We start from the raw sequence: 141,380 nt of genomic DNA, 5'->3' as shown, positions 1-141,380 counted from the left end.
GTGGGCTTCCTTTCTAACTGGCATCTGGTGGGTACTTTTTCTTATTTCAACAGGTTTTTGATTTGTCTTGTTGAAGGCTGGTTTTACTGAATACGGTTTAATCTGCCATGTCTGTCTCTGCTGCTTTTATCGTTGCTGTATTTTACTGTTGTGATTTTAATTTCTGTAGGTCACCTTGAGCAATGCATGTACTTTGGAAAAGGAGGGTCTAAATCCTTAAAGTAAAGCTTGTGCTAAAAGCGCACTTGTTTTTGGTAAACAGAGCCTTGCTTTTGTCGCAAGTTTGCAGCCAGGTTCAGAGGGAGACTCAGGGGCTGCCTTTGCCTTTGCTTGCCTGGGCAGTGATGTCCCCTTTTGGCTCCACCTTCAGCGTCTCCAAGATCCAGGACAATCCTTGTTCAACCTGGAAACCAAATTCTGCAATCCTGTGTCACATATCTCACCACCACCACCTGGCTCGCTTTGCTCAGACCATGTATTGATGACATTTTCCATGTTCCTGGAAGCAGCCTTCAATTACAGAGGCAATCTGTAGCAGGAAAATGTGCCCCAGTGATGCTCCTGTCCTCAGCTTTTGCTTTGCATCAGAACCAAAGATGCTTGCTCAATGCTCATTGAGGCAACAGTTGCAAGGCCATGTAGCCAGAGGGTTGGTTGAGAAGGGGGAATTCTCTTGGTTACTACTCTGCTTTTGAATAAAGAGTAAACCTGTAGGCTGACCACTCCTCCTTCACACCCTCACCTGGCAGTATCCTTGAGCAGAGTGGGCCTTTCCACCAAGCAGCCATGCCTAGCCTGCCACGATTAATAAAGACTCCAGCTATGCTTTTTATTAGTATCTTGGACTTCCCTCCTCCCTGCTCTAGCCACAATGCAAAGGTCAAGGAGATTAAATGGCCTGTTTCAAAATGGTAATGGAACATTTCATGCAAATGTTGCAGCTAATTCAGATATTTAGCAATTTGAAAATTTCAGCTAATATGGGAAAGCGGAGCAGAGTCTGTGTTGGAAGATTAAGGTCTTTGACCCTGTTTTGGATTCACTGATCAGCTGAAGTGAGATGATAATTTTGAAATGGTTTGGGACTCTGCTCCTTTATTTTTCCAACAAATTCTATTTATAATTAAAGAATGCCGGTTTTAAGTGAACTGCTGCACTTTGCTCTTAGTGTGTGTGTTGGGGGGGGGGAGGTTCCCAGGAAAGAAAGGTCTAGATTTTTATACATTTTCATGCATCTACATGAATGACTAAATATACCCTGGAAACTTTCAGAGAGCGTCACAATGCAACCCCCACCCAAGGAATGTATGGGGCTTCTTCATAGAAAAATGCTTGCCGCTACATATGCTAAATTCAGAAAAGAAACATGGTTAATGCTGCAGGGCACATGTGTCCTCACAAGACAGTAAGTCAGCCTAAATGTTTCATACCTATATGTGAGCCTACATGTGTTGTGCCTGTCCATGAACAAGGCCGGATGTTGGAGGCTCTCCTTTCCACAGGGAAAGCAGCCAGTGCTGCTCATGTTGTTACTCTTGGAGTCTCCAGCATATCCCATCCCATGCAGGGAGGGGTGGGGAGAGACTGCAACCACGTTCCCCTCTTTTTTGTACATAAGTCATTCCTTTCTGAAAAGGCCCTTTCTGTCTTCACCATAGGAAGATCGCAATCAAATTCCCATCTTCTGTCCTTGCTCATGGATCTTTCCGGGGGACAGTCATACTTTTTTCATTTTCAGTCCCAAACTCTCCATGTATTCTCTTCCACGAGTATCATTGGGGTGGGGAGGGACACCCCCAATTCAGAGAAGCCCGTTGTGTCACAAGAGGCTCCAGTCGCATGCGACATTGAATGGGTTCTATCTGGTTCATATTCAGGACCCTGGTCAGAGCACAGCTCTCACCTACCCCCCCCACCTGCCACACACACACACACACACACACACCTCTGCCACAGTTACTCTGCACTGCCTTTCTTCATTTCCATATTAAGCAGACAGACAGACAGACATGTAAAACATAAACCAGATGCAACTACTTGATCCTGGGAAAGCATATCTGGGTATACGTTGGGATTTGAGATACACAAACCACTCCAATAATGTTGAGCAGAGTCAGTATAGTTGAAATCCTGCAAGCATAAATGGGGACCTGGGAGATTTATCCCACTTGCAAGCTGGCATCATTGGCAAGCATTTTTAAAACCGTAATATATTCAGGGTGGCAGCAGCGCTATTTTAAATCCCATCCACCAAATCCCAAGGAACTCATTTTTGGAGGGAAATCCCCCCCCCAAATTTATTCTGGTCGTCTTTGTACTTCCCTCCAGTCTTCTGTTCAATAACTCACATGTTTGGTCCATTCTCAGTGTCTTAATCTGTTGGCACAGATGACGCTTTTACTTCCAGGCTCTTGTGGGCATCAAACACGAGAAAGACCAAGAGCCAACCATTGGAGGGTGGGAAGCTTCAAGGTCTCCAACGCCGTTCTCTGCCCCAGCCTATATTTTGAGTCCCATTGATGATCTAGACATAAGAACCTCTCCCCCAGGGGCTCATCTAACTGAGCAGCCTGTTGTGGAAGGTGTTTGTTAAGACTCAGATTTTGCTCTAGGAGGGTGTGGTGAGAAACAGGAGGAAGCAAGGTGGAAGTTTGTGGAGCAGAAGAAGAAATGTCCTGCCTGGCACAAGAGCAGCTCAGAACTAAGTCAGGGGGCTCTTGGCAGCTTCCTGGACCTGTTGCAGCTAGCATGAGCCCAGTGTATCAGGGAAAGGATTAACTGTCTCCAAATGAGCAACTATCTGCAGAGGGGAAACCTGCCATCAATGGCAAGGAACAGCCCAGCAGGCAGCTCCATGGGAGGCCAGGTCTTTTTGGCAAGCGCTCCTTTTCTTGGCCTCTTGGCAGAACTGCGAGCAACAGATGACAATTCTAGACTGGGAAGCTTCGGATTTGAATTTCAGTTTGGAAATGCAAAGAACTACTGCCTGTGCATTAACTATGGAAATGGGGAGACCAACATCAGCATCCCTTTCCAAAACAGCCTCTGATTGCAGCTGCATCTCTCTGGCAAGTGCCACACAGCTCCCAAGGCAGGGAGGCCAAAGAGCCAAGCAGCCGCCCTGCGAATACGCATCAGGGCAGGTTGTGTGGGGTGTGCACAGTTCACATCCACCTCTTGACACTTGCCAGGAGCCTGACCTTCTCCTGGCTGTGGACAGAGCCAGCGCAGATAGAAGCAGCCTGCCCCATTCGTGGGCTCTGCGAGGCTTCCCCTTCCAATCCTCTTGCTGTTCTTGCAGGGGCAGAAAGGCACATTCAGCTCCGCGGAACCTATAAAAACCTGTCACTTTGAATTGCCAGGATAAAGCCTAACGTGGCGAGATCTGTTCGGCTTTCTAATGCCTTAAGAATATTGTGTTCAGTGTATGGTTATCACACACTCATTTCTGCGAGGCACGCTGCCTCTTGTACATGTCAGCCAAGCCGACAGGAGCTCCACTCAAAGACAGCTGATGCGGTTCCTGCTGTGTGAGCAAACAGACACTCAACAAGACTTGACTTTCCCTGCTAACAGGAACAGACATGGGATCCTGTGTCTGTAGGAGGGGAGGGAGGGAGGGAGGGAGAGAGAGAGGGGTGGCCTCAGACTGAAAGGCCCCTCAGACTTCAAACTGCCAGGGAGGATGGCTTCTGCTAGCCACTGACTTTCCAGACATTCATAAAAAAAGAGAAATGGAGGGGCAACTTTTGGGAACACCATCAAAAAGGCTCCTCCTTCCAGAGAGGGATTCCAAAGCCAGATGTTCTTCCTTTCTGTTTGCGGGGGGTGGGTGAGATGGATTTGCTGCCCAAGAGACAGCCAAATTTAATCCAGGTGGGGAGAGCTGGGGAGAAGGGGGAATGGTGGCAAGGGGCATTGAAATCAGCAGAATGAGGGAGGGGGCAGAGACGGATCTAGGGGTATGTGATGGGTTCGTCGCACTGGGCACTGAGCCTCGGGAACACCACAAGTACGATTTAGAAAGGAATGAGAGAGGCAGGGGCACTGAATTTGGGCATTGCACAGGGTGCCTCTGGGCAAGGATAAAGCAGGCGAGTGGAAGAGGAGAGGACCACCAGTGCTGGCACGTGGGCCCCAATGGACTACTTCCCAAAGGAATGGCTCTTCCAACAGAAAAAGGTCCTCTTCTTTTCTGCCCTTTCCCTCTTGATGAGGCTACAAGGGTATTTTATGCTGCAAGGAGAGCCAGGCTTGGCTACCTCTGGAATTTGGCACTGCCCCTTCTGCCACATCAGATTCCTTCGTGGGACCTGGAAAGCCTCAGGGCCTGTATAACATCTCCTCAATGGTGACTAATGGCAGTAAATAACCCTCAGCCCCATAAATCTTTTTACTTTGCAGGTTGTATCTACAGATGAACCTTTTTCAGTGAGGACTTTCATAAGAACACTGACCTGCTATCAGATTTTAGAGTTATTTAAGGCCCTGCCAAGAGAGAAAGGGAAACCTGGTAATTTTATAAACCACTGCAGATCTTTGGCTGTGGTCAGTGATATCCATATCTCCAAAGCTTTCTTAAAATGTGTACATGCATCTAGCTTGTTCAAAACAGTAAATATCTCATTCACTCTTTGAATATTTTCAAGCATGGGTTTTCTAGCTAATTTTAAACATTACCAAATCACACACCCCAAGCCTTTACCCTATATTGCAGAAGTAGTTTAGACAACTTCCATGCATGTTCAACATTTGGTGCCCACCATCACCCACAGAGGCCCAGTAGGGCTTTGCCTGCAGCCCAGTGCAAGGCGGAAGAGGAGGGCAGACTTTTCACAAATATTCTTTCCCTTCTTCACCTGGATCCTTGTAGCACCCAGATTCCAATCTTAAATCTATTCTGTAATTATTTCAGTATTTAAAGAACCAGTCTTTTCAAGAATTTAAGTTACCAATTCAATGAAATCTTGAAGTATACATTGTACTTTCCTCTCAAGTAGTCAGAAAGGACGATAAAAGTTTCAATGCCATCTGAAAATCTGCACTTGAATTTAATGTAATTAAAATACAGTTTTTTTACAAAAAAAAAACCAGCAACTGAAAAGAAATCAGGAACGAGATAAGCGATATTATCTGTGACAGGAAGAATCTACGCAGTTCTGTACAAGAAAGTCCTGCGTATTTTTAAAGCATTCAGACACTGATGGGTTTTATTTTCATTTTTTATTTCTCTGCAGATTGACTGCCCGGCTTTCCTCTGGAATGACATTGGGGAAGGTAACGTATTTACATATCCTGGAGGAGCTTGTGCAGCCGATGCAAGGAAATCGCTCAGCAAGCTTCTCTCCCTTTCCTTCTTGCCTCCTTGTCACCATTGGAAGGCCGAGCAGCTCCAAGCAATCTCAGAAACAGGACCTGCTGCGAAGGTGTGGGGAAACCCTGGCCCCTCAGCCTTGCATCTGCCACAGTCGGTTCCAGTTTGGGAACCTACAACCTTCCCCAAAGCCCAGAATTCTTCATTGACCCACTATGCTCATCTGTAGTATTGGCACAATTTGGTTAATGTGACGCAGCATTAAAGCATACCCTCCAACATTTTCCCAATGAAAATAGGGACATCCTATTCAATAATAATAATAACAATAACCAGGCAGAGGGCCTTCTTGGTAGCGGCCTTGTGGAAGGCCCTCCCACCAGATGTCAAGTCAATAAGCAACTATCTTACTTTTAAAAGACATCTGACCCAGCCTGGACCCCTTAATGATAGGAGGGACCAAAGCTGCAAGGACAGCTCAGTTTGGCCCTTATCTCAGGGATCCATTTGCATTTGAAGAAACTGGAGGGAAATACAGGAAAGCCTGGCTTAGAGAATTTGGGGCAGGGTAGGCGGGAGACCAAGGCTCTTCTTCACACACACCAACCCTCACTGAGAATCCATTTGGGACCAAAAACCATTCAGGGCTTAAAACACCAAAGTGAGCACCTTGAACTGGGTCAGGCTGTGCAGCTATTCCAAAACACACCGAGTGCTTTATTTTTTGCTTTTTAAAAATAGTCACTATATAGAAAGAATACAAAAACAAAACAGAATAGCGTTTCATCTTGCAATTGACTAACAAACAGGGATGTGTTTAAGATCGCTTTCCTCTCCTTGGGTCAGTCCATGGACTTCTTCTGGCTGCAGTGCTGCATCTTTCCTTACAGAAAACTGTGCGGATGATGCTATGCGTCAGCAACGGAGGCAAAGCTCCTCAGCCAGTGCTTAAGCCAGAGTGTGTGGCTGGCCAGGCTCAGTTGCACAAGTGGAAGGAGATGCTCTCCAACTTTCTCCTTCAGCCTCTGCTCGGGAGGCTGCTCTGTGAGTGCGTGTCGTGCCAAGGGACTCGATCCGTAGGGTGCCCTTCAGGATGGCAGTTCACAGGGCCAGTTGCGTTGGGTTCTCCCCCTCCTGAGAGAAGGACTAATTAGCCCAGTCCAGGTGGGCTGACATCTTCTGCCCTGTCTGTGGCCAGAAAGTGGCGAGGCAGCCACCCCGTTAGGATATGAATGTGCCTAATTTAGCATGCGAAAAAGCCTGCAGTTAAAATACAGGCTACCCAGTAATATATTTAAACCCATTCCTGACATGATAAATGAAATGGAATAAATGTATACAGCCAGCCAGATTTCCATGAAACACCCGGAGACTTCAGTGCTTTTCCTGACAGTGAATGCGCTGTCAGCGGCCCGTCTCTCTCCGAGGCAGCTGTCAATCATGGGCCATCTTCCTCTCCCACAGGATTTCATTGTGCCCACAGACAGTCGTGGGAGAAATGCTTCCAGGCATCAGAGCAGCAGATGGAGTGTATCTGTCAATCATTGTCACTAATTATTAACTTCTGTCACTCAGAGCAAGGCAACATCTTTCTGCCTGATCCTCTGTGATTTGATCTGCTCCACCGCCTTTCAGGGAGGCAGCGCAACCTTTCATTCCATGTCACACGCTCAGCGCTTGGCAGGGTCAGCCCCTGCAACTCCATGCGCGGCAGACTGAAGTTTGCCTTCGCCACAGGATGTTGCGGGGAGGAGGCCGGCTTGAGAGGCGATGGAGGAGTAGGAGGCTCTGTCCTCTCCGGTGATCAAAAGCGGCAGTGGTCAGTCACTGCTGTGTTCCAGAAGCATTTGGCAAAAGAGAGGCATGGTGGGGGGCGGGGGGTCTGCCTGTTGGCAAAAGCGAGCAGAGATGCACTGACACACAGCCCCTCGATCATCCTGAGGAAGAAGTCCTGAGGTGAAATACAGATATCGATCAATAAAAGGACTAGGCACTCTCTAGTCAAAAAGCAACATCAGTCCATGGTCTGTAGCGGCTCCTGCCCATCTTATGTGGCCCAAGGAAACAGACATGACGGCCACTCAGAGAGAAGAGCAAGGAAGTCGCTCGCAGGGCTGTTTCCGGGCAGCGACAGCATTTCTCACCCCTGTCACTGAGGTGCTGGGGGCAGCATCCATGGTCATCTCCACCTCCTCCTTCCATATCTGCCCAGTTCCTGTTTCCAAAACAGTTATGGTTTCTCCTCCTTCATCCAATTCAGGTCCATCCAAGCACAAGCCAAAAAGAAACAGCATTTCCCTTGAAAGAGGGAGGTCCCCTGGCCCCAGAGAGGAGCTCCAGTGGCAGAGGCCAGCTGGGAGGCACCAAGACCAAACATGGCACTTAAAGATTTCCCCATCCCAGAATCCTTTGGGTGCACCAGAGCCCACACATTGGATGCTGCTTCTGAGGTCTTCACCAAACCAGCTTTACCTTTTTCCACTCAGCCAGATTTTCCATTGCCAGATTTGCAACATTAATGGTCACAAGTTGCTCAGCTGAGCATTCATTTTCTCAGTTGAAGTATATTTTAAAAATCACAACAGAACAACTGCTCAAGAAGGCAGGCAGGGATAACCTTTATGTCTACTAAGCGTAGAAGCAGATGCATTATGTAAGATTAGTTTTGAGGATCTGATCAAAGAGTTTGCAGTTAGAAAAAGTAGGAGAATTTTTCCCCCAAATATAAATAAAGTATACAGAAATAAACATGATTGTCCATCTTACTGTAGGCTTTGTTTCATTTTGAAAACTAAAATTTTATTTTATGGTTTATTATTGTTTATATTTTGAATTAGATATATATGGGGGCACCAAAATCTTTTAAGTGCTTAGAGCCCCTAAGGGTGTTAATCCAGCCCTGGCCTGACCTCCAGTTCTGCTCCCACAGCTATGGTGGGGGAAAGGATAATGATTGGTTCTGGAACCTATTCTAACATGTGGCCACTCTATAACCCCATCACAACCACCACAGCACCCATGTCAGAGAGCAGCAATGCTGGGGTGGGGGAAACGATGCAAGTAAATATGCCCTGCAGAAAGGAGCTGTTTTGCAACCCCAACAGAGAAGTATTTCTGGGTATATTACATAACCCAGTGGTTGACTCTCCAAATGCGGGTACCGGGCAGCAGGTATCCCTAGTGTAGGAGAGGGGCTCAGCCCAGGGTCCTGGAAGAAGGAGAGTTCTAGCTCCATGGGGAGCTGGTGTTTTGTATGGGGAAATGTGTTTTCATGGAAAAGACACTGGGATACTGGAGAACCACTGCCAGCCTGTGTAGACAATGTTGAGCTAGATGAAGCAATGGTCTGACTCAATGCAGCTTCCAAGGTTCCCAAGAGCACAGAGGTGGTGGCAAATTCTCATCCCCCTCTCCTGGTGAACACTTAAGATGGCTGTTGGCAAGCACACAGGCTTGGGTTCTCTGGGTTCTCCGTGCATACCTGGGCAGCTCCCCAAAAGGTGCAGAGGAAAGAAGGTTCTCTTGTGCAATGCCCTGCAGACTGGAGCTGAGGAGGCTGTCAGCAAGGCCAGGACTGACCAGGATGGATTCAACAGGTCCTGCCCTCTGCTTGGCTCCTGTTTCTGTGAAAGCGGCTTGATGGACGAGGATGTGGCAGAACCTGGCAGAAGGATGCAGGAAGTAGGAGGCCCCTGCCAATCACTCCTCTGCCTTATAGCTTGCGTAGATCAAGAAATCTGGCATGCGCCAAGTCCCTGGATTGCTTTCAAGCTCAAGGCCAAATTGGAAGTGGTTGTGGGGCTGCTCTCCCTACTACTTGGTCATTTGCCATTTGTCAATTTTTTATACGACAGTGCCTCAAAGTGACTTGCAATAGAAAAAGAGAAAGAACAAACAGCTGCTTCTGAGGTACCATTCTCATCTGGAAAAGGTGGAGGGGGGCAGCTAAAGTTGTAGAGCTTCTTTTGGGAAATCATGGGTAAAAACACCCTGTGAATGGGACATTGCTAGGAGGGCAAAATCTCATATAATTGAGTACTTTCAATACTTTTCAATAATATTTGTAGATCTAGGGGGGCTGGCAACTGTCCACACTGCAGGGTCCATGGGCAGAGCTGCCAGGAGCTTACAGAGATTGTTGTTGTTGTTTAGTCATTTAGTCGTGTCCGACTGTTCGTGACCCAATGGACAAGAGCTAGGCACTCCTGTCTTCCACTGCCTCCTGCAGTTTGTCAAACTCATGTTAGTAGTTTGAGAACACTGTCCAACCATCTCATTAAGAAGTGGCTTTGCAGAGAGAGAGAGAGAGAGAGAGAGAGAGAGAGAGAGAGAGAGAGAGAGAGAGAGAGAGAGAGGTTCTGCCTACCTGATATCATCAATGTTGTTGCTGGCCAGAGAGCCCAAAGGAACATTTTGCCTTCTCCTAGAAGCCTGCTCAATGCACCACGGTGCAGTATGTAGGTTTGGGTGTGCAGGAAAGGCGATTTCATGATTGATGGTGGCCATGATCAGTGCAGGAGGCTGCATTAACGCTTGTTGAAAGGGGCATTGCTTTCTTGTATAACCTTTGCTCCTTGAAGAATGTATAGCTGTGGTAACATTACCCCCAATGGTACAGCAATCCATGGCAACCGTCACCCATAGCAGACTTGCCTGGCCTTTAGTGAAAGAGAGAGGGGATGAACAGATGAAGAAAAGGCAGCTGCCAACTTACAATGTCCTCCACACCTCATACCTTCAGCTTTCACACTTAAGCTGAAGAAGGAGTTGAAACTGCAAGGGAGATTTCTATGAGGGAGGAAAACCTGGGCAGTGCATGAGCAAGAAGAAGACAGCCTCTCTCCAGTGCTGCCTCTATTCAGCGCTTGACATCCTGCGTCATTCCAGCAAGATCCAGGCTGTTGTGTTTTTAATAGCCTTTGGCAAATAGAATCCCTAGCCGTATATTTTTGCTGGAGAAACTTTTATAAAATATTGCAATCAATTCAATTGCATTAAGACACTTGAACCTCTGGGTTCAACACAGTGGAAAACGCAATACTTCTTCATTACATCAGCTGCCCGGACACATCAATGTCATCGGTGATGACTCCCAAAAAGACTGTGCGCATGCCGTACCCCCAGAACTCAGAGCGAAAGGGATTATCTGGCAGCGTGAAATGAAGCGTGATGGCTCACTGAAAAGTTTGAGCAGCGAGATTAAGGAAACTTGGCCAACGTGAAGGAATGGATTTCACCTTGCCAGATGTATCTCTCTGGGATTTCTTCATCAACTATACAAGGACCAATTTGGCGTTTTAGAATGCAGAGGAATTCTACAGCTCAGCCGTCTTCACATACGCAAAAAGAAAATTGAAGCTTAGGTTTCTAAGCATTTCTCTACTGCACTTGAGCACAGGTGCCTCCCACAATAAACAGAGGATGGAACCAGTCTATTTAGAGAATCTGAAGGGACAACCAGGGTTTTTTTTTCAGCCAGAGCCCACACAGGAGCTCAGCTCTGGCACCACTCAGGTGGGCACCATTGCCATTCTAAGAGAACAAGGGAGAAGTTCATGGTGAGCTTTGGCACCTCTTTTTCTAGAAAAATAGCACTGTTGTGTGAAGTGGTAAATTAGTCTACTAAACTAAACTTTGGCATCTACTGTTTCTGCCTGCAAATGAAAACACTTCTGTTTGCAAACGCTTGTGCCTCTCCCTCTCTTCATTTGCCAACAGGGCTGAAATGTGCCTTACAGCTGTTTATTTTGTTGTTATATGATCCTCACTTTAGATTCTCCTGAGTGCCTGGGGCCTCCAAAGGTACTTTCAAAATTCCATAAATAAGCTCCGCATGGAACAAGGTGGCCAAATCTGAAAAGGCAACAATTCCTCACAGAGTCACTTTTGGCCACAGAGGGACCACCAGAAGAAGCCATTCCCACTTGCTGTTTGCGACTCCCACTTCAACGCACCAGATAGGGGGTCATAGGCGCCGACTCCATGGGGCTTGAGGGGGCCCGAGCCCCCTCAAAAATTCGTTTGGGGGGGCTCCGCCCAATAATCTCCGGCGCCCCTCCAGCAGAGCACCATCGCCGCCCCTCCCCCAGCCCAAAATGCACAGGGAGGGGCGGGCTGCATGCCTCCTGCCCTCCCTCCCGAGCAAAAGCTCCACCCAATTTCCTTTGGAGCTGATTAATAGGCGCAGCACGCTCTCCCCTATTCGCTCACGAGGAGGCGGCGCCACTTTATTTGCATATTCATGAGCTTATTTATTATTCATGAGCTTTCCTGGGCCCCCCCAATATTTTTTATAAGTCCGCGTCCCTGTAGGGGGTCCCAGCTGCAAAGGAGGAGCTTCTGTCTCAGTGGATGGGAGCTAGGCATGCCCTCAATCCCACCCTTGGAAGAGGGAAATGTCACTCAGAGAAATGAACCTTGGATGTGGTACAGCCAGCCCCAAAGGCCTGATCCTCAACATTGTTCCATCATCCTGCCTGGGAGGAAATGAAGGCCTGCTTCAGTTGCTCCAGCCGTGTCTGGCCAATTAGCCACCTAGTCACTCCAGTGAGGTCTCAGCCTGCACCAGAGGTCCCAGTGCTATGCCCCTCCTGCCTTTTAATGCAAAGGGTGTTCCTCGTGAGTCACACAGCACTGCAATGGCAGAGGAAGAGGTCGTCCTAGGAGCTGCTCACAGAGAGAGATGGCAGCCTCCCATGTGACCATTGGCTTTTCTGGAACACCATCCTCCCTCAGAGCATCTGAAGTAGGGTATTTAGTCAAGCCACCAGGGCAGGTGCCCCACTACATCATCACCACCACCGTGGTTGCTCCCTCCATTGAGGCCCCATGGTGAAAAAAGAAAAGAATCCAGCCTTTAGCCTCCAGGCAAAAGGAAGGCATGGTGACACACAGATGTTCAAGGATTACAGGCTGCGCTGAAAGGCAAGGATGTGCCAGGCATTTCTTCATGGCGCCTTTGGCGGATCAGCACAAGCCAGGCTACACTTTGCAAGCACTCCCTGGGGACAAGTCCCTAGTCCTCATGGGGAAACAGTTCCATTTCCAAATGCCAGCCTGCTATATTTTTATGCCACACTTCCTCTTGTGGCTGAGAACCAGCCTAGTACAGTGGGGGCTTGAGGGCTGTTTCTTTCAGCTGCTGTCTGTCTTAAGGTTCCCAGTGATTAGCACTTCATATCCCAGGGGCTTCTGACTACTGTACTGATTTAATGTGATGTGGTTTGGTTGTTCTTGGGTGCATTTCTTGCAAGTCCAAGAGCAAAAGAGCAGGTGAGGGTGGTTATTATTACAGTTTGGTCCTCAGTTCCAAAAGGGTTTTTTTGGAAGGGGAAAATGGGGGCAGATGGAGAAGATGCTGAGGGACATGCAGAGAGAGAAAACGAGGGAGAGAGAAGCTTGAGAGAGACAAAGATTAAGAAGGAAGCCTTCTGACTCAGGTGCTTCTCCCATTACCTGGTCTTCTTGGCTTGATAAAATGAGGACATGGTGCTCTGGGGTTTTGAGTGATGCTCTCTGGTACACGGAGGATACTGACCCCTAGAGGGCCACCTGCACAAAACAAGCAGCTGACACCCCCCCCCCCCAATCAAATAAAACAATAGAAATACTTAACTAACTGACCAATCATGTTGGTCCTGCCCCCCACCCCACCCCCGCTAACAAAAATCCTGACTACACCCATGTTGGCAGTCATGGGAAAAGAGGATTTTATGGATCAGTTACTGATTAAGAAACAGGAAACAAAAATTGACAGTCCTCCAAGGATTGGTATTGGGACTCATGCTTTTTAAGTTGTTTGTCAATGATCTAGAGCAGGGGGTGAGCAGTGAGGTGGTCAAGATTGCTGATGATACTGAATTGTTCAGGGTTGTTAAAATAAAACAATAATAATAATAGTGAGGAGCTCCAGAAGGACCTCTCCAAACTGAATTAACGGATGGTGAAATGGCAAATGCAATTCACTAAAGTGATTCTGCTCACCCAAGAGGGGGAAATGGCTGGTCTGTATTACTAATTATTTACCTGAAGGAACACCAACCAATCTGCCTGTACAGTGAGGTGATCTCCAGAGGACCTCCCTCCAAGTGCTCCAGCCATCAGAGATCAGGAAGGCAGGCAGTGTTGGCCAGAGACTTCCCATTTGTGAAATTCCCTTCCTAAGGAGGCCCGTCTGGCACCAACACTGTATTTTCAGCATCAGGCAAAAGTGTTTGTCTCAGGCTTTTTAATGCAGCATAATATAGCTTTTTTAAAAAAAAGAAAAATCAAAGCAAAATGTTATCAAGGTTCTTGGAAACTGTCCCAGAAGCATTGTTGAAGGGTGTTGTATTTATTATAACACTCAAATTCCATGTATTTATTATAAATGTGTGTGTGTTTTTATGGAACTTGACTGTTACACACTGCTGCATACTGCAGTGATGTTTCGATAAGTTCTTTTTCCTGGCAAATAACCGACGAGTCCCTATCCTTGTCTATGCATTTCTAGGAATGCAGTAGTTGCCTTATACTGAATGAGACTAATTGGTACTGTCTGCATTGACTGGTGGCGGCTGCAGCGGCAGCTCCCCAAGGTTTCAGCCCTACCTAGAGGCACCTGAGCCCTTTTGCATGCAAAGCAGGTGCTCTGCCACTGAGCTGCAATGGTCCTTCCCGGAGCCAAGAAAATGCCAAGAGTTTTTGCCCTGCTGTCATTCTGCTACCATTTCACCTACTCTGGAGCTCCTTGAGGAGCTCGGGTTTCGCCTCTACTGAGGCCTGCTCACCCCCAACCCCAGATCACTTATGAGCAAATTAAGTCCTAAAACAAACTGCTGGGCTCTCTCGTGAGTCATGCCCATTTGCTCCGAGCTGCTGCTGCTTCCTAAGGACTGAGCCATGAGGTCAAGTGGCTGCTACACCATATCTTCTCTGTACACAGGAGGCCTCAAGGCTGCATCTGACTCCCCCCTTGGGTTAAAGAGGCAGCTCTTGCTTGGGGCTTTCTCTGTGGTGGCAGCCGCTGCCAGTAAGGAACAAGGGAATCTCCCAGGATGTTAATGCGGCTGCGACTGGGCAGTGGCCCCTGCTGATCTATAAACAAAAGAGAGGAGACAAGGGTCCATGCTCTTTCTAACTTAGGGGCTCATTTACTTTTAAAATGCCCTGTCACTCAAGGCAAAGTCCATCATATTCTCTCTCTCTCTCTCTCTCTCTCTCTCTCTCTCTCTCTCTGTGTGTGTGTGTGTGTGTGTGTGTGTGTGTGTGTGTTTCTGTAGCTTCCCTCATCAGCCCTGCCAGGTCAGTCCTGGTTGTCTGAGGGTGGGACAGAGAATCATGCATGAAGAGCCTGAAGGAAGGCACAGCCCATTCTCTGTGATCCAAGATGGTGGGAGGCAGGGGGACACAGGGGGTGAGGAACAGGGAGATGCAAAGGTGATCCTGAAAGGAGTGCTAGAGGGAACAAATCATTCCTTTTTTTCACACCTCACCAGGAACATAAATTAAGGAGAGTCTTGTGAGTGGGGGTACCATTTTAACCACAAAAAGCAACCCAAAGGGAAAGCATTCAACCACCCCTCTCCCACTGCTGGAATCACCTTCACAGTCTCCCCCACCCCTCACCCCCTATGTGTAAGTTTAACCTCAGGAGTGTTAAGTGGTGTAGAGAGCCAGTGTGGTGTAGTGGTTAAGAACGGTAGTCTCGTAATCTGGGGAACTGGGTTCGCGTCTCTGCTCCTCCACATGCAGCTGCTGGGTGACCTTGGGCTAGTCACACTTCTCTGAAGTCTCTCAGCCCCACTCACCTCACAGAGTGTTTGTTGTGGGGGAGGAAGGGAAAGGAGATTGTTAGCCGCTTTGAGACTCCTTCGGGTAGTGATAAAACAGGATATCAAATCCAAACTCTTCTTCTTCTTCTTAAGCAATGCTTTAAAAGAAGAAAGCCATTTCCCCCTGCTTTCTGTCCATGGCTAGTTTGGATTTCCAGCCCAAGACACAGAACACCCCTCAGGATCACAGCAAACATCAGTCTTCTTCCCAGGCCCCCCAGCTGCATTAAAAAGAGGCACCTGCTCCATGGTCCTGCAGGCAGGCAAAGTGCAGTATTGACTGTTTACAAACTCAAAAAGCACACACAGTCTTAAGTAATATTTGCAAAACGGCAAACAATTTAAAGTGTACACAAATCAGGCTGCCCAGATTCGGAGAACAGATGAAAAACCTATCAACGAGAAGGGCAAGTCCATGGTTCTTTGGCATTCTCCTTAGGCAAGTGGATCCACACACACACACACTCCTTGTCCTCATTTGCTGTTCAGTGGCGCCATCATTTGGGTCCTCTGGACCATTTGCATGGGGTGGAGGCAGGGGTGTCAAGGGAAGCGAAGCAGCAGCAGCACAAGTGAGCAGAGACATGCAGCGAGCAAGAGGGATGAAGCTCCAGCATGCAGGTTAATGGAAATCTGACAGTCACCACACATTTCATTTAATTGGTTTTGCTGTTGAGGCAGTCCTCAGTTTCGCCGTCCTAAGGTAGAACCATGTAAAATCTCTATGGCGCAAGCAGGATCAGGTCCCTCCTAGCCTGATGCCCTACCTGAATCCCAGAACTGAGTGCAGGAAGCAGAGGGTGAGGCAGAAATCCAGTTTGCTCTTGCTTGGATTTATCTCTTAGCACACTTAAAATAACTTGGGAGTTAAAGCAGCAGCAGCAGTCAGCTTCAGATGGTGCCCGGCCACTGATGGCATGTGCTCTACAGAGATGGTCCACCATAACTGTAATAAACCCTAAGGAAGCCCCTTCCAGCAGTCTGCATTTCTAAACATATTTAGCAATAATTCATTTGTTTGGCTTTTTAATGGAACCAATATTTCCTCTCCAAGATCAATACTGTCATAACTATATTGGAAAATTAAATTATAGCAACTTCATTTACATTTTTTAAAGCACCATGAAAATTATTCCGAGGCAGGACCTAATCAATGTTATGGACTTGAAATGTGCCACTCTGCATGAAGCTATAAAAAAAGATTAATGTACATTTTTACAAGAAATTAGTAGCTTAATGAAGTGGATAAAAACTCTGTCACAATTTTTATTGGATCTAAATTGCATTGTAGTGGAGGTACAGTAAGTGCCTAACACGTAATGACAGGATGACTCATGGCGAGAAATGGAAGGGTAATTTGCCCTCAACTGACACAAAACCAGGGCATTAACATCACAGCCGTTTTGAGCCAAGGGAAGTTGCCTGCTTTCATTGCACAGCAGGGGCAGAGCTTTAAACAAGAACTGTTAACTTGAGAATTATCGATCGCTCCTTCTGTGAAATGATGAAATTGGGGTGTTTAAAAAAAGTACATCTCAACTAACTGTTGGCACCACGACAGAAGCCAATGGGCAGAGCCGACTCAGCATGCAGAGACATCCCAGAAAGCTACCATCCGGCTGGGCTTGGATTTGCAGCCAACCTGCAAGGCGACAGAGAAGGACTGAAGCAGACAGTCACACAATCCCACCTAAGTTTGGAAGAGCGGCACCCTAAGCAAGAGAAACCCTCAGCAGGAGGCAATCAAAGCAGGAGGTGTTTAAAAATAAACACACTCCCAAAAGCAATTGTGATCTGGGAAGACCCACACATTTCAAACATGGCAATGAATCTTGCTGCTCAAATGCCTTCCAAGTAGAAGAGGCAAGCCAAGCACCTCTCCTGCAAAACAAGAGCCAAGGTCAAGGATGCTCAGAGGGAGAGTTCTAGCACTGAGCCATGAGCCCCGGCCAGAGCACCCACAGTCTGCCTCAATGATTAAGGGAGATCAAGAAGCCCAAAGGGCTCCTGCGGTAGATTCTATTATGGGGGGACCCCGAGAGCTCCCAACACTTCAGTAGAGAGCAGAACACTGGAGAATTCAGGCCAAGTGCCAAACTGGTCCTGCGGCCTTGGCAGCCTTGGGCTTTGCTACCTAAATAATCTCCCATCAATGAAGGGACCACGTAGCTTTGCAAAGCTGCCCTTTGCCTCAGCCACCAGCATTTATCTTACTAAGCTGATGCCAACAATGTACGTAAAATGTGAAGCATTTGCCTGGGCCAAAGTGACCCTAGAAGATTTCTGCCGAGTGCAGCTAAAAGAAAGCCTTGTTGACATGTGGGCAACCCCTTGGGCAATTTCCGGGATGGTGGGAGGGTGAAAGCTCTGGACTCTCTCTGCCTGAGCACTTTTGTTCTGAAGGAAAACCCCACCTCTGTTTGTGCTTCCAGAAAGGTTGAAACCTAACACTTCACACCAACAAGACAAAAGAGCCACTCACATCTGTCACTTGGCTTTGTTACCCATTCCTGGCCTGTCGTGGAACCCTTTCCAGCTATCCCTCGGCCTTTTTATGCCACTGGAGCGAGTCAGGTCTCACGCAAATGGGAACCCGCCCCATGTGGGATGTTGCCAGGCCCACAGGAGTTCCAGGCACAAGACGGAAGGGGTCCCCCGAGCAGGTGCCAAAAGTGAAGGGGCAGGCAAGCAGCCTCTGGTGTAACCCTCCAATCAAGGCTTTGATCATCAGCAGTTGAGCAAAGGACGATCAGGGTATCAGCCAGGAAAAGCTCCTTTCTGCCTTGGAATGAGCCTGTCGGCTCAAGACACATACACGGAGCAGCATTGCCACCTTGTGGGTGAATGGCAGAAACAAGATTTAGGTGGTTCCCAAAATATACCGAACTAAGCTGGTCACATTTATTTACTGCATACAGAAGAATCATAGAATTGTAGAGTTGGAAGGGACAACAAGGGTCATCTAGCCCAACCCCCTGCAATGCAGGAATCTTCTGCCCAATGTGGGGCTTGAACCCACAACCTTGAGAATTAAGAGTCTCATGCTCTGCTCACTGAGCTATAGCCAGAGCCAACCCATAGAAGATTTCTCAGAGATGCTTACAAAAAAACAAAAACAAAAAATGATATAAAATAAAACCACCAATTAACACACAAAACAGTGTTTGAAAGGCCCAGGCAGAAGTTGAAAAAGAAGTTGTTTAAAAAGGTCGCACTGGAAGTGTGGGGTCCAAGTGCTAGATCTAACCAACTGCCTGCAAAAGTTATTGGGAAAGGAGTTGATTATTGGGGCGAGCCCCAGAGCAACCTCTGGTTCGGAAACTTTGCCTTGTGCCAACCTCGCCAGACCACTCTGCAGCCCAGAGACCCAAGGGCGCTCTATCAAGATCAGTCCCAGCTGCTGCTGCAAAGGCACCACTCTTGTCCAACTCTTTGCTGAAGTCCTGGAGTCCAGGCCATTGATTGATTGAGACTTGAGTGATTGAGAGTGGCATGTTTGTATGGGTGGTTTGTGTGAGACACACACAGAGAGATCTGTCTCTGCATCTAAGAGAAATGTAGATGTATACGAAGGTGGGGGAGAAGAGATGCACTTGGGCAGAGACCCACACATCTGTGCTGTGTGTAAAAGAAAGAAAGAAAGAAAGAGAAAATGTGGTGTGAGAGAAGGCGAGATGTATGTGTGTAGTTGTGTATATGTGAAGGATATGGGGAGGGGGGAGATATGCATGAGTTTCTATAGAGTGTCTGCATATGGTGAGTGCATTTATCTATTTATTAAAATATTTGAATACCGCTATTATCATAAAAATATATCAAAATGGTTTACAGCAATAAAAACTCATATAAACCATACCATAAGCTGAATGTAGGACAGCATTCTTACTATTTTTCTGTAGTATGTATTTTATCTTATGGAACACTAAACTTTTATAGTGGTACCTCAGGTTAAGTACTTAATTTGTTCTGGAAGTCTGTTCTTAACCTGAAACTGTTCTTAACTGAAGCACCACTTTAGCTAATGGGGCCTCCTGCTGCCGTTGCACCACCAGAGCACGATTTCTGTTCTCATCCTGAAGCAAAGTTCTTAACCTGAGGTACTATTTCTGGGTTAGCGGAGTCTGTAACCTGAAGCGTCTGTAACCCCAGGTACCACTGTGTGCTTCTTTTTGAGCCCTGTGGCATTTCGTGGGAGCATTAAGGTAAAATCCTCAATTATTGAGTTTACAAACATAAAAATACAGTGGTTAAGAACTTTGCTTCAGGGTGAGAACAGAAATCGTGCAGCAGCAGCAGGAGGAGGCCCCATTAGCTAAAGTGGTGCTTCAGGTTAAGAACAGTTTCAGGTTAAGAACAGACCTCCAGAGCGAATTAAGTTCTTAACCCGAGGTACCACTGTATTTAGGAGGGCAGCCAATCTTACAAGTGCCAAGTCAGGGGGAGAGAGTACGTGCTTGCTGGGCTATGCCAGCTTCCCACTAAGTTCTTCCTAATCTTGGGATGCCACAAACATGCCTCTTCCCACAACGACCTTTCAGCAAACCCTACACCCAGTTTCCTTGAATGGGGAAATCCATTTCCCAACACCCTTACCTTCCAGCCTTATATCACCCGAGTCTCTGGGACCCAAACGCACCCTGCACACACCTGTCCGACAGGTGGCCAAGTCTCTTTTTGCTAAGCTGCCTAAGTTCGCCCAAAGGTCAGCCTCTAAGGCCTGCAATAATGCAATAACCTCCCTCAGAGAGGTTGCAGACTTTTGGCAGAATGCTTCCCATCCACCATTCCTGTCCCCAGAGAAAGGTGGTGGGGTATCCAATAACAAGGTTGTGCTCTTCCACAGGAAGTGGATTCTTCTGCTTGCCTAAATGATGCCCTTCCCTTACACTGTGTAGTGCAAGGAAGGTGTCAGGTGCTTGCAGGAGAGACAGGTGCTCTTCCCCTCCTGCAAGCATGGAAGCGGTAGGGACCGCTTGAGTTGGAGGCCCACCTGCAGAACAGATGTGAGCCATCAAGGTCCCTGTTTGGGGTAACTGGAAAGCCCACAAGCCGGGATGGATAACCATTTCCTGTTTAACCCAAGCACCTGGGACTTGAGGGCATATGCCCATCATAGAACTGTAGAGTTGGAAGAGATCCCAAGGGTCATCTAGTCCAATCCCCTGCAATGCAGGAATCCCTGCTCAATAATCCCTGACGGATGGCCATCCAACCTCTGCTTAAAGCCCTCCAAGGAAGGAGAATCCACCACCTTCCAAGGGAGTCAGTTCCACTGTCAAACAGCTCTTCACAATATATCTATACTGCTCTTCATCCGAGGGCTATCACTACAGTATATGGCAGTTCCAGCAACATACCATGGCTATTAGCTATTTCAGTACAATGAATTCATCTAATTCCACTTAGGTCAGTCCTCAAAGATCTAGTTTTTACTTTTTGTGTACCACAAGCTGCTTTGAGCACATTTTATTTTGTGGAAAGGTGCATACAAATTAGAGGCTAATCTAAAGTGATGTGATCCAGAGAATCTTTAGGAAAACAGAGCTTGCAGAAATACTTAAGTGTTTTCTATTCATTTTAAAAAATATATACTTGCTTGGCTTTAAACACATCTGTATAAAGTAGTGTGCTATGGAGATAAACCTATCATGTGAACCACACAATCAGCCATCTGTGCGGCAGGCTCAGGACAGAGCAGAGTCCTTTCTTCCTTGCCACCTAATTCACTTGTTGCCAGCTTACTGGGGTTTTTCTCAGGAAGGATCATGAAGGAGAGTGCTATTAATCCTACTGGCCAAAAGAGAAGTTTCATGCTTGCAAGTACCAAGCACAATGGAGGCAAAGCTCGGGGGACAGCTTACACTGCAGTAGTAAAGCAGATGGACCTGGGTCTGACCAAGCAAAGACCATTATGCAGTTGCTCAAGGCCTCTAAATTCACTTTCTCCTGATCAGCACCACACCTCCTGCCTTTCCACTGAGTTCTTTGAGGAAAGACTTCCAAGCTCTGAAAGCGCCAAAAACTGTTCAGAAACTCTCTATAGAGTTCAAATTTCAAAACATCCAGAGTGTGGTTGAAGTGACACAGTATTAATGGGGGAACAAGCAATTGCCACCATTTTGGGCCATGGAGCACACTTGCAAGTGTTGCAAAGCAGAAGGCATAGCTTCTGCAGGGCATCCGTCGGCAGCTACAACTACCCAATTAATTCATCAGGAATAGCGTACTGACCTGAAATGCCCTGTCCATGCATGGGTACAAAAACCAACAATTCACACATGCACTTAACTGAGAAAAGAGCTGTCAAGATAAAATGCATTTTATTAATGCGGACTACTGAGAAGTGAATCCCACAAGAGCCACCCGCCTCCTGAACAGTGCAAGGACACAGTCGGCTGCTGGCAACACCAGCCACCCTGTTAAAACTTTGGTGCGTCCACATTAACATCTGAGGAGAGAAAAGGTTCCATGGCTTGGGAATATACAAGCGTTGTCTGATGTGCACGAGGCCACAAGGGAAAGTCCACACACGAGTTGGAAGGGAGCTTCCATCCAATGGAATATGTGCAGAATATGGAGTTCAGGGAGGCCTTTGTATCTTCCTGACCTTGAGGTAAAGGCACTTCCTTGCCTGGTGAGCAGCTACAGAGAATTCTAGCAACCAGAGTTCAGTTGCACACCATATTTCACAAAAACTAACCTGTTATGCAATTGAAGCATAGCTTCAAAAAATGGAAAACGCACTTAAATCCAAACACATTAGCCACAACTGGGCAGAATTTGAATCATTTACTACAAAAAGCATCTTCAAGGACAAGTACAGGAACTGCTGCAGCAAATTGTTAAGTGGCCTGCCAACAAGCTTGAGAATGCAAGACGAGCATATTCTAAACCAGTTTCGAGCGACGAAGTTAAGGTTGCCAATTCTTGTCTTTTATCCTGTTCTCCAATAAAAAGAGAGCTTTGCGCTCAGCGGGTCTGCAGAGGGAAATGGCACCACTTGGCATCACATTCATTTCACAGAAGATGGAATTTTTTAAAGGGGTTAACCGCAATATGATATGATAAAACTCAGAGGATGGAATGTTTGAAATTGCGCTAAACTAAACTACAAGCTGTCGTGTTTGAGTTTACGAACGCCAATTTCTTTGAAACGCAAATGCACTAACACTACGCATGTTTAAAAAAACACAAGGAATGCCGAGTGTCAAAACAGCTCAGTTCCGGAATCATCCACGCCCTGTTTTGTATCAAGGGAAATGTGGAAGCGGGGGAGGAAGCAGCCCCACTTCCAGGCCATTTCAGTTGTGCCACGCCTGCCACGATTGCAGCTCCACAAGGCAAAGTCCCGTCTCTTCCAGAATGCGCACACAGGAATGTATGGAGCCAGTTCTCTGTGCTGTCCATCTCCAACACACGGACACGGAGCAGGGAACACTTGGCCACCCGCCTTGGGTCCCCTCCGCTAGACGACATTTCTAGGAGTGCCGTTATGAGTCACTGCTTTTAGACCAGGGATGCTTGCTTGATGGTTGCAGGATCGGTGGGAGGAGATGCCCACTTCAAAGACCTCGTGGATGGCCTTGCGGAAGCAGTGGAAATTGTAGTCTATTAAACCTGGGAGAGCAAGAGAAACAAACCACAGGTGACAATCAAGAGAAAGCAAAGCACAACCTCATCTGGGAGCCTGACTTACCAGAAGACCCTCAGTACCCTCTGCCATTCATTCTGGGTGTAAACCCCTTGACCCAGCTGTTCTGCGCAGCAGCAGACAGAAGCACTACAGCTGCATCACAGTTTCTGCCAAATGCATTCCAAAACACAGTTGACTAAACATGCCTATTCTTGTTTTAACATGCCTGACAGTATACAGGCATGTTAGAAAGGGGCCCTGCTCTTCCAACATCTCAGACTGCCTATCTGGTTGAGACACAAATAGCTACAACACAAAAGACAACTCAACAACCCAAGAGGATGAGCAACTTTACATGCTCAGGCAGACACTCGTGCTGCTTCAGGGTTTGGATCCAAGCAGCAAAGACTGCATGGCAAATAAAGATTAAGTTGGAAGGAAGCCCAAACCTGAGCTTCTTTAGTAAGAATAACTGGGACAGGATAAATGTAGAAACGGGCCCTTGATCTGCAACATGGTTTTTGAAGTGGGGAAGTGATCCAAAATGGATTTTAGAGTCAGCCAGCCTGGAAAAATGAATATAGGTTGAGTCTATGGCAGAGTATGTGACTCCAGAGGCCCTGGAGTGCCAGGCAGAGATGAGGAGGACAGCACTAAGGAGGGCATCAAATAGCACAAGCTATTTGATGCAAGGGACACACAAAAAACAACAGCCTCCAATCAAGTTTTACATTGCACTGAAAACACATCATGCAGAAGGAACTTTTCTCTCAGCACCCTCCTAGGCTTGCTGCCCTTTGCTTGAATCTTTGCAGCCCTTTTCCCCTTCTTCCAGGCTGGCACCACAAGCCCAGGCATACACTGCTCAGCTCCCACTTGAGGACTGACACCATAAAACTTTTCCCTGTGTACCTTATGATAGATTGTGTAGTTGTTTATTGATTCTGCTTATATAATTTTGTATATTGTTTCTCTTTTTTTTATTTCCTTGTACCCCACTCTGAGGGATGCGGGTGGCACAGTGGTCTAAACCACTGAGCCTTTTGGGCTTGCCGATCGGAAGGTTGGCGGTTTGAATCCCCGCGATGGGGTGAGCTCCTGTTGCTCGGTCCCAGCTCCTGCCAACCTGGCAGTTCGAAAGCACATCAAAGTGCAAGTAGATAAATAGGTACCGCTCCAGCGGGAAGGTAAATGGCGTTTCCGTGTGCTGCTCTGGTTCACCAAAAGCGGCTTAGTCATGCTGGCCACATGACCTGGAAGCTGTACGCCGGCTCCCTCGGCCAGTAAAGCGAGATGAGCGCTGCAACCCCAGAGTCGTCCGCGACTGGACCTAACAGTCAGGGGTCCCTTTACCTTTTTTACCCCACTCTAGGCTATAAATACTGTAAATAAACAAGGTTGCAGAAGACTAATGAGAAGATTTGAAAACTTGCCCCAAGGGGATTTTGGTGAGTGCAGCTCACAGAGGACCAACTCTTCACAAATTGCAATTACCAGATTTGTGTGACCCCATAGAAGCTGGAGCCCAGGCACTCAATCGAGGGACACACCAATCTTCTTCCTCACCTTTGCGTTCAAAGCTTTCTTCTCTAAGGATGCACACCAAGGCCAGAAACTTGGTCACTTCTTTTAAATACAGCACAGTTGTGTTGTTGAGCTTGATGATGGCCATGGACTCCTTGTCGTAGGCACTGCCACTCCCATCCTCCTTGAGCCTAGGGTTGTTTGAGACAGAAGGGACTGTTCAGGGCACACAATTAGCTAAGGACTTTGAGGCAGCATTTTAACAGTAATTGAATACTGGACTGAGGCATTAAGCAGCAATGAGGATTGTGAGAATCTTGTGGACACCGTTTATCTTGAGTTCAGCAAAGCATTTAACAATGTACCATGATATTCTGATGAAGAAGCTAGCTAAATGCAGGACTGAAGGTTCACAGCTGGTTGTAAAACTAGCCAAAAAGAAAATGCTCACCAACAGCTCCTCATCAAACTGGAGAGAAGTTTTGGAATGGGGTAGTGCAGGCCCCTACCTTGGTCTGGTCCTCTCCACTGAATTAGATGGAGGGTGAAAGGAATTCTGATCAGATTTGCAAAGACTAACACCTCCAAAGGCCAGAAGAAAATTCAAAGCAACCTTGATAAAAGGGCCAAAACAAAGTTCAACGGGGGGGGGGGGGGGGAGTTCTATATTTAGGCAAATAAGATGCATAGGTATGGGACTGGGGTGTGGGTGGGTGTGGGTGTGGAATAGTAGGTTTAGCAATAGTACAGAAAACAGTCGGAGCTGATTGTAAGATGCATAATGTGAATGGGCAGCATACAAAAGGTTTTCCTCATTATTCAGTACAAATGAATATATTAAAATGTCTCAGGATCATAAATACAGAAAAATATTTACACATGAATCCATCCACACACCTTCCTACTTTACATCACTCACTCAAAACAGACACTGCAATTTCTAGTACCCCTCCTTAATAGCAACAAAACCATACAGAAAATGTGTTTGAGTTTCACACCCAATATTCCAAAAGCCAGAGCTTTCTCAATGCTAGGTTTTCATTTTCTCATGACATTTGACAACGGATTTCCCTCTAAGCTACTTTAAGATTATCTGAAATGCCACAGAAGCACCACATGGTACTTACCCATATATACAAGAAACATCAATGACTACATCTATCATGTCGCAACAAAGCTCGTATGACTGCATATCAACAGGCGAACTATCCGTTGCAATATAGATCTTGCTGACGACATCGAAGAGAAAAGCTTTTTCAATACCAGAATTCTACAAGAAGAAAAAACAAGTTAAAATGGTTGTCTCACATACTGAACTATTTCTCAGCTTACTGGCAACTCTTGTTTTACTTTTTTACTGAAGGCAGATGGTCAGACAGGAAGGGGCCTTTCATCCCCACTCTAAGAACGCAAGGAAGAAGAGCTCAGCTGCTGGATCAGGCCAAAATCTGGCCCAGCATCCTGTTCTCTCCACAGTGGTTAACTAGATACCCCAATGGGAAGCTGAAAGGTAGGACCCAAGTGCAAGAGCAGCAATACTCTTCCCACTTGAGATTCTCAGCAACTGGCTTCCAGAGGCAAACTACCTCCAATGGCGGAGGCAGAGCACAGACATCCAGAAATTTGTCTGATCTCCTTTCAAAGACACCCAAGCAGCCACCACTATCTCTTGCAGGAAATGAAGATGGTGGCCTCACATTAGCCAAACCTACCTCAAAGACACCACCACCAGTGTTTCAAATAGCACACTGTGCCAGTTGCAAAACTGACAGCCATACCACCAGTTTGATTTTCAAACTGGTGGTAATGATGGGGCATCTGTTGTCCATTTTGCAGTCTGAAATGAAGGAACCCGAAACAACTAAACATGCTCAGAAGGTAATAAATAACTGGCTATCTTTTTATAAAGCAACAAGCAAGGCTTTCTAGTAGTGGATTCTGCTTTGAGGAATGTCTTGTCCACATTTGCTGCCATCTCCGAAGATATCAGTTGACTATTTAGGAAAATATTGGCTGTGCCTTTTAGGCGGCCTGCCAAATCCCCCCAAGTCTATTATGCTGCACAAGCGCTTGCTTTATTTCACTGGTGTTTTATTATACACATTGCGGGGGGGGGGGTGTAAATAGGTTGCATAAAAACTTACCCTTTTACACAGCCCTCCAGATGTTTTGAGGCTACAATTCCCATCATCCCTGACCACTGGTCCTGCTAGGTAGGGATCATGGGAGTTGTAGGCCAAAAACATCTGGAGGGCCGAGTCTGAGGAAGCCTGTACTAGACTCTTGTTTTAAAAAATATAAAGTGCAAAGGTGGAAGCTTAAATCTTAAGGGGACGTAAATCTTTTTCTTGCTGATTAAAATGTCTTATTATGAATAAATGCAATTATTCTGTCTACGGAGGATATAAGCCTATAGAACCTCCAACCCACCTTCAAAATCTTCCCTTTGCAGAGAGCATCTCATCCTCTAAGATGCCATTGGACATCTGGCCACTGGCTAGAGCTGAAGAAAAAGGCTATTTGCTCACAAGAGCCCTGACTGAGCACAAGCTGCTATTGCAGGTGCTGTAATGAAGAAGTCTAGCATAGATCATGGTTTGAGAGCTCCCCAACTGCTGGAGCCCACAGAGAACTACACATGTTTTTGAAGCAAAAGCCTGTAGTTCCAAGTTCTAACCAAGTATGCCAGTTACTCATTATTTCTTAACAATATGTCTTCCAAATGAGAGCTTCTAAGCAAGTTCATACACTTACCGACCCAACAAAGCATTACTGCAACATTTAAAAACAAGTCATTGCATTCATTGCCTAATCTTCACTAAACGTTCCCAGGGCAGGGTACAAAAACATGACAATTAAAGTGCATGTACAACACCTACTTACTGATATAAAGATATTTAGCAGGTTTTCCAAAGTTGGCAACTGTGGAATGAGCTTCTGTACCACCTTGCTGAAGGCTTCAAATATAGAATGATCATAGATGCTGGTCAAATAAAAACTACAAAGCAGAACACTGTTATTAGCTATCAGAACAGTTCCAGGTTTAATTTGCTGCTTTGGCATACTGAAAGCAAAACTGAAGCATCAAGGAGGCCAACACTGAACAGCTTCAAATACATTTAACATACTCTGGAAATTCTTGTTTTTCTCTTTGTTCCCCTCAGTGATGAGATCATTGCTTCCAAAGATACCTTTCAAGGTAAAGACTAATTTGCATCTCAAAGAAACCATGAGGGGGGAGAGAACAAAGAGCAAAAGCAGTTTAAATATTTTTGCAGTCTCTCCTTATTGCACACAATAAGGAGCAACCCTTTCTCTAAACATTTCCACTACTGGAAAGAGCCTTCCCCCTAAACATTTCCACTACTGGAAAGAGCCTTCCCCCATAGGGACCAGTAGGAAGGCCTCATCTGCAGATCTCATGGCATGGATAGGTCTACACATGAGAGTGGGTGTTCTCGTGGATATTTGGGGCCCAAGCCATCAAGGGCTTTAAACCTAAGTGTGAGTGCCATATTTAGGCCCATAACATCTGCAGACAATGTTAACTGTTGTAAAATGGGAATTAGATGTGCTTGACCCACTACCCTATCAGCACCCTAGCTAATACGTTTTGCACAAATTGTAATTTCCATAATGTCTGGTTAAATTGAATGTACACTTTTTAAGAAGACGTCAACAATAATCAACAGAGACTAATGATTTTTTAACACAACTATTCACAAAACCTGCAAATGATTAGTACCATCCTGAACTACATATTCCTCCTTTTTGTATGGAAGAGAAAATACCTCTTCTAACATTATGCAAATGCCCCCCTTCAGAACTACCTCTTTATTCATGTGTAGATTAAGACTCATATTATTAGTCAAGTAACAGCTGACTCCTTCTTGACCAATAGACTCACTATTGGTCTTAGCCACTCAGACCCAGTATTTGCATGCAGGGGAAATCCCTAATTCACTGAGGATTTGAGACCCATAGGCTACCCTCACTTGGTTTAGCCAACCAGTTAAAAGTTGTTCCTGGGATGTGGCTGCTGTTGCATGCTGACAGCTTCTAGGGGCCACAGGTGAGAGCTGAGTGCAGGGTGAGGACCAAAGGTGGACAAACTACCCCAGAAGGAGCATGACATGCACCGCACCAGAGGTACTACCCCTCCCCTAACACCACATACACCCTGCATGTGCTGTAGAGGGAAGTGAGGGGCAGATGGGGCTCATCAACCTGGGAAGGTAGCCCATCTAGGAGAAGGAAAATTCTGATCTTAAACCTCCACTGCCTTGAGGGAGAAGAAAAGTCTAAGGAATAAACCCTACATAAATCCAAAGTGGATGGGACGCGGGTGGCGCTGTGGGTTAAAGCCTCAGCGCCTAGGACTTGCCAATCGAAAGGTCGGCGGTTCGAATCCCCGTGGCGGGGTGCGCTCCCGTCGCTCGGTCCCAGCGCCTGCCAACCTAGCAGTTCGAAAGCACCCTCGGGTGCAAGTAGATAAATAGGGACCGCTTACTAGCGGGAAGGTAAACAGCGTTCCGTGTGCTGCGCTGGCTCGCCAGATGCAGCTTGTCATGCTGGCCACGTGACCCGGAAGTGTCTCCGGACAGCGCTGGCCCCCGGCCTCTTGAGTGAGATGGGCGCACAACCCTAGAGTCTGGCAAGACTGGCCCGTACGGGCAGGGGTACCTTTACCTTTTAAATCCAAAGTGGAGCTAGATGACACCTTGCAACTCTTGCACCCAAGCTGGTGCCAAACATCCTGTTCTGCTTTTCTTTGGACAACATCAGCAAGGTTTGGGGGGGGGGTCGGGGTCCTGTCGTCTATGCAGCCCACCACCTCCATACACACTGCCCAAGCTTGCACAGTGATTTGACTTCATCCCCGTAGGCACACTTCATTGTCTCTCGAGACAAGCGAACGCCAACAACAACAACTGATTATTCAGGTGATGGTCCCAGCATTAAACAAGCCCTCAAAAATGCAGCTTCTCCAGATTTGGTCTCAAATGGGAAAAAATTGTGTCCAAATGAAGTCCACTTACCTAAGGTGAAGTTTTTCTAGCCCAGCATCACCAAGATCATCATTGGCTCTCTGATGAATATCTCTTTGAGTTTCTATTTTATGATCATCTGACAAACCATCAACTTTATGAATAAAAACCTCAAAGTTCATTTCTGGATTAATTTTGTAAGCTTTTGAGACTGTAATGTGCAACCTGGTTAATGCTTCCATGTAGTCATCCTGTAAGCAAAATATAATATGCATTCTTCAGTCAGAATTAAATGTACAGGCCATACATTACTAAGAAACGTAGTGATGTCTGCTTGTTGATATTTACAATTTACAATTACTATAACAGAAACAGACCTTGTGAGAATCCCAAGTATAATTCAGAATCAAAATAGTTCTATTCTTGACCAAATCTCATCCCAAAGCCTAAAAATACTGTTACAGAAACTGTACCACAAACTGGTCTCTAAATGCTGGATTGTTTGCTGGAGCTGTGTTCTACCTTACTTAACACTGCCCAAATTACTCAGTAGTATTGCTATCTAATATGGTAATGCCCCTGCACAATGTCATTCCTGCCGTTACCAGTATTTTAAAGGTTGTAATCTACTCTGAGCTGTGACCTGTTTAAAAGATAACAACAGACAGACTACAGCTACTTCAACACTTGACATTTATGTTCAGGATCATTGTTTGCAACATCCCCAGTACATCCTCCCCACCACTCACAGAGCAACATACTCTGTTCCCCAAAGTGAAGCTTCATAATGACCTGTGCATCAATAACATAGATGAGGGCTCCAGTTCCCCTGAAGATCATCTCATAATCGAACGTTGGATCAAAAAAATCCATTTGTCCAGGAAAATCCCATATTTGGAAGTTCACAAAGGAGCTATTTGAAATATCATCTTTATAGATTTTGTTGGTACTCTCCAAGAATAAGGTTTCATTAGGAGACATTTTGTGGAACACCACCTGTTTGCAATAGAGAGCATACAACCATTATTTACTGTTTTGCTGTTTTACATTTCTATCCGTCCTTCCACTAAGGAACTCAAGAATCCTTGTTCTCTCCTCCACCCATCCATTTTATCTCCAAAATAACAAGAGGCACAACTCCCCCCTTCTCAGTGAGGATCAGGTCTGAGAACCTGAAACTGCATCTTTCTCCCAAGACTCTTGCCTGAACCGCCAACTATGATGCTCCCTTGAGGAGCCAGTAAAGAAATGTCAGGCCTGTAGACATCTTGATGTGGAATGACAGGTTGAACGGTGGAGTATTAGGGTAAGAACTTACCTTGTTCCACTTGGGCATGAAGAAAAGAGAGATCTTGCTTATACCCCTGCAGGCTCCCTCCACCAGATTAGTCCCCCTGCCCTCCCCAATCATGAGTGACTATTATTGTTAATAACAATACACCCAATTATATCCCACCGTTCTTCTAAAGATTTCAAGTGGCGCATATGATCCCCCCTCCCCATTTTATCCCCACAACAACCCTGTGAAGTAGGTTGCGCTGAGTGACAATGACTGGCTCCCCAAGATCACTCAAGGAGTTTGAACCCTGGTTTCCTCTCAGGTCCTAGTCCGACCCTAAACTTCGATCTCCTCCCTCGTCGCTGTCCCGAAGCCCCCGGGATGCTCCGGACACGACCCCACGCCAGGGAGGAGGGGGCGGGAGGCCCTGCGCACCTTCTGGATCGACGATTTCCCGCTGCGGCGCAGCCCCATAAGCAAGATCCGAGGCTGCTTGGAGGAGTCGCCGCCCGCTCCGCCGCCCGAGCCGAGCCCGCAGTTGCTGCCCCCGCCGCCTCCTACGCCGCCACTCCCGCCAGGACCCCCGATGATTCCTCCTCCGCCGCCGCTGCCGCCGCCCAGCTCGGCCCCGCCATCGATGTCCTCTTCGTCATCCTCCTCGTCGTCGTCGTCCTCCGCGCCGTAGCCGAAGTCCTTCGGGAAGGAATCCGCCGCCGCCGCTGCTGCCGCCGCTGCTGCCGCCGCCCCGAGGGTCCCGCCGGGCAGAGCCCCCGACGCTGGCTCCTCGACCGCACCAGGACCCGCCGCCGCCCCGAATTGCAGGGCCGCCATCACGAGCTGCCAAAGGCGCCCCCCACTCCGACAGCTCCTGAGCCCGCCCCCACCTCCCAACACCTCGCGCACCGATTGGCCCGCAGGAGCAAGAGGCATTCCCATTGGCCGAAAATGAGACGGCAGCGCGGCGCGTGACCGGAGGGGGGCGCGCGGGTACCGTGCTTTCAGTTACCTGTCCGGTAAGGAAGGGGCGCCCTTTGATGACGTCCGATGGCAGGCCTCGCCTCGCCCAATGGCGCGTCTTCTTCTTCTTCTAGTCCCACCCCCACCTGGGATCCGCCTTCCGGGCGACTTCCTGGTTTTGTCAAGGGAGCAGAAACAGGTGCGGCCTTGCATTCAGTGTTGTGTCACCTGCGGCGGCAGCAGCAAATTCATCGAACGTTTAGGATGTCCTTGTTTCGGCGTCGCGAACCGCCCTGGAATCGCGCGGAAGCGGCGCGGCGGGGGGCTGGCCTCCACCCATTCGAAAGTTCTCCTGAGAAAGTGCGCTACGGCCGTGGAAGCCAATAAACTGACACCCCCAAGCCCTCCCACTCCTTCCCCCTTTCCACGGACAGCATGACCGGGAATTTTCTATGGAGGAATAGCTGAAACTTCCAGCATCCCACTTGCGACCTTAATCTCATGGTCTCCTTGCACTGGGCTACAATTACTACATGTTGATTCTTTCACTGGCCAAAAAGAATTAAGATTACAGTTCTAAGCAGTCTTAATTGAGAATTGCAGGAGGATCTTGGGTTGCTGCTCCTGTTCTAAGAGAAGTTAGCTTCACCCTAGGAATATTAAGTGGCATTCAAGTCCAAGTCATCGGAAGTTTTTAAACAGAGGTTGGATGACTGTCATGGTTGTTTGCTGAGATTCCTGCATTGCAGGGGGTTGGACTAGATGACCCTTGGGGTCTCTTCCAACCTGACAGTTCTATGACTCACCACACCAATGTCTGTACCCTTATTTGTCTTTCATAAAAGCTTTCAACCCTCCAACAAAAAAAAATAGAAAGATTGCCCTGCTGTACAATGGATCCACTTTTAAACAGTGCTTTTCTATTTAATGTTCTCTATTTTTTCAAGACAAGGTATTGAAAGATAATAGTCACCATGTTGACAAAAGCATATGAAGGAGACTTATTACTGCAAGAGTCAGGAACACTAGATTTGTGTGCTTCAGGGTCTTTTATTCAAGTAATACAAAAGGATCTTATTCCCCACGCTTCTCTTCCTGAGGTGGTTCATACTGAGCGAGCTGCAAAGAGAAAAACCCTGATTAAGTCTCAGATCATTTTTGTTGTGTCAAAAAAGTATGCTATGGGTTAGTGTGAATACATTAGCAGTGCATAATAGTCCTTTGGCTTGCTTGCCAAACAAGTTACTAAGCTACCTTTATAAAGAAATTGTGATTTTAAAAGTATAGATCTGATTGACTTTTGTATCAGTTGCTAGAATTTCAACAAGATGACAATAAAGATTACATTGTGAATAAGGGGACAATAAAGATGTACATTGGGAACAAGGGTGGAAGGAGACCAGCAGCACCTCTTATTTGCCAAGAAGCTGCTGCAGAGGTGGCACTGGGGAGGGCTGCCAAGAAGACAGTAGATCCAGCCTCCAAGGAGCATGGAGCAGGGATCCTTGTTAATGCTCTCATAGTGATGGTGGTGGCGGCAGCAACAAACAATGCCTTCCCTGGAGGCTGGATCTGCCCCTGTGGGTCCTGCTGCCTGAGGTAGTCACTTCACCTTGCCTCATGGGTGAGGTGGCCCTGGGTCAGCAGCAGGAAACTGCCTGGATGAGCTTTGCACTCCATAAACACTGAACGCTTTACCTTTGCTTTTAGTTTCTTATTTTCTTCCAACATGGCTTCATACTTCTCTTTCATCTCTGCCACTTCCAAGCGAAGGGCTTCCACTTCAGGATTTTCTGGAGCAGTAGCTCCTAAATGATGTTTCATAAAGCTTTTAACCAAAAGTTAAGTTATTTGCTTGCTTGGATGATACTTCACTGTGCAACTGATGAGCTGCAGGCTGTGCTACTCACCAAATTCTAAACTATGCCAGTTAACTCAGGTGCTGCCATCTTGTTTTTAGGATTACAGCCCACCAAAGTCAGGTTTACTCCTGAAAATAGTGAGTCATGCTGAGCTGAAAGGAGCCCTTTAGTGAGCCTCGTAATTGGGGCCACAGCACTTTATCCTATAGGAGAACCAGGGACTCAGGGCTAGCTCAGGGCTGTACTCAGCTGCTGTGGGAATCCATTTCCCTAGCTCAGCAGGGCTCCCCTCTCCCCCCATTATTCTCATCCCCATCAAGCAGGCCAGGCAAGTGAAGGATACTCCAAGGCACAGCTGGGTTTCTCCGGTTCTTCGTATAAGGCCACCAGGACTGCGGGAGGAGAAAAGAGAGAGAGGGAGGAAAGGAGAGAGGAGGCTGAGTCTCTGCCCCCTGGGAACATAGGCAACAGCTGCCTTATACTGAGCTAGACCACTCGTCCATCTAGCACAGCATAGTCAGCACAGACTGGCAGTGGCAGCTCTCCAGCGTTTCAGGCAAGACTGGAGCTGGGACCTTCTGCATGCCAGGCAGGCGCTCTGCCTACTGAGCTCCGTCCCTGCCCTCCTCCTCCTCTTCGTCTTCCTCCTGCCCGGCTTACCTTTGGTGAGGCTGTCCATGACGCCGGACTTCTCCAGGTAGCGGCGGAACTGCTCCCTCTTGGAGTCGGCGGGCTGTAAGGGAGCGAATGAGGGAGTCAGGGGCTCGAGGGGGCTCCCGCGCTGCCCCGCCCGCCCCTCCTTCCATCTCTCCCTCCCTCCTTCCCCCTCCGCGGGCTCCCCACCTTGTAATTCGCCATGGGGTCCGCCGCCTGAGCCGGAAGTCAGACTGCGCCTGCGCTTCGCACCCTTTGTAAGCGACCCGGCGTCCGCGCGTCGCCATGGAGACCGGCGCTCCTCTTGCCGACGCCATCATAGACTTAGACGGGTAGACGTACACGCTCCACGTTCACTGTGGCTCACCCTTCTCGCACGTTGTCCTGGAGGCGGCGCCCGCCACGGGAGAAAAAGGGTGTGTGGAGGCGAAGGTCGAACGCGGTCGAGGAGATCCCCTCTCCCCGCAGAGGCAACAGGGGAGAAGAAAGAGCAAGAGGGCACTCTATTTTTTCCTACCTCTATGGTTGTGCTGCCTCTCCCCGCAGATCCCGCCCTTCCCTGGAGGGGGAAGACAAAGGCCCCAAGGCAGCCCCGCCCTCCAGGAGCACCGCTCAGACGCGGAGGTCCGTGGGCGCCCGCCTGTGGCTGCCCCCGCCGGCCGAGGCCTCCTTCCGGGGCGGGGGGAGTCCTGGGCCGCCGCTCCTGCCGCTCCTCCTCGCCCTGCCGCCGCCGCCGCTGCCGCCCTTGCAGGGAGCCGAGCCCCCCGCCTGGCTCCCCTCGGCGGCGGCGCGAGTCCGGCCGTGGCCGGGCTGGAAGCTCCCTTCCTGGGGGCTCTGCTGTCCCCGCTCGCTGCCGGTGCTGGAGGGCGGGGAGCCGGCCGTGCTCGGCGCCGCCGTGGCCGAGGAGACGGCGCTGCCCGAGTCGCCGCCGCTGCAGGAGCCGCGCCGGGCACCGTTGGCGGGCGGCGGCGAGCGGGACGAGGAAGAGGAGCCGGCCGTCGCCTGGGCTGCGGCGGCGCCGGGGCCGCTCTCCTTGGTGCTGCTGCTGCTGCTGCTCCGTGTCGGGCTGCGAGGGCCGGGCGGTGGGTGGGCTTCGTCGGCGGCGGGTGGTGGGCCCTGGGCGAGGCGGTCGTCCGGGCGGGGTCCCCAGGGCGGGGGGTTTGGCTGCTGGCCCAGCAGGGCGGAGCGTGGGCTGCCCCCGAGAGCCGAGGGCGAAGCGCCGCAGGAGCCGGCCCGGCAGCGCTTGCAGGCCAGGTGGGCGACTTCCAGGCCGTTGAGAGCGAGCGACACGACGGCGATGGCTTGCATGAAGAGCAGGAAGACGGTCTTCTCGGTGGGCCTGGAGACGAAGCAGTCGACCACGTTGGGACACGGCGGACGGCGGCACTGGTAGAGCGGCTCCAGCTGGAAGCCGTAGAGCAGGTACTGGCCCATCATGAAAGCCACCTCCAGGGCAGAGCGCATCAGGATGTGGGCCAGGTAGGTGCACATCAGCGAGCCCCTCAAGGGCGCTTTGCTCAGGCGCTTCTGCTCCAGCTGCCGCAGCTCCTTCTCCAGTCTCCGCCGTTCCTCCGCCTTCTCTGGGGCTGTCGCCTCCAGCTCAGCCCTCACCTGGGCCTTCTTCTTCTGCCGCTCCTTCTCCAGGGTCCTCAGCCTGTACAAGGCGTGGCCCATGTAGACCAAGGAGGGCGAAGAGACAAAGATCACCTGCAGGACCCAGTACCTGATGAGGGAGATGGGAAAGGCCTGGTCATAGCAGACGTTCCTGCAGCCGGGCTGCTCCGTGTTACAAATGAAGTCTGCTTGCTCGTCATCCCACACGTCTTCGGCCGCCACGCCAAGGACCAGCATCCGGAAGATGAAGAGGATGGTCAGCCAGATCTTGCCAATCGTGGTAGAGTGGATGTGGACTTCCTCCAAAATCCCGCCCAGGAAATTCCAGTCTCCCATGGCTATGCTGCCATTCTGACCCTAGAAGCCAGAGCAGAAGAAGAAATGGAAAATGGTCGTGTTTGGTGGGCACATGTTGAAAATGACAAAGGCAAAGTTGTCCCTTATCAACCAATTCCAGATGAACCTCTTCCGTCTACTCTGAATGGTTGATACTCCAGTCAGCTCTAAATAAATAGGGTCTATAAAAAGGATAAACACATATACCCATCCATTTTCTTATACCATGCATATTTTTATACACCACTATCATGTCTCTTCTTACTTGCCTTTTCTTTAAAAATGAAAAAGGCCCAAATGTTGCAATGATCCCCTTGATAATTTTGGTTGCCTCTTTCCAACTCTATAAAATCCATTTTGAGATGAGCAACCAGAACTGTACACAGTATTTCAAGTGTGTTTGCACCACAGATTTGCATTACAACATGATATGGATAATTTATTTTCAATTCTTTCCTAATGATTCCAAACATGAAATTTATATTTTTGGCTGCTGCTGCACACTGAGTCAACATCTTTTTAATTGACTACGACTCCAGGGCTTTGTTCCTGGTTAGTCCCTGCCAGTTCAGGGCCCCACAGGCATATGTGCAGTTAGGAATTTTTTGCCCTGGTGTGTATCACTTTACATTTGTTTACATTGAATTTCATTTGCCATTTTACTGCCCATTCACCCAGTTTGGAAAAATTCTTTTGGAGCTTCTTTACATCCATTATTGTTTCTAACCACTCTGAATAATTGGGTATTATCAACAAACTTTGCTACCTCACTGTTCATCTCTAACACCAGGTGATTTAGGAACAAGTTAAAAAACTCTGGTCCCAATACAGTGGTACCTCGGGTTACATATGCTTCAGGTTACATACGCTTCAGGTTACAGATGCTGCTAACCCAGAAATAGTGCTTCAGGTTAAGAACTTTGCTTCAGGATAAGAACAGAAATCGTGCTCCGGCGGTGCGGTGGCAGCAGGAGGCCCCATTGGCTAAAGTGGTGCTTCAGGTTAAGAACAGTTTCAGGTTAAGAACAGAACGAATTAAGTACTTAACCCAAGGTACCGTACAAGGTACTGTACTGATCTTTTGGGATGCTTTCTACATCCCACCATTGGGAGAACTGTGAAGACTTAAAATTCCATTTTGAAAAGTAGAATACTTTACTATTTCCCCCATATAGAGCCTCCAACTTTCTAACAAAGATTGAAAGACATCTCTACTTGTACAAAAAGTACATGAGTCTCTACCAATATCTCCAGTCATTTGCAAGAGGTGGTTGCATATAATGCACCATACATTAATTTGCATCTTGACCACAATTCAGATTTTCAGATTTTGCAAGCTTTGCTCCCTGGAAGAAGCTGATGGCTTCTTGTATTTTGTTTCACTATTTTAGTAGTGCACATACCTTTTCGGCTGAAAACAAATTCTGAAAGCCCAGTGGATTCTTGCAACTGGTTCACCTTCTGTATATTCCATAGGCATTACAAAATGGTACGGAGCTTTTTTTCTTCATGGGAAAAAATGGAATGCGAGGACATAAATCAATCGGCTGTTTGCAGCCGCAGTTGCTTTTCAAAATTTCATTAGAAGCAAAATGATAATCAAAAACCCCGGAATTGAAGAGATCAACCCTTGTGCCTTTGTGCAGTTTATTTTTCTTCTTGGATTTTCTGGTCCATCACAATTGCCATAAGCAAAAGGAAATAATCATCCAGGCTATGTTCAAATAACTGGCCTCCACTCCCAGTTCTGGATAACAGGCTGGCAGGCTGCATCTCTTACCACCTTATTGGTACCAAGGTTGGTGTGAGCCATGGCTCTTCTTTTTATTCCATATCCAGAAACAGGTAGCAAGAAACCTATAATCCACATTAAGGCCATATATTAGGCCAACCAGCATGTCACAAAAATGTGCACGATCCTATTGAGCTCTCCGGAACTCTTCATCACATGAGATGGTGAACAAAACAAGAGGCGGGAAACAGCTGGCAGGCACTGAAACCGTGGGGTGGAGCCTGCATTTTGTCACAGGGTGGAAAGTGGGCAGGGGAAAGAGATGTTCGCATGAGGCTCTGCAGAGTTCATGTTGCCTTTGCGGTAGGAAAAAAGTTTCCCTGTGCCCTGCAGCAAAAGCTGTGGAATAATGATGGCTGGAATGGTATATAGAGAGGATAATACTCTGGCAGGACCAAATGTGGGCCAAAGAGACCAGTTTCAAATGTTATCTTCTCCAAATAACAAGGTGGGGGTGCATCTTGGACTCATCAAGGTTTTTTGAATCCTTAAATAGTTGGTGTTTAACTGCTTTTACTGATAATTTCATAGTTTTGTTGTAAACTGCTTTCAGGTTTGGTTTTTTGTTTTTGTTTTTTGCAATCAAACAGTATATAAATTTTATGAAATAAATAAGTAGTGTGAGCATCTTCAATTGAGCCCAAAAATGAACTGGCAGCCCTTTTGGACCAGTTGAAGTTTCCTAGTTGTCTTCAAGGGCAACCATCTATTACAGTAATCCAGTCTGGAGGTAACCAGAGCATGGAGTATTGTGGCGAAGTCGTCTCTGTCCGAAAGGAGCCATAGCTGGTGAACCAGCTGTAGATGGGAACCAGCACTCCTAGCCATCAAGGCAGTCTGCACTTTGAGGGACAATGTAGAATAATAATGTTTTTATAGTGCTTTAAAGTGTCTAAAAAACTCCCCATGCTTCAAATCCTTCCAGTACTCAGAAGATCTGAGCACAGGGGGGTGGGGAAAACTTTGTTCCAGGTCCAAAAGGCACTATGTACTGCTGTAGCCTGCAGCTGTGTTACCCTGAGCCCCTGGAAAGGAAGGGAAATTATGCTGTCTCTGTTTCTTTCCAGGCAGGTTCCCACAAAGATCCCTGGGAATAAAATGCAGTCTCAAACACACCCATGCCCTGCCAGCAGCCTCTGGGAACAGTTTGTGTTTGCTGCATCACAGCAAGCACCGCAAGGAGTAGCCTGCAAAGGCAGATCAGCTGCTGGCTGATTTGTCCTTGGCTGCCTCTATCGGGTACCCCGCTCACCATCCACAGAAGAAAGGCCCATCACCTGAAAGGAACAACAAACCCCATTTGTTTGAATTGGGAATGATTATTGATTAATAGGGTAACTAATTGAAGTACCAATTGATGTTGTGAAATTGATGTTCAATTCACAGCAGAAAACTCTGGGACCAAAGGAGTGGGGTTTTTTACATTGGGTCTCAGGTGAGCTAGCCTGCCTGGTTCTTATGCAAGGTTTGCCTTCAGTGAAATGGGTTCTTGCCAGTAGTTTACTTTGTTTAGAGCAGGCATCCCCAAACTTGGCCCTCCAGCTGTTTTGGGACTGCAATTCCCATCATCCCTGACCACTGGTCCTGTTAGCTAGGGATGGTAGGAGTTGTAGTCCCAAAACAGCTGGAGGGCCGAGTTTGGGGATGCCTGGTTTAGAGCATGCCAATAGAGTTAAGGGCCTAGTCCCATGAGATGTCCTGGCCCAGGGGTCTGCAACCCGCAGCTCCGGAGCCGCATGTGGCTCTTTTACACCTTTGCCGCGGCTCCGGGGCAGATACTAGTGAGGGGAGGAGGCACATTGTGCGCCCCGACACTCCCCACTGTGGCAGGCGCTGTACTGGCTGTGACGTCGCATGGGGGCAGTGCGTGCGTTAGTCACGCACTGTTCCGACGTCACCTTCCTGCCTGCCATCAGATTGTGGCTCTGGAGATATATTTGTTTTAAATGTCGCAATGGTTTTGCAGCTCCCAGTTGTTTTTTTCCTTCGGAAAAGGGTCCAAGTGGCTCTTTTTGTCTTAAAGGTTGCAGACCCCTGTCCTGGCCACACAAAAATCCAGTTGACACCCTGCTAGCCTCCTCAGAGGGTAGGCTCCCTATACTGTACAGGGCTAGGCTAGCTTGGCAGACTTATCCCACCATTTATTGCTTGTTTCTTCACATGGCAGATAACTAAGGCAGTATCTTTTCTTTCACCCTCTGGAGTCCTCTCTCCTTGGAGCCTGTGCATTCTTTTCTTTGAAACAGGAGGCAAGCAATATGCATCTATGCAGCTTCTAAATGGCCAGGGCCCAAAGTGCAAGCAAGAAGGCTGTTGCTTTCTGGAAGAGAACAATAACTAAACACATTGCCAATATTTAAATCATTTGGTTAGCTCGTTTCTTTTCACTGGTATTGAACAGTCCTGGGCGATCGGAATTAGACGGGTACACAATAATGGCATACAAAAATAATTAGCTGGTTTCCAATTACTAGCAAGCCATGAGCACCTGTAATTCCTCCCGCCTTATTAATTTGCACAATTTAAGGAACATATTGCAGAGGACAAGCAAACAACCAGATGGAGAGAGCTCCCAGCAGCGGATCAATATCATGTTCTGGCACTGAGTAGCAATCAATCGGTCACGTCCGATTTCATAGTTAAATGAAACGAGGCCCCAGCGCAGTCAAATCCTCTGTGCCAGCCTCTCCTTCACCACAGGCCTTTCAGCAGCTGATTTCTCCCATTTTTAAATGCAACTTCAGTAACTGAAGCTGGTCCATTGAATGACTCTCTTCCCCCACCCTATTCCTTGAAATACCTACTTATATTATGTTTGCTAAATAATTCTGGATCTGGCCTCTCCTTGTCATTCCAGGAAACAAACAGAGGGCCCAGGTTCAATCCCCAATACTTCCAGCCTGAGATTAACCTTATTGGCCGAGAACACCTCAGGGGACAGAGCTGAATGCATTTTAAAAAGAATCTCAGGATAGTTGCTGCATAAAAATGGCTGGCTGGGGTAAAGGGGTTACTCCCAAAGTCCTCAAGTGCATTCTGAATAACCCTGCAGGAACCCTGTTTGCTTAGAGTCTGCTGCCCTTTCCCTCCTGACTCTATAAAAGGACATGAGTCATTTATCCTTGCTCTGGCCAGGACCCCCTGACAGACAACTTGTAATTATCATATCCATTCCCCGCATGAAAAGGCAGTACCACAACCGCTGAGGCTATTCCTGCAAACAACCAATCTTCCAGAGTGCATTTTGCAACACACCCAGTTTTCTTCCCAAATATGCACCAACTTATGCACAAGGAGTTAGCAAAACGTTCCAAAGTTTACCATTTTGTGCCTGCAATTCACAAAGAAAGCCTGGTTAAAAGAGCCTAGCTTATTCATTAGTTGCAAGATCCAATGGCAAAAAGCTTTTCTTACCTAAAGCTGGCTTAACTTGCAGTGTTTTTATATTAAACTGGCTGTCTAAACATTGCAACGAACACACAATGTAAAAGCCAGTGGATTAATCTTGACATTGGTTCAGTTAACTCAAGACCCCAGCTACTTGTCACCTCTAATCTCCTGCTACTTAGGGGGACAACAACTGAACCAGAACAGAAGAACAGGACACCTCTCCTGCTGCTGGGAAGTTTTGGCAGGTAATTAGAATAATTTGAAGGCTGGAACTTTCCTCATTCAAGGTCAGAGATTCTGTAACATTAACAGTTGTGAAGAAGGGGAATTTTGTTGTTCTCTAGTGCTGTTCTCTAGTGGGAACCTTAATAACAGTGCAACCCCACCCCCAACCCAACAGAGTTGTTTCAGGAGGATACTGCGGTCAATGGTATAGAAAACCACTGAAAGGCTGGGAAGAATCCACAGGGGAAAACTCGCCTACCCCTCTCTCAAGAACCAATGAGAGCAATGGGAGCTGTTGCAGGCCTAAAGCCAAACCGAAATGGGTCTAAAATATCTGCTTCATCCCCAGCCCACTGCCTTCCCTCAAAATTTTTATTTCTCTTGTATCTGTAGTCGGAACATGGCAGACTATCTGGAAAGAATCAGGCAAAACTGTTCTCTTTGATCTCAAGGAGGAAAGACATGATCACATGCAGTAGCACTTGCGTGCAGAGATCAACAAGCTCATATATAAATGAAGTATCATATTGTGCATATGCTATGGCACAGCAAAATAATTCCAAACATAAGAAGTAATGAAAATGCTTGCAGTTTAATATTAAAATACAAAAAAATATTTTCAGAGCACTGAAGTGCAACATTTGACTTTGGCAAGATAGTGATTAAAAAAAAACAACCAACAAAAACCACTGTTGCAGTGAAATATCACCCATAGAAAAGAAAATCACTTCATATTGTCCTTTAAAGCTTTGCATAGTCACTGTCAGGTGACTCGTTCTATTGGTTTGCTGGTGAAAAAAACACATTGAACAATACAGCAAACACTACAAATGCCAAGTAAGCAACTATGCAGACCCAGAATCGAGGATCTTTAATGAAATTCTTATCAAAACAGCTGAATATGACATAGCCTATTGACATCCCAGCAAGACCTCCGGCAATGTGGGCCACAAAGGAAACCTTAAGAGGAAAAACAAACACAGAGAGACACTTAGCAGGTGTTCCACTTTAGGATGGAGGATCAAGCAGCGGTCATGACACAGAGGCTGCGAGTACAGCGCAAGGGAAAGTCAGAGCAGAATTGGCAGCAAGTGTCCAGAAGGACTGCAGCGCAGTCTGTACTGTGGAAAGCAGGGGCTGCAAGCAGGAACAATGGCCCCAAGTCAAGGACTTTGCAAGAAGAGCTTCCAAGAGCTCTAATAACCCTGCCAACGTGCAGCAGGCAGGAAAAACAAGGGGTTAACCCAGCACGTTATCCAGTATAATAGGGCTCCCACCTTCTCTTCGCCCTTCCCCAAATCCATTCTGGAGGATTGGGAGAACTCCCAAGACATCATGGGGGGACCGTTCCACCTGGCAAGGAGAAATGCTTGCACTGATACAACAGGGGATGTAGGGGTGATCGCGGAGTGGGGAGTGGGGTCCGGAAGGAGCACACTCCCCACCCGCAGGCAGCCTCAGCCTGCCTGCACGCGTGACCTTGGGGTGCGGCGCACACACCCCTCACAGACAAAGCCACGGCTGTCTGAACATCGTTGCCTCTGTCTAACCTTTTGCGGTCTCAGTAGTCTGCAGTGTCCTGTCTGTAACATTTGTCTCTGAGACCTTTTGTCTCCTTCATCATACACTGTGCAAGGGTAAAATGACATGGTGGAAACAGGTACCAAAATAACTTTGTACCACCCCACGATCTCGGGACCAAAAGATGTGTAAAGGTCACAGCCCAAAATGTATCTGCCTGGTTTGCATATTTGTGTCAATAAAAGGAGGCTCCACAGGGCTGGCCAGCAGCTCGCATGCAGCTCACCTGCATTATCAACTCCTGCCTCATGTCCATCACTTCAAGGGGGGGTATTCAATTCCTCCCAGGGAACCCCAAAAAATGGGGAACCAGCTGGAGACTGCAAGGGTGGGGCAGGAGGACCCCACAGCAAATGCTAGAGGGAGGCACCCACCTCAGAGTGAGCCACACATGCCCCACCCCCACCCCCTAGTAGAAACTGCTTTTGGTTGTCTTGGTTGCTGCTGGAAGCCAGGTCTCCCTTCCTAGGCAGCTTGTCTGACTCCAGCTACAGAACCCTCCCCCTCAGTTGGGGACCCCCTTTCTGCTCTGCATGGACCAAGAGAACATGCTGATTTCCTTCCAGCCCATTGCCAGTCTGACTCAAGACCAATCGTCCCTTCCCACAGAGCATTTGGCCCTATCTTCATGTAGGAACCGTTCCTGGACTCTCTTTCTGAATGCAGCCACTTCTCTTCAGGCTTCCTCACCCACCCACTTTCCTCTGCAACCTGCAGCATGCAAAGTGCCCCTCAGCTTCCTTCCAGTGTTATTTGAAGCTCCAAGGCAGCCACTGAGCTGGACCCGCAGAACAGGCCTTTCTTCATTCTAACCCTGCGTAAGGTGCCAGAGAGGAAAAAGAGAGAGCAAGAAGGCCGCAGGTAAATCATACAGTCCCAAAGGCCAACAGCATGAAGAGCGGAAGGATTCAGCCCTTGAAGGAAGGAGGAGCATCTGGTGAAGGGAAATAAGAGAATGCCAAGTTAGTTTCCCGAAGCAGAAAGCTGAGAGAGCCCGATGAAATTCTGCTGCAGGAAACGCGCTTACCTGAGGTGCAGAATTATCGGGAATAAATCTTCTGTACAAAGCAAATCCCACATCAGTTCCAACTAGGAAAACAAGACAAGTGGTCAGAAGGAAACTGGGCAAGGCCTCAAACACTTCTGAGCAGCCTCCCTGCCTGGGAACCACTGACAGAACAGTGGAACACAAGGGCCACATTGACCCACTGGGTCAAGTCCTTAAGGGCCAACATGTAGAATTGGGCATCACCATTTAAAATAAAATTATAAAAAGACATATTTTGGGAGTCTGGGAAGGTCACAACAACCTTTTGGCCTCACAGAATCACAGCAGGGGCCCCCTAGGAATGGTAAGTAAATGAGTATTTAAAAAACCCAAAACAAATTTGTGGGCGTAAAAAAACCCAAACTTTTGGCATCACAGTATCACCTACAGAAGCAGACATTGAAAGTAAATCTAAAACTAATTTTATAAAGAAGTTAAAAGGGATGCATTTGGGAGGCCACAAAAATACTTTGCTATCACGATCACAGCAGGAATGGGGGGGTGGATGGGAGAAGACGGGGGGGGGGGGGATAAATTTGTGAACATGGCATCACAAGTGAGGAAGCACATAAGAGCAATCTTTTTATATATAAATGACAAATTTTGGAAGTTGGTAGTGGCGGTGCAGACCATTGTAGATATAAGAAGAGCCTGAATTGTATGGCTCAGCCATAATTGCTACGCCTGAAAATGATTTTTACAACCAAGTTAAGCAAAGGTCACCTTCTTTGAAAAGAAAACAATCCACCAGACTTTGTTCTGCTTCCAAACTGTGGATGATAACATTGAATTATTACTATTATTTTATGACTGTATTAAATTGTTTTCCATTAGACACTCTGCTTTTTCGGGGTAAAAGGCGTGATATTAAACAATTAAGGAGCTATGTAAATAAACTGTCACATAAAAGAAGAACTGTAGGCATGCCCGAGTGAGCATGGGGCAGAAAAAGGAGGCTGGCTTAGTAAATGGACTTACAGATTTACAGAGAGATTAGATCAGAATGGGACACATTAAAAAATACCTATGCTGAGTATGAAGAGTAATCTGACAACTCCAAACAGCGGAATCATTTCTCGGAAGTTCTGTAAAGAACAAAAACATTAAGAAACCTTTGAACAACCCCATACCTCTTAAGGGTGCTGTTGGATGGCCATCTGTCATGGCAGCTTTAGCTGAGATTCCTGCATTGCAGGGGGTTGGACTAGATGACCCCTGAGTCTCTTCCAACTCTTTGTTTCTATGATTCAGATGTTACCTCACCACCACCACCACCAAAACACATATTTTATAAAGGGGAGAGAAGGTATGGGACTCCTGTATCTTTGAAACATTTGGGTGAGTCTGAGGAATGGGTTCTTGCATTTTCATACAATCCTATTATTGGAAGGGACTTTGAAGGTGATTTAGTCCAGTCCTCTGTTCAGGGCAGGGTCTGCAACTGCAAATAGCCCATCACCTCCTGGGGCAGCCTCTTCATCAGTTGACAACCTGTTGCTATTCAGGCATTTATCTTGATTGCTCCCCTGCCATCTTTATCCTCCAAAGTTCTAGTCTCGTCCTCATGGAGCAAAAGAGAATGAGAGTCTGCTCCACCTTCTGCTTGATGGACCTTCAATTTTTTTGAGAGCTGCTCTCCTTAATCCTCCCTTTTCCAGTCTAAACATGTCCAGCTCTTTCAACTGTTCCTCACAGGGCTTTGGTTTGTGGAACTAAGTGCCTAAAAGAATTCTGTCCCCATAGAGCAAAGAGAGTTAGGATTAGGCTTCGCACCCACAACAATACAGGTATGGTCTACCTTTGAGTAGTTATAGCTTTACTGGTACCAACCCTAATTGCAAACAACTTCACTTGAATCCTGAGCAACCTCCTTACCACTAGAATATTCATGAAGTATCCTCCTATGAGAGCATAGACTCCTCCTGATGCTCCGACCAGGCCCTGGAGAGGATCACAGACTGAGCTTGCCAAGGAACCTGCAGCAGTGGTGGGGAGAAGAGGATTGTGGCAGGTTAATTACCGTATTGGCCCGAATATAAGCCACACCCACAAATAAGCCACACCTTTAAAATTCGGGAGGGGGGGAGAGAAAAAAAGACAATACCCGAATATAAGCCGCTCCCTTAAAATTGGGCTATAGGTTGAAAATCACTGCAGTTGGTAGAATTGTAACTCTGAGCCAATTTAAGCCTTTGATCTTGCAAGCCCACAAAAGTTACTGTACAATCGCTAAAATTGCAAATCGCTATTCATTTGCTACAGTTCCGCAGGCACTCACACCTGTAAATGGCAAATGAACAGTCTCAAGCTCGCAAATTGGCAAGAAAACATTTTTTTGTTCCATTTTACTGTATGTCTGTTTCAGCAGTGATATTGTAAAAGCCAATTTTTGTAAGGTCGCGAATTTAAGCCGCACTTTAACTTTCCAGTCAGAATTTGGGGAAAAAGTGAGGCTTATATTTAGGCCAATACGGTAATAATGGCACTTGGCACTTGGCCTAACAGTCCACGCTTCAGCATCAAGAAACCTGGGCATGCACCTGAAAGTCAGTGACCTTGCAAAACGCCACCCCTTGACTCATCACCCATCCTCATGCCTGTGGTCTTGTGCTCACAAATGTCAACACTCAAGTCTGGCAGTTTCCCATAGAAAGAGACATGACTGTGCTGCCTGTTTTCCAATCTCTTTTCTTCCCACTCACCTGCAAGCACTCCTGCAATATAGACCAACCCAACCCTGTGACCTTTGTGAACCAGTTCTAGGGGGATCCCCAAGAGAAGCTGCAGGAAGAGGTTTCCTAAGATATGTTCAATGCTGCAGAGGAAAAGAGCACAGGGAGAAGACGAATCAGCACTTATGTTTATCTTGATTAAAACAAAACCAAAACCTACATTCAAGTGCTGGAGGCTAAGTAACTACAGGTGCTGACACACACAGGCTGCTTACTACTCTCTTAGCCCTGGGCCATAAGGCAGTTTAGATCCAGATGGAAACTGAGACAAGGTCTCCAGCAAAGGAAAGACTTTGGGGACCCTGCTGCCCTTCTTTGTGGGGCACTCAACAAGTCACCCACTCAGTCACTTGTGCCAGAGGGCCAACATGGCTGTGATTGAATGGGTGCTGCTCTAACGGCCAAGCCTCACGAAACTGAAAATCTTAAGCACATCATAGAAGGTGCACTGCTGTCTTGAGGCTTAGCCAGAGAGGCACCGTTTTAGGAGAAAGGGGTGACCACTGAAGAATAATCCATAACTCATCCCAGCTTCATTGAGGGGGAGACACTCATATAGCTTAACACATCTGGGATGATTCAGGTAGGTAGCCGTGTTGGTCTGACGCAGTCAAAATAAAAAAAATAAAATAAATAAAATTGTCCAGTAGCACCTTAGAGACCATCTAAGTTTGTTCTGGGTATAAGCTTTTGTGTGCATGCACTCTTCTTCAGATACGCTTCTTCAGAAGTGTGACTGCACACAAAAGCTTATACAGTGGTACCTCGGGTTAAGAACTTAATTCATTCCGGAGGTCCGTTCTTAACCTGAAACTGTTCTTAACCTGAAGCACCACTTTAGCTAATGGGGCCTCCCACTGCTGCCGCGCCGCCGGAGCACAATTTCTGTTCTCATCCCGAAGCAAAGTTCTTAACCCGAGGTAATATTTCTGGGTTAGCGGAGTCTATAAGCTGAAGCGTATGTAACCTGAAGCGTCTGTAACCCAAGGTACCACTGTACCCAGAACAAACTTAGATGGTCTCTAAGATGCTACTGGATAATTTTTTATTTATTTTTTATTTATTAGGTCTGGGATGCACATTCCAAACCAAACTCTTTGAGATGGGAATAATTTCTTAACTGTAGGGGGTTAAAAGCCTGTTAGATTCCATTGCGATTTCCAAAGTTAACCCAGACATTGATTACGTAGACCAGGATTTTTGTTTTATTTTAAACAGGCCAAGTCTTCTTCCCACCAATCAATGCAATGGGTTGCTTACCCAGCATGCACCAGCATGTAAGACAAGAATCTCCAGGCTTCCTTCCTTTTGTCAGGCCTGTAAATGAAAGGACTGTTCTGGTTGCTTTCCCAGTCTAGGGTGAGCCACTGACTTTGGGGCTTCGAAACCGCGTAATAAATGAACACGGCCACCTAGAAAGAAACACAGACTGCAGTCAGACTCAGACTGGCTCAGGGAAACAATGAAAGGGCAGAGCAGCTATTGCTGCCACCTATCTCTCACCCATATCTCAGAGTCGCCAGAACCTGGTGCATCCGAAAGTTTAGGAGCACAGGAAGTCTGCACCGAGGGCAAAGGGATAGAGGAGTCTTCCTTTATTTATTTTGCTTCTTTAATTATTTTTATTGATTTGTTACAAAAAGAAAAGAAAAGTGCAAACCTAACAAAAAGAAAGAAAACAAAGAATAAAAAATGTAACCCATGAAGCACCGCAGCCTGTAAGGACCAAAGTCGAATCATCCAGCTCAGCTCCAAAGGGATAAGGTAAAGGTACCCCTGCCCGTCTGGGCCAGTCTTGACAGACTCTGGGGTTGTGCGCCCATCTCACTCTATAGGCCGGGGGCCAGCGCTGTCCGCAGACACTTCCGGGTCACGTGGCCAGCGTGACAAGCTGCATCTGGCGAGCCAGCGCAGCACACGGAAACACTGTTTACCTTCCCGCCAGTAAGCGGTCCCTATTTATCTACTTGCACCCGGGGGTGCTTTCGAACTGCTAGGTTGGCAGGCGCTGGGACCGAGCAGCGGGAGCGCACCCCGCCGCGGGGATTCGAACTGCCGACCTTTCGATCGGCAAGCCCTAGGCGCTGAGGCTTTTACCCACAGCGCCACCCGCGTCCTCCAAAGGGATAATGAAGTGTTAACTCATGCAAATGTTCCCTTTGCAAATATTAAATGTTTATAAAAATAAAAGTATTCTTCACCTGTGAGTTTCATTATTATTTGGAATAAATGTTCTATGTTGTCTTAACGGAGCCAGATATTTGCATAGACTAGTGGCACTGCGTGACCACATGCCTCAATATTTGTTCTCCTTTATGGCAGGCTCAGCGGCAGGGCACTTGCTGCATATGCAGAGGGAACCTGGTTCAATCCCCAGAGAGGGCCGGGGGAAAACTCCCTCTCTGAACCCCTGGAGATCCACTGCTGCCAGTCAGTGCAGGTACTACTGAGGTAGATGGGACTATCATTACTTGGTATAAGGCAACTGCTGCCAGTGTTCTCCTATGAAATCTCTGAGTATGTGTTTCAAAGGAGCCTTGCTAAGCAGCCTTAGACAATATAACTTTTCTATACCCACACAATACTTTCTGTGGACCAGAGGAACCCTGGCAGTCATGATTTCCAAGCTCTTTTCTGAAGCAGACTGGAAAGAACTCTGCAATCCCGCAGCAGCAGTAGGATGGGTATGTGTCTTTTCAGACCCTCATTGGACCATTTCTAGTTTAAATACAGTCACACAATTCATCTGAAGTCATGTAAACTAAGATCAGCAAAGCAAAATGTTTATTCCCCGTTTACAGGCAGTAGTATTTCTATTGTCAATCAACTGACACTTAACTTGAAATGAACTTCATATGCTCAGAAAAGAGCATGTAAATATGCACATAGGAAGAAAGTAAGAATCCCTGCACACAGAAAGGTAGCAGTCATTTTTATTGAGGAGGATGGGTTGCTTTTCCTTGACACACTAGCCTTCCCAGCGCAAGGTTGCTGACAAGGCAGAGAATTCATTTCAGCCATTCCACCCTTGCATTCTGAAATCATATAATCCCATGAAGGCTGCACCATGGCATGGGGTTTTTTTTGTTGTTGTTTTTAAAATGACAGCTAGGTGGCGCCCCAAGTAACTGAACAGGAACACTTTACTCATGAAGGCAAATGAGACCACAGATTCAAACTGTCACACGCACAGGGAAGAGGGCATTCTGGACTATTACATTGTCTGTCACCCTAAATTGTGGAAAATATGTTGGGATCTTAGGCGGGGGTCGGGTAGTAGTAAGGAAGAGTTTTGAACATTTCCTGGGAGAGCTCCCTACCTCAGCCACGCTGATGCCCAGGATGAAGATGGGTGGCGGGATGCAGTTGGCTCTCTCCAGATAGCTGGCCCGGGAATCCTCCGGGAGCATCCACTTGGACACCGTGTTGTGGAGCCTATCGCAGCTCAGGCAGGCCGCACGGTTCCGACCTTCCTCCTCGTCCTCCTGGGACCGGGCTGCCCGCTCCTCCTCGGCGCTCAGCCTCTCCAGCTCCATCGCGCCCGCCGCAGCCTGCTCCTGCCGAACAGGGAAGAAGAAGAGGCGGGTATCGTCAGGGAAAACCCGGCTCTCCGCCAGCAGCCTCGCCCTACGCAGCCCAACCCCAAGCCCGCCCCGTCTAAATCACGGATCGGCACTGGGCTCGCAGAGCGCACGGTGGCCAGAGCGCACGGGGCTGCGCGCCGCCAGGCTGCGGGAACGGCGAGCCGAGGCAGGGCGCGGGGACCCCGTCGGAAGCAGTAGCCACCGCCACCCGCTGAAGCCCGGGGCGTGGCTATCTGATCGCCCACCGCCGCTGCCGTCGCGAAGGAAGGGCGCGCGGCTGGCAGGATCCCCCAGAGGGCGCTCCGAGGCTGGACGGAAGGTGTCTCCGGAGGAGGCGGGCAGGGCAGCAGTCCACCACCCCGACGAGCGCCCACCTGGAGTCGGGCACGGCGCGGAAGCAGCACGAAGGAGCGGGCCGCGAAGGCAGAGAGGAGGCAGCCGCGCTCGTTCGCCCTCGGAGCCGGGGCGGCGCGCAGGAGGAGTCGCGATCGGGGCCAGGCGGGGCGAAGGCAGGCAGGCGAAGCGGGCTCCGCCCTAGGGGGTCCCAGCCAGGCAGAAAGGGAGCGCCTGCGAGTCACTCCCTAGGGAAGTTAGACAGGTTTCCTCCTTGCAGTCCTTCCGCCTGCAGGTGAAGACAAGCTTTGGGGAACTGACTGGTGGTGGTGCCCTGCTACTTTTGTTGTGATTGGGCTTGTCCCCGCCCCTCCGCCCGTTTTAAGCACTTCTTGCTTTATCTGTAAGCTGCTTCGAGTCCCTGTTAGGGGGGGAAAGTGGGGCATAAATAAATAAATATTACTATAGCACACTGGGGTGGGAGTCTTGAATCATGGCGCAAGGCAGGGACCCTCTGGGTATTTAGATAGAAGGAATGATTAAGGGCAACAGCAGCAGCAACAAAAGTGCATATCTGTGCCTTTATATTATCAACATGTGGAACTGCCACTGATCTTTATGGACCTATGGATTTTTACAGTGGGTTCCCTCCAAAGTGACTCAACTCACAGATCACATCCTTACAATGAATTGCAGCTCAGAAGCCATGGGTCCTGCAATATGTTGTGTCATATGTCATGGACGCTCAGAAATTTTATATGGGATACTCCTGGAAGTCATCATGCGCACAAACTGAGCAATAAAACCCTTTACATGGTGCTGCCATAGTGCAGAAATGTGAATCCAGGTAATGGACCCTCTGGAATTTTTATAGGGAAATCCTACAAAATAACTGTCCACTCCTTAACACACCAGATCAGAATATTGCAGCACAAAACCCCACCACAGATTTAGGGATTCACTGCCCTGCAAAACGTAAATCCAAGCCATAGATCCTTATGAATTTATGTGATTTTTACATGTTCCCCCCCCCCCCAAACCATGATGAAATAAGAGATTCTATCCACATACTAAACTCTGAAAAATCACAGCTGCTATGGAGCAGATAACTATGGGAGGTATCTACTGTAGTAATTGTTTCAGTAATGGAAGGATTTATTCTGAGGCAACTGAACTTTCCCCCCTCTCTCCCCTGAATCTGTTTGAGGGCTCCCCACCCTCTGGAACAGAACTAGGATAGGCATGCTGCAAAGGGGGATGAAGGAAAGGGGGAAATTCCATTGCTGAAGTGTAAATCCTTGCACTAATGGAACCGCTTTGAGGTTTTTTCTACAAGCGGCATATACATTTTATGAAATAAAAAAATGCACTCACTGAGTAACTCATTTGCAATTGAGTTAAAATTTCATTTCCCTTCTCATTTTCTCTGTATTCAGTTCCAGATTTTGGGCAGGCAGTTAATGTAACCAAAAAATTCAAATATAGTGTGTTTTAAACTCATTGGGCGTTACTCAGTGCAAATTAAAATATTTATGCACATATATTCAGAAATATGAAGTTTATTTTGAAACAACAATAAACCTGTTTGGCAAAACATTAATAAATAGGTGGAAATGAGAGAATTATACTATATTGGACATTTTGGCTATTACTAAAATGATCATTCTCCCCAAATTAACAGATCCCCCTTGCTGCTACATGCAAGAGGTAAAGTGTGTCAACTTACAGAATCACTTCTATGACAACAAAGAATGGGTACCGCATTGCCGCTCAAGGAGGGATTTTTACTTTGCTTCAGCATTCATCAAACAAAGCAAGGATGCCCTCTAGTGAGCATTTACAACAGCACAACTCATCAGGTAGGTAGACCTCAGTAGCATCCTTAAAAGAACCAAGGGACCATTCGGGACACACTTATGGATGTGACCTGCCCTTGCATAACTCACAATATCAATAAGAGAATCAGAGAATCCTGAAGCTGAAAGCAACCAGCAGCCCTCCTGCCTCTCCACACTCCCAAATTCTTATCAGGATGGTCCCCCATCCCTGCAGAACTAATTTGAGGGTAAAGGGAGAGGAGGGAGAAGTTTCTCCTCTCCCTTGCCCTCCTGGTGCACAACCCTCGTCTGAGGGTTAGGGTTCTTTAAACCACACTGCAACCATTCTGAAGCCTGGTTCATCTGAGATTCCCAACCTTCACATTTCATTACACATTTTCATAGGGGTGTTTTAGTGTTTGGGAGGAAGGGCAGGATAAAGATGGCGCAAGCAATGGAAGTCTATTATGCACGCACAGAGTCATTCCCACTTCGCAAATAGAAAGGGAATGGGGAAGAGAAGGGTGTGTAAATTCTTGTTAAGTTTTAACAAGAATGCTCATAATTTCCCCAGCTTCCTCTTGTTCTGCAACAGGGCTAGAACTGTGTTGTTTTTCTAAAACTTTTGCTCAAGCTACTAGATTCCTGAATTAGAAGTTACAGTTTTATGTTCTGAGCTTTGCTTTCCAGACCTCCCTGGTCATAAAAACTGCTGAAAGGGAAATTGTCAGAGCGACAATCTGCAACCTTCATTAATTTAATGTTGGCTGGAAAGGAATCAGCGCTTTGACATCTCCTTCCCAAGGCATCAGACAAGTTTTCACACATGGTTAAGCAAGGGGGAAAGGATTTTTTTTTTTATTCCAAAAAGTAATAATTGCAAATGCTATCAAACAACAGTTGCGTAACCTGTACATCTGCTAGGCAGGGGAAGTTTGCTTCAAAAGCCCAGGCAGGGCAAGAACAGAAGGCAACCTGTGCTGTTGGGAGGAAGAGAGCGGAGGAGGGCCTAGTTCTCTGTAGGGAAAATGGCAAGCATCAGCCTTCCCCCCAGCTTGGTGCCCTCCAGCTGTTTTGGACTACAACTCCCATCATCCCTGACCATCAGTTATGCTGGCTGGGGCTGATGGAAGTTGCAGACCAAAGCAGCAGGAGACACATCAACAGACATCATCTTCCTCAGAGGCTGTCTCCATGCCAACAGTCTCCTGACTAACATTGCAAGAGTCTCAGGAATTGGTGCTACTCTGGGGGACGGAGAAGACTCAGTTTATGGTCAGCACGTCGCTCTGGATCTCGTGGCTCAGCTGGGTTTGGAGATCGCTCAGTTTCTTCTTCAAGCCAGACAACGCAGAGAGGACGATGGTCTCAGGACGCAGGGAGCCACAGGACTCTACGTTGTAGTAAAACCTGAGAGGATAAAGAGGCCAGAGAGGTTTTCAGAGAGAGATGCTCTTTGCTCGAACCCCAGCACACAGTAAGGGAAACTCAAGAGAATTATCTTCATGGCACTGCTTATTAAAAGAAGGATGTACTGCAACTCAGTTGTTTGTGAATGTCTAAAAGTGCTTCAGTTTTCCATGGAGGCTGGTGACACTCACTCGCCAGGGAAGAAGAGATGCTCTGGGTTATGCTGGGAATGTATACACAGACCACTAGTCCCAGCTCAGCGTTGTCCAAAATAGACTGGAAGCAGCTCTCCAGGATTTAAGATAAAGGACATTCCCAGTCCTATCTAGAGAAGAACCTGGGACCTATTGCATGCAAATTAGGTTCTCCTCCACTGAGCTACGGCTATAACACAATATTCAACATACAGATCATAGATATATATGTAGAGAAAGTGGATAAAGAAAAGCTTTACTCCTTCTCTTGCAACAATAGAACTTAGGGACATCCAATGAAGCCGAACTTTTGGAAGATTCAGGATAAAAGAAAATACTTCTTCACACAGCACAAACTTAAACTGTGGAATTTGCTGTTACAAGATGTAGTGGGCAAAATAATGTCACACATACACACACATCCAGGCGCTGGTAAGATATCAGACGCCTCACCTCTCTGGCTTTCCATTGGGATCATATGGAGCCTGGGCTTCATCTTCATCAATTTCAGAGTATTCACTCTTTGGCCTACAATAGAGACATAACATTGCCAGAAATTTTGAATCCATAAGGAGAAAACAAACTACCCCTCAGCCCATAAATATTGGGGAAAATAGGGGGAAATGCAATACCAAATTTGTTCAGCACATTTTATTGATTTAACCTTGCATTTATCTCTCACCTCGATTGCAAACAGAAATGACAGATCAGGGCAACCAGCAGGAGGGCAGACTCCCACCCCCATTTTGGGGCATCTTTGTGCGGATGTGTAAAAATTTAATCCACAGGGCTTGCCAATCTCTGTTCCTTCCACATAATGTTAGATGTAAAGTTCGCAATATACCCTAAACAGTTTGCTTTTATTTAAACTAGAGATACAATGGGGAGGAAGAGTTTGATTTGTGTTTTAAGAAGAACTTGTTACTCCCTACAACAGTTTGAGAACTGAATCACAAAAAAATTGCACCTCTCCAAATTTTGTGATGCAGTTCTTGAACCAAAATCCATGTACAGCAATGCATTTATTAGCATAAAGTGTGCATAAAAATGCACATTAGTACAGTAGTCCCTAAACTTCCGCCACCCCCTCACAGACAACTTGAAAATGCTGAAGGTCTTGGCAGACCACTCAATGATCTTCCCGCCTGTTTTAGCAATTGTAATGTGCTGCGCCAGATAATGTATGATATTTCATTGTATTTTTACAAACATGTTATGAACCACCTGAATGAGGTGGTCCCAGTTTGAGAAACTGGGACATTGCCTGGGAAAAGATGTGAATTAGGTGTTAGAATGCTGGTGAACATTCTTCAGAACTTTTTTTTTTTTAAATAAACAATGTAGAAATCTGGTCAACTGAATTTAAGAGTGAAAAAACAAGAAATAGAAGTTGACAACTTTGTGTCTTCCCCTCTTGAAATGCCTCTGTATGGAAACCCACCATTCCTCTGGTTTAGGGTAGACAGTGTGTCGCAGGGCGTTATCTGGGTCGTACTCAAAAGCCACTCCTGCTGTGGGGTTCCACTTGGCGTGCTCCTTGCCAAACCCCTTCTTGGCATACGCTCGCAGCCTCAGTTCCTGGCCTTTCCGTAACTTGACAATTAGGATGTCTAGAAGAAGAACACAGAGATACACTGGTGAAGAGGTGTAAAACAGCTGTGATGCTTTGTACCTTCAAAATCACCTCTCACCAGAAGCCCAAAGGGGGGTGTATTAACATGGGGCTGCTGGGGCAGGGATCTTGGCATCTAGTTCAAGGACACTCCCTCAATACCAACAGTTGTGCTGCTCACACAAAGGTGGGCGGGGACCTACATGGACCATCTCTCATCCCATGTTGAGTAACACATGTGTATTAATGCCTATAGAGCCCTTGGGCCTCAAAGGCTATGTGACTGGATACAATTCAGGAAGAATTAAACAAAGAAGTCTAGTTTGATCAGAGAATCCAGCTCTGTTCAGGCATGATTCCTGGATGGGGTATCCCATCTTCATGTTTCCCTACTCATATATGTGCATATGGATGCTGGGAATGGAGCTCCCCCTCCCTACACCTTACACAAGTTGATTCTCATGTAACAGACCTCTTAAACTGAGTTTTCCATAATGTGCAGATGAGTATGTCTAAAGAAAACAAACACAACAGATGAAGATGTCTAAAGAAAACATACACAATTGTACCTGCAACCCTTTGGGAGGCTAGGGGCTCAAACCTGCCATCTAAAGGCAACTCTCACCAGAAGCCAAAATATGGGTGCATTGTGGTGGACTTCTCATAGGTATCCATACATATTACACAACCTGGTACAGCATCAGTTGCATCAAAGGATGGCTCCATAGAGATAAAATACAATCACATGGCTAACTCTGCCTGTAGATTGCCTTTGGCTTGGGTACCTACCATCCTGTTCAACGTAGTCATTAGGGTCATTATCTCTGCTCCTGGACGTCACCTGTGTGGAGCCAAGAGAGAAGAGGTCATGGGAAGACAGTTTGCATCTTCTGAATTTAAAAACTGAGTTCCTCGCTTAAACACAAGGCCTGCAGAGTTGGATCAGAATACCACTTGATCCCAATCTGCTTTTCTCCCACCCTGACTTAGGAGCATAGGAAGCTTCCTTATAATGAGGGAGACTATTGGTCTAACTCAATATTGTCTACACTGACTGGCAGAAGCTCTCCAGGCTTTCAGACCTCTCCAGGGTTCTTTCCTAGCCCTACCTAGAGATACGCTGGGGGTTGAACCAGGGGCCTTCTGCAAGCAAAGCAGGTGCTCTACCACCAAGTTAGAGCCCTGGTGTATAAGACATCAGGCGTCATATACATGCAGGTCCTGCTGTCCACCTGCTCTGCAAAAACTCACTTATCTGCACATAAAGAATTATGCCCAAAGCTCACCAAAAACAGCAGATTCAGATATCTGAACACCGGGAGTTTGCTTGCTTCCTTATTTCCTTGCATATTTGTGCTTTGCTGGTGGGTGGCAGCCATTTTGGGGTAGAAACCATGCAGGGAGGGAGGGAAGGAGGAAGTAAGCAAGATCAAATGAATCAGAAAGCAGGAGACATTGGACAAATCAGTTTTTTTCCTTTGTTGGTTGGCTATAACCATTTCAGGAAGTAACCATTGAAAAATGGAGAGAGATTGGGGAAAATCCAGATTAGAAATATTGACATAGGAAATAATGGAAATCATGGACTAGTTATGCAAATGGCCACCAAATGAATGGAAACAGCATGTACAATATTTGGGGGTACCTTTGAGGCATTGTCCTCTCTTATTCCTGCACTGGAGCTTTCCTACATTTCTTCACTTTTATTTGTACAAAAAAAGACAATTAAGAGACTTTGCAGAGCATGAACTCTGTACTGACCGGTATAACTCGGGGGTTGTTGGAGATGAGGTCACGTGATGTGACGTGGCGAGTCTGGTCTTCATTGCATCGGACATCGAGCGTGAACTCCACCGAGCACTCAGGACAAAATTCATCACAGGTGCAATCCTGAAGGGAGGGGAAGAAAAGCAGGACAGGATGGTCCAACTGCAACTCGAAACATCTCCCATCAGTGATGCTGCTGCTCTCCCACCCCAAGAACTAGAACACGGGACCCTGAAGTGGATCAGAGCCAACGGCCCATCTAGTCCAGCATCCTGTTCCTACTGTGGCTGACCAGATGTTTATGGGAAGATGCAAGCTGCCCAAGAAGGCAACAGACCTCTCTTGTTCACGATTCCCAGAAAATGATCGTTTAGCGAAATGGGAAGTGGGCAGAACCATGTGCACCAGTTTCCTTGGAGGAAAGTTGGGATATAAATGTACTAGTAATAATAAGAAAAATGGCGTGGAAATGAACTTGTCAGATATGTTTGCTTGACACAACATGGTCTAATTTTGCCACAAACTAAGCAACCAATTGGTGCTGGAGAAGACTCTTGAGAGTCCCATGGACTGCAAGAAGATCAAACGCATCCATTCTTAAGGAAATCGGCCCTGAGTGCTCACTGGAAAGACAGATCCTGAAGCTGAGGCTCCAGTACTTTGGCCACCTCATGAGAAGAGAAGACTCCCTGGAGAAGACACTGATGCTGGGAAAGATGGAGGGCACAAGGAGAAGGGGGACGACAGAGGACGAGATGGTTGGATAGTGTTTTCGAGGTTACCAGCATGAGTTTGACCAAACTGCGGGAGGTAGTGGAGGACAGAGGTGCCTGGCGTGCTCTGGTCCATGGGGTCACGAAGAGTCGGACACGACTAAACGACTAAACAGCAACAGCACAAGCAACCAATGGCCGAGGTCATCTAATTTTGCTGCAAATTTTGTGCAAGCAAATCAGGATGACTGTTTGATATACTAGTTGTCTGCAAGTAAACAAGGAATTAGAAACAAGACACTCCTGGATCCTTTCTGGCTTCCTGAAGGATACTATGCCCTGGTGGCCAACAAAGGAGGAAAAGAGATGTGAAGGAAGTGGTCCATGAGAGGCCCCTTTGAAGTGGTGAGGGAGATCTTTGGCCCTCTGTCTCCAACTCCCTTTCCACAGTGATCCTCCAAGAAATCTAGTTTGCTGACTAGGGTCAAGACTCACCCGAGAATACTGCAGCTTATCAACAACATCATCACTGGTAAGTGGGATCAAACCTAAGAAGGAAATGAGTGAAAACAGTCATGTGAGGGTTGGAAGGCAGCCAGCCAGTCAGCATCAACAAACAGAGTTCCCTGTTCAAATTTCAGACACCAGAATAACTTTTGTGGCTCACAGTATCCCAGAGGTAAAAGAAGAAATAGCCCCAAAGACTGGAGTGGGTGGGGAAACAAACCTCAACAAGGTACTGAAAAAACATCAGATGGAACTTAATAAAATAGTGAAATGCCCAATACATTTCATTATTTTATTAAACTTTGGGGCTTGTCTCTTTTTGGGGAAATATCACAGTATCCAAAGGGGGGGGGGGGTTGGTGGGGAGAGGATAGAAGAGAAAAAAACCCCACAAAGATGCAGGAGAAACTTAAGAGCCCATTTAGCTGTATGGAAAAACTGGCACACCAAACCAGCCCTTCCAAACCCTGCACTCATTCCTCTCATTTTTCACTCTTAATTGTATAATAATGACAGGCTGGTGGTATTCTAAAATTGGGAATCTGTTGGCTTATATGGATGAAAGATTTCTATGAAAATACGAGCTATTAACAGGGCTTGAGCTACAAGCAAATCTACAGAAATTACGGTACGTACAGCCTGATCAATATATGTCAGGTCTTACTCATATACCACCTGAAACCTTGGGGAAGGCAAGCTGCTCAACCCTTAATTTGATGACTAACGGCCACTCAAATCAGTATAGCAAGATATTGGAGATCCCTAAAGACTGCTTTTATGGAGATTTGATCAACAACTTTGGGAATGAGCACTTATGAAAAAGCTAATTCAAGTCATGCAAGAGAAAAAGGAAAACGGTCTGATAACTTTTATGCAGTTTGGTTTAAATGTATTGTTTTTGCAACAATTAAAATGCACAGGGATTTATGGAGGGACATTTTTAATTCCTTTTGCTGAAGTATTGTTATGATTTCTAAATAACAAAACATCGTACCTCTCTTCCTTGTTTCTTTATGTACCTTATTGTATCTCATTGATTATATGTGGAAAATAGTTTTTTAAAAAAGATGCAAGAGAAAGAGGCAATAGGATGATGAGAGTTCAGTTCAACATTTGGAGGGCATCACGTTGGTGAACTGTGCAACTGCTGTACAATGTTTAAAAAGTTTGGGTGCTTTATAAATGATAAGTAAAAAACAACAGGTACATGAATCTCATGAAGTGGACTCTGGACCGCAAAAGCTTCTACCATAATACACTTGCTAGTCTTTAAGACACTCCAAGACTTGCTGCACCACAGGCTAATGCTGCCCCTCTTTAAAGAGTAATGAGGGGTTGTATTTTTTGTTTTCCTTCATTCCATCTTCTACGTACTCACCCAGCCTGTGTGCAATGAACTCATCATGGAGCACAGAGGAGTTGGCGTCTATCTGGACCCAGTCTATGGCTGCAAACAAGACAGTAAGAACCCAAAATGAGAAAATACTTTTTCACCCATCAACGGTAAGAGAATGTGGGCTCTGAGGCACATCTACACTTCAAACTAGGCTTCTCCCCTGGTGCTCTCCACATGTTTCAGATTACAATTTCTGTCAGCTCCAGACAGTACAGCTACATGATGCTGGGGCTGATGGGAGTTGTGTGGTCTATGACAAACCTAAATTGGTTTGGTTGTAAAGAGTGGCCCCCAAGTTCCTTTGAGAACTGCAGACTGGGGCGATGCTGAAAATTTTCTGCTAGAGACCTGTAATTTCCTTAGAGGACTACAGTTCTGGAGGGCCTTGAGAGAAGCCTTGGCAGTCCACTTTAGTATAGAGCTGAAAACTTCAAGGCTATTAGAGAAGCATGCAAAAGCACAACTTTTTCTAAGTAATACATTCAAATCTAGGTTACTGACCAGGATGAATAATATTTGTTCTTCTTTCCTTGCAAGAGAGCTTGAAAATTGGGGTCTTGGTGGACCACTTAAATCCCCCCTTCAGAGCCAGCATAATCAAAAACAGTGCTGTGTTTTGAAGACCACTAAGAGGCCCCAGACCAAGCTCTGGAAAAGAACCCCTTTTAATTGTATTCTTTGGGGTGGGGGAGTTAATTAGCACACTGCACCAGTGCCATAATGTGAAAATCATGGTCCCTAAGCCAGGACTTTGCTAGCCTGTTTGATAAATCCAACCCTGGGAAAAACTGCCTCAATCTCCAGTGTCAGGGAAGGGGGAAAGCAAGTGCAAGGAAGGCCCAGTTCAGATATCTCAACCTTTCTGAGGACTACCTGAGTGCAGCTTGTGGACCACAATATCTGAAATAGGACAGAAACATATTGTGTGTGTATGATGCATGTGCATGCGCACCAGCATCTTTGATCAGCCTAGCAAAGAAGAGACAAAATATAAAATGGGGAAATACCTATGATGGGAACTTCAGCAATGAAGACTCTCCTGATGGAATTTGCTACTCTAGAATAGAAAAAAACCAACAGTTTTTATACAATCTGAATTGTATTTCTGAACCACGTGTGTGAAGTTATGAGCCCCCTTCTCAGCTCGTGCTTTGAGAACTATTTCTGAAGTGCCTTGGGTGCAATCTCCCTCTAAAACTCTGCTATGGATCAGAGCCCTGAGACAAGGCAGCCAGGGCAAAGGAACCACAACCAGGCCACGGAGGGGATCTTGCAAGAGACTCATATTTCAATGCAAGAGAGAAGCAGAGGGTGGGGGCAGTTTGAAGAGAAAAACCACAAGTTGTGTTGGGGAAAACAGGTCTTTTAAGAGTCAGTGGCACAGTGTAGACTTAATGGGAAATGACTGGGCCAATTTCAGAGGAAACCAATAGTCCTTTCCTGCTTGGTATTTTAGGGATGTGTGCATGTGTTTCTAAGTGTTATCTGCCCAAAGTGTAACCCTCCAGAGTCTTCCTCATCCAGGGCTTATGCATACATATGATCACTAATGTGCCCAATAGTACAGACTTTGCTATGTTACACATAGCAGCTGCTGACAGATTCATTCTGAACTGTTTTTAATATTCTATAGAACAATTACATAGAGAGAGTTATAGTTAGAGTTGTTATAGTTCCTACAGATATTGTTAGCATCTCTTTAACCAGAAGAACAAGCATTTGCATTGCCAAGCATCCTGTTCTCAGTGACCAACCAGATGCTCCAAACAGAAACCCGCAAACAGGACCAGAACACAACAGCCCTCTCCCCTCCTGTAGTTTCCAGCAACTGGTATTCAGAAGCATTGCTGCAGAGCATAGCCACTGCAGGTAGCAGCCATCAACAACCCTATCCTCTACAAATCTATCTTCTTTGAAAGTCATCCAAGTTGGTGGCCATTGCTGCCTCCTGTGGGAGTTTAACTATGCACTTGCATGAAGGACTTTCCTTCATCCGTCCTGAAACGTCCAACATTCAGCATCACTGAATGTCCACAAGTTCTAGTGTTATGTGGAGGAGGGATCTCTCTCTACGGCATATATAACTTTATAAACTTCCATCATGTCCTGGCCTTCCTCACCTTTTCTCTAACCTAAAAAGCCCCATAGTGCTGTAACCTGTTGAATGTGGGATAACTTCAGGGCAGATAAATGACTTTTTCACAAAGCACAGTTAATCAGTGGCATTCTCTCCCACAAGACGTGGTGAGGGCCAGCAACTTGGATGGCTTTAAAATTCATGGGGTCTATGACTAGGGCCGGATTTAGGTTTGACGAGGCCCTAAGCTACTGAAGGTAATGGGGCCCTTTATATATCCAGCTGTCCTTTGTCAACAACAAAGTGTCGCTGTTTTTTTGTGTTGAATACATGCTATATGCTAATTTATGGACCTAATAGGTATCTAAAGCCATTTGCACATAACAAAATATGTATTTTATCAAAGTACATCCAGTTTCCCCCCTTTAATTCTTTTGGGGGGGGGGCCAAGAGAGTGGGGCCCTAAGCTATAGCTTGTTTAGCTTATACGTAAATCCGGCACTGTGAATCCACGGCTACTACCCCCCAACATCCACGCGCTGCCCCCCCCCGCCCCCATGGGAGGCCAGAGCCCCCTGAATCCTGAACATCCCCAGGCGGAGAAGAGTGCTGTCTCTGCCCTGCTCTCGGGCTTCCCAATGGGGGATGTGGCTGCTAGACTAGCTGCGCCCCCCTGCGTTTTGAGCCCCCAAAGCTCTTCTCTTCTCTTCGATGTGCATGCAGTGAATTAAGAGCGGGGGGTTCAAGGCGCGCGGCGGCCGGTAGTAGCGCGGCCCGAGAGGAACCCGCCCGGGGGAGGCTTGCGGAGGCCCCGGCCCCACGCCCGTAGCCCCCCCCCCCCCCGTCCTCACGCCAGGTCGGTGTTCTCGATGATGAACTTGACGTTCTCGTCGCTCAGCTCCGTGATGCGCACCGTCGGCTGGTTGGCGTAAGGCATGGCGGGGCCACCCGGCAGAAGCACCAAGACCTGGAGGAGGAGCGGGGATAATTCCTCCGCGCCTCCTGCCTGGGAGAGGCGCAGCCCAGCGCCGGCTCACGGTTCCTTGCTCGCCCCCCAGCGACCCGGAGGACCCGGCCTGGGCGGCTGCCTCGTGGTGGCTGCTCTTAGCTTCCCTCTGTGGCTCTGGTGGGCCTTGGTCTGATCTTTGCTCTCCGCCGCAAGCCAGGGGATGTTTCCCTCGCCTGGGTACGTGGGGTTGTGGTTGTTGCTGCTGCTGCTGTTGCTTCTCCTCCTTCATCTGCACATGGGACACAAACTCTGTCAATAATCACGTCGGCTGAATACTGTATTTATAAGGACTTTGGAGGAATTCTTCAGTTGTTGTTGTCCTCATGTTTACGGTATATCCCACCTTTCCTCCCAGTGCAGCTTGCATTAATAGCATCACACAATAAAACACAATTTCGGTAACAAAGCATAGTGCACAACTTTGTTATCATTTTGTTTCCTCCAGATACATATAGTACCACAATGTGTAGAAGCACCCAAGACCTTGTGACTGGTCTAAGCACTTATTGCATTTCATAGCTAGAAAGCTTCAAAGGGTATCTTGTGCATCGCTATTTATTTATTCAACAAAGAATGGAGGTGGTTTTACCACGATGAAGTGGACTGTGGCCTTGAAACCATAATGAATTTGTTTCAGTGCAATCCTATATTCTGAGTCTACAGTACTCAGAAGTAAGCCCCAGTAAGGTTACTTTACTTTGCCTACACACAGGATACTTCAAAGTCCACAGTTGGGCATCTTTCTTAGGACAAGCCTAATATAAGAATTGATAAAATATATGCACTTAAGACTGCAGCCTTAGTATTTGAGATGCCACTGCAAGACTGGATGCAATGAATCCTTGATCTGTACCGTGGGGTGCAGAGCCTTCTGATAAAAAACATTTCAATATATTTTACTGCTTTTTCTTTATCATTCTGGTTTATTTTGTACATTTTAATGCTAAGGGCATTCCTTGATTTGTTACTACTCTTTTTATATCACCTGTTTGAAAGGTGGCTTATCATAAATCTATAAAATAAAACATTTCCGTTTTAAGCTCGTATTTGATTGATGAATGCAGAAGGAACATCTTTGTGGGGGAGGGAAAATAACTGCTCTCCTCCCCAAGTCTCCGGGTTGTAGTAAGAGATACGAAGCTCTTGGGGCCTCCTGTCTCCATGGCAACCAAGCCCGACTGGTAGTGATTGCAACCGGCGGGAGCGTGGCTGCCGCGCCTTCGCTCACATCCGGGTATTTTCGACAGCCGCTGACCCTCCCTCCACCTCCCGCGGTCGTGAAAGAGGGTGCTTTCCGGACCTACTCTAAGCAGTGGAACAGGTCTTACGCCCCCGAGCTATTTATTTAACAAACAAAAAAAATTGTCCGCTGTTCTTAGTGCCTTAATAAATTTAGCGTGGAAATAAGGCGGCCGCGGTGGCTGCTGGGAGAAGCCGGGCTCTCCTCCAATCAGAGCGCGCGGCGCGGAGCAGAACAGCGTTGACGTGACGGGCTCGCGGCGGACCGAGGACGCGGAGCGAGAACGGTAAGAAGCCCTTTGGCTGGGGGATGGCGGGGAGCGGACGCAGCTGAGGGCAGCTTTAAACCTTAGCCTTCCTCACGCGAGTCTCCGCCCGGCACGCGTTTACAGCCCCTTCCTTCCTTCCTCAGCCGTAGGCCCTAGTACCCGGATGTGCCGCCTTCCACCCTTCCCGCCCCGCTGTAAGGTGCCAAACACCATTAACGCCAGGGCAGAGGGGCCTCTTGACCCAGCGTCCTGCTTCCAAACAGCGGTCGCTCACTAGATAGCGGGGGGTGGGGTGAGGGTTTCCCCTCCCTGCTTATCCCCAACACCATGGAGAAACTGTGGGGAGCCAGACTGCCTCTGCACCTGGAGGCTCTATTTTGAAATCATTGGCTAATAGCAGCAGATGACCCTCTTCTTCCTGCTCTGTGGATTTGTCACCCAAACCGCTTAGGCTGCAGACCTACACACCTTTAACTGGAAGTACGGCCCATTGAGCTTACTTATGAGTAGACATGCAAAGGACTGTGCAGCCACCGGTAACCTTCGCCTTGGATTTTTCTAAACCTCTCCTAAAGCTGCCAGTTCTGCCCGTAAAAGGTTCCATGTTTAATCAACGTTCCAGATAAAGTAGGTTATGGAAGAGGCCTCACCTGAGATCATGATGAGCCACTACCAGCATGTAGCTAGATGAGCCCAGTGGTCTTGAGTCTGTATGAGGGAGATTTTGTATGTTCACATGGCTATAGTTAGATACAACAAATTCTTTAAAGCAGAAGTTGTGTGCTTTGTCTTGTCTTTCCTAAATCTACTGTGGATCAGTTGGTGATCCCCAAGTTCTAATATTAAGAGAAGGCAATATATTTATTTTCTATCCATCCATATCACATCACCCATAGCGTTATCAACCTCTAGCATATTCTTCCAGAATTGTCTTCTTTTGCTCAAACACTTAAACAAAATAATAGAGGGGTTGTTCACTTTCTTGAGGAAAGGTTTTTCTTTTTCTGCATCTGTCCAACTCTACTGTAGCCTTCTTCAGGTGTGTTAATTGTTGTTGTTTAGTCGTTTAGTCGTGTCCGACTCTTCGTGACCCCATGGACCAGAGCACGCCAGGCACCTCTGTCCTCCACTACTTTCCGCAGTTTGGTCAGACTCATGCTGGTAACCTCGAAAACACCATCCAACCATGTGTTAATGAGTTAATGTGTTAATGAGTTAATGTTAATTAAGTGGTGGGGAGGAGCTCCAGGGACAGTCCTGTTAGCACTGCCTTCCACCACTATTCCACAGATTGCACTCTGCACAATTTGGAGAATGACAGCCGGCAGAGCTAGCAAACTTGTCTCCATAGGGGCCCCCATATTTTTGGTTAGCATATGCAAAAACATATGTCATTGAGCTAGCCGTCTAGAATCCATAAGGACAGGAAACAGGGATATGGACTTACAGACCTACCTCTTTATATGAACATCCAGACTTGCACTCTCAGAAACAAGGATATGAACATATATGAGGATGAGACTGAGGGAATGTGTTGCCTACAGCTGCTCAATGAAGAGTTTACAACTCAAGTCTCTTAGCTACTTTGTTACACTGCTGTTTATCATAATAAATTTGTTAGTCATTAAACTGCCATAAGACTCTTCTTTGTTTTAGCTCTCTGAGATAATACAATTTAGATCCTTGCCTCGCTATAGCAGGCTTCTGGTTGTTGTTGCTGGGTAGTGTCAAAGCTCTGTGTACAGTGGAGGAATAAAGCCCATTGAGCATAGTGGGACTTTCTTCTGAGCAAATCTGCAGAAAGTGGTGGAAAGTCAAAAGTGAGGGGGCAGCTGAATGCCACACAGGAAAATCTCCACAGCTGGAATGCAGCCATAGAAAAGGCCCTCTTGCATGTGTCAACGGACATAGCATCACCCTGCGTCATGACATAGAGTAGTGCCTCTCCATCTTGTGTATGGGAGAAGGAATTCCTTTAGGTTCCCTGGACTCCAAGCCATTTGGGGTTTATAAAGGTAATCTCCAGAATTTTAATTGCACCTGGAAATGTATTGCTAACTAGAGCAGTTGTCCTTAAGTGACCACAATATTTTCCCACATTCATGAGCATCCCAAGCCACACTGTGGACCAGTTAAAGCTTCCAGAGGTTCTCTTCATAGGTAGCCTCATGTAGTACATTACAGTAAGTACAGTCTTTATGTAACCAAGACATGCTACCGTGGCTAGATACAGAAATGAACATAGTTGGTGCACCAGCCTAAACTGGGCAAACGTCCTCTGGCCACAGCTACTTCCTTGGTATTCAGAAGGTGGTTTTGCCCAGAAGTCCCAAACTATGCACCTTTATTTTTCAAGATGTCTACTACTTTCTTTAGAAAAGCCTGAACATTGCACATCCTGCTTTTCAGCAGGATTATGTAAAGCTGCATTACTCTTCATTACTAACTAGTTAACATAGCATGAAAACAGCACGGAAACTACCCTGCCAAAATGATTAGTCCTGTTCCTTTCTTGCAACGAATCTCACAAAGGTCCTTGACACAGAAGTGACGTTGCAGCTATGAAATCTTGCACTAGTTAGTGGGCATAAAAAATTATTTTGCAGTGTTGTGCTGGAGCACCCCAGAGGCATGCCTGTGTGTGTGTGTGACATGTAGTGTTGAATCTTGCACTATTAATTGGAATGCTTTTAGCACTCTTTTTAGAGCTGGATGTGTCTGAACTCTCTTGGACTTAGAGGAGGAATTTTAAATGCACCACTAAAAGCAGACTATAGGATTGGTGTGAACCCAACTATCGCAATATGGGAAGTTCTTGATGTTCAGCAACAGAGTTATTAACTGGAAATTGTGTACAAAGCAATGTGACTTGTTTTGTCCCTGTCTGCAGAGTGGGCTGTGCATTGAAATAGCACAATGTCATTTTCTTTACTACACATGATTGTTTTACATTGCAAATGCGCATTGTCCATTGGTGTTGTATGTGTTTTATCAAGTGAACCTGCATTGCAGGGCTAGAGCTATCGTAATGGAATGGAGTCTCTGTATGAATCCTAAATTGTCTGGGCTTTGTGAAATGTTCCTGAGGACTTCTCCTGAATCTCTCATTATACATTCTCTTTTCCTTCTCAGTCATTTTAGAGTGGTTAATCTTGAAGACAGCCTATCAGCATGCATCTTCTCTAATTTTGTGCTCCAGTTTTATTTTCTTCAAGATGGAGCTTACCTTTTAATATGCAATCCACCAGGAATGCCTCCTCAACATTGTTTAAATGAGTGGGACTTGGGGAATGGCACACAAATATATTGTCTTGTCTCTTGCTTGGGTCCGCAACACCTTTTGGTATGGCTGTGGCATGAACACTGAACAGGTAACACCCAGGCACAATTTCCATATCACACTTTTACTCTACCTATGCAGGCAAAGTAACAGGAGACTATCTGGCATGTATGTGGAGTTGTGTGTGTGTGAGAGAGAACTAAATTTTGTTGCCTTTAGTTCTTAGTGGATGCAAAGGAAAGAAACTCTGTTTCCCTGCCTAGCGACCAAAAATCCTTTTTGTATTTGCTTGAGTAATGATTCTCCAGCATAGTGATTGTCAGTTGCTTTATTAAAAAAAGGGTGGAGGAGGAGAGAGACTCTGTGTAAGCCTCTTCCAGGATAAGGAATCAAGCTGAAGAAGGATCAGCTGGTGGCAACAACCTTGATTTGAAGTGGATGGGAATCAGGGAGAAGGAATAGAAGAGGGACTAAAAAATGGTTTAGAATTAGAGACTAACCTTTTGGTCCAGTGTGCTGCAACTTATCAGAGGTATGAGAGAGGCCAACTGGAGTAGCAAGTGAAAACCCGTCTGCAATGCAGGTATAGTTGTAGGCTGCATAGCTGAGAAGCAGACAGCAGTGTTGGAGAAGCAAGCACAGGCCTCATTCTCTGCCTTAGCCAGCCCTGGGGGACCTCCTACTCTACTGCAGTCAAGCCAGAAACTTCTACTTTCAATCTGTCACTGAAAAAAGTGCTGTAGCAGCAGTGGAGAACCCCAGGCTGCTACCTTCCAGACTTCCTTTAGGATTCTGCCCAGGCCACACCTCTCACCAGCTTGAGTGTTTTTGCCGGACTGGAATGTGTCATTGAACTCGGATAATGCCTCTTGCATACTTGTGTGGAGGATACAGAGTGGGGTGTTAGTGTGTGTGCAGAAACTAGTGTACTGTACAAAGGTTTAATTTTATGTTCATTGCTGTGCCTACTTTTGCCTCTGGCCCTACTCCCCCCCCCCCACATATGACCCCCGAAGGGAATGTGGCCCTTGGGTTGAAAAAACTTCCTATTCTGGAACAAGAGCCCTTTATAAATGGATACATAATCAATGTGAATGAGCTGTGTGCACACACATATGCACACACATTGTATATTGGCAAGAGTTGCATTGACCACCTAGAGGAAAATGAATGGCCCAGCATTCCATTTAATTGACCAATCCAGCCATGTGCAGTTGCTGGAAAGCTCAGCAGGGGAGAGTGGTGTTGCCCTCAGGCACTGCTTGATATTTCTGACCACTGTCAGAACAGGATGTTGGCCTAATATGTAGGCCCTTATGTTCTTAAGTTTCACCAAGTGATAAATTGTAGACTGGTTATTTTTCTGTTAGAAGTTGGCTATTTCTCTGTTCTGTTTTCCAAACATTATAGTTTCATTTTAATGGAGGTTGTTGTTTCAGAGCACAGATATTGGCTTAATGCAGCAGGAACTATTGACAGATCTTCAATCTTGATTTTGATGAGTTTTGCTCTACCTGGCTTTTGGACAACTATTTGATTCAGAGAACTTAGTTTACTACCTTCTGCCAGATCCACCTCTTTGGGGTCTCAGTTGTTGCTTTTTCCTCAGCCAGATGTGATGATTCTGGCATCATTTCGCTCATGACTGTGCTATTGCTTTCCATACTGAGCAACCACATTAAGAGTCTGACTGCAGTCCCTTGAATGCAGTAAAATTCTATCCATGTAAAGGCTATAACTTCTGTGCACCAATGGTCTGGAAAATATTGAATCCTGTCATTTGGGAAGAAAGCCCCCTATTTCTTGGCTGGTCCAGGGCTAAATAGCCATTGAAAAACAAGAGCACTTAAGTATCTCGCCCCCATCCCTGCCCCTGCTGCTGTTTTCATTCAAAATTCGCCATAATCAGACATAGCCTTCTATTGTTGGACCTTGCCTCCTGAATTCACTCCCCACAGATTGCAAAATCCAAGGCATATAAGGGAGGCTTCAGCTGAGGCAGCACTTTCCCATTTTGCTTCAATGAAACAGGATGTCCTTCCCCCAGTATTTAGCAATGTGTTTTTTTAAATTCTTTCCTAGCATCCATTACTGTCTGCTTTTACTTTTTTTTTTTTTGCCAAGGTTTTAAGGTGTAGCTTGAATTCCAGCTTTTATGAATGAGACTTGTTTTAGCTGTTTTTAAGATGAACTGAGAGCTGAAATTTTCACATACAAAACTGCTTAACCATTTTAACCTAGGAAAACTGAGCTTTCTATTTGTTTTTAAACCTACCATTTTAAAATCAAATCTGACTCTCTCACTAGCTAGATTTATATTGTGTGGAACTATGTACAGTATATCAGAGTTTTCTTTTTACCCTTTCAAGCTTCCCTGCTAGGGTAGTGCTGAATGCTAGGTTTCTATAGGCTTCCTACACCTGTAGTTTAGTTCCTGACTCATAATTTGGTGCTGTGGAACAGAGATGTATAAAGAGGCTCCAGTTACAGGGATGTTTATTATATTGTTTTTAAGGCTTTTATTAAAACCTTCACTTTTAGAAAATGTAAAGAATGCCAAGGCTTTGATTCAAATGCAGTTTTATCTGGAGATTTGTGGGACAAGCTTTCCTTGGTACAAATACCAGCCTTTGTAGGTATGCTGCTGACATTTTGCACTAGGGTTCCCATCAGTCTTGGCCAGCATAACTCTGCTGGCTAGGGCTGATGGGAGTTGTAGTCCAAAGATCAGGACAGCATCAGTTTGGGGATGGCTGGTCTAGGCTAACCCAGGTTCTGAATCACATTTTGTGATCCACTGATGTCAGCTAGCGTTACCCATGCTTTTTGCACAGTTCAGTTTAAAAGTACTATGTTATTTTAAAATAAATGTAACAGTACCTTTTTACATTTCTAATAATTTTCAGTGAGGTTGGTTTGAGAGATGCCTGATCCTCACTCCAATTTTCTCTACCTTCTGCCCTTCCCACCCCACTCTTCCTGTTTGGATAGAAGAAAGGCCAGATGTGGGTTAAATCTAGCAATATTCTCAGGATCATTCCAGCATTTTTACAGATTTGCATGTGTGTTTTATACTGATTTATGGTTGCTTCCCTGTGTGCCATTCAAAAGCGAGAGCAGGGAAATGCATCATCGGAAGCAGCCCATGGAGTGTGCTTTGCTTTACATACTTATTGGCTTCATTGTCGTCGCAGAAGTTTGCTGGTGCTCTTGGTGTCGTCTTACCGACGATGTAGTTAATGAAAAAGAGAAGTGAACCGGATCAAAGTGGAGCGTGTGCTGTTCCTTCTGTCAGTACCAGACGCACTGCTGCACCTTCTGGAACCGGCAGTGGCAGCCTTAACTGGGTGGGAGGGCAACTGCTTCGGTCACTGTCTGCCAGCAGAGGCTTTTCTGTCAGCGGTGCACAGTCATTCTCTGCCAAAGGGGAAGCAGCTTGCAAGGAGATGCTGAGGCGACATCCTGTACTGCATTGCAGGGCATGAAATTGCCTTTTCTCTGTGACCTGGCTCTCTCCCTGGCTTCCATGGCCACCGCCTGCGCTATTTATTGGATTATTGAAGTCTGATGGCCATTTACGTTAGCAAAGAGCCCAGGGCCTGGCAATAGGGGAGGTTCACATGGTCTCCATTGTCTGGAGCCAGCCTGATTATTTGCATTTTTTGGCATTTGCATGAATTCTGGGATTAGCTTTTCTTCTTCAGGAACAAAACCTTGTAAGGATGGGTAGGCCATACCTAGGGAAAAGGCATATACGCTCTCTGCGCCTTGGGTTCCAGGGTGCACACTTCCCTGTAGGGACAAGCATATTCTAGACCCTTCTAGACCCCAGCCACTGAAGCCTGTTCTTACCTACATAGCTCTATCCTGGATTCTGCTTCTTGGTCACCCTTAAGTGTCATGGCATGAGGGGAAGTGGCTTTATTTGTATCAGGGGTGGGGGACCTTAGACCCAGAAGCCAAAGGCAGCCCTCCAGGTCTCTTTCACTGGGCACTGGGGCTTTGCTCAGGCCACACACCTCTCCCTAGGCTACAGTCCTCTGATCAGCCCTGTTCCATACACTCCTCAAATCCTTTTTTTTTTTTTTTTTATTCTGGAAGTGTAATAATGACTTTTGATTGCCTGGATGGAGAAATGGAAGTGTGCATAGAAACCTCTAACTGAACATAGCCTACTATGCAAAGGGTATAATCATATGTGTTCCTGTGCCTACTTTCCTGTAGGGCCCTGCCCAGCAGAGGCATGTGACACCTAGAAATTTGCCCATGAGGGAATTGCAGCCCTTAGGCTAAGATAGATTTCCACCCCATCTTATTACTGATACCTATTATCAGTTTGTCTGAACCTTCAAGTATTGCTTCTTTTTCTACCCTAATACAGTGGTGCCTCGCAAGACAAAATTAATTCGTTCCGCGAGTTTTGTCGTCTTGCGATTCTTTTCGTCTTGCGAAGCACGGTGTCGGAAAAGTTTTGGAAAAGCTTCAAAAATCACCAAAGTCTTCAAAAACCTCAAAATAGGCTACCACACCGCGTGCTATGAGTTGCTCCTCGAAGTCAAGTCGCAACTGTATTAACAGTGTTAAGAAAAAGGAAACAAACTTGCAAGACGTTTCCGTCTTGCGAAGCAAGCCCATAGGGAAAATTGTCTTGCGAAGCAGCTCAAAAAACCCTTTCGTCTTGCGAGTTTTCTGTCTTGTGAGGCATTCGTCTTGCGAGGTACCACTGTAGTGAACTGTTGCCTTAAACAGAGTGGAGGATGGGCTGACTCAGGTTAGATCGAACAGATCAACAAACTTCACATAGGAAGAGAAATAAACTACCACAGGCAGATCAATGCAAACAGAAGTGAAAAGTAAGACTATGGAGTGGGGTTGGCACAGTGAAAATCAAGCTTTATAAATTCTGGCTTTTAAAGCACTTAACAGATTGCAGCCTGTTTTGGCATAACTCATTCCTCCCTGAGAGTTCTTTGAAATGACTCCTACGCGGGAATACATGTGAAAAGTGTTAATGTCGGATGGGAGCCCCTTGTGGGTTTTCTGGAAGATAACTGTGATTAGGATATCAGATTCCTGCCAGCTGCTGCTGGTAAGTCTTTCCTCTGAAATCTGCAAGGGTTTCAGCTACAACACTGAGCTGGCTTCAATAGGAGGTCTGGAACTTCAGGAGCAGGGCCCAAAGCACGGCCCTTCTCTACAGCAATATTTTCTAGATTTCTAGCTTTTTCCTGGACCTTAAGCTTGAAATATATAGAAGAAAGTGCAAAGCACCCATGGGATCAAAGCTTAAATTTTAATGATCAGATCCCACTTCTGTGATTTGTTTTAAGACTAGCTCATTTGAAAGACCACATGATATTTCTATTTATAGTTAGTTTTTATCTGAGTTTGTTTCTATTTTATTTGTTAAACTTGCTGTACACAGCTTAGAGACAATTGTCACTAAGCAGAATATAAATTGTCAACAAACAAATTTCAGAGACATGAACTTGAGGAGCTTTCAAGGAAAGGGGAGTAGCACTGATGCTTCAGGGCCTTTTGGTCATAATAATACAAATAACTTATATAACACTTAATTCAAAATACTCTAACTTCATGTTTAGCTGACTCATCCTTATAACAGCCCTGTAAGATAGGCATGTATTAAGATAATAAAAATAATAATCAATATCCCCATAATATTGTCTGAGGCCACTTTGACTATGGCAGACCAACACGGCTACCCATCTGTAACTGAGGCCACTTTGTGAGCCAGTGATCAGAGCTTAAATTTAGAAGCAGAGACTGCTTGGCTCACACGTCATAGTTATCTTTGTGGTCTGTGGCAGTCAGCCTGTGTCACTTTCATGGCAGTGTCCCTGGTGTCCATTGCTTCCAGGTCTTTCAGATGACATAGCTGTGCAACTAAGCCTTTGTGGTAGAGCAGTGTTGGTTCCTGGCTCTCCCTTTCTTGCTTTAGCACAAGCCTGGGGACCCAAATGAGGCCTTTATCTGGCCCTTTGAAAAGCCCACAAGCAATACAGGAGGGTTCTAGTGCTCTCCTGCTGTTGTTCCCATGCTACTCTTCTTCCAGGTCTGGAAGTAGGATACAGCCATCATGGCATTGATAGCCTTATCAGCCATCATTTTTTCTAGTTCCTCTTAAAGTTACCTAAGATGATAAGTGAAGGCTTTAATAAGCTTACATTCAGATTTCATTTTTACATGGAAAAAACAAATCATGGCAGGATTGGTAAGAAAGACTTACCTATGCTACCCCTGTTCTGTACATTTCTTGTAGTATGGATGCTAAGCTATCCTTGCAGTTAACCCTTTGTTGGAGTTGAGTAACAATGCCTTTTGTGCGATGAGCTTACCATACCACCTCTCCAGTGATAGATAGAAATTTCTATAAGCCACCAGCCATTACAAGCCCATAAATTGCTGAATCAAATTAAAAATTATACAATTTAAACCTCTGAGACCATCACTGAGACCTTTCTTTTAATGACAGTCACTAGAAATTTTACAGTCTTTACGGTTACCTCTTTATGCTCAAGTGATGTGTAGGTGATAGACTGGCAAATATTTTGCTTTTATCCATAAAACTGACCACAGCAAGCTTCAGTCTATTATTTTTTTCACACGGGTTAATTGGAGGCTGACGTTGTCAGTAGCCTTTTCAGGTTGCCATGATTGTACATTCCATTCTTTCTGAGGTGCCTTTTCATACCCATTTCCCTCAGGTCAGTCCACACAGCGAGCAGCCTCCCAAATGGATGGGGAAGGGTTTGGGGAGCTCCTGCAGCAGGCAGAGCAGCTTGCAGCAGAAACAGAGGGCATCGCTGAGCTTCCTCATGTCGAACGCAACCTCCAAGAGATCCAGCAAGCAGGAGAGCGCCTGCGCTCCCGGACACTGACCCGCACTTCCCAGGAGACGGCAGATGTCAAGGCGTAAGTTCCTGGTTTGCTTGAAGCTTTTGGTCGTGTTGGTAATATGCTTATAGCAGCAGACCTAACTAGGGAGTAAACCCCAATGAACCCCTTGGGACTGAATTCTGAGCGATGTGCTTAGGGTTGCACTGCAGGTCATTCTTTTTATATTCTCTGTGGAATGTGTTATGATGTATTTTTAAATTGCTTTTATGTAATTTTATTGTGGGCTGTCCTAGACACCATTTGGGGAGGAAGGGTGGATTATTATCTGTACCCATTCCAACCTGGGTTCAGGAATGAATCTTCCTTGATTACCCTGGTGGATGACCTCTATTGAGAGGGGAGATTGTGAACCTGTTTCTCTTAGTAAATCCTATTGACAGTGGTATCCTCCTGGACTGTCTACAAGAGATGGGTATCAGGGGCACTGTTTCACAGTGGGTCCAGTTGTATCTCCAGGGGCAAAAAGTAGCATTGGATTATTGCTTCTCAGCCCTTTGCTTTTGACCTACAGGTGCTGCAGAGCACTATATTGTCTCTGATGCCATTTAACACTTACATGAAGCTGTTGGGAGTGGTCATTAGTGTTGGGAGTCTGAGGTGAGATGCCCATGTAGTGGAAGTTGCCCCCAGTTCCAGTCACCACACAGAGGCAGCTTAAGGTCCAAACTAGCTTACTTCTGCAGAAGATAAAGCTTCAGTGATGCAGTTTTGGATGTTGATAAATACATACAGCTTGTAGGCTTTGCGGACACAGATACAAATACAAAGTTGCTCCAGCAATTCAATACATGGTGTGATTTGTGTCCATGAAGGAAATGAATTTCTTTCCCACGTCCAGTTCCTCAAACGATCAGGAGTTTTTGAGCAAAGTCTCATCAGTACACCAATGATACCCAACTCTGTTTCTTTGTAACATCTGAACTGGGAGTGGCTGAAAAGGCCTTGAACCAGTGTCTAGATGCAGTGGTGGGCTGGGTGAAGACTAATAAACTGAGTCTGAATCCTGGGAAGATGGAGGCTCTGTGAGTGTGCCTGGAAGTCAGTAAGTTGCCTGCCCTGGATGGCGTTGCTACTCTCCCTGAAGGAGCAAGTGCATAATTTTGGGGTCCTTCCTCTGTCACTGTGAAAGTATTTGTAGTCTCATCCCCCTGCCTTTTCATGTCTCTTATAGATCAGTTCTCCTTGGGTCCAGAGGTCTTGACATCTCCCACATCTCCCAGCGGTTGGAGAGTCTTAGTGCTGTAACAACATTTGAGCCTCTAGAGCCTGTAAAGGACACAGATATACAGGTAAGGGTCTTTGTGTAATGATGTGTGAACAGTATCAGAATTAGCAGTGAACAGTAATGGGTTACTGCCAGCTTTTGGGGGAAGCAAGTGTTTGAGCTGTACTGATTGCAACACTTTTAAGTACTAGGATAAATAGGGATATGTTCTGTGAAGTTAATTGTGAATTTCCCAGAGTTCTTTTCTTACCTCCCCTCCTTCAGTGATGACAAATTCTACCTTCAATATCTACATGTTTCAAATATTCATGCTTTAAATATTAGGATCAAAAGTTTTAGTATGAGACAGTCAGGTTGGAAAAATGATTTTGCACATAGGTTGCTTAAACTTCCCTGAAGTTGGTATGATTTCATCAGCATGAACTATGTGCTGCATTCAAGACCCATCTTTGCAAAAAGCCACCAATCCCAGAAGGCAGAATTCTGTGTTTGCCTCCCTTGTTGCATCTGTTTTCTCTTTAGGGAAAGAGCTGTAGCTCAGTGGTAGAGCTCATGCTTTGTGCGCGTAAGGTCTCAGGTTCAGCCCCCAGATTCCCCAGGTAAGGCTGGGGAGCGGGGAGACTCTTATCTAAATCTCTGGTGAGCAGCTTCAAGTGATTGTAGATAATACTGATGCACAATCTATTTTCAGTACAGAATTTGGGTTTTCTTGTACTGAATTTGAAGTGTAAGTACAATCTGTCCTCTTTTCAACATTATTCCTTTCTTTACTGAATCAGCTGCCTCTTCATCTCCCCACCACACCACCCCATTGTGTTGTAGTGGGTGGCACTGGCAGATTCATTAGGATTCCAGACTTTCAAATAAAGGCAGACAGAACTTCAACTACTACATCCTTGTAAACTTCTGTTTTCCTTTCAATCAAGGCTTTAGCCAGAATGGATGTCTATAAAATTTGTGCTTTGAATGGCTCAGTAGTATTATTTGGCCCAAGGTCTTAGCCCATCAGCCTCCCTGCCCTCTTCTGTTAATCAATTGAGTGTCTTGCTGATCTGAACTTGTTTCTTAAACCATATTTTTTTTACTGTTGATTGGGGAGAGGCATGCCAAATTGCATCTTGGTTAATTATGTGAATTATTTAGCAGTAATAAACTTAGATGGCTGATACAAAAAGAGGGTAGTTTCGGAAATGGCTCCCATTAGAGTAATTGATGAGGAATCTTGTAGTAGATTCCTGTCACTTGAGAGTGGGGTGAGTTTTTTCTTGGGTGGATGAGTCTTTGTATTTTGGAGGGACTTCATTTTCATATCCATTTTGAAGGCAGACAGTGTAGCACTGAAGGTAGGCATGCCTTCATAGGTTACTCTTGAGCTCATGAGGTGCAGCATCCAGTGAACCACTGGGGTTCCTTTGGACCCTCCCAATATGGTTTTAAAAAAAAACAGGAGAGTCCTTAAGGGAGAACACATGGCTTCCTTCCTATTGCACTGCTCTGAGGAAAGGCAGGATTCAGGCTGTGCTAGAGGAACACAAAGTTCTGGTGTTGCTTCAGCAACAAACAACCTGAGCCTGAGCCCTTATTACTAAAATGATAATACTAAATCCATTTGAAGGCCCTAACCAATCAGATATTGAAGGTTATGTCATGATTTGTGTAGATCACGGAGGAGGAGCTGACCAAGAATTTAGTAGGTTTTGATCAAAATAGGATTTTCATTCCATGATTGGAGTGGGGTCCCATCAATCAGGAAGGCACGTCAGCTTGCTTAGCGTTGATCTGTAACTGCTTAACCTTTACCCTTTGTTAGGGAATAAATTTCCTTACAAATAAAATTCTATTCTTTTGATCTATTTTTGTTGTTTTCTGGTCTTGTTTAAATCGCTGACCTACCCCAACAATCTTAAATCTGAGCAGTAGATAGAGGACCACTTGCAGTCAGATGTTGTAATTAAATTAGGACCAGGCCTTCAGAGAAATTCCATACCCCTAAATTTATTCTTCCACCATGACAGAAAATGGTTGGATGTTGGGTTTGTTGAAAGGCATGTCATCATAAGGTGAGGAAGAAGCCTAATTGCCTTTTCACATGATAAAGAGTGATTGACTCTTTCCACCAGTTGAAGACTTGGGAGAAAGCTGCAGCTGGTCCTACCTCCCAGTGAATAATAATAATAATAATAATAAATTTTATTTATATCCCGCCCTCCCCAGCCGAAGCCGGGCTCAGGGCGGCTAACAACACTAAAACAGTACAACATTATAAATACATTCTAAAAATTAATTAAAATACAAATTGATGGTAACCATAGACTAAAGCTTTGTAGAGATTACCAAAGGAGGGAGTCAGGCTGCGCCCTGACCAAAGGCCTGGTGGAACAGCTCTGTCTTACAGGCCCTGCGAAAAGATGTCAAGTCCTGCAGGGCCCTTGTCTCTTGCGACAGAGCGTTCCACCAGGTTGGAGCCGCAGTCGAAAAAGCTCTGGCTCTAGTTGAGGCCAGCCTAACCTCTCTGTGGCCTGGGACCTTCAAGATGTTTTTATTTGAAGACCGTAAGTTCCTCTGTGGGGCATACCAGGAGAGGCGGTCCCGTAGGTACGAGGGTCCTAGGCCGTATAGGGCTTTAAAGGTTAAAACCAGCACCTTAAACCTGATCCTGTACTCCACCGGGAGCCAGTGCAGCTGGTATAGCACCGGATGAATGTGATCTCGCAGCGAAGACCCCGTAAGGAGTCTCGCTGCGGCATTCTGCACCCGCTGGAGTTTCTGGGTCAGTCTCAAGGGCAGCCCCACGTAGAGCGAGTTACAATAATCCAGTCTGGAGGTGACCGTCGCGTGGATCACAGTGGCTAGGTCAGGGCGAGAGAGGTAAGGAGCCAACTGCTTAGCTTGGCGGAGATGAAAAAATGCCGCCTTTGTTATAGCTGCAATCTGCGCCTCCATGGAGAGGGAGGTATCGAAGATTACACCCAAACTCTTAACGGACGGTGCTGGCACTAATTGCACCCCCGCAAGAGAAGGGAGTTGCCCCCTCAATCTCATATCGTCCCGTCCCAGCCAGAGGACCTCTGTCTTCGAAGGATTTAACTTCAACCGGCTCCCACGTAACCATCCAGCCACAGCTTCCAAGCATCTGATCAGTGTGTCTGGGGCCGAGTCAGGGTGGCCATCCATCAACAGATAGAGTTGGGTGTCATCAGCATACTGATGGCAGCCCAGCCCAAAACTCCGGACAAGCTGGGCAAGGGGGCGCATAAAGATGTTAAAAAGCATCGGGGAGAGAATCGCACCCTGAGGCACTCCACACACCAAGGAGTGGCGGGATGACAATTCCCCCCCAAGCGCCACCCTCTGTCCCCGACCAGAGAGAAACGAGCGCAGCCATTGAAGGGCTGTGCCCTGGATCCCCACGTCGGCAAGGCGGTGGTCCAGGAGTTCGTGATCGACCATGTCGAAGGCTGCTGACAGGTCTAGAAGAATCAGCAGCCCCGACCCGCCTCGATCCAGCTGCCTACGGAGATCATCTGTTAAGGCGACCAGAGCCGTCTCGGTCCCATGACCAGTGCGGAAGCCGGACTGGAATGGATCCAGAGCCGATGTTTCATCCAGAAACCTACCAAGCTGTTCCGCAACCGCTCTCTCAATCACCTTACCCAGGAATGGAAGATTCGAAACCGGGCGGTAATTGGATAGATCTAAGGGATCTAATGATGTTTTCTTTAAAAGCGGGCGCACCACTGCCTCCTTCAGTTCCCCTGGGAATGTCCCGGTGCCAAGGGACAAATTGATGATATCCCCCAGGGGGGCCCGCACCTCGTCTGGACACGCTCTAATCAGCCAGGACGGGCACGGGTCGAGAGGACAAGTGGTGGGCTTTCCAGCTCGGAGGAGTCTGTCCACATCGGCTGGGGATATCCGGTCAAAGTGGTCCAATACTGGACCCGAGGACAGTCGAGGGGCCTCCAGTTCCTTTATTGTATCGAAATTGGCGGGGAGGTCATGGCGGAGCAACAGGACCTTCTCCGCAAAAAAGCTCGCAAATGCCTCACAGCTGTGTGTCCAATTGTTATTTAAATTTGGCTGTCCTTCGAGGGACGTTAAAGACCGAATTATACTAAATAATTGCGCCGGGCGAGAGCTAGCGGATGCAATGGAGGCCGAGAAGTAGGACTTCTTAGCGGCCTTCACTGCCATCTCATAGGTTTTCATAAAAACTCTATAAGATGTTCTTGAAGCTCCGTCACGGGCACCCCGCCATACTCGCTCTAGCCGTCTGAGGTCCCGCTTCATTTTCCGGAGCTCCTCGGTAAACCAGGGAGCCCGGTTTCTGCGGGGTCGCAGAGGGCGCTTAGGTGCGATCTCATTGATGGCTGCCAGGAGCTGGGTATTCCAGCCCTCAACAAGCTCAGTCAATGAGTCGCCAGGGGGAGCAAGGTCCCGCAAGGCTTGACGGAATCTATCAGGGTCCATCAGCCTCCGCGGGCGAGCCCAAATCGGCTCGCCACCCAAGCAGGGTGGGGGTGGAACGTCAATCCTGGCTTTCAGAGCGTAGTGATCAGACCATGGCACCTTCATCGAAGGAAACATGATCACGTCTATACCGACGCCAAAGATCAAATCCAGCGTGTGGCCTGCTTGATGTGTGGGGCCCGAAACAAACTGGGAGAGCCCTAGTGTCGCCATGGAAGACACCAGGTCCAGAGCTTGTGAGGAGGGAGTGGCATCAGCATGGATGTTGAAGTCCCCCAATACCAATAGGTTAGGGAACTCCAAGGCCCAGCCGGCCACCGCCTCCAGCAGGCCTGACAGGGTGGCTGCTGGTGCGCTAGGTGACCGGTACACCAGCCAGACAGCCAAGCTCACCTCGGAGCCCCACACTAGGCCAACACATTCAATGCCGGGGATCGATGGCGATGGTAGAGCCCTGAAAGAACAATCTTCCCGGATTAATAATGCCACCCCTCCCCCCCGGCCCACAGTCCGCGACTGGTGGAGGACGGAGAAACCCGGGGGCGCCATCTCTCGTAAGGTAACAGTATCCCCTTCGCGCACCCAGGTCTCCGTCACACAAGCCAGGTCGACCCCCTGAGAGATGAAGAAATCTCGCAGGGTGGCGGTTTTGTTGCCTATAGACCTGGCATTGCACAACACCAGTGACGGAGGTGAGTAATCCTTGCTCACCCTACCCTCGTATCTCGGGATGGGGCGCAGATTGGAAGGGGTACGAGCATATCCGTATCTCGATCCCCTTCGCCTATAACATCTGCCCCCACCGCCATACCTCCCTCGCCCCTCCACAGTAGGAATCCCAAGCCTCATATTCGCCTCCATTTACAAAATATAAAAGCAAACAAACAGAAACAATTACACCAGAACAAAACCAATCCCCACCCCACTCAACAACCAGCCCACCCCAACCCAAAATAAAACAAAACAAAATAAAAATACATGGATAAAACCACCGTTTATGGTGGTACAACAAAATAAAAAGTAAAAACACCTTTACAACACTTTAAAATATATAAAAACATTTTAAAAATCTGCTGCAGCAGCACCACCAGTGTCCCCAAAGTTGTGGCGGTGGTGGGTGTGGGCCCACCACAATGTTCACGGCAGAGCGACAGCAGCAATGTTCCGAGGCCTCCTTGGAGCCTTATGTGCTGAGGTGGAGTATGGGGCCCGCCCCCAGGCCCAAGATGGAGAATGGGCTTCAGGGGGGAGCGGTCCTCCCCAAGACTCACCGGCAGAGCGGCAGCAGCAATGTTCCGAGGCCTCCTTGGAGCCTTATGTGCTGAGGTGGAGTATGGGGCCCACCCCCAGGCCCAAGATGGAGAATGGGCTTCAGGGGGGAGCAGTCCTCCCCACAAACTCACGGCAGAGCGGCAGCAGCAATGTTCCGAGGCCTCCTTGGAGCCTTATGTGCTGAGGTGGAGTATGGGGCCCGCCCCCAGGCCCAAGATGGAGAATGGGCTTCAGGGGGGAGCGGTCCTCCCCAAGACTCACCGGCAGAGCGGCAGCAGCAATGTTCCGAGGCCTCCTTGGAGCCTTATGTGCTGAGGTGGAGTATGGGGCCCACCCCCAGGCCCAAGATGGAGAATGGGCTTCAGGGGGGAGCAGTCCTCCCCACAAACTCACGGCAGAGCGGCAGCAGCAATGTTCCGAGGCCTCCTTGGAGCCTTATGTGCTGAGGTGGAGTATGGGGCCCGCCCCCAGGCCCAAGATGGAGAATGGGCTTCAGGGGGGAGCGGTCCTCCCCAAGACTCACCGGCAGAGCGGCAGCAGCAATGTTCCGAGGCCTCCTTGGAGCCTTATATGCTGAGGTGGAGTATGGGGCCCGCCCCCAGGCCCAAGATGGAGAATGGGCTTCAGGGGGGAGCAGTCCTCCCCAAGACTCACCGGCAGAGCGGCAGCAGCAATGTTCCGAGGCCTCCTTGGAGCCTTATATGCTGAGGTGGAGTATGGGGCCCACCCCCAGGCCCAAGATGGAGAATGGGCTTCAGGGGGGAGCAGTCCTCCCCACAAACTCACGGCAGAGCGGCAGCAGCAATGTTCCGAGGCCTCCTTGGAGCCTTATGTGCTGAGGTGGAGTATGGGGCCCGCCCCCAGGCCCAAGATGGAGAATGGGCTTCAGGGGGGAGCGGTCCTCCCCAAGACTCACCGGCAGAGCGGCAGCAGCAATGTTCCGAGGCCTCCTTGGAGCCTTTTGTGCTGAGGTGGAGTATGGGGCCCACCCCCAGGCCCAAGATGGAGAATGGGCTTCAGGGGGGAGCGGTCCTCCCCAAGACTCACCGGCAGAGCGGCAGCAGCAATGTTCCGAGGCCTCCTTGGAGCCTTATATGCTGAGGTGGAGTATGGGGCCCGCCCCCAGGCCCAAGATGGAGAATGGGCTTCAGGGGGGAGCGGTCCTCCCCAAGACTCACCGGCAGAGCGGCAGCAGCAATGTTCCGAGGCCTCCTTGGAGCCTTATATGCTGAGGTGGAGTATGGGGCCCACCCCCAGGCCCAAGATGGAGAATGGGCTTCAGGGGGGAGCAGTCCTCCCCACAAACTCACGGCAGAGCGGCAGCAGCAATGTTCCGAGGCCTCCTTGGAGCCTTATGTGCTGAATGTAAATCACAGTGATCTTGGGCTTACATCCTCCTCTGTCTTCCTCTGGTTGTGGGTACAGGAGGAGGTTAGAAGCTTTAATTTTCATTTTCGATTAACTACAGGTGGCTGTGATGGTTCAAACTGGATAGACTATGGTTAAACTTAGCTATGGTTTGTTGAAACACATGAACTTCAAACCATATTTAATGAGATTTTCTCATTTCAGCAAATCATAGTGAAAATTAACCACAGTTTGGGGTTTCATATGACAGCAGTTAATTGAAAATGAAAGCAGAAGCATGTGGTTGTGCCAGAGGAAGAAGAGGGAATGCATAAGTCCAAGACTGGCTATGGCTCCACCTCATCACACTAAACCCTAGTTATAACATCATATTCTAACATAGCCTAAGGGGTGGGTGTGTGCAAACTCATGCCCGTTGCCTTCGCACATTATGCTTTAACTGTACTTTTAAAACATCTAAGATGCATATCTCAGAACTAGTGTGGGGAAAACAGCCCAAAGTGCAGAACAAAGAGGTCCTGTTCTCAAGCAGCTGTTTTTTCTCATGCAATATTTCATTTGATTTTGTATTGACATCACTGCTACATTTCAGGTATTAGTCTGTGCTCAGTGCAATTCCCACTTAATCTGCCTGGAATTAAGGATGACACATCCCATAAATGTGAAATGCATTTGTAATAATAGGCACAGTGATGTTTACTGGGGCTCCTTTAGTGTTACGGTGAATCCACAATCTCTTCAGCTTTTAAATCTTTGGCTTCAGAATTGCCAGTAAGATGACAGGCTTAATGGCATTATGCAAAATCTGTTATACTGAGCTGTACGCTTTGGGTTATTTCCCTGTGGTTAAATCTGCAAGGAATCCATTCTACTTTTTAGCTGTTAAAAAAGTACCTTTTTAAAAAATCATATCGAGTATAGGTAACTTACTTTACTTATGCAGTCACAGCTTTTCACAGGTGGGTGGGGAAGGAAGGAACCAACTCTCCATTTATTTGTTCCTCCTCCCCTCCCACACCTGTGCAAAAATGTGATTGTGAGTTTAGCTGACATTGGGAAGGAAGCACAAGGACTCTGGAACCCTTGTGCCTCCTTCCCAAAGCTTAGCAAGTACTTAAGCTTTGAGAATGGAATGTGACAGGATGGCTCTGGGGCATTGCCCTCATGCTGCCTTTCTGAAGCCAGGTTCGCAGCCCTTCACCTTGTGATAGGTGCTTGTGCCTGATATCCTCTTGCTGGTAACAATGGATGCTTTGCCACTGTCCCCAACAGTCTAGTGGTTCTACTTCTGAATGCCCGGTCAGTGCATAACAGAACCGGGCTGATCCACAATTCTGTTGAGGGTGAGGAGGTTGGCTTAGTGTATTACTGAGACCTGGGTGTGGGAGGTGGGTGGGCTAACTTTGACTCCACTCTGGTTGCCCATGTATTCAAGCTTGCATCTGGTGTTGGGCCAAAGAGACTGGCTAGTGATTCTGTAGTTGTTACCGTCCACCCTACTGCTAATCAGCCTCCCTGACTGTGCTGGCCAAGGTTGAATTGGGTGTGATGTTAGAGGAAACAAGAACTGTGTTTTAGGGTGACTTCAGCATCCATAGTGGGGATGCCTCAGATCTAGCTCAGGAGTTCATGGACTTCATGGCAACCATTGGGCTGTTTCAAATGATCATCAGTCCAATGCACACAGCAGGACATACTCTTGGTTTAGTCTTTGCTCTATGTGGGGAGGGTGGTGGTCTGGAAATATAGGGGTTGAGGTTTGGACTTTCAGCAATAATTCTCCCTTGCAAGAATTGACAGTGCATCCTAAAAAATGTGGTCCACCTGAATATTGCTCTTTTGCTTAAAACACAGCAATATTGTTTGCTTAGTTTGTTTATTGACTTACTGAATCACTCAAGGGATTTCACCTCTTGAATGTTCAGACAGATTCATTCAAAGGCAGATTTGTTCAGTTATGGTCCAAACTGGTGTGTGTATTAATGCATTAGCCAGATCTTATTTACCGGTAAATGCCACTCTTATTTGGTCCCAGGGTTAGCAGAAATGCCAGTTGATTGAGTTGGGGCATCAAAGAGTGCTGCTGTATTTACAGTAAAGAAATATTAAAGCAAAAGAAACTGCAGGAGTGTGTGTAAAACTACCTATTGTGTAAAGATAGCATGTGCATTTCTTTTGCATTTGTTGTTGTGCTACTTTTGTCTCTGTCCCCACCCGCAACGGGCATGTGCCCCACTTAAGAAGAATACCCAGAAGGTAATGCTGCCCTTGGGCTGAAAAAGACTTCACAGCCCTGCATTAGAGTTACCAGTGGTCTAATAAAATCAGAAGAAAGTGGGCAGATGGCAGGTGTGTCCCATGCTGTCTCTCGTTGCCTCATATATCTGCAATTGTTATTGGCTGAGCAATGGGGTTGAGCTGAGCAAGAGTGAAAGTCTTCCTTCTTTGTGAAGACTCTGCCCACCCCAATACTGTTGAAATGCAGCCAAGCTTTAGTGGTCTCTGAAGTGCTGGATTGTGCCTGGATTCCATGCCTGTCCGAAATGTAGGCTCTAGTGCGCTAATGCACTTCGTGAATATTTCATTTGGTAGTCTTGGTTCAGAACACAGCCTTGTTGTTTCCGAAAGCTGTTGGAGAGATGTACTCGGTTTTGTTGTGCCGAAACCTCTGCAAGGAATAAGAGCTTTCCATTTGGTGGCCATCAGAATATGCTGGACAGTAGTTTGTTTGTTTGCTTGCTTGCATACATGCTTGTGTTCTGCTCTATGTCACCAGAAACAAATGGATAAATCTTAAGGGCTGAAACCTCATACCTTCAATGCTGGCTGAAGAGTCTGCTCCAGAGTATCAGCGCCAGAAGGAATACTACATGAGTGCCGGTTGCTTTTGTTTCTAATTTATAAGTTCTAAGCTGAAGATGTTCAACATTCTGCAGCAACAGCTCTTTAGAGTCCATCATATGCTGTAAAATAATCATGAGATTACTACTTACTAGACCTCAGTGGGTTAAAGAATGCTCTGTCAGAGCAAATGCTTTATCATTTCAGAAACAGATGAGACATCTCTTTTCCTAATTCCTTTTACGAAATGTTGCATGGCTGTATTCATTTTGACTTGGGTAGAATATGGTTTATGAAGTTGGCATGTTTTTGTAAAAAAATATTTTTTTAAAAGGTAAAGCACCCCTGACAGTTAAGTCCAGTCACAAACGACTCTGGGGTTGTGGCGCTTATCTCGCTTTACAGGCCGAGGGAGCTGACATTTGTCCGCAGACAGTTTTTCTGGGTCATGTGGCCAGCATGACTAAGTCGCTTCTGGCGCAAGAGAACACCAAAACCAGAGCAGCACACGGAAACACCGTTTACCTTCCTGCCAAAGCGGTACCTATTTATCTACTTGCACTGGTATGCTTTCAAACTGCTAGGTTGGCAGGAGCTGGGACTGAGCAACAGGAGCTCACCCCGTCATGGGGATTTGAACCACCAACCTTCTGATCAGCAAGCCTAAGAGGCTCAGTGGTTTCTACCACTGCACCACCCGCATCCCTTGTAAAATGTAGATAAAGCTAAATACATTGTGGCCAAGTTTGGATATAACATGAAACGATGGTTAGTTTGTAACAGAAGCAAGAGCATCCAGTCTCCTCCTTTTGGCTAAGCTCCAAACTATGCCACTGTGCCCATTGTACACATAAATGAGTAATTACTCCCCATTGCCCTACTTTACTTCCCTTGATCTGGACACTAGACTTCTGTTGATGCAACCTAGAGTAGCATTCACTTTTTTGCTGCTTCATCACACTATTGACTCATGTTGAGCTTGAGGGTCTACTAAGACCCCTAAATCATTTCTACTTGTACTACTGGCAAGCTAAATGTCCCCATTATATTTGTGCAGCTGGTTCTTCCTACCTAAATGCAGAGCATTACATTTGCCCCTATTAAAATTCATTTTGTTCATTTTGTTAGTTTGGGCTCAGTTCTCCAATCTGTTAAGGTCATAGTGAATCCCAATTCTGTATTATGCAGCATTAGCTACCCCTCCCAGTTTCATGTCACCTGTAAATTTGATGTGCATCCCCTCAATATGTTTATCCAAGTTGTTTATAAAGATGCTGAACAACAACAGGCCCAGGACAGAACCCTGTGGCACCCCCCCCCCTTATCACTTTCCCCCAGGATAACGAGGAATTGTTAGTGAACACTCTTTGGGTGTGAGGCATGATGTTGCAACACAACCACGTCTTGTACAAGCAGCATCCCATCTGGGCTTGCAGTTTGCCAGACACCATAACAGCTGGGGTGGCAAAATGTTTTTGTACTGCTCCCCTGGAAAAAAGAGAGGTTTTACTAAGAGTAGACCTGTTGAAATTACTAGACATGGTTAAGTTAGGACTCCTAATTTCAGTGGATCTACTCTGAGTAGAATGTAGCTGGCTACAACTCACAGCTCCATGTTTTATCTGCAGATTTCCATACTATCTTAATTGGAGGAGGTTGTAGGGCTGATGAAATTACCAGATGCTCTCAGGGCTGTGTTTGAACCTCAATCAGCCTTCACTAATAGTTGACACAGGGGCTGATGAGAATTGTAGTGCAACACATTTGGAGGGCAGCAGAATGGTAAAGGTTGAACTAAATACCTAAGCAGTTTCTCTCTCTCTTTTTTTGTCTATCTGCTGATCTGCCTTTTTTATTTACAGTTTAAGTGCTGCATTTTATAAAATTTTATACCTTAGGGTGACCACAGGATATAGGATAAAAAATTACTCTGCAGTACTAAAATACTGCATGGGCCAGGAAGGTAAATCTGTTTTGATAGCTGTGATAACAAATTGGGTTTCATTCCTACCTTAAGATTTCAGCTGTTGTGCTTACAGCTGAGGTTAGGCTTTTACTGGAGAGTGAGTTTCAAAGGGTGTATCACATATTTACGGTAATATTGAAGCATTGATTGTTGACTTATTTGTAGACATTAATACAGAACTATTTCCTTGCTTGGTGCCTTGGAACGTCCATTAAGCTTTTGGCTTTGGGCCAGGATAGGTTGCAGTTCTGCAGTTTATAATGCACGTTGGCCATCTGTCCTTAGAGTACTAATGTGAGTTTAATTTTAAAAGCACATGAAGCCTGCAGTTTCTTTTGTTTTAATATTTATTATCTTGCCAATACTAGGAAGGATGGCTCTTTAATGCACATTACTCAGGTTTGTCTTATTTAAAAAAGCATAGCATAGAAAAGACATGAACGTCATTATGTTTTGTGTATTGTATTTTATTAGACTGTCACTTCAGTCTGGTCACATCACATCTTGGGATTACCTTTAGAAGTAGCATTGTTCATTTGGGTGCGGAAAATATGTAAACAAATAAATGATATATATATTTTTGTAAGAAACCTGAATGCTTCAGCTTCTTGAATTGGTGGTGGTTTGGGTATTATTGGTGATGATATGATCGGAAACAGCACTTTGATTTCTTCTCTGAAATAAATATGGAAGTATTTTGCCTTATAGTGGTTTTAAAAAAGTTCCCTTGCTTTCTGTGTGGAACATCACTCTGGATTTTTGCAGATGTTTTCAGCCAGCAGGTCCAGATCAGAGTTCATCCAAGGTGCCTAGGTGCCTAGTGACAACCCCATAGAACGTAATATAGGCAAGACTTGCTGGCTCAAGTGGGAGTGATCTTATGTTGGTAATGTTTAAGCTGTCCCTGATGAGGAGGTGCTGGTGATCTTGTGGGCAAAGTGAAATCCAGAACAGCAATGTCTTGGCCTATCTTCCCCACTACTCTTGAGTGACGTTGGCATATTTTCAGTATCAACAATCTTGGGCTTTATGATTGGCAGTGGAGGCCCTGTTGGTTGTGTGCTGCCTTGCCAGTACTGGGTAATTGAAAGACATTGTTTCTGGCATCTTTGACTTTATTAGTTAGTTGTGGGGCATTTGGTTTGTTTTAAAATGTTTGTATTGCTTTTATTGCTTTGTTGTCTGCTGTCCCAGGCTCTCTTGGGAGGAAGGGTGGATGAAAAGCAAATAATAAATAATAATAAGCAGTGATAATAAAAATAAAAATTAGGTAATCTCTCACAATGTGTAAGCTAGAATGCTCTCATTTTGTTGTATCAATATGTATACGATATAGAATACTTTGTTACATTGGGTAGTTTAAGGCTGATTTTGTATGAACATTAGAAAATTATATATATTGCAGTCAGTATTTACGCTAACAAAAAAGGCATGTAAACACATGGTTTTTCAGCTACTAAGCAGGTGTGATTAATAAGGTCTGCATATTTGAATTGCTCTATTGATCGTATTGTATCATATTATGTGCCAACATACTTCAGCACAGCCAGAAAGAGGGCATTACCATATAGCATTTTAATTTATGCAGTGACAATGACTATTTATAGGCTTAAATAATTACAATGCCAATTTGGGTCACTCTGCTCTACTTCTTTAGTTACTTGCTGCTGCAAGAGATAATAAACTATCTGCAGGAGGGTGAATTAATAGGTGTCTCGATAGACCTGAAAGGGCAAGAATTTGATTGCATTCTTTAAACCCTTTTTCTAATTAAAAACATTTTCTATTACAGAGGTGGGCATTCTGTCTTAACCCTTGGGCGTAACCCTCTCCCCCTCCCCTTTATTTGAATTGGTGCAGGCCATATCTGTTGTGAATCATAGGTTTCTAAGCAGGTAGTTTTCACATTTTCATCATGGATGTAGTGGTTAGCATGGAAAAAATAAATGCCAACTATTAGTCATACAGTTTCAGGGCCAGGCTTGAGTGATGTACGGTTGTATCTAAATCTAGTTTTGGCATGACCATTCTCCAGCTCAGGATCATTGTCAATGTTATTTCCTGGTTGTTCTGCTGCAATTAAAGCCAGGATCCCTGTGTTCATGCCACGTAGCATTTCATAGAGACAAAAGGGTCAGAGCTGGGGTCAGGTAACAGGGAGGAGGAGAATATATCCCAGGGTGCACATGGCTTGTACCAGGCCCCAATCCACTGAAATGATTTAGGTTCTGGTGCCATGTGCCATTGTTACACTGGAGATCTTGATAGTCAAGTGGTGGAACATAGACCTGGTGGGGCACCTAGGAGGTCACATGGATGATGCCTAGGTCCCCATCCTCCTCAATTGAAAAAGGAACAGTAGTCACTTAAGCAGTATATTTGTACAAGTACTTAGCACCTAAAGTGTTGCCTTTGCATCTGAGAACAAATCATAGAATCATAGAGTTGGAAGAGACCACAAGGGCCATCGAGTCCAACCCCCTGCCAAGCAGGAAACACCATCAGAGCACTCCTGATGGTGTCAAGCCTCTGCTTAAAGACCTCCAAAGAAGGAGACTCCACCACACTCCTTGGCAGCAAATTCCACTGTCGAACAGCTCTTACTGTCAGGAAGTTCTTCCTAATGTTTAGGTTCTTCCTAATGTTCCTAAAGATGGTGTGAGATGTTGGTCTAAGCTCTGAGAGTGCTGAAACTCACTTCAGTTAGTATCTTGGAAACTATAGATGTAAAATTTCCAGAAACGTTGAAGCCATGAGAAAAAACGGCCGTTTTTTCCTGGGTGGGGTATGGGGAAAACTATTTTACACCATTTACAGCAATTTTACACCATTTCTCAATGTGAAATGCACTTACCAGGTGCATTCACATTCTGTTATAGACAGACAAATCTATTGATTTTGTTGTGTCTCGTTTTTTTCATTTTACAGTCTTACATTCCGTTCACCACCTTTCTGCATCACTTCGTAATAATAATAAAAAAAACTTAATGAAGTTTTGCAACAATGTAGTACATGTTTCTCTTAATGTACCCACCAAGGTATGGATTTTAACAATTCCCCCCAATATGCACCTTTTTGCATGAACAGTGTTTGATTGGAGAATTGTATTGTAAGATTCTTAGAAGGATGCATTTCAAAAGACAGCTGTGTTTTAGTTTATGTATTGTTTTGGGAAGTGTGAATTAAACCAAATTTATCCTCCAGGCCTACATTCTATAATGTAGGGTATAAATTTCAATAATTTGGAGCAGCCCTTTCTTGGGACCATTTGTGGGGTGAAATGGCCCTAAGAGAAAGAGAAATAGCTGGATTTAATTGCTTTCTGCATGGTTAGTGCAAAAGGATTACAATTACTGGTAGCTTGAAGCTTTATTTCCACTGAAGTGAATGCATTGTTGGACTGTATTGAAGAGATTTTTCTCAATCTTTAGTAGTGGATTAAGACCATTAATTACCAGGCTCTTGCTATGAGTCAGTAAAATGGAAAGGTGGGTGCCTGTCCGTTCCATGGGGGGGGGGGTGTACACACCTACCCACACCCATAATGACTCCTGCTGCTTTCTTGCTGGCTCTACCTGGCAAGTAATTTGTGGTCAGTACCAAGGCAGTTCTTTCTAACCCCATTTGTCAGGCTCTCCTCTCTGCTTCCCTTTGTTAATCAGGCTGCCAGTGAGATGCGCTTGCAGCTGCCTATAATTATTAGATTTGGTAAAGCTGACTTTTAAAAGCAGAAGGGAGGCGGGGGAAGGATCTGAAAAACGGTTACAAACTTTAACCAGTCCTCTGAATGCAGCTGTTAAGATTTTGTTTTAAAGCCGACAAGATCAAATTAGCTGTCTAAAGGTCAGTGCAGTCATTTAAATTCATATTAAATTGGAGTAATATTCATTTGTGCTGACTTGTCCTACAATTGGAGGGTGGTGGTATATCCATTCTCTTTTTCTAGGAAGAGAACTCAAGAGACATTATTAAAGCAGACAGTGGATGTACCTTTTAAGGGGCTTGGAACTAAGAACTGGGACCATGTGCAAGGCGCTTTGTTGCCTGTGTGAAAGGGATAGCATAGCTAAACATTGGAGGCATGGGGAGGTTAGGTTGGTTTGGGGTTTAGTATTTTCAACCCAATATATCTAAATGTTGGCTCAAAGCAGTGGTGGGGACCCTGTGGCTCTCTCAATATTGTTGGACTACAACTCCTATCAGCCTTAGCCAGGATGTCCAGTGGGCAGGGAAAAGGGGAGTTGTAATCTAAATATCTGGAGGGCCACAGATTTCCCACCTTAAGTGCAGGTGTTATAAATGGGTTCTTTTTGACATTATTAAATACCCCAAGATTAGGCTAACAGAAGCAGTTGGTGCTGCTGCTTATATGCTTTGGTGATGGGCATCTTGGGAATTTCACATCTCTGGGGATTCTGTTCCTAGACAGGGTGTTGATAATAAAAATGCTGTTAACTCAAAAGTGGTATGTGTGTGTGAATGAGAGGGAGAGGGGAGCTAAAAAAGCATTGGCTTATCATGGCAAAAGCCTTGTATTCTGTTTAAACAGTCTGACTGAGCCATTTTAATGTAGCTTTCGGTTGACTTCTACAGGGCAGTGCCTTGTAACAGGGATTTCAGTTTGGCTTGCCTCTGCTCTTGCAGTTGTCTGGTGGAAAGATGTTGGCCAGGTCAGGGTTCTGAATTAAAAACCCAGAGTTGTGTGTTTGTCTTTGTACATGATTTGCAGAAGGATTAATACGCAGTGCAAAACATAAGACTTGCTGCTTGATCGTACGCCCTTCTGTAGTTGTTGCAACACAAGCAGAGACTTCTACTGCAGCATCCTGTGCAAGGAAAGCTGAGCAGACCAGCACTATCCTACCTTGCTTCCTTCTGGAATCAGACGAGCACCACTTTCCCTGTTTCACTTTTTGCAGGTGTTGGGAGCTCTGAGCCTCTGTGGCACAAGGAAATTTCCCCTCCCTCAAATAAAAGAAGCAGCGACTTCTTCAGCTTGGAAAGGGGTAGGGGTGGATCTGACTGCTTGTTTGGTAGAAGGAGCCAGAGCCCTTGACCCTTCTGTGCCTCGTGTGCAACAGAGCCTGGGATCAAGCCCTTAGTCCTCCTTGGCCCTTTCAAAGCCACCATAGTTGCACTTTGTCAAGCCAGCCACCTTAACATTGAGCTGATGTTTTTAAAATGATTCTTGTTTTTCTTTGTCTGTGCAGAGGCTGAAAAGGTTTTGAATATTCACCGCACTTCTTTATTTGGGAAGAAAACCCCTCCCCATACAAACAGGCCAACAAATTCCTCTTAGACCAAACCTTCAACAACGCAGTCCTTTGGATAATGGACACTTGTTACTCTTTGTTTGATTACATCTCAATTATCACTTGATGGCAAGAGCACAATTAATACCCTAGGTTGTTTGTTAAAAAACTCCTAATTAAAACCGATTCCTGCTTTTTCCTTGTGTGTGTATAAAAGCCAGCATTCTGTCAGGCTGCTGAATTGTGAGCGAGCTCTCCATTCAGCCGGGCAAAAGACACCATTAATTGGTGAGTGGGATTTTCGTGGCAGAATCAGCACAGCCCGTCTGAGTGCCAATCTTTACTGCCACTTAAAGGAGGAAACTCCTCACCTTCCCTCCCAGACCGCTGCAGGAAGGGTATCACTCTCTGCTGTATAGGACATGTCTACACTGCAGTCCACTGCGCCACACGCTTGCAAGGCATTGGTTTGCAGAACTGTCATCACCTTTAGACCTGATCATTATCCCTTGTAACTTCTGCCAAATTCAAAGGGAAAATGCTCCATTCTGTTTATGCAGCAGTGGGCTAAGCTTTGCCAGCAAAGTCTGGCTTCAGGCATCAATGCTGGTGGCTGCTTGAGATTTTTTGGTTTGGTTTGGTTTGGTTTTTCTGCTGCCTGCTAGATTAAGGATTGGGACAACCCTGCAAAACAAGTGCATAAAAAAATTCTCTCTCACAACATTATTTTTTATTTTTGTTTTAGTCTGCTTGACCATACATCATTCATTCATTCATTTAAATATACCACTCTGATTGTATTTACAGTTGCTTGTCCTGAGATGTGTTGTGTTTTACAGTAGCCGTGTTTGTACATAATAATGCTAGAATATAAAGCAAGTTTCGTAAGCCATATTGTAAATATGTTGCAAGCTAGTGTTCATAGCTCAAAAATTTTCACTTGTGGCCCCATTTGCACAAGCAGGTAAAGAAGCATGATGTCTGAATCTAGGTTGGGACACCATAAGAAGCTCTTCATTTTATTATTTTTTTATTATTCATTTCATTTCTCTACTACTTTATATTTTTAACCTACCCTAAAACATCAAATAAAAACAATCCAAAATAAAACACTGCAGAAGAAAGTCAAATATAAAGTATACATTCAAATCAATATTATCTGAAAAATTTCAAAATACAGTGATACCTCGGGTTAAGTACTTAACTCGTTCCAGAGGTCCGTACTTAACCTGAAACTGTTCTTAACCTGAAGCACCACTTTAGCTAATGGGGCCTCCTGCTGCCGCTGTGCCGCCGTAGCACAATTTCTGTTCTCATCCTGAAGCAAGGTTCTTAACCTGAAGCACTATTTCTGGGTTAGTGGAGTCTGTAACCTGAAGCGTATATAACCCGAGGTACCACTGTAAAACATTGCAAAAGAAGTCAATTCCAGAATGCACATTTAATGCAGCAAAGTTAACAAAAAAAAATTTATTTCAAAAGAAAACATTACTAAACAAAGTCAAATATAAAATGCACATTTAAAATATAATTAGCAAGAGAATAAAATATTAAGCATAGAACATACCTACTGCTGTTGCTGCCAGTGGTGATTCATGGCAGGTGGCAGCTGTGGAGGCTCAGTCACCTGAGTCTGCAAACATGGCCTTCGGCCCTTTTGTAGCTGGAGTCAGTCAGGGCCTCACCCAGGCTAGGACAGAAAAGGCCTGCAAGAAAGGGAGCAGGTCTTCCAGGACTCACATCCAGGATATCATGGTTGGAATACCCACTTGTGTAGTGGGAATGTTTTCACAGCTTATTTTTACTGTTGTTAGCCGCTCTGAGCCCGGCTTTGGCTGGGGAGGGTGGGATATAAATAAATTATGATGATGATGATGAAGAAGAAGAAGAAGAAGAAGAAGAAGAAGAAGAAGAAGAAGAAGAAGAAGAAGAAACCAAGCTCTATGCCTTCAATTAGAAAGTTGTATAATTGTTATCTCTTAGATGGGAGGGCATTCCACAAGGTGGGCACCACTCCCGAGAAGGCTTCTGCTTGGTTCCCTGTAACTTCTTCTCACAATGAGGGAACCGCCGGAAGGCCCTCAGAACTGGACCTTAATGCCTAGGCTGAATGATGGGGGTGGAGATGCTCCTTCAGGTATACAGGGCAGAAGCTGTTTGGTGCTTTAAAGGTCAACACCAACACTTTGCATTGTACTCAGAAATGCACTGGGAACCAATGTAGATCTTTTAGGACTGGTGTTATATGGTCTCTGGTGGCTGCTCCCAGTCTTCAGTCTGGTAGTCACATTCTGGGTTGATTGTAGTTTCTGAGTCACCTTCAAAGGTAACCCCATGTAGAGTGTATTGACCTGCACCACCATGGACAGCTGAGAGTCCAGAAAGACCCCAAGACTGTGCACTTGGTTCTTTAGGGGTACAGTTACCCCATTCAGGACCAGGAAGTCCTCCAGACCTGCCTGACCTCTGTCCCTCAGAAACAGTACTTCTATGTTGTTGAGATTCAACCTGATCCAACCTCCAACCGCATCCAGACCCTCACACAGGACGTTCACTGTCTTCACTAGTTGTGATTTAAATGAAAGGTAGAGCTGGGTATCATCTGCATACTGGTGAACACTCAGCCCTGTCTCCCTGATGATCTCTCCCAGTGGTTTCATACAGAAATAACAGTTGGTCTGTCAAGTTGTTTGCTGTTTATTCTGATTGGTAGTGGCTCTCCAAGGTCCCAGGAGGAGGAAATTCCTGGCCCTGATATATGAAATCTTTTAACTGGATTGGCCAGGGTTTGAACTTGGGACCTTCTGCATTCAAATCATGTGCTCTGCCTCTAATAGGCAGTGCTCATCCCATGGAGTTCATTTAATTTTAGTCTATTTGCTTCTTCATAGGGGCCTCTTTTCCATCTCCACTTCCCATCTGCCCAAGTACCCTGTGCACCTGACCTGTGAGCAACACTCATGGTCTCCTCTCCTTTTCTGTTCCTTGGCCCAGCAGTCTTGTGGGTGGCCTTGAGAAAAATCAGAATAAATTATGCAAAAAATACAGATTTGGTTTGTTTGCATAGTGGATTTGGTTATAGAATTTGGTGTTGTGCTTATTGCATATAGAAACTAGATCACCCTTCTTTTGTGCAGGATATCTGCAGTCCTGCATATGAATTGCAAAAACATTTGCCACTGTAGAAGACTTGTGCACTAAATGAACCCCTTAGAATAAAAAAGATAAACACTTGAATTAGATCTTTTTAAAGGAGGTGGTCTTCTTCCTGTCTCTGTTTCACCTGAAACTAGACAGCTTTTCCTGAAATGGCATCTAGCTGGATTCCCCTTTTGAGAATCTCTGTGTAAGAGATACCCAACTCTCACCCCTGAGACTGCTGGTACAAGGTTCCAGCTTCTGAGTACAGCATCTGTTTGATCTGAAACAAGGAGGGTTTGGCTTCTTGCAGTGATAAAGGAACTGCTCCCCTAGGATTGTTCCTTGTCGCAGCAAAGTGAGCCAGCACTCAGGTGTTGCTAATTTCAAAGGACAAAAGTGCAGCAATGAAGAGGCCACTTGGATGCTTGTGTAGCCTGAGAACCAGTCTCAGGCAGGCAGTCCCTACTTGGCCTTTGACATTGAAATGCCCGAATTACTAAGCACATATTGTAACGTTATGGCAACCAGGAAACATAACATTTATAATTCTGTATTTCACTTAGCTTCACAAGGCTTTTTCTACTGTTTGCCATTCATGAAGCCTTGCCAGTTGTTGCAGCCCACCCCAATATCTCATAATTCAGTTCCAAAGTGGAAGCCAGACACTCAGTCTGAAAGTCAGATTTTAAATTGGTCTCTGGCTTGTGTGCTCTTCTCTCTCTCTCTCCTCTCTCTCTCTCTCTCTCTCCTCTCTCTCTCTCTCTCTCTGCGTGCGCTTAGGTGATAGTATGTTATTCTATTTCTCCCCCTTTCCTTCAAATACACACTCACTTCTACAAAACTGCAACTGAGAGGGAATCGGTCACTCAAAACCACAAGCCTGCAACCTAGCTGGAATTTGAACTTGGGTTATCCAAGTTTGCCATTCTTCCTGCTGAACTATACTATAATTTTTTCTTACAAAGTATGATTGTGGAAAAAGAACAAATCTTTAGGGCTCTTAACACCTGCCTTCAAAGGGAGATTGTTCCCTAGTGGCTTATTTCTCCCATCCACACTAACTTCATTTCATTAATAGGGCACAATTTGAGATGCTAGCTTTGACCCACAAAGCTCAAAATGGTTTTGGACCCTTCAAGGAGTGGCTTCCTGCCTATCTCCGACTTGATTTTCTTCATCTGATAGAGCCCTCATTTAATATGCAATACAGTATGTTGGACAAATTCAAAACCACCTAGAGATGTTTTCTGTGGGTGAACATATGTGAGGGCTACATTAGGAGTATATCTTTAAAATGTCTATGGTTCTGGGTGTTGTTTTGTGATCTTTTATGGTTTACTGTTGTATTTCACAAAGTACGTTCCCTAAACCCATGTGGATGGGGCAGATTTTAAATCCAGTAAACAAAGAAAATGTTTTATCAGATATTGCCAGTTTGTAGTGGTTTGGCACAATTGATACACCATTGAATGCAATTTTAATGTACAGCTGTATTTTTTTATTTTTAAAAAACCCTTTAGCTCAGCTCATGAAGATCACTAACTGCATTGATAAAGAACATCATGTGCATTAATGGAGGGCTCTGGGCCATTAGCTGTGCTTTGTAAAATGCTTTATCGTGGCCTTGTACCCTGCGCATTTGCAATTGCGTCTGTTAATGCTCCTTATTTTTCTTTATGATGAGGGTTGGGTGAGGCAAGATGGAGAGGAGGAGGAAACACCCACTTCTCGATTCTTCTCTGGATTTCTGCACTGTAATGATGGCACCATCACCTGACTCTCAGGAAAGGCTGGCCTGCCTTGAATTGTGGGGTGACTGGCTCTTTCAGCATGCTTTAATCTTGGTTCTGTTGCATCCCCCACGTTCCTGATTTTAATTGTGTAGCTGCTGCTGTATAGCATTTCCTATGCCGACGATGACCGACATATGTTAAACATACCACGCCCAGCCTTATCGCTTGCTGAAACATTTGTTTGGCTTTTGAAACCTTTTTCTGCATGGAATATTTTCTCCCTTTTGTAGCCAGCCACAATCACTAGTTTGAGGTTAAATACACGCTGCAGAATAATAATGTTATTATATCGCGTATGGATTTGTGCGTTACGTGTGACTGCAATGCGTGTGAGTGTGTGAATTAGAAAATACATGCATAGGTACATCTCAGACACTGTATATTATTTGGCTTCTTAGTGAACCCCAGCAGCACCCAGATCTAACCTCGTCAAGAATGCAAGCAACATATTTTAGTGAACAAAGGTGCCAATCAGTCCGCCAGCCATCAGTGTGTAAATAAGAATGCAGACATTGTTCCAGAGTCTTCTGTGAGTCTTAAGATGGCAGAATCACATTTCTATATAGTAATGATGATCTGGCTGTCCCTTATTGCAGCCTCGTGTTTTGTGCAAATTCATGGCGGCTTGTGAAGAGAATAGCTTTACAAGCTGGTGTTGCAATGTGTAGCCACAGCCCTGCACCTCCAGTGCAGGAAATGCATTTTCCACATTAACCAAACATGACAGCTGAAACGGTTATTAACCATGCAAGATGTCGGAAGTCATCAAAAATTCACATTGGAGTAATTGCAGTGGCTTGGGGGTGGGGGTGGGAAAAAGAAACCCTTGTTAAATCTTTCTCTGCTTGCATCTCATCTTTTCCTTCCCTTCTCTCCTCCCCGCTCTTAAATCTTACATGGTACATTCCATTAACAATAAAGTATCCTTCTGTAACCTATAAACGCTCCCTTCAGTAACTGGTTTCACACCAGTGCTGCCTATCCTTGGTGAAGGACAGCCCTGAGCAAATGCCACCGCTGCTTTGCTGGCAGTGGTGTTCCACTGTGGGAACAGCTGCTTTCTCATTGTCTTGCTGGACTCTTCACTGTCTCAGCCATAGCAGAGCTTGCAGGGGGTTTCCCACCCTTGAGAAGAAAAACTGTGAGCTCTGATACAGGAAGATTTGAGGTGCCTGGACCCAAATGCCAGGCATTTAAAGTATTGCAACTCACCCCGACAAGGTTTGTAACTTCTCAGTTCTGTAGCCCACAAGACAGGAATGCATTTTACACGTTGTTTGTTTGTTGAAATGCATGTATATGCATTTAACACAAAGAACTCAGTCTTGAACAGTTTAGCTCTTTCTTTTCTGTAGTAATGAAAGATACAAATGTGGATTGTTTTTAAATATGTAGAAATTGGGAGTTGATTTAGAAAAATAGCTGTGATAATTTAAAAATAAAATATTAGATTTTTGCTTCTGCTAATTCCCCTTCTCCCTTTGGAACAGTTGTGAGGGAGGGGCGTCTGTTGTCTGCTTTTAAAATATATCCATTTATTCACCTCCTTAGAATCCTTTGCTGCTTATTTTCTTAAAATGTAGGCAAAAGTCAGGAGTGCTACGTTTTTAAGGTGTAGCCTGCTGATTTCATTGAAGATATTACCATCCTTGGGTGGTAGATTTTTCAAAGAGAAATATCTGTAAATTGGATTTGTGATATAACTGTGGTGGAAATCTATATATGTTCCAGTTTGTATAGACACTTGCTTTATATTCTTAGAAATTCAGTTGTGAAATATATAGATGAAGCCCTAATTTTAAGGGAGGGTGTCAATAAATAAAGAGTTATTATTTATTTCCTGGTTTTGAAGTATATTCTCTCCCCCACTGAAAGTGGTTTGAATTAGGTATAATTGATAGTCAGTCACTTTTTACCTTGTTAGGTTTTGGGCATGAGTCAGTACTCTGAACTTAGAATTTCTTAGCCATGTAAAACAACGAAGGAGAGAGAGAGAGAGAGAGAGAGAGAGCGCATATATTTCTGTGGAGTGGCTGATTTGGTTTTGCCTGTAACATAGTATTCTTCCTTCATTGGGGAAGCTAAGCTAAAGAAAGGTTTCTATTTTATACATCTCTTGATGTGGTACAGACAGTTAAGGATTCATCCAACCAGTTTAGAGGTTGTACTTCAAAATCATTAAGGTGTAGACTGGACGGTTGCCTGGTCCCTTTTCCTTGTTCCATGAGAAATGCGACAACTAGCTTGGCACACAGATGTTGCTGTGTGGCAACATTCTTTGACCAAACAGTTGTGTGTTAAGCCTGGTTTAAAAGGGAGCATTGCTACAGAGACAGCTTGGCAATCCCATATATATATATAGAGAGAGAGAGAGAGAGAGAGAGAATGAGAGAGAGGAGAGACAATGAGATGTTCATGCAAAGATGGAGTTTGCCACTGTCCCTAAGTGGGAGATGCCTCAGTTATTCTTGCAGTTTTGCACTGTCTTATAGCAAATTATTTTCCTTTGTCTGAAGAGGGTGGGAACCAGAGTTCAAATATGAGCTCTGTAAATCAACGTATGGGGAGGTGGGAGGGGTAGACACCTAAATCCCCATCTAGAATCCCTAGGTCCAGCTTGCCTCTTTTAAAACCATGCTCTGGGTGTTTTTGGGTTGCAGTTGTCTTGTGTGTTTGTGATTAAAATGTTTAGCTTTCATGTCTTAACATATCACATACATTCTATAGAAGAGAGTATGCATTTTATTTTTTATTTTAAAAAATGAGGGTGTGGATATGCATACTGTTGAATGAGGGAAAATGGAAACCTTTTGTCTTCTGTGTGTCTTTACCACATTGGTCTCATGGTCATAAGTGTGAAAAAGTTTAAAATGGGGAATTTATTGCAGAAGCAGTGTTTCTTTATCAAGCCTACAATAATTAATGGACATAAATCACTTATTATAGCAGGAATTGATAAAATACATGGCTATTATTAAATAAGTTTTGTAGATTGTGTTAAATAATGTTTCAAACATCAAATTTCTATACACATTTAATTTCTATAATGTGTTTAGGAACTATATCCATTTTTAATTATGTACCATTTTTATAAGGCCAAATGTTTTAACAGAAATGAACAAATTAATTCCAGCCGTATCACCACCTATTTAAAACTTTTTTTTTGCTCAAGAGTGATTCCTTCTCTCTCCCCCCCCCCTGCTGTCAGAGGAGGAATAGTATTTGTTTCTCAGTCTAATCATCTATTTAACAAATGATTCATTAATTTCCAATGGTATTGTTGCAATTTGTCTTATTTGAATTTAAGATTCATAGGTGACTGTCTTGGTGCAATGTATGAGATAACTATTTAAAGTAGACACCTGAAGTCTCAGATCTGTTGATTCTTCCAAATTGCCTCACCCCACCCCACCCTAATGTATTAATATCAAGTATGGTATTTTCATGCTTGCTGCCCCTTTGTTGTAATCTTATACGCATTGATCATACCAGTGTGGGAAAAATAGGTTGTAGCTTTGAAAGTTTGATTGTGACAAAGTTCTTCCAACCCTTCAAATGCTCGGAAAGAAAATTATTAAATGACATTTTCAAAAGTGTCGCAGTGAGTGAGCGTGTCCATCTCCTGGTTCTGCATTTTGCATCTCCATTTAACTTGGTTATCATATTTCAGTGCTTGCAATATACCGAGAAGGCTTTTTCGAAGCAGGCGTTGCCCAGCAAGTGGGCGTTGGTGTGTGCAGATGCTGAACACTTGGTAGATGGAAGGTGGGGTAGTGGGGAAGCTTATAACTCTTGGCTTTTTTACAGAAACTGCAAGATCTTTAGTGTTTCCAGGGAAAAGAATCATAAGCAGGTACATGGGATTGTCTCAGGGCAAGAAAAATGAAGTGTTTAAAATCAGTTGTATTTTAGGTCTGGGGAAGCTTTCAAGCTTAAAGAAACAACGCTAAAATGAACCAAAGAGTGTGAAATGTGGGCAGCAAAGAAGCTTTTAAAAAAATGTGTTTGAGCACATGCACTACATTTTAATGTAGTTGTTATGAAGCGTATAGCTCCATTTGCAATAGTACAAGAATATATGTGTCGGTAAAAATCCAGCTATGAAAATGCTTCTGAAAAGCTGCAGATGAAGCATTTCTGACAGGGAGCCAGAGGGCTGACTGTTAAAAAAAAGGAGAGATATCATGTGAACAGGAGTAACATGGTGAAGACAGAGGAGTTGCCTTTTCAGCCTAAGAAACTCAGTAGGACAGAGGATCAGTGACAGTGTTAATTGCTGGGTGGTTTTCTTATATATTTCAGAGGGGCTATTGGTTTTGGTTTTGATTTTTGGATGGCATTCCAGGGAAGCTGTTCATTGATATAACTCATTTGAAGCCAATGATTCTACACCAATGGTGGGGTTTTTATCAGCTAATTTATGATGGCTTTTAAAGTGTTTCTAATATGACGAATGTTAAAATCAGACTTCTTTGCAATGGCAAAAGCGCAGTGTTGTCTCCAGGTAGACACTGGAGATAGATGGGGTATGTGTGTGTTACTTGTTCTTTTTTTCAAAAAATAAACTTCTCCTTGGGTAACAAGTTTATGCATGGCTACTCAGAAGTAAGCCCTGTTGAGTACAGTTGGGGTTTACTCCCAGGTAAGCGAGTATAGGATTGTAGCCCAAGTCCCTATGGCTCATGGAGCTTCTCTTTGTCTTTATATTGGGAAACAGACTCCCCTACCTCTTGTATTCCCAAAGAAAGCCTCTTTCCATTGATTTTTCATAATTTCCTAACCCTGCTTGAATGCATTGAATGCTGAGAGCTAAGGCGGGGTCCTGGAGTAGCAGAATTGTGCTTTTCTGCCCCTTGTACCTGAGGACAGTGCAATAGCAGAAACCACAGCTACATAAAAGAAGGAAGGGTAAAAAGACACATCTAGATTATTTTGAGGTTGTATGAGAAAGAAAGCATTAATGTTGCTTCCTTGAAAAATAAAAGGCATACGTGTAACTTCAGTACTAAAATGGCAGCAAAAAGCAATAAAATGGCGTCACGAGGAAAAATTAGTTAACTAGCCTGATTTCAGGGCGTTCCCCTTGCTCATTCTGAGGAAGATGATTCTTTTCAGTTCTGCTTGCTGCCAGTTATGACCATCATTTTTCAGTTTCCATTCTAGAACCAGAAATAACTCCTTTTCCATTTTTTATACCTTTGCATCCAGTTTTGAGCAAGTGTGTATGGGAGCCTCTTTAATGGAAAATTATATTTTAAATTATCTTTTTCTTATTATGGCATTTCTCTATTCTAAGAATAAACTATCATTTAAAAGGACTCTCTCTGTGTGCCTCAGAAGATTAACCTTTCTTTCAAATAACCATGCTTGACTCCTTAGAAGCATCATATGAGTTCCTGCAACTTAATGCGAGGGGACAGGACATCAGTGGACATGGTAAATTTGTGGTTTAGAACAGGTGTTCTATCGGGGTGCCATACACAGTAGCATATATCCAGCTAGAAGTATAATGGCGTGCCAATGCTCAAGATGGCTTGCCATAGCATTTGAAGCACTGGTCCCAGCATTTCACTAGGTATAGTTCAGCCAGCACATAGAATGTGGAGTTACAAGAGCTTGCAGAACTACTTACAGAACTGATTTTGTGAAGTCTGTATATTGCTGAGCCCAGAGGAAGGCTGAAAGCAGAATGTGTACTTTTAATGTAAAAATTAGTTTAATTTTTCTGTCATCACCATTATTAGTTATAATAATCTCTGGCCCAAAAAACACAACAACTGTGACAGAATTCCTGTCCGGAAATCTGAGAATAGCTTGGTAGTAGTGAAACCAAATAAGACAGGGTTTAATTTATTTGTTTGATAGTAAACAAATATTCACTGACCCCAAATTTAGGTCCAGGCTATCAACTGGGACACAGACCTTCAAATGATGATAAACTTCCAATAGCTGGTAAGAGGTCTTTTCCTGTCCCTTCTACAAATTCTCAGCTATGAACTAAATTATTTTGTCAAAAATAATGGTCAACAAGAACTGAGAAGAATATTGTTTGGAACCTTGGAGCATTAAAGACCATCTTCTGATAGTGAAATATTAGGTGAAAGAAAAAACAAATGCACTAATTTTATTTTTATTTTTTTCTACGTATTTATGTAGCTCAAACTTTGAAGTAGTATTACATGGATTTATAATTACAGTAGTACCTCGGGTTACATACACTTCAGATTACATACGCTTCAGGTTACAGACTCCGCTAACCCAGAAATAGTGCTTCAGGTTAAGAACTTTGCTTCAGGATGAGAACAGAAATCATGCTCCGGCGGTACAGCAGCAGCAGGCGGCCCCATTAGCTAAAGTGGTGCTTCAGGTTAAGAACAGTTTCAGGTTAAGAACGGACCTCCGGAACGAATTAAGTACCACTGTACTCTCTTTAACAGATTATTAACTCAAAGTAGATTTACTGCCTGGTGGAATTGACTCCTAGAGACAGCTCAAAACTGAACCTTGCCATGCACTCATATGCCCCATTCATATTGCATGCATTTTTAAAGCTTAACAAGTGTCTGGTGCCAAGTATGAAATGTCAGTGTTAATATACATTTCAACAGAAATAAATTACAAGCAGAATTAGATTAAATCATGATCGACTAATGGTACCCTTCCCAATGCTTTGAGTTAGAAATTTCAATTTAAAAAACAAACAAACTGATGAAGTTATTTCAGAATTTGAAGGTTAAAATGGCTGCCGGCACTATTGCTGCTGCTGTTGTCAGAAGCACCCTCATAAAAATGGAGGTCAATGACAGTAAGATTAGTCCCGCCTCCTCCTCCTCCTCCTCCTCCTCCTTTTTCTTCTTCATGTTTGCATGCTTTCTGCATACTTACTGGCGAAATTGCCATTCCAAATGGCATTGTCTCATATACCAAACTTATTCAGGGTGGTTAGCTCAGTTTGCTTTGGATATCCAAACCCTTCAGCTGGCACCCAAATATTAAATGCGGAGCCCTTGTCAGATTTCCAGTTGTAATTGAACTTCTCTTTTAAACATCCCCGTGTTGGGTCTGATCCATCCTTCATGGCCGCAGCTTTAATTTCATTGTGGGCTGTATGTATCTCAGTCTGAGCTTTCCTGAAATGAATGGAGATGACCCAGCAGTCGTGTTTGATGGGTTGCGTCCATTGTCTGCAGCAATGCAGCTATTTGAAGCCTTGTGTGAGGACTGTGATTCCTTCTCTATGCACATGTTGGAGTTTTACTGGGGTGTACAAAATTCCAAGACCTCCTCACCTGTCAGCCTTGTTCTAAACTTGGTTTAAAATTCCCTTTCTAATTTGCACATCATTTAGTTTCAAACAAAAGAAACGATCACACTTTTATATATAGTTGCTAAAACACATTTACGAAGCTTGATACCACATGTGGTATATCATTTTGTTGTCAAGTTAGAGAGAGCTGCTGCATTTGCTTTTTTATTTAAGGGTATTCTAGATGCTCACCAGTCTGCAGTGCAGTTCAGTGCAATAAGTCATAGTGAGCTGGTTCAGGTGTAATGCCAAACCATGGTTTGGTGTGATAAGAGCAAGCCTTCAGGGAAGTTGAGGCCATGCTCCCTGCCTTTTCCTCCCACCCTCTATGCTGTAGTTCCTTCTCTACTTCACCAAGCCTTTATTCGGCACTACAAATACAGGCCATCATAAAACATCCATATATAAAATGTTAAAATATATACAAAAACAGTCATGTAAAATATGTCATAACGAGGGTTTTCGTTGGAGTTTCTTCCCGCTAAATAGTACCATTCACTACTCTTAAGAGATACTATTGACAAAAACTCAGCTACGCTTGCAGTTACTTCTGAGTCAGACAGATAGAATCTGATATTTTCATTGTGCAGTGATGTTAGACTACCCAAAAATGGGGATAGCACACATTTGCGTAACTGGTTGTAGAATGGACAGTATTAAATAATATGTTCTACAGTGTCTGGTACATTCAATGTCTATTTTTTATGGGGATGTTTAAATATCTGTTCTTGACAAAAGCTGAGGGGAAAACGTTCAGTCGGGCTAACATGTTGGAATAGAATTATTAATTTTGAAATATAAGTGCCCCTGTTATCTGTTGTATTTAAACCATAGAACTTGGGGGAGCAATTTTTTTTTACAGCTGACTCAATGTTTTGTTTTTCAATGTCCCTTAATCTGGTTTGAATATTGTGATAAATATATTGCTCATAGTTCCCACTCTCTACTCCTAGTTTGTGGCAAACTATAGTTCACCCTAACCCAACAAACCTAATATTTACATTTGCCCTGCAAACCAGGGTTGCAATCCATAACCAAATCACAATTTGCTAGTTTAGACCAAACAGCAAGTGGGTTCCCTCAAACTAGGAGATGGATTACTACATTGGGGTCGTGTTTCAGAATTTGGTGTTATATCTGAACAAGCTCAACATCTAACCCTTCACAGTTTTGTTACCTTAAGAAAACTCTGGAAGAAGGTCTTCAGTGATATGTACTTGGTAGGGCTGGTCCTAGTCGTTTTGCCGTGCATGATTCACAAATTGCAGCCTAGGATCCCTTGCAATGCTGCAAACAATCTTGGGCCTGCCTCTGAGTTGTCTTCTACTTCTTTTAGTGACCCTGAAAATAATGCCATACCAAACAACTGTGTTGTTAGTGCAGATGGGCTGTCTCTAACAGAACGTCTGTTTTTTTGCTTGGTTTAACACCCTGTCCACGACTTCCTGCTCACCATCTTTTCTGCTCTATGATCAGCATGTTCTACTTTCCTTGTAAAGAATCCTCATACAGAATTGTCTCTTCCCACCATTGCCAAATTAACCTGAATGCTTTAAGAACCAGAATGATGTTGTCGGAGTTTGTAATCCAATTATGATTTTGCATATGTAACGAGAACAGCCCTGAAGCTAAGTTGGCATACCCTGCAGGTGCCTTCTCTTCAATGTAAGTGTCTTGATTATTGATTCCTATTTTTTATTTGGAATATGGTTGCCTATCATATTGTATTGTTTACATTTCAAATGCTACAGCTCTGATACTAAATATTCCCCAGAAAGACATATTTCCCCCAATTTCTCCGTGGCATAGAAGAGACATCAATTTGTCTACATTTTCAGTAATGTTCCATGAAGTTCTGATGGAGCCAAAAAAAGGAGAACAAAATTGGAGCTAAACAAAATTGGAGCTGTTTGTGCTCTGGCTCCTTGACCTTCACTAACAAGGACTGTCCCTGTTCATCGTCTGCTGGCAGGAACTGTGCCGTCTAGCAGTAGCATCCTTATTTTGCAAGCATCGCCTAAGTGACTGGCATGGCCTGTTTGCAGGTAGTATATGTTAGATGGGCTCCTAAAGCATTTCCGATGGAAAAAACCAATCTTCCCTGCCTCTCACTCCTATGGTGGTACCCTGTCTTTATGTGTGCTCTTTTTAAAAGCAGCTTTTCTAACTACGTTTGTTCTTTTTCAAACACATGCATCTAAGTGTGCAAAAGTGACGTTGGAAGGAGTGAAAACCATAGTTTCATTAAAGGATCTCTCCTAGTCATTCCTGAAGATGACTAGGATTGAACCTGGGACCTTTTGTATGCAAAGCATGTGTTCTGCCCATGCATTCTGCCCCTTTCTCCTAATCATAGCCACTGGAAGGAAACAGAAAGTGATAAACTGGGCATAATTAAAAACTGCAGCCAAGTAGTCACAAACTGTTTATGCCACAGCCAAATGATCTATAATTGTCACCTTGGCTTTTCAGTAGTCCTGCTAGTTTACTTTGTATCAAAGTTGTATAAAGTATCTAACTACCTTTGTTTTAATTTATTAAATAGGAAGGACTGAACTCTGCCTGTTTCTTAACTGGTCTTGGCCGTTCTGATTTTGTTTTTAATCTTCTCTCTTGCATATTCCATGTAATAGTCTTTATTAATCAAACACACATTCTGTGTGATGTGCCAATTTCTTCCCGCTCCCACTTTAATACTTTATTTCAGGATCACTTCACGCAAATCATTTTCAGTTGGAATGTGACACCACTCAGATGTGAAGTGTTCATGCATGCACTTTTTGCAGCTTCTCTTTTTCAAAATCCAAGCAAATTGGAGCCTAATCTTTTTCCCAATTGTTATTTGCACCAAAATGTGAGAATAACATGAAAAGGAGAAAATGGCCAAAGCTGATGTGGGATGTACTTGTGCAAGGAAGAGAGCATTTGCCCTTTAGCATGAGAGCTGTTGTAGGCATTCCTTGGGTCTTTTCTAGAATACATGAGCAACTGCAGACTAGAAATTGGCTTTTGAAAATGCTGATCTACTTGGAAGTCTGTAATAGGTGTCAAATCAAAGACTACATTCGGTGCCACAGTCTACATGTGTGGAGTTAGAGAATACAAAAGGCTTTGAATTTAAGCAGTTGGAAATTCATGAAGCCGGTTGCTAAATGGTAGGGACAGTCATTTAAAACAGCAAGCTGTATAATGAATATTGGAGAGATTTAAGGGGGGGGGGTTGCATGTCTGAATGCTTTGCACTTGTTGGACTTTAGGTTGTGATCCTGGTTGGTGAGGGCCAGGCCACCCAGTGTCAAGGGTGGAAGATAGCTTTTAACCTAACTGCAGGTGTCCCTAGGACAAATGCGTCTTGGTTCACTCATAGAAACTGAATTACAACCCGATGCTTTCCAGAAGCTTCCCATTCCTGGGGAAGATCAGTTGCAATGGGCAAGCTGTCTCTCAGGAGCACTCTGCCATTACTGTGCTGCTGATTTTTCTAATTGAGGAATCTCCAAGAAGCTGGAATTCTCTGGACAGAGGTTGAAACCCACTATGTTAATTTATGGGAGCATGGGGAATCTTTGGCCTTCCAAATGCTGTTGGACTCTTAACTCCCATAATCCCTAACTAACCATTGGCCCTGCTGGAAGTTCGATCCCAGTGTTTTCAGGAGAGCCACAGACCTGATGTATAAGCTACTTATTGAACTTCGTTAAGCTTGTTGGTAAATGTTTTAAAAAGCAAATTACATAAATCCAAATTTGAGGCTCCATTTAAATCTTTGTCATTTTTCCTATTGCAGTTTCTGTTATTCAGAATTGCTGTTTGCTTCCTTGACCCCCTCTTGTTCTGCCTTTTACCTAGTCCTATGATGGTGCCTCATTTCCCCAAGTTGTCTGTTCATGTTTGATGGGAATGTGACTGGGTATAAAGCCAGGGTTTAAAAAGCAAAATAGATGGACACAGCAAATAAAAGAGTAGCTGTTTTTGCTGTTCTGGATTGATGGTTGGTCTGGCTGGCTGCCTGCTTGGGTATGTTCCCCTGTGAATAAATAAAGTGGAAAGCAGAGTGTGTTAAATCAATGACAGGTTGTTAAGCCTTGCCCAGAGAATTGGCTGAGGGCTTGGGCTACGCTAAACTCTTCCAAAATAATGTGATAGATAAATAATACAAACAAAAATAGAATAGCTTTGGAGTTCAGCTATTCTCATGCTTTAGCTGGATAAGTGAAAGGATAAGCAATTATTTCTGGCTTCTGCCGTTCAGTCAACTTGCCCTTTTTGGAGTTATTTGTATGTTTTCAGGGACTGGCCTGCAGCTTGTGGAACCAGACCATCACTTTTTAACTCTTCCTTGTGATCAGGCAAGCTTAATGTATCTTCACTGGCATCCAGAGCTTTCGTTCTGGTTCTCACAAACCGGAAGAGAGGCAGCAGGTGCTGCAGTGCGGAGCCGAGAGAGAACAGAAGCAGGGCACTTTGTAAAGAGTTAATGCAGATATATATTGAAAGGGAAGTCTTCAGCCTCTTTCATTTTAACATGGAGCTTCATGAACATCTTCCTCTTTCCCCTCTCAAGTTGAATAATCTTGCTGTTGTAGCAATTTGCTGAGAATGTTGACCTATGCTTAAAACTAAACTTAAGCCAGCTGTGTATGTAAGGCAGCCTTCCATCACTCCTGTAGTGCATGCTGGCTGGGGCTGGTGGGAATTATAGACCAAAACCTCTGGAGGGCACCAGGTTGGTAAAGGTTGGTGTAGTACCAAATGTGTCTGAATTTAAATGTCAAGCCAATTTCTGAATCTGCACTTTTTCTTTCAACAGGGATTCCTAAAAAATGAAAAAGATAATGCTTTGCTGTCTGCCATTGAAGAGTCCAGGAAACGGGTAAGTTGGAGAAGGGCATATGAAAAAGTCCTGAAATTGAAACACCTCTTCAGTAGAGAGGCTGAATCTCAGAGAATTCTGCATTCTAATTAGCATTGCAACATGACAGATTTGTGGTTATACTCTTCTTCATAGCATGAGTAGCTAGTGTGGTTCCTCCTGAGGTTGTTGAACTCCAAATCCCATCAGCACAATAGAGCATGACATTGTTGCCTGCTTTTGCTCTACAAGTGCAAGAGCTCTCTCCCATGCCTACCGTATTTTTCGCACCATTGGACGCACTTTTTTACTCTTAAAAAGTAAGGGGAAATGTCTGTGTGTCCTATGGAGCGAATGTGTGGTCCCTGGGGCCAAATTGTCGGAGTGCGGCACACTCTTGGACTGGTCTTTGGTAGTGGTGGTGGAGCCGCGCTCCCCTGCCGGCAGCCTCGGCTTCCCCCTGCAGCCCCGGGAAGCTTTGGAGGAACGGGAGGGCTGTGCGCCCCTGCCCCGCACTCCTGGGCTGCTGAATGGGGGCGGGGGGAGAGAGCCGCGCTCCCCTGCCGGCAGCCTCGGCTTCCCCCTGCAGCCCCGGGAAGCTTTGGAGGAACGGGAGGGCTGTGCGCCCCTGCCCCGCACTCCTGGGCTGCTGAATGGGGGCGGGGGGAGAGAGCCGCGCTCCCCTGCCGGCAGCCTCGGCTTCCCCCTGCAGCCCCGGGAAGCTTTGGAGGAACGGGAGGGCTGTGCGCCCCTGCCCCGCACTCCTGGGCTGCTGAATGGGGGCGGGGGGAGAGAGCCGCGCTCCCCTGCCGGCAGCCTCGGCTTCCCCCTGCAGCCCCGGGAAGCTTTGGAGGAACGGGAGGGCTGTGCGCCCCTGCCCCGCACTCCTGGGCTGCTGAATGGGGGCGGGGGGAGAGAGCCGCGCTCCCCTGCCGGCAGCCTCGGCTTCCCCCTGCAGCCCCGGGAAGCTTTGGAGGAACGGGAGGGCTGTGCGCCCCTGCCCCGCACTCCTGGGCTGCTGAATGGGGGCGGGGGGAGAGAGCCGCGCTCCCCTGCCGGCAGCCTCGGCTTCCCCCTGCAGCCCCGGGAAGCTTTGGAGCAAGGGGAGGGCTGTGCGCCCCTGCCCCGCACTCCTGGGCTGCTGAATGGGGGCGGGGGGAGAGAGCCGCGCTCCCCTGCCGGCAGCCTCGGCTTCCCCCTGCAGCCCCGGGAAGCTTTGGAGCAAGGGGAGGGCTGTGCGCCCCTGCCCCACACTCCTGGGCTGCTGAATGGGGGCGGGAGAGAGCCGCGCTCCCCTGCCGGCAGCCTCGGCTTCCCCCTGCAGCCCCGGGAAGCTTTGGAGGAACGGGAGGGCTGTGCGCCCCTGCCCCGCACTCCTGGGCTGCTGAAGGGGGCGGGGAAAGAGAGCCGCGCTCCCCTGCCGGCAGCCTCGGCTTCCCCCTGCAGCCCTGGGAAGCTTTGGAGGAACGGGAGGGCTGTGCGCCCCTGCCCCGCACTCCTGGGCTGCTGAATGGGGGCGGAGGGGAGAGCCTCGCTCGTCTGCCGGCAGCCTCGGCTTCCCTCTGCAGCTTTGGAGCAACGGGAAGGCTGTGCGCCCATGCCCCACGCTCCAGGGCTGCTGAATGGGGTTGGGGGGTGCTGCTGTGCCAGCAGCCTGCCTTTCCCCTCAAGGTTTGGAGCAGTGGGCAGGCTGTGCGCCCCTGCCCCACACTCCTGGGCTGCTGAATGGGGGCGGGGGGTGCTGCTGTGCCAGCAGCCTGCCTTTCCCCTCTAGGTTTGGAGCAGTGGGCAGGCTGTGCGCCTATGCCCCACACTCCTGGGCTGCTGAATGGGGGCGGGGGGTGCTGCTGTGCCAGCAGCCTGCCTTTCCCCTCTAGGTTTGGAGCAGTGGGCAGGCTGTGCGCCCATGCCCCACACTCCTGGGCTGCTGAATGGGGGCGGGGGGTGCTGCTGTGCCAGCAGCCTGCCTTTCCCCTCAAGGTTTGGAGCAGTGGGCAGGCTGTGCGCCCATGCCCCACACTCCTGGGCTGCTGAATGGGGGTGGGGGGTGCTGCTGTGCCAGCAGCCTGCCTTTCCCCTCTAGGTTTGGAGCAGTGGGCAGGCTGTGCGCCCATGCCCCACACTCCTGGGCTGCTGAATGGGGGCGGGGGGTGCTGCTGTGCCAGCAGCCTGCCTTTCCCCTCTAGGTTTGGAGCAGTGGGCAGGCTGTGCGCCCATGCCCCACACTCCTGGGCTGCTGAATGGGGGCGGGGGGTGCTGCTGTGCCAGCAGCCTGCCTTTCCCCTCTAGGTTTGGAGCAGCGGGCAGGCTGTGCGCCTATGCCCCACACTCCTGGGCTGCTGAATGGGGTTGGGGGGTGCTGCTCTGCCAGCAGCCTGCCCTTCCCCTCAAGGTTTGGAGCAGCGGGCAGGCTGTTCACTGAGAGAGGGGAGGAAGAGGACGGAGAGGAGGGGGACCAAGAAGCTGGGTGAAGGGAGATGAGGTACCATAGGTTGCCGTGAGTCATGGTAGAGGGCAAAGGAGAGGGAGCAGTGAAGGGGCGAAATTGTAGACATCACCTGAGGAGTTTGGGTGAAAGGGATGGAGAGGAGGAGGCTGGAAAAGGGGGCTGTTCTGCTGGGGGGGGGGGAGAAAAATGTGGGGAAAAGGAAAGCCTCCCAAGCCTGCTACTGAGAAGCTCTGCTTGGCTGTTTCTTGACTGTAATTCAAGTAAAGGGAATGTTTGCGAGCAGCTGGCAGGCTGTTCGCTGAGAGAGGGGAGGAAGAGGATTGAGAGGAAAAAATGTGGCATTAGCAATGCTTTGGATGGATACGAAGATGATATTTTACATGAAGATAGCGAAGAAAGTGATGTCTCTGACTGTGAGCAACTGAGCTTCATAAATTCTGACTTTAGCAGTGATGAGTTCTTGGGGTTCACAGACTAGAAGAGTACTCAAACCTTAAAGTCTCTCTTCATTTGTTAATGACAGTGATGATGGTTCTTAATGCCATTGTTGACTGCTGTTCACTTTACATGGCTGTAATGTGATTCTGATATACCAGTTGTTTATTAAATACAGTAGTTTATACAACATTTGATTCAGAATATTTTTTCCTTGTTTTCCTCCTCTAAAAACTAGATGCGCCCTATGGTCGGGTGCGTCCAATGGAGCGAAAAATACGGTAGTTTTAAAACCCTTTCAGAGTAATGACTTCACACCTTGGAATTGAATAAACTGTATAGACAAATACTTTTCTGTAATAAACCCAAAGTGAGTGGAGGAGTGGGATTGCTGCTCCTGAGTTGATTGGCTCTTGTGCCATATGGATGGGCTCTGTACAGAAGAGTCAGTGGAAGTTTGTGTCTGGCCCTAATGCCACAGTCTCCCAATCTCATCCATGGTATACAGTATTCCTTATTTGGCTACATGAGTAGGGCTAAGATTACATGCATTCAGCTGAGAGTTATACATTAGTACTCTGTGAACATGAGTTAGGCACTTGCTTATTTTACTAGTTTGCCTCTGAAATCCCCTGTAATAATAATACTGAGAAACCACAAAATGAAGATTTGAAATCACTGTGATTCAAGTTTACGTGTAATGGCCTCTGATTATTATTTTTAATGCTATGTTTTTCTTGAAGATGTGAAAGCATTGGTTTTTCTCAATTTATTTCTGGGACTGGCCAACAGCATGCTTTTGTAATGTACAATATCCACCCTACCCTAAGTCTGGTGCCATTGGCATCAATTTGGCACATAGGCAAACCAAAGCCTATATTAAGAAAACTTTGACCGGTACTAATACTAATCAAGCTTATTTATCTAACTTCTCTCATTTGTGTGTAATTATTGCATGTGTCTACTTTAATACATTTCCCTACTGCTCTACATATTTTTTTGTTTGTTTGTTATTTAATTCATTTGTTGACTACCTTCATCCATTTAGTATCACAGGACAGTTCATAATGCAATAATAAAACAATAAAAATGTTTTACATAAAAATGGTAACTACTAAGCTAATGTTAACAACTCCCATATCAGTACAGTATGAGAAAAACAGTAACGATGGTTCAACCAAAACATCAGTATTACTGAAACATCTGGGTGGTTAGGTGAGACTGATTGATTCTTCTCCAAATTGGAGGAGGGAGCTGTTTCTGTAAATGGGGTGACACCACAGAAAAGTCCCTGTTTTGAATCACCTCATGATGGGTAAGACCACAAGAGCCTCCCCTCCTGTTTGTAAGGCCCAAACTGGCACATATAGAAAGATGTGCTCTTTTTTCAAGTATGTGGGCACCAGTTTATTCAGGGCTTTAGAAATGAGCATCAGGATCTTGAATTGCGCCTGAAGAAGTGAGAAAATAGTGAGGATTGTAGAGCCCTACAAACTTCAGACATTTCAGCCAGCATTGTGTGCACACTCCCAAGCATAACTTTTCAGTCTCAAGAACTGGAAGCTTTTTAAAAAAAAGAAAGCTGAGAATTCTCAGCTGCATTTTGCCTCCAACACCACACTCTGAACTTTATCTACAAAATGTTGGCCAACATCCAGCACTGAGCATCATCTACTGAAAGGGCAGGGTGCAGGTGAAAGGAAAAGCTGTATGTTTCTGTTGTCGAAAAATGAACTGAAATCAGTTGCATAACTGACTTTGCCAGCATTAGTAGTAATTAGCCAAAATAGATCAGGCCCCAGCTAATGCTGGCATTTGGTCTTCTACCTGCTCAGCATGCTAAACAGATCACAGTGCCAGGAATTTAGCAAGGCTCTCTTGGCCAACTGGGGGCTCCTGTTCTACCACTTGGAAATTGTAGCTTTCCTTGTAATTGTTTGTAACCATGAATAAATGATAAAGTATCGTCGGACCATAAGAGATTTATTAATCTATTTATTCCATTTATAACTCACCCTTCAATCTGAAGGTTCCAAGGGAAGTATACAGCCAAAGTCAATATGAATTAAAAAACAAATAAATAAAATATGGCATTACATAAAACCAATAAACATCATAAAACACCCACAGAACAGCAGAACAAAACCACTTCTTCATCTCAAATCTTCCCCAGATGCCTGTATGAAAAGATGTGTCTTAAATATTAGTTGAGGTGGTGTCTTAAAATATTACTGGCTCCACTCTTATAGTTGAGCGCCATATTCAGGGCATTAATTTGACAGCAAAATAAACCCCTGTGTTTTCTTCCTGTAATTTCTGTTTTAAGACAAATCAGAAGTCAGCTGAACAGCAAAAAAATGTGTTCTTTGACCTCCTCTTTTTGCATTTGTATGGGAGTAAAACACATACTCAGAACCCATTCTGCATTTTAATCTTTTTAGCAAAGCCTGATTCTCCATAGCTATCACTACCACTACAGATATGCAGTGCTCCAAACACCCCAAAACAAACCCAAACCATGAGGACAAGCTGACTTTTGGACTGGGATACGGACACACAGACATACACCCATTTGTCCCAGCCAAGGTTGCTCATCTGTCTTGCTCATCTTGGTGTAATGTCCCATTCTAGAGAGAATGTAAATCAATTCAGGCAGTCTCCAGAGTAACAGGTGAATGGAAATATTATGTGCTTTTGAGAACACTTGTTGTAGAGAAGAAGCACCAGGTAACCACACTTCTGCTGGGAAGCAAACTTCTTATCACTTAAGAAGAGTGATAACACTAGAGAGCCCATATGGCATAAGGTCAGGTTCATCTGCAACCCCCACACATAGACACACTCCTGGTGAGTGAGGCAAAATTAAACAAAGGCAGTGCCACATAAATGCAGGTCTGACTGCCTCAGAATGGAGTTTTGCTCTTTTAAAATGGAGGGACGGTAATGTCCAGCTGACCAGCCCTTGTAAATGTGTGACCAGTATGAATCAGCCTTTTTACAAGCTACTATCCTATTATAGACATAAAGAATGCCCAACTTGGTTGCTGGGAAAACAGCTGCAGCCTGCAATGAAAGTGTAGCGATAATAAAATAGAGAGGAGGACATGGTGCTTCAGTTATATATGGGCATACAGACAAAACATATTTGTCAAACACGGCTACCTGTTTAAAAGACATATTTAATGTTGTATTGCAGTTGACAGTGTCATAGTTTACTGTAACACAATGAACAAAAGCAATGCAAGCAATCAAAATATTTAGTTTCAAGACATTTGGTAATTCACTAGCCATTTGGAGCCTGCAAATAATTCACCGTGAACTGGTGTATGTGGTGTATGTGGACACTGATTCACAACTAAAACTTCAAGTCATCAAGAATGTAGTTCTTAACAAGATGGTCAGGACGCAGACGTGACTTAGATTATAACAAATAATTTTAATAACTCTATGGTAACTATTTTGAGAGTGCAAGACAATGACACAAAGTGATTCTGTAGCTTGTAGTGTCTGCAAGTCTTTGTTTCTGATTAAATTTGGATTCACTCGGAACGATCAAATATTCTTCACTTAAACCAAGAGTAGCCATATTGTTTTGCATTTGATTTATCCCAAAATGAAAGATATTTAGAAACAACTTCATTTTTTGATAGTACCAGAATGGAGAGAATGACAGAGTGATAGAATTTAATCTGGTTCTTCAAAACTTTGTTCTGATTCAGTGCATACCTTTAGAAAGAGTCTTCTTTCTGATCACACTCAGTCCTCAGAAGTCAACTTTTGTAAAGCTAAATGTTCACATAAAATGTTGATTGAAATTCCAACACTATACATTTGTTCTAGTTCTTTCTCCTATAAATAACAAATTTTCTCAGTGCAGACATTTAAACCTTAATTTTCCCAAGAATATTTACTTGCCAATGCACCAGCTCCATTTCTGTTTCTTTGTCCCTGAAGCCTTTCAGTTCCCAGTTTAATGCTTCCCCACTTTTAGAACAAATATTTAAAATTAATTAAAAACTAGTTCTAGGAAGCTGAATAAAATAATAATTACATAATTCTGGTTGCAATGATTTAGAGATTGGGGATGAGCGAGTAGAGTATGTAGACCCTTGGTCGTAAGGCATCATTTTCACCAGGATTGGGGGGGGGCAGTTTTAGTAAAAAAAAGTAGTAGTACTTGGTTCTTCACATGTATGTTGCTTGTCCTGTTCTGGGTGGGTCTGATGCAGCTTCTGCCACCCTGGTGCCCTCTGGGCACAGTCATGCAGCTGGTGCTGATGGGATCTGGAAAGCACCAGGTTGCTGAAGGGTGGTCTCTTGGGTCGGTGTTTTCTGCATTAATCCTGCTTTTCCTAGACCTTTGCTATGGCTGAGGAGTATCACCGAGAATCAATGCTGGTCGAATGGGAACAGGTGAAACAAAGGATCCTTCACACACTGCTGGCTTCAGGAGAAGATGCCTTGGACTTCACTCAAGAGAATGAGGTATCTCTTGGACTCTCTTGCTGCTGCATTATAATTATTTATTTATTTATTTATTTAGTCATTCATTCATTCATTCTCCCTGGCTTTTGAGATTTCATTCTCTTCCTGTACACTCTCAAGCATATCTTCACAGTCATGATGTCAAGGAACTCGCTTTTAAAATGAAATCTAAGCTTGCTCACTACTACCTCCTGCGTCTCTCCCCCCCCCCCCGCCTGGTGCTTTCACATAATCGCAGTCTTCAGTGCCTGTAGTTTTTAAAAAATGTTTTTGATCCTCCTCGAACTCTCCACTTCCTAATTGCATCTAGAAGTGTTCTTCATTGTAGAAATGTGTGGAACCCTGAAGTTCATTTTCCAAATTGCTCATGTTAATTGCCTATGCTTCATATTGTGATCTGGAAATGATGCTGGGATCTCTTTTTCTTAAGCCTATGCTAATCACAGAAGCATTTTCTTTATGGAACTACCCTGTGGAAGATGTTTTACTGACAACTTATTAAGCTCAGTGGGCTACCAAATTTTTCAGTTTGGGGGATTGCAGACAAAATATGTTGGAAACTGGGTATCACTCACTGTTCTTCAGTAGCAGAGCCTTGCAGACTTAGCAGGTTGTTCAGGAAGCATTCAACAGCTTCTGGGGGTTTATGTGAAATTGAGTTTACCTTTATTGGGAACATCTTTTGAACAGGTAACAGTGGGTACAAAGGATGACTAGCTTAGAGTTAAGTGGTAGACTGCCCTTATCACAAATGTTGAAATCTCAAAGGAAGAAAAAAATAATCCATCTAATACACTTCACAAATCAGTTAAAAGACAGGATGTGATTTATCGCTCTGTAATGCTCTTCTCTCTCCTGCAGAGCCTATATAATACTGGTGTGTCGCTGCGAGAGCATTTGAAACCCTTGATGCGATGTTTTGCCCCCAGCCTTGAAGTCAAAGGCCTGGGAGGTTTGCCAAGCATCTGCTGCGTTAAAAGCCAGTTGCTTAAGTTTCCCAATTCATGCTGCACTTAAATCCTATTTCAGAAAAATTGTGAGCGAGCGAGAGGCAGACCCCCATCCTTAGAATATAATAGAGAGTTAATTGATACCTCTGGATATGCAGAATCAGCTGAAAGGCACAGACCCACACAGCAGGAAGCAGGTCAGCTGGGGAGCTATATTTCAAGCTTTGGGCTTGTGAAAAATACAGACATGTTGCTTCTGGAAAGAAGACCAATTAGTCAGTGATGTTTTACGGTTCAAAGAAAGCTGAACACACATTCTCTTTTAGTGGTTTCCACAGTTCCCTGAAGGGCATATGGTGTCTGGTCAAAGGAAACACAGTATGGATCATGTTTGGCTTAGCTGTGTATTCCAGGAGTGCTCAGGCCAAGGTTCCAGTTCAAATGGGATCTTCTGCTCTCCCTCATCCCCACATCCTTTGGCCATCTTGCTGTTTTTTCTGAATCTCCCCACCCCCATCTTTTTATTTTAAAGTGCAGCTGTCACACAACCTGCTTCTATGCCATCTAAAGTGCATGGCTGCTCTGTCAGAGTTCCGATATCCCCAGGTCTCTTTAAACTCCTGTATCTCTTCAGGTTTTCTGGATTCAAGATAGAGCCAAGATGGCAAGTGTAGTACTGGCATCATTGCAGTCCCCCCTCCCCCCCCCAATGTTGCAGCGGATGGCCAAGTCTTTTGGAGCTTTGCCAAAATGGCTGCCAAGGTTTTTGCTTTGGAATGCGTGTATGAATAATGCAGATTTTGGGTGCCTGCAGTTTGCAACAAATGAAGCTAAATGCAGAAGGGCTAGAGGCACAATTGAGAACAGTGGTAGCTCGGGTTAAGAACTTAATTCATTCCAGAGGTCCGTTCTTAACCTGAAACTGTTCTTAACCTGAGGTACCACTTTAGCTTATGGGGCCTCCTGCTGTGCCGCCGCGCAATTTCTGTTCTCATCCTGAAGTAAACTTCTTAACCCGAGGTACTATTTCTGAGTTAGTGGAGTCTGTAACCTGAAGAATCTGTTACCTGAAGTGTCTGAAACCCAAGGTACCACTGTAGTAGCTTTCTGTGCTGCTGAGTTGTTTGTAAAGGTGGAGAAGTCCATTGGGAATTAGAAGTGCATGTTTTATTTTCCTGCATTGAAATCCAAAAAGTGGGCCTGCCCATGACACTTGACAATAAAGCCTGACTGTGTTTTCCAAGCATGTCGCACATTTCTTTGAGACTCATGCAAACAGAAGACAATTATTTTAAATGCTTTGATCACACCAAATGGCTAGTTGCAGATGTTGACTGCTTTCATACTTATTGATTACACAAAATAAAAACAGGTTTTTTCACACACCAAGTTTTTTTTCTTCTTCTTTGGGTCACGCAAGGGTTGAAGTTGCATAGTCTTGAATGCTGAAATGAATGCCAGTGAAACCAGGGTCTTCTCATCAAAACAAAAATGTTCTCCTGACTGACTTTGGTGATCCCAGCACTGCCAAACAGGCAAACCGAACCAGGGAAGTCATGCTGATAGGGATTTCTCTTAGCAAAATAGCAGGAAGCTGCCTTTGTGGAGTTCAAAGAAACTTTGCTGAGTAGGAGGCAGCTATCCCTTAATTGATTTATTTTCCAACACCTCTAAGTATTACAAAACCTAAATCTGACTCTAACCTTGACATTATTCATTGTCATACTATCTCTCTTCGTGTATGTACCATTATTTCAAAGCAATAAAGACTGGCAGTTATGAATTTGAAAGCTCTCATGTTAAGAGACAAGGGTGGGGGAAGAGCATTGGGGGAGGGGGTTGGTAGTGGCATATGTCAAGATTTTGATATTGAAGGACATACGTCTTTCCAAGGGTTCTTTTCACGCCCACAGGCCACTTAGCCAGTTGGTGCTTATGGCACTGCAATAAAATACCTCACTGTGGCAGGGCGACCAGAAGTGGGTCCTGTAAATGTGTCCCCAGGTTGCTTCTAAAGGGTTTCAGGGAGATAAAGAACAGGAAGAAAGAGATGGATGCACAGCTGTGGGGAATTTGCTACAGCAAAAGCCTCTTGCCCAGTAGCTTCATGCTCTGGGGGGATTCTTGAAGTTTTGGTATTGGCACAAAAGTGCCACCCAATTGCTAAATGAATTTGTGTCAAATACTCTGACCGGCATTTTCATTTTCTTCCAACAGCCCAGTTACATCAGTGAGCTACCACCACCAGTTCGTAGTTCTTTGGACAACATTGAGATGGCCTACGCTCGACAAGTGAGTAAATTAGAAACCTCAGTATCTCAGCTATGTTACCTGAAACTCCTAGTTAGGCCCACAGTCAGGCTTGGAGGCCAGCTCCTCAGAGGCTGATCCTCTTGAGTGACATTGGCATGAAACAAACACAGACATTTTAAAAATGGAATTTGACACCAGATATAAAAGCAGTGGTGTGAAGAAGATCTGATTTGAGTGGATCAGACCAAGAGAACCAAAAGACATACTGACTGCTGCAACACATTGGTATACCAGAAAGTACAGGACATAAGAAACAGAATTATAGGAAACAGAATCAGACACCTGTCCATGAAGCTCAGTGTTGTCTCCACTGACTGGCAGTGGCCCTCCAGGGCTTCAGACTTTCTTCAGCCGTCCCTGAAGGTGCCAGGGATTGAACCTGGGAACTTCTGCATGCAAGGCAAGCGCTCTGCCACTGAGCTACAGCCCTTGCATTCTTCCACACATGAGGAGTGTAGTGGTAGCAATCGAGCATCATGTAGCAGCACAAGGCTTGTTCCACATGAACCACACTGAGTCAGCAACCTGGACTTATGCAGATATGGCCATTGTGTCACCATGTGAGCTTGTACTTAAAAATCCCAGACATACCTGCCAGCATATGATCCTCCTATGTTGTCCTTAGAGATATGCCATGTGGAACAGTGAGAAATCCTGCCTTGCTCCCAACCCTGAGGCCTGCCTGGGGCTTTAGAATAAATGTGGCAGAACATTTCGTATTCCTCTGTATCCCCTGATGCACCATTGCTGCGAGGCAATGAAACGGGGGCACTTGCTGGCAGGAGCACTCCCCCAAGACCATGTGATCTGGAGGCTTGTTTCAGATTCTTCTGTGGTTAGCAGGGAGGGAAAGGGTTGGAGGGAGAAAGCACTGGGGGGAGGGGTACTTGTGCTAGGAAGCTGATTACTCTGTTTGTTTTCAGATATATGTTTATAACGAGAAGATTGTGAATGGATACCTGCAACCCAACTTGGTCGACCTTTGTGCTTCTGTAGCAGAGTTGGATGATAAGGTACTGCCTGTGAAGTGAGCATAAGGAGATGCTCTGCTTGTGCTCAACTGAACTGAGCAGCCTGCTGACGGAGGAAACAATGGCTGCTTCTTCCATATGCCCATAGATTGCTGCATACAGGCATTTTTGCATACAGCAGTGGTTGGTGGCAGTAGGCATCTTGGTCCAAATTCAAGTAACCTGGTATACTAGCCGAAGCCAGCAAAGGACTGCCCCAGCACCACAGTGCTCACCACCATGCCTCTTCCAAAAATCTTCTCTGGAGGTTCAGGAGAACCTCCAGAACAACACAAGGGGTGGGGGAGATCATTCATCCAGGCAAGCAGAAATGCTTGCACTGATGGAATGATCATGTCAGCACAACATTGAACTCCATCCCTTGTTTTGGGGGACACTGAACAGACTCTAGTGTCATATAGTCTACTAATCACACTGTAACTTATGAGACGATGGACACTACATATAATACTTGGCTTTCTGGAAGCTGCATGTCCATCCCACATTAGATTTCCCCAGTGTTTGGGAAATCTTTTCCAGCAAAAAATAGAGAGATAAAGAGAGAAAATTCCCTGGGGTATGGGCCATAAGAGTACAACTTAATTTCAGCTGCTTTAAAGCCTTTATAATACAGTTGTAGCCTTGGGGCATTGGTCTTCAACTCACGGGTTAGGGCCCACTACCAGGTTGTGGCCTGATGTAAGGTGGGTCACAACACTACCACTAGCATCATATGTACAGACATAGCAACAATAAAGCAATATGTCCTCAGAAGAGTGAAAACATTGAAAATTACTATCTTAGAAAAGTGAGGATAGTTAGTACTGTCAGCAACACTGAAGTGTTCTTGTGAACCGTTACCACGTACCCTGCCCATTTTTAATGCCATTCTCATGAAGATAAGGATGCAGCTTCTTTTAGTGGCAGCTTCTTCTAGTCATTTGACCTGTTTGTTTGTTTTGCAGAACATTTCTGACTTGTGGGCTATGGTGAAGCAAATGACTGATGTTTTGCTGGTTCCTGCAAGTGATGCGCTGAAGGTCCGGACAAGCATGGAAGTGCAGATGGAGTTTGTCAAGCAGGCCCTCCAGTACCTCGAGCAAAGGTAGTGCAGCAAAATAGTTAGAACTCAGGAGCTTTCATTTGTTGTTACAGATGCCTATGGATGTAATAGTGCTTCCGAAAGATCTACCACCCATTCATATATTAACTGAAAATGCAATGCAAGGAAGATGTATACATGTAACTGTTTTTTCTGATCTGTCCTTCACATGTTGTGCTTTCATACCCAAGTGTCCTCTAAAAGCGTTGCCACCTCAGTACCAAAGAAAGCAGACTTGGAACAATGGAACATGGTTGCAATATCTGATCCTGGGTGGGTGGGTGGTGGAATCTTCCAGCATGCAAGGAGGCTGACTGGAACTGGGTTCCCTTTAATGGGTGAAAGGGATGAACCTTTCACTCATGTCCTTCCCCCGGCAGCCAGGCTGGGTAAACTATAGCCGTGCTCAATGCACTCATGAAGCTGTCACCACACCCCTTTGTCACTCTCTGACTCCAGAGAGGAGTGACCTCTGGAGGCCCCAAAGAAATAACCACAGCGGGGAGCAGGGGATAGCACCTCATGTACCTCTCTATTCCCCAAGACCAGGGTGTGACATACTTTTCAGAACAGAACATTGAAACAAAAGAAACAGTTCAATCCAATTGTAGCTAGCCTATTTTAGCTGCTTATAAAAAGGCTTCTGGAAACCTCAAATATGGAATAATCTCATTGATGGGCTAGTGTGATTAGGGTCACAGGACTATGTAACAACAGCCTGCTTTTAGGAGTTTAACCATCGGGATTAACCAGGCGATCCCAATGCAGTCCCAGGACAGAGATGGGAAACACTCAAGATGGCCATAAACTGGAAATAAGCCATCCTGGTGAGAAGAGCAACATTATTCGAACTCTGGGACATGACTGTTTCATTTGCAGAAAATGGAGGGCTAGGGAGAGAGAACAGTCTTAAAGGAACAGGTTGGGGACATCCAAGTTGTGCAGCACAATCCCCTCTCAAATGCTATTCCTGTGGTTTGTATACTCACCATAAATCTGAGTGGAATCCACCTGGCATAGCTCATTAAGGTGAAAAATGTAAGCATATATTTAAATACTTCTTTAAAACTATGTTAAGTAAACATGCAACTGTGTGAGACGTATTATGACTCAGAAATGGATGGTTCCTTGCAGTTACAAGAACTACACGTTAGTGACAGTCTTTGGAAACTTGCACCAAGCCCAACTGGGAGGGGTACCTGGAACCTACCAGCTAGTCCGCAGTTTCCTGAACATCAAACTCCCAGTGTCTGTCCCAGGACTCCAGGTAGGTATCTGCACAGCCAAGGTGTTCTGCCACGACTGTATTCACCCATTCAGATCATTCTGGATCTCTTAACCCATGCATAAATTTGGGGGTTGGATGGGGGGTTGTCATGTATGCCAAGAACAGAGCATGAGAAAGGTAACTCTTTGTAGTTGCTTATGGGGAAGGGCTGTGGGTAGTCTAATCTTTAAAAAAAGAAAATATGATGGGTTGTATTCAGTGGTGTTCTCCTGTGAACAGCAAGGATATCTGAATCTAGCAGAAGTTTCAGTGAGTGGGAGAGGCAGTTTTCACTGCTTCCTTCTGCAGCTCCCTTAGCCACCTTCCAGACTGTTCCACAGCATCCCCCAGCCCTCCAGAACAGATTGTGTGTCGGGTATGTGTATATGTGCAAAGGTAGCTATCATGGTTTCCTCCAGGTATTTTGGATTCCAAATTCCCTCATCCCTCACTATTGACATTGCTAGCTGAAATAATAATAATAATAATAATAATAATAATAATAATAATAATAATAATAATAATAAATTTTTATTTTATTTTATTTTATTATTTGTTCCCCACCCATCTGACTGGGTTGCCCCAGAACATCTGGAGGGCACCATGTCATCTACAGTTTGTGTACAGATGGGCCTGAAATCTGCTAAAATTCCCTCCCTTGCTGCCATTCCTGGTCGGCTCAGTTAAATTAAAGATGCTTCCATGAATGTACAAAGAAAAATCTTGCATGTAGAAATCTAGCATGTTAGGAATGAAGCAAGGCTACCCAGTTCTCCATGCACAGGGGATTGTTTTGTGTGGAGGAGCGTTCAGTCATTACCTGCAGCCTGAAGCAGGACACCCCAAACATAGGTTTCTCACCTGTGGGAACTGGACCATAATCACAACATCAAGAAAGGTTTCCTCTCTGTTTTTACCATTTGTCTGTTTTCTTTAGGATGGAGAAGTAGAAGGTCACCCTGTTTGGGCAATAATTTACTACTGCATGCGATGTGGCGACTTAATGGCAGCCTTGCAAGTGGTGAATCGAGCTCAGCACCAGTTGGGAGAATTTAAAAGTTGGTTCCAGGAATACATGCACAGCAAAGATAGAAGGTACTGGGATGTCTCAAAAGAGGCCAAGAAAGTGTGTGGAATGGGTCAGGGAGTCTACTTTGAAGTTCATCATAGAATTGCAAGGGAGCTGGGAGCTTATCAATCCATCCTCCTAAGGTTTTTGCTTGAACTAGTAAACCCTTATGAATTGACACATGTCTTCTCAGCTGGAAAGGCTGATGTTAACATTGCCCATTTTTAGTTGCATGTGGCAAGTTCAGTGCTTTTAAGTTCGTGGATACAAAGCTGATGCTTTTGTTGCTTTGCTGGGCTCCTTACACCATTGCTTGCTGCATGTACACAGTGTTGGATGTTGTGAGCAACACACGCAGGGCCAGTGTGGGTCGATCAACTGGCGCACTGGTAGGAGGGGCCTGTCTTATTGTGGGCTGTAAGCTGGGCCACAGCTCCATTTAATAACTTGTCTTTCTTTTATTGTAGATTGTCTCCTGCCACCGAGAACAAAGTTCGCCTCCACTACAGACGAGCCCTGAGAAACAACACCGACCCTTACAAAAGAGCGGTTTACTGTATCATAGGACGCTGCGACATTGCCGATAACCACAGTGAAGTTGCTGATAAAACAGAAGATTATCTTTGGCTAAAGGTAACGGTGGCTTCCCTTCAAAGTTTTAGAGATAGCACTGCTCACTGTACTTCCAATTCCCCCCTCATTTGAACACTGCCTTCCTCTGGAGAATACCCTCTTATGTATCCCAGCTCCCACCAGCGAGTTGCAAAGGATTATGAGAACTGTGGCCTGCTGTGTTGCCAGGTCTCCAGGGGAGTCTTCTTCACTCTGTGCATTTGGGCAGCAGGTCAAAACAACCTTGTTTAGGTGTGCTTTTTCTGACTTCTGATGTGCTTCTTTCCGAATTTTGATATTTTTTGTTCACTTTGAGGGTTTTTCTTTCCTTCTGCTGAAGTTTATTTGTTGATAATTTGTGTTAGATTTTACTTTCCACTTAGATGTGTTATATTAGGTCAGGCATAGGCAAACTTGGCCCTCCAGGTGTTTTGGGACTACAACTCCCATCATCCCTAGCTAACAGGACCAGTGGTCAGGGATGATGGGAGTTGTAGTCTCAAAACATCTAGAGGGCCAAGTTTGACTATGCCTGTATTAGGTGTTCAGAGGGTCTGATTTACGCTGGAAGAATCAGGATACAAGCAGATCTATAAATAAAAGAACTGGTGAAGATCCAGTCCCGGGCTAAAGTATTTCCAGATATGATCTGTAAGGTATTAACACAATCTTCCTGGGCAAAATAGTGGTTCCATTGTCATTTTCAAAATAATGGCTTTCAACATCAGACCAAGTGTCTTGTTCCAGCTGGACATGAGACTCAGGGAGGAAGCACAGGACCTTTCAAATTAGGGTCTCATCAGGCAAAGGCAGAGTCATATCACAAATGTGGACAGAGGATTATTGGGAGTGTTTCCCTGTATAGCAGGGATGGGGAATCTATGCCCCCCTCCCCACTCCAAGATGATATTGGACTCCCAACTCCCATCAGCCTTAGCCAGCATGGCCAATAATCAGGGGTTATGGGAATTGTAGTCCAGCAACATTTGGATGGCCACAGGTTCCCCATCCCTGCTTAACACACTGTTGTCTCAGCAGAAGCCTAAAAAAGGCTGGCCTGTCTAGTCGTCTTGTTAGGATGTGGAAAACTGAGGCTGAGAGAGAAGTCACTTGCCCAAAGCTATCTTGGAAACCCATGGATGAGGTGGAATGTGTGGCTGTGCCTCTCAGATTCAGGATCACTTGCCCATTTATAAGAGCACATTTTGTTCACATAGATGGTTTACCTGATTTTATTTTGATTGGTGGCAACTTTTGTTTGCTTTTCACTTATTTGACTTTTGAAGAGAAGCTTTTTGTTGCATGCAAGGAAAACCTTAGCATCACTTTCTCCCTCTTGTGTGTAGTTGAACCAGGTGTGCTTTGATGATGATGGCTCCAACTCTCCCCAAGACAGGCTGACATTGTCTCAGTTCCAGAAGCAATTGCTTGAAGATTATGGTAAGTTAACCCAGAGAGTGTGAGTGAGTGATATTTGGAGTTCTGTATATGTATGCACACCTGGTAGTTTTTGTAAAATAAAGGCAGTGTAACAAGTCGAGACCTTGAGTTAGAACTCCCATCATCCCTGACCACTGGTCCTGCTGGCTAGGGATGATGGGAGATGTAGTCCAACCAACAGCTGGAGGCCCAAGTTTGAGAAACATTGAGTTATAACCATTTAAAAGGTGGACAAGCCAACTTAAATAGTTAAGGGTGCCTGAGAAATTGGTAATTCATGATTTGAATTACTGGCATGTGAATCTGACATTACTAGTATTGTTTTAATAAATGTTTATAATTTATAAATGGTCAACCACCTTGAACATTTTCAGATGGGGGGGAGGTTAAGCAATAGATAATATTGCTTCCTCTGCTTCTTTACTTTTTATTTTAACTTTTCTCTAAATAATCATAGGTCGATTTGGTGCAATGCAAACAATGTTTGATTTTGTGACTAGTTTCCTTCAGCTTCCCCTGATTAAAGCACGCCAGTGTGCTGTGTCAGGCACCATCCACGCTATCTGTGAAAATACCTAACCCTTCATTCTTGTGTCTTTCTTCAGGAGAGTCGCATTTTGCAGTGAACCAGCAGCCATTTCTCTACTTCCAAGTGTTGTTTCTGACGGCCCAGTTTGAAGCTGCCATTGCTTTCCTCTTCCGCACAGAGCGCCTGCGCTGCCATGCCGTTCATGTTGCCTTGGTCCTTTTTGAACTAAAGCTGCTCCTGAAATCTTCTGGGCAGAGCGCACAGCTTTGTGAGTATGGATTGTGTTTATCCTGTCCTTTCCCCGTCTCATTTGTATCCTGCACAGAATATAAAAGAAACCATCAGAGCAGAAGACTGAAATAGGACAGAAATTTGTAAAAAAAAAAAAAAAAAAAGTGTTAGCTTTTAAAAAATGGATTAATTGCTTGATTGCAAATGAGATGTGCCCAGATCAATGAAATGAAGATCTTTTGGACCTAACCTGGTTAGAGAAGAGACATAGCTCAGTTCTCTCAGTGACCAACCAGATAAATGCTTCAGGGAAACCTACAATCAGGATATGTGCGCAACAGCAGTTTCCACACGTTATCCCCAGCAGCCATTATTCAGAGGCATTTACTGCCTTTGACACTGGCATTAGAACACAGCAGTCATGACTACTAGCCATTGGTAGCTTTATTCTACATGCATTTATCTAATCCCTTGTTAAAACTGTCCAGGTTGCTGGCCATCACTACATCTTATGGCAGCAATTTCCAAATGCTCTGGGTGAAGAAATGCTTCCTTTTACCTGTTACGAGTCTTCCAATATTCAGCTTTATTGGATCATCTGTCCACTTTCTCTACACCCTTTATGATGTTATACTCCACTATCATGTCCCCTACCCAGCCCCTCCTCACCATTTTTCTATGCCCAAACCCACCAAATACAGCAACCTTTCCTCATAGGAGTATTGTTCCAAGGTAAAGGTAAACGGTGTTTCCGTGCTGTATGGCACTTCTCACAGTGTCCCGTTGCACCGGAAGCCATTTAGTCATGCTGGCCACATGACCCGGAAAGCTATCTGTGAACAAACATTGGCTCCTTGGACCTGAAGCTAGATGAGCGCTGCACCCCATAGTCAAGTTTGACTGGACTCAACCGTCCAGGGGTCCTTCACTTTTATCCTTTACCTTATCATTCCAACCCTGCAGTGATTTTTGGTTGTCCTCTTCAGAACATTTTCCAGCTCTACAATTCTTGCCCTTGGTGGTCCAGCCCTTTGATAAAGTTCCTTTATTCAAAGTGCTTGTCTGTGGTTAATCCCTGCAGACATCCTGAACATCTTTCATATGAATGCTGCCTTGGTTGGGGGAAAAGAGAGATTCATCTTCCTGTCCCTTAACTTTTCAGTAAGCCATGAGGCAGGTGACCCTCCGGCCATCAGACGCTTGAATTTTGTCCGCCTGCTGATGCTCTACACCCGCAAGTTTGAGTCCACTGACCCTCGAGAAGCCCTGCAGTACTTCTACTTTCTCAGGTGGGCTCCTGTAGCAGCAAATGGAAGGCTGGGGTGTTTTTTTTAACAGCTGCTGTGTTAAAAGCAAAGCAGGAAGCAGTCAAACTGCAGTGCTTTTCTTCCTTTCTGCTCTTCTTTTGCAGGAATGAGAAGGACAGCCAAGGGGACAACATGTTCTTGCGCTGTGTGAGCGAACTAGTGATTGAGAGCAGAGAGGTATGCCAGGTTCCAGTTGCACCTTTTCCTTCCTTAGTTTAGGGTGGAAATCACCCTTCTTCAAAAGGAGCTTCCAGTGCAGCAGTGGAACCCCATCACCAGGGGTGTTAAATCCTTAAATCACAATATTGCAGTCATCCCTCAGAGTGTTAGCACACCCTCCTAACTTTATTTTGTTTTTCCTTTTCATGGGTAGTTTGATATGATTCTTGGAAAGCTGGAGAATGATGGCAGTAGAAAAGTAAGTTCATATATAATGTTTCACCACCCCACCCCCACTACTATTTGATTGCTGGCTGTAATTATTGTTTTTGCAGGTTCCCTGTTGGTTTTTGAGTATTGAAATTAATTTCTCAAACTTAAACACAGTTATGGTAAACCAGGGTTCTTCTTAACCCAGGTTCTAAACTACAGTTTCAAATCTGTCCCGGTTAACCTCAACAGCAGTTACAGTGGGTGTCATAATTCCCAAACTTTCCAAGGCCTACAGTCTGTGCTGGTCTTTAGCCACCCAAATAAGCAGCTTCTTGTGCCTCAAATAAACACGCAGGAGATTATTCAGACAGCTCAGCATTACAGGATGATAGAAAGAAACAATTAGCACAGGTTAGGGAACTAAACCCAGAAAAAGGACAGGTGTGTTCCTTCAGCCTTTTCAGATTCCTCATCAAACCCCTCCACCTCCTATTAGTGAAGGCCAAAGAAAACTAGTATGAAGGGGCAGATCAAGAGAAAGCCCCTTCCTCCTCATTCTTCTGATATCCCACCAGGGAAAAATGTGAGGTAGGTAGATGTATGTATGTGTATATTATGATTTCCAGCTATGGTTCTCCTAACCCTAGAGACTTACTCAAAGGGCCTGACGGTAACTTAAATCAAATAGTGCCAACATATTCTGTCCCTGCAATGCCCATAATTCCACCTTGCCCTGTAGCCCCAGCAGACAGAGACCAAAGAGTGATTTTAGAATCAGAAAGGGAGGAAAGGCAATGGCATTTGCTTTCTGATACTAAGAAACTCGCTGCCACAAGATTGTTAACAGATTTAGATTACAATCTGAATCTAGGCACAAAATTGTGTATTTATATGTACCTTTAAAATCCATAAATAAGAATAAAAGGGGGGGGGAGCATGGAAGGCAAGGGGTGAGGAAGGAATCTCTATATTTTCCCAGAGATAATTTACAAATAAAATTAGCCATAATCTTGCATACAAAAATGTTGTTGCCACTTGATAAGACTCATCTAAAAGTTTATAGTCTTTCTGTTGTCCAAGTATTTTATCTCCCTTCTTTATTTGTATTCTTTCATCAGCCTGGAGTGATTGATAAGTTTACTAGAGACACCAAACCACTTATTAATAAAGTTGCTTCAGTGGCAGAAAGTAAAGGTCTCTTTGAAGAAGCTGCCAAACTTTATGACCTTGCCAAGGTAAGCAGGTTTTCATCACTGCTGGCCAAGAAGCTCGTTTAATTTTTAGATCAGTAGGGATTAGCTAGGAGGCATTGTGGACTCTGGAAATGTGACCTGAATTTACAACACTAGGGCCAGCTGCAGCCTCTGAATCAAAGTATGCTTATTTTTTTCCTTTAGTTATCTGGTCCTGTATGTTTCTGGCCTTTGTTTTATCTGGCCTTTCAGGATTCCTTCTGTGCACCACTCTGAATAGTTAATCTTTGTAGAAATTTTCACAGGATTGGACCACCAGATAGTAATATCTGGTTAGTAATGGCAATGTGTAAGTTATCAACTAATTAGCAGTTTAGCCATGTCAGATTGAAAAATAGCAGAGCAACACACAACAGTTATCAGCACTACAGGAAAATTATTGGAACAGAGTCAGCTCAAAGGGGTTTTATTTAGATCTGTTTTTCCTCCAACATTGGCACCCCTCCCAATTTCATATGCCAAACTGCCTTTGAAGCTGGATTAGCTGCTCAATGGAAAGAAGGTCAAAAGTGCCACTGGGTTAGTAGAAGTCCCTCGGGTGAGCCAAAGCAGCTCTTTGGACTCCAGCCTCAACTGTGTGCTAAAAATAAAACAAAATTTTGCACAATCCAGATGCTGTGCAAACATGAGCTGGAGTTTGTGATCTGTATCAGTTGTGCAGGTTGAACACATCTGGGTAATTTCTCAGATTTTTCCTATGCTGTTTTGGCATAATTATTTTTGGTTTTGCTTGAGATGAGAGGGACAAGGGCACTGAAGCCCCAGCCACTGAAATTCCCACTCAGCTGCTGCTCTGTTTTCTGAGACTTCACCAGACCTAGGATGAGAAAAGGACAAGAAACTACATTTGTTTGTTTATTTTTTAGTGAAAGTGGAGGCTCTCAGGGAGCAGAGCAGTACTACTACACCTGTGCTATTCCTCCACTCCCTCCAAAGGATAATGCCCTAGATCAGGAGCCAAGAACCCTTTTTTCCTAATGAAAGTTGCATTCCCTCAGGGCTAATCTATTGGGAGTCACATGCTGTCATTGGGGCAGAGGGAGGACTGGAATCCAAAATAGACAGAGGGCCCTCGTTTCTCTCTTCCATTTCTATCACACATGTGCACATGCACACACATTTTCCTCTCCACCACAGGAGGGCTGCAGGTTCCACCCCTACAACAACCCAAATGTCTTTCTTAAGACTTTTTCCATGTTCTCATACATTGCTTTTACTGCTGAAGATCTCAGTTTTTCTTGGGAGTTTCTACATTTTACCAAAAAAAGTCTCCCCCTGCCCCCTACCCTGGACTCCCTTGGTTGTGTATCTTTGAAATGCATCTTCTTGTCTCTGGGCTCTGCAGTTCTTCTCTTCCCTGTTTGCACTTTCCTTAGAATCCAGACAAAGTGCTTGAGTTGATGAACAAGTTGCTGAGTCCCGTGGTCCCTCAGATCAGCGCTCCTCAGTCAAACAAGGAGAGGCTGAAGAATATGGCACATTCCATTGCTGAGAGGTGAGAGAACAGCCTCCAGGAGGGGAACTGAGTTTCATGACCATGGTCACTGTAGCTCGAGAAATACCTTTAATGATGTGTTTGTTGAAAAGACACATGGCTTGGATGTGTCCCACACTGCTTTTTGTTGCTGTGCATTTTCAGGATTCAGTCCTGCACGTTTCTCAGGTGTGTGTGTGTGTGTGTGTGTGTGTGTGTGTGTGTGTGTAAATGTGTTATATGTGTCTGTAAATCTATGCCATTATCAAAACTGGAGAGGAGAAAGTCCACAGGAGAGTGAATCTAGAAATATAATCTGAACAACTTTATACTTAACTTAATTCAGTAATTCTCCAACTCCGTTCTGTAATGAATGAATGAATTAAAGGCTTTTGCCAGTCCATAGAACCTACCGACAGAGGAGGAGGTTCCCACACAAGCTGCGGAAAGCCTGTGTTCTCCTTCCGTGTCCTGGCTCCTCCCATTTATTTCACCAACAGACATGCAAATTAAGCTAAGTTTCACCCCTTCTGGTGGGAGGAGCTCCCTGTCAAGTTCTGATCCTGCCTGCTCCCCATAGAGTTGCTGTGCCCCTCTGTCCCCTTGCCCACTCCATTGCCATCAGCTCAGAGCAGCGGCAGTCCAAAGTTATCTTCCACATGTGTTGCATGCAGTAGATTGCAAATTCTACATTTCCAGCTTAAAAAAAGTCAGAAAGCAGGTGATGTGAAAGAGTCAGTACCAAGATAGACCTGGCATAAAGTAACTTCATGTGTTTCTCCCTCCCTTGAATCAGCTGGGTAGGGTGGCAACTCTAGTTTTCTTCACCATGGTTGTGAGTTGGTCTGCAGTCCCCAAGCAGGTAACTCACTGAGCAAGGGTGGTGCAGAAGGGTGTGTGCATGGCACAGCTCCAGCCTAGGGCGAGTGAATCCAGCAGCAGAGAGACTAGAACTCCTTGGCCCTCCTGTTAGCTTGAAGCCATGAAGTCACTGGTTGGCCCCTGGGCAGTTCTCTGTTCTTTCAACCTCAGTTCCTCCCTCCAGGCTGCAGTATGGAGAGAACAAGATTAACCGTCCTTACAGGGTTGCTGGAAAAATTGCTGAGAGAATATGTGGGAAGCAGTTTAAAGCACTATGTAAATGCGAAATATACTCATTCTAGGGGAAATGTCCTTTATTGAAAGCTCAGCTGCCTGCAATTAGCAAGTGTTGCACACATATAGTACTGCAGCCTTTTCTCAGATGGAATGTGACTTGTTTTGGTTTGGTTTTTTCAGATATAAAGCACAGGGAATAAGTACAAAGAAACCCATTGACTCCACATTCTACCTCCTGTTAGACCTCATCACCTTCTTTGATGAATATCATGCCGGTCACATTGACAGGGCCTTCGATGTAAGTTTCACGTTTTTTGTTTGAGAAGATAAAGCTATTGGGATCTGCAGTTTGACGAGCCCAACAAGGAACATGTAGATAGGCTTGGACACTCACAAACAAGGCATGGTGGAGATGGCACTGCCTCCTGATTGCTTTTCTTGTGGTCCTGTGCTTATGTAGCCCAAGAAAGCTGGTGTAATAGAAATAAAGGGGCATGGGACTCCAGGACTGGGACCTCTGGGAAAATCCAGTGAGCATGAAGCAGGCAAGAGAGCAAGCCCTTACAGCAGGTTGTGGGGAATCTGTTGCTGGACTTCATCTCCCATCAGCCCTGACCATTGGCCATGCCAGCTGGGGCTGGTGGGAGTTGGAGTCCCCATCCATGCCTTACAAGCATAGAGCCAATGCTGGCAAATGTACTTATGGCTGACGGTTGTGAAGCCTGACCTGAAAGTTGCTAAAATGCTACCAGGTCAGAGGTAACCAATGAGCTACCTGGATGGATGGACTCTCTCCAGCATCTGAGCAGGCATCACAGCCTACAAATCCTTCTGAACTACAGTCTCAGGTGTCAGCACTGATCTGAATGCTCCTGGTTCTAGTCCTTTCCACTCCTAACAATCTCTGGTGCTTTATATACGAAGGTATACTTTCTTGGAATATGGAGATTCTGTTTTTGGCTGTCATGTCTAGCTCCTTTTAAAAACATGGTCTTCCATGAATTTGGTTTAATCCTTAAAAAAAAAAAAGCCATCTGGTTATCACAAACAGTAGTCAAGTAGGTAAAGCTGATCTGGGTCTGTTCAACTTCAGATAGCAGGTGGAACTGAAGGTGACACGTATTTTAATGCTTTTTCTATATTGAAAATAAGAAACAAACTCCTAGCTGAGAAAAAGATGGATTCCATCTCTTCCCCTTTCTCCATAGTGTGCTAGTTTCTCTACTTCCACCTGGGAGGTGGGGAATCCTCAGGCATTTCCTTGAACACCTTTTAAAGATTAACAATGCATTGATGTGGCAACAGTGCAAGCACTATGAAGATGCTGCTTTTCTGATGACCACCAGGAACTTAAATGAGAGAATTTTCCTGATCTTAGGCCCAATAAAGAGGACAACTAAGTGGTCCTTAGCACAGTATTTCTGGTGGTAGATTTGCATAGTTTAAAATCCTGTTATATGCTAAAACTTGCCAATTAGTATGCGCTCACAAGGTATATACTAGGGTACATACAGAAGTTTGGTTCAGAGCTTAAATTAAATTGTATGCACTCAGTGCAGAAGGAGAGAGAGAGAGAGAGAGAGAGAGAGAGAGAGAGAGAGAGAGAAAGGAAAAGTGACTGAACACAGAAGAAGATATTGCACACACAAACTGCCTGCAAATTGTCATCTCCCTTCACAACAGTTCATTGTTACTCCTGTGCTTTCGTTACAGATCATGGAGCAGCTGAAACTGGTCCCCCTGAGTCAAGAATATGTGGAGGAAAGAGTAGCAGCCTTCAGGAATTTCAGTGATGAAGTAAGCAAGCCATGGCTGTTTGGTCCTTCCCCTTTTCTTCCATGAGTTGCGCACACCCAGGCACCTCTGCCATGGGGACCTGCAGATGCTGTGCTTGGGGGATCCCTTTCCTATTCTCAGGATGCATCTGCCTGCACTTGCTCCCCCAGTGCCACTGACAAGGGCAAGTGTGCAATCCAACAGACGCTGCATAGTTCCTGGCACTGAGGATCAGCGAGTGTAAGGGGTGGCTTCACCCATGCCTGTGTCATTCTCTGTGATCCTCCTTGTGTGCTGCCACACCTGACAGGAAGCTGCTGCAGGTCCCAAAACATTGATTCCAAATTGAAGCTCAGATGTATTTAACTGGAAGTAGGAAAAACTCTCCTGGAGATGCTGTAACTTAGCTTCTTCTGCAACCTTGAGAGAGGTGGCATCATTCCCCTCCAAAACATAATTGCTGTGTTCCAGAGTGGCAGGAGGTCTTGCTGTTGTGGAGTCCCCAAGCAGGGAATGGGTTCCCCCTTTCCCCTTCAGTGCCGTGAAATGCTCTGCATGCTGATCCCCATTTCCCAGCACCAAAGACAGAAAGGGGAAAAGCTGCCTTACTTGTGTACTTACTTTCACGCCGGAGCATTTGTTTTGGGTCAAAGATGTGAACAATCTCTGTTTGCACTCTGCGTTTATGTTTAAAATCTGATATCCCAGCATGATACTGGGTTGGGGAAACTGGTCAGTCCCCATATATTGATTCTCGTTCCTGTGTCAATTTATTATGGAATTCTTTTTTAAAAAAGGGAAATATTTGTTTTGTTGTCAGGTTGAGCCCCCTGCCAAACACAGCCTAAAGGGGACTGATAACATCCTGATGCCTTTCTGTCAATAGTAATATGGTTGGGGTGGGTGGCAAATCTCTTCCTCTTGCTTAAAGAGGTGGAATCGAAAGTTACCTCCAATCTTTCAAACACATCTTAAAGAGGGCTTGTCGATAAGGTAATTGGTTCATGCTGCAAAGTGAACTTGGAAATCAAAAGACTGGATGGATGAATGGCAGCCAGGGGAAGTGGAGAGGGGTTGTTTTGTTTTTGGCTTCTAGCCTCAGAACATATTGATTTCCTGAGTCATCCATTTTGTCAGCTTTCAGCCAAAAGCTGCTTATCATTCATCAGTTGCTTCTGGGCAGCTTGGTCACAAAAACCAACACAGCAATTTGGCATTGTGGGACTCGGCTCCTGATCAGCACACTAATCCCGGCTCAAAACTCTCACCCTTCAGTGAAAAGATGAATTTCCTGCTTCTCATTCCTTGATGATTAGTGAGTGAATGAAGTGTGCTTTCTTCTTGACCTTTTTTAAAAAAGAAAAAGAAAGATGAACACATCCAATTTTACCCCAACTTTATTTAATCCAAGGTTTAATTCTGGAACCCTATAGTATCAGCACTTGATTTCTATCATCTACTTGTGCAGCAATTCTTAGTTTACAAGAATGCTTCAACAATTCTTATTCCTTAGTTTATCATTTATCTTAACTATTCTTCAGACTGTGTTCCAGGGAACACCAGGATTTCTCAGAAGCTTGTCTCGGGTTCCCCAATGCAAAGTTCAGGGATGATAGATAAGATTCCCTAAAAGACATCTTGCCCCTCCCTGCCAGTCTCCCCATGCAAGATGAAGCTGCAGGAGGGTGTTGGATGCCGCCACAAGGGCATGTTCTGTTCACCCTTGGTGTGTAAACTGGAAAGGATCTACAGAGGGCAGAAGTGAGCTGCAATAGACCTACCCAGTACCCGACATAAACTGCATCTGCACCCCAGCATGTCCCAGATCTTTTGCAATTTGCAAAGGGAAAGCTGGGAAACTGTCCATTAATGACATAAGTATATTCCTGTGTGTCTAGTTTTCTCTAGCCTTAAGCCTTGTTGGTTGAATGTGGTGTATCAAGAAAGTTCAATACCCAGTTTGACTATCTGTGGGGCACAAATTGACCCTTGGCTCCCTGCCTTGTCTTTCATTCCTTTTTGCATTTTATTTTCCCTTGTTTTCGCAGATCAGGCACAATCTGTCCGAGGTCCTCCTTGCAACAATGAATATTTTGTTTACCCAGTACAAGAGGTTGAAAGGCACCAGCCCAGCCACCCCTGCCAGGCCCCCTCGTGTCATGGAGGACCGAGATTTGGTAAGCTTCTCTTCCCTCAATCCCATAAGACTCTGTGTAGGTCAGGGATGGAGAACCTGTGCTCCTCCTGATGTTGTTTGACTCCGGCTCCCATCAGCCCCAGCCAGCTTGACCCAATGGTCAAGGACGATAGGAGCCATAGTCCAGCAACATTTACCTGGAGAGCCACATGACCCCCATTCTTGCTGTAGGCAGGTAAAAACAAGACTAATCATGGTAGGCAATGTTGCAGGCCCAGAGTGTTAGTTATGCCATTTATAATAACAGTAATAATTCTATTTTTCATTACTGCTTCACCGAGAGAGAACTGAGAAATTACAGCTAGCAAGGCACACAAAAAGATCCCTGCTCCAAATCTAATCCTGTCCTTGGACCACACTGGCACATGTGAATGCTAAGAAAGCTTCCTGAGCTTAGATGCCTGTCTTGAAAGGCAAGCCCACCTTATTGTTTTTGGGGCCAGGATAAGCCTGCTTTCCTTTTACTGGGGAGGCAGACCAAAAAAGTGAATTGGCAAAGGTCATGCCATGAATGCATCTGAAGTTTGCACCTTTGGCAGCACTGGAAGAGTCCTCTCTTTGGAAACTCCCATGCACAGCAGGGTTTGGGCCCATGGAAAGGTCCCCTCCTCTGGGCAAGTGGATTATTGTTTCATGTTCACACAACTTCACTCCCTTTCTTTCTTTCTTTGGAAACTCCATTTCAACTGATTTAGAGATGGGGACCCAAAGGAGGTGTTTTCCTGTCCCATATGCCCACATTGTGCCCAAACCCTACTAGTTTCGAAGTTTGGAAACACCACCTCATTCACACTTGACACTATTTCTGCCTGTTAAGTCTTGAATCAAATGGAAATCCGTAAAAGGTAGTACTAAGAGAATACAAATCCAGCCATTTCAGTGTCATTGCAGGTCATAACAACCGTGTTTATTTGCTTTGGGATTTTTACTGGCGCCAAAGGGCATTCTCATGCCCCCTTGAGAAAGGAAAGGGAAAGTAATTGGCACTGAAGGCATTTGGGAGGTACCAGCCGGGGTATTTGGGTGGCTCTTGCTTTTGATTAAATAATTTATAACAAATGGAACACCTGCACCTCCAGGCCTCCTTTAACCTCGGTAGAGAGGGCAACAGCAATTCAGTTCTAAATTGTTTTCCACAAACAAGGACGGGAAGAAAGGGGCTACACCAGCCGTGCCAATCTGTCCCCGAAGGCCTTTGAGGGCAATGGTATTTTCAGTCTCCAAACAGAGCTGCATCATCATAATCTTCTACTGCTTATTTGTCTAGAAGTTGCTCATAACATATTATTTTATTTCATAAAATTTATATACCACTTGGTTTAAATTTTTTAAAAGTCTTCAGATTCAAAGATTACAGAGAAATAGTGCTGATGGTCATCAGCATTCTGATGGCACCTTGCACTCAAATGCCTGATGGCAACTCCCAGAGGCATCACGTAGATATTAAATAGCCCTGGGGACAGAGTAGCGCCCTGTGGCACCCTATAGCATAACTGCCAAGGGGCCTAAAATAATTCTGCCAATGCTACTCTCTGGACCTGGTTCCTTAGGTAGGACCAGTGATACAGTGCCCCAAATTTTCATTCTACAGAAAAACCGCAGACACACAAGCAGGAGCAAGGTCACCCTCCCCCTGTGTAAAGTTTATCCACCAGGGTGACCAAGGCCAACTCAGTCCCAGGCCTGAACCCAGATTATTCCAAACTCAATAATCTGTGTCATCCAGAAATGCTCACAGCTAGCTCACCACAACCCTCTCCACCACCTACTCCCTCAAAAAAGGTGTATTTGTAACTGGTCTTTCCAGTTCAAGGGGTCCAGGGCTGATTTTTTTTAAGGAGCTGCTGCACCACCGCCTGTTTCAAGGCAGTAAGGACTGTTCCCTCATGCAATGAAGCACTAACCACATTCTAGATCCAGCCAGCCAGCCCCCCTCTTGTTAGATTTAATAAGCCAAAAGGGACAGGGATCAAGAGGGCACAGGGTCAGACATATTGCCGCCAGTACCAATCAACTGCCTGCATTAGCTGATACTGATCCCACAACCCATCTGGCATTGGGTACTTCATCAGGAAGTGCAACACTTGCACAGTCAAGATTTCTCTGAAGTCAAGTGGCTTTAACCTCAAAGTGTGTAGCTAGTCAGTCTCAGCAAGAGTCCTTGGGTGCTCCAGAGGTCCCTCCCCCACAACAGGAGTCAGTAACTGCAAGACCTTCCAAAATAACTGCCGGCTGGGTGTTAGAGGATAAGGAGTTTTTGTGAGGCAATACTTCAGTGAATTCTGAACTATTTCTGAAAGCATATGGCCACTTGAACGACATATTTCAACTCTGATGGAAACAGAGCCCAACACATATTTATTTGATGTTTTTCTAACCTAACTCAAGATATCGGGGGTTGAACCTAGACTTTCTATATGCATAGAAGGTCCTCTGCCAACAGTTGTTCTCTGTGACCTTTGCTCTTCCTCTAAGCTCAATATTACCTAGCCCCCACAGATTACTCCTGGTTGCACTAAACACATAAATCTATTTCTGGGAGGGAAAGTGTCAGCCACACAAGCTGATGGTCATGTTGCTTGGTGGTCTACAGCTTCATTTTTGTTGACATACTTTGAATTTAGATCTGTCCACCCACCCTTTTCATTCTAAGAAGAGTCTCTCACCCAACATCCATCTCCAGTTAAAATATAAGTCAAAGCGTTCTGTTTCTGTGCTTTGTAGAAACTCCGATCTCAAGCTCGGGCGCTGATCACCTTTGCCGGCATGATCCCCTACCGAACCTCAGGAGACACCAACGCACGGCTGGTGCAGATGGAGGTCCTCATGAACTAGGCACCTTGGGAAACCTGCCAGATGCTGTTGGTACCCTCAGTGGGTGGCCCAGTTTAAGTTGGTTTTTTTTGCTTTTTGTATTATGTACTTTTGTCAACCACAATAAATTTTTTTTGATTTATATTTGTTTTGACATTTTGCTTTACTTTTGCCATTATTTATGTTCACTTATTCATTTATTTTGCTTTTTACAATATTTCTTTGTTTCGAGAGGTGGGGGAAGGGGGAAGCTCATTTTAATGAAGGAGCAGGATCTATGGAGGCAGGCACTGTGTCCTTTATTTTAATTCCTCAGGCAGGGGTCATTGATGGTTTTTCAGTCCATGGGCACATTTTGGATTTTTAAGCAAGTGCCATAGGTATACCACGTCCCTGGCCATTTCTCTCCCTGCATCAACCCCCCCTCCCTGCGCCCAATCCCTGGGAGACAGAAAAAGAGAAAGTACACACACACACACTTTCCCAAGTGATCTGGGTAAAAGTTTGAACTAGCAAATTTAATCCAAGCCTCTGAAAGGGGAAGTGGGAAAGTGTCAGTCAGTTTTCTCTTTCAGTTCTATGTCCTTCTCAAGGAGAAACGGGTTACCATTCTCACCACCTCATGAACGGGGGTGGGCAGTAAGATAAGGTTTATCTTAGATTTTGTGGGTGTCAGGGGAAAACCTTGAGGGTACTGTTGCGCTTATGGTCACCATGTTGGCAACTCTTTTCCTAGGAAATTGATGAAGCTTAATTTTCTACTGCTATGAGATGCAAGAGATGTGTTGGTCCTAAATTATATCATATAATTAACTCTTACCTGCACTGGCTGCAGGATATTTGAA

At 45.4% G+C, this 141,380-nt stretch overlaps 6 protein-coding genes across 12 annotated transcripts; 1 reads left to right on the top strand and 5 right to left on the bottom strand.

The window, feature by feature from the left end:
- Window positions 1-21,429: 21,429 nt before the first annotated feature.
- On the bottom strand, window positions 21,430-31,426 carry RRAGC (Ras related GTP binding C). Of its 3 annotated transcripts, none has more exons than XM_028739246.2 (7): window positions 30,986-31,424; window positions 30,064-30,267; window positions 29,323-29,522; window positions 27,167-27,281; window positions 25,411-25,553; window positions 24,254-24,474; window positions 21,430-22,743 (listed from the first exon to the last, which is right to left on the bottom strand). In XM_028739246.2, exons 1-7 carry the CDS (start codon window positions 31,379-31,381, stop codon window positions 22,592-22,594), a joined length of 1,431 nt encoding a protein of 476 aa, XP_028595079.2. In that variant the 5' UTR covers window positions 31,382-31,424; the 3' UTR covers window positions 21,430-22,591. The 3 variants fall into 3 exon arrangements, with proteins under 3 accessions (XP_028595079.2, XP_028595080.2, XP_028595081.2); XM_028739247.2 differs by having other exon boundaries at window positions 24,326-24,474; window positions 30,986-31,423; XM_028739248.2 differs by lacking the exon at window positions 30,064-30,267 and having other exon boundaries at window positions 30,986-31,426.
- A 1,058-nt stretch (window positions 31,427-32,484) lies between these two features.
- Window positions 32,485-34,371, bottom strand: MYCBP (MYC binding protein). The gene is made up of 5 exons (XM_028739250.2): window positions 34,213-34,371; window positions 34,030-34,102; window positions 33,713-33,761; window positions 33,206-33,335; window positions 32,485-32,626 (listed from the first exon to the last, which is right to left on the bottom strand). The coding sequence occupies exons 1-5, from the start codon at window positions 34,225-34,227 to the stop codon at window positions 32,582-32,584; spliced, it is 312 nt and encodes a 103-aa protein (XP_028595083.1). The 5' UTR covers window positions 34,228-34,371; the 3' UTR covers window positions 32,485-32,581.
- Window positions 34,372-34,459: 88 nt separating this feature from the next.
- GJA9 (gap junction protein alpha 9) lies at window positions 34,460-36,620 on the bottom strand. The gene has a single exon (XM_028739249.2). It carries the CDS (start codon window positions 35,971-35,973, stop codon window positions 34,636-34,638), a length of 1,338 nt encoding a protein of 445 aa, XP_028595082.2. The 5' UTR covers window positions 35,974-36,620; the 3' UTR covers window positions 34,460-34,635.
- Window positions 36,621-41,953: 5,333 nt separating this feature from the next.
- RHBDL2 (rhomboid like 2) lies at window positions 41,954-52,097 on the bottom strand. Of its 4 annotated transcripts, none has more exons than XM_028739254.2 (8): window positions 50,700-52,097; window positions 50,062-50,298; window positions 48,002-48,153; window positions 46,712-46,824; window positions 45,885-45,985; window positions 45,034-45,094; window positions 43,989-44,050; window positions 41,954-42,340 (listed from the first exon to the last, which is right to left on the bottom strand). In XM_028739254.2, the coding sequence occupies exons 2-8, from the start codon at window positions 50,275-50,277 to the stop codon at window positions 42,158-42,160; spliced, it is 888 nt and encodes a 295-aa protein (XP_028595087.2). In that variant the 5' UTR covers window positions 50,278-50,298; window positions 50,700-52,097; the 3' UTR covers window positions 41,954-42,157. The 4 variants fall into 4 exon arrangements, 3 of the variants coding, with proteins under 3 accessions (XP_028595087.2, XP_028595088.2, XP_028595092.2); XM_028739255.2 differs by lacking the exon at window positions 50,700-52,097 and adding an exon at window positions 50,571-50,678; XR_013393676.1 differs by lacking the exon at window positions 50,700-52,097 and adding an exon at window positions 42,931-43,895 and having other exon boundaries at window positions 42,237-42,340; window positions 50,062-50,564.
- Window positions 52,098-53,305: 1,208 nt separating this feature from the next.
- On the bottom strand, window positions 53,306-63,373 carry POLR2C (RNA polymerase II subunit C). The gene is made up of 9 exons (XM_028739260.2): window positions 63,003-63,373; window positions 61,082-61,131; window positions 60,057-60,125; window positions 58,667-58,719; window positions 57,453-57,581; window positions 56,481-56,532; window positions 55,521-55,689; window positions 54,533-54,607; window positions 53,306-53,885 (listed from the first exon to the last, which is right to left on the bottom strand). The coding sequence occupies exons 1-9, from the start codon at window positions 63,086-63,088 to the stop codon at window positions 53,741-53,743; spliced, it is 828 nt and encodes a 275-aa protein (XP_028595093.1). The 5' UTR covers window positions 63,089-63,373; the 3' UTR covers window positions 53,306-53,740.
- A 1,002-nt stretch (window positions 63,374-64,375) lies between these two features.
- On the top strand, window positions 64,376-140,677 carry NUP93 (nucleoporin 93). 2 transcript variants are annotated; one of them, XM_077931838.1, is made up of 22 exons: window positions 64,376-64,686; window positions 74,674-74,881; window positions 76,038-76,155; window positions 110,311-110,373; window positions 117,593-117,721; window positions 120,889-120,963; window positions 121,908-121,997; window positions 122,960-123,099; window positions 124,231-124,363; window positions 125,301-125,458; window positions 125,900-126,065; window positions 127,391-127,484; window positions 128,090-128,281; window positions 129,407-129,533; window positions 129,656-129,728; window positions 129,925-129,969; window positions 131,042-131,158; window positions 132,553-132,671; window positions 133,929-134,046; window positions 135,462-135,545; window positions 137,573-137,701; window positions 140,446-140,677. In XM_077931838.1, exons 2-22 carry the CDS (start codon window positions 74,703-74,705, stop codon window positions 140,554-140,556), a joined length of 2,460 nt encoding a protein of 819 aa, XP_077787964.1. In that variant the 5' UTR covers window positions 64,376-64,686; window positions 74,674-74,702; the 3' UTR covers window positions 140,557-140,677. The 2 variants fall into 2 exon arrangements, with proteins under 2 accessions (XP_077787964.1, XP_028595086.2); XM_028739253.2 differs by lacking the exons at window positions 64,376-64,686; window positions 74,674-74,881; window positions 76,038-76,155 and adding an exon at window positions 99,391-99,415.
- Window positions 140,678-141,380: the final 703 nt, after the last annotated feature.

Source organism: Podarcis muralis, chromosome 7 (assembly GCF_964188315.1).
Source record: "Podarcis muralis chromosome 7, rPodMur119.hap1.1, whole genome shotgun sequence".
Taxonomy (NCBI): domain Eukaryota; kingdom Metazoa; phylum Chordata; class Lepidosauria; order Squamata; family Lacertidae; genus Podarcis; species Podarcis muralis.
This window is presented reverse-complemented; position numbering and strand designations above follow the sequence as displayed.

Coding starts and splice junctions, on each gene's coding strand:
- RRAGC (XM_028739246.2), bottom strand. CDS start 31,381: ATGGCGGCCCTGCAATTCGGGGCGGCGGCGGGTCCTGGTGCGGTCGAG. Junction 30,268..30,985: donor GGAAATCGTCGATCCAGAAG/GTGCGCAGGGCC, acceptor TATTGCAAACAG/GTGGTGTTCCACAAAATGTC. Junction 24,475..25,410: donor GATGTTTCTTGTATATATGG/GTAAGTACCATG, acceptor AAACAACCCTAG/GCTCAAGGAGGATGGGAGTG.
- MYCBP (XM_028739250.2), bottom strand. Junction 33,762..34,029: donor CATGGACAGCCTCACCAAAG/GTAAGCCGGGCA, acceptor CTCCTCCCGCAG/TCCTGGTGGCCTTATACGAA. Junction 32,627..33,205: donor ATAAGAAACTAAAAGCAAAG/GTAAAGCGTTCA, acceptor TTCTCTTTGCAG/CTCGCTCAGTATGAACCACC.
- GJA9 (XM_028739249.2), bottom strand. CDS start 35,973: ATGGGAGACTGGAATTTCCTGGGCGGGATTTTGGAGGAAGTCCACATC.
- RHBDL2 (XM_028739254.2), bottom strand. CDS start 50,277: ATGGAGCTGGAGAGGCTGAGCGCCGAGGAGGAGCGGGCAGCCCGGTCC. Junction 48,154..50,061: donor TGGGCATCAGCGTGGCTGAG/GTAGGGAGCTCT, acceptor GTTTCTTTCTAG/GTGGCCGTGTTCATTTATTA. Junction 45,095..45,884: donor ACTTCATGAATATTCTAGTG/GTAAGGAGGTTG, acceptor TGTTCTTTACAG/AACTTCCGAGAAATGATTCC.
- POLR2C (XM_028739260.2), bottom strand. CDS start 63,088: ATGCCTTACGCCAACCAGCCGACGGTGCGCATCACGGAGCTGAGCGAC. Junction 56,533..57,452: donor ACAACCCCCGAGTTATACCG/GTCAGTACAGAG, acceptor GGCTCCACACAG/GTGACGTCCAGGAGCAGAGA. Junction 53,886..54,532: donor CCCAATGGAAAGCCAGAGAG/GTGAGGCGTCTG, acceptor TTATCCTCTCAG/GTTTTACTACAACGTAGAGT.
- NUP93 (XM_077931838.1), top strand. CDS start 74,703: ATGGATGGGGAAGGGTTTGGGGAGCTCCTGCAGCAGGCAGAGCAGCTT. Junction 124,364..125,300: donor TGTCTGTCCCAGGACTCCAG/GTAGGTATCTGC, acceptor TGTTTTCTTTAG/GATGGAGAAGTAGAAGGTCA. Junction 131,159..132,552: donor AACTTTATGACCTTGCCAAG/GTAAGCAGGTTT, acceptor CACTTTCCTTAG/AATCCAGACAAAGTGCTTGA.